This window comes from Aythya fuligula, chromosome 22 (genome assembly GCF_009819795.1).
Source record: "Aythya fuligula isolate bAytFul2 chromosome 22, bAytFul2.pri, whole genome shotgun sequence".
Taxonomy (NCBI): Eukaryota; Metazoa; Chordata; class Aves; order Anseriformes; family Anatidae; genus Aythya; species Aythya fuligula.
The window spans coordinates 6,809,701-6,946,368 of record NC_045580.1 but is presented as its reverse complement, the minus strand read 5'-3'; the positions used below and the strand labels follow the sequence as shown (position 1 = coordinate 6,946,368).

Here is a 136,668-nt window from a genome sequence, read left to right as displayed (position 1 = left end):
ACAGCCTTCGTATCTTCCCTTCATCTCCTTGCAAAAGCTTCTTGAAAAGCTTCCTCCTCTCCTGCCTTCCTCTATGGGTCCCCACTCCTCAAGTCCTTTGTTATTCAAAATCCAAGTGCACAGCATTTTAACCACAGTTATTGTTCACTTCTGAGTCAGAAACCTTGCTGTTTCACCTGGTCTTGTGTAATACCTAATTGTGTCTTCCTACTAGGAAGCTCCACCAGGAGCATGTGTAAAGAGGCAGCTCCTCCTATAAGTGCCCAGAACTAAGGGTTTGACACTATGGGGTGTGGGGTTTGTTTTCCTTTTTCTCTGGCAAGATCTAGTGAAAGGGAGGAATTTGGTGATATTCTCCCCAGAGCAGAGGAACTGCACATACACCTTGCCTTAGCATGTCTTTCTGCCAACAAAATGCAGGTTTTGTTTCCAAAAAGGCCCTCTCTTCATTCGAGACCCGCAGCTTCTCAAAGGCGTTTACCAGAACTAACTTGGAATTTTCCAAGTTTACCATTTTTAAATTAAAATCAAAAATAATGTTAGCAAGAAAAAGTTGTGTATTTTTTTTGAATCAATGAGGTTTTCAGAACACATCAAGACTTCAAACCTGTCACTTCTCACATTAAAATGAAAAAGAAAAATAAAACTTAAGGAACATAAAATAAGTGCCTGCTCTGAAATTTTAGTTCAATCACACTCTTTTCTTTGAAAAGCTTCAACTCAAGATGGTTTGGTTATCCAAATTTGGAACGTATTCTTTGAGTATTTCTAGGGATTTGATCCTCTATCACGATATGGTAAATCCTGAGCTGTTCCTGCCCTGGGGAGGTTCCCCAGCCTTGCAGTGGCTGCTCCAGCTCCCCGGCAGCCACTGCTGCTGGCCCTCCTGAAGGCAGGCTTGGCAGTTCACAGGCATCTCGAATGCAGAAGGGCACTTTACATTGCAAATCAGTAGATTTCCTTCCAAAGTGGAAGCACATATAAATAGCTTCCTCCAGCAATCATCTCCTTCCAGAAAACCCCATCCCTGCCTTTACCCACGTAATTTGGGAGAGGTTTGGCTCCCGCCTGGCAGGCTGCTGGGGCAGAGCCATTGATTCCTGTTACTCTGGAAGAAGACGTGGGTACAGGGCGAGCTTTAATCCTCTGAGCATTTGGCAGATTAAGAATTTTGCAGGCTGGAGCTGCTCCAAACACAGCCCACTTCTTGAACACTTCTCAGCTTGGTGGAAAGGATGGGCAGACAAGGATTTAAATCACTTGTATGTGCGCTCGGTTCTGGACACCCAGCCAGACACTGCACAGACCTCGATTTGCAGTTTCAAGGCTGAACGATTCCCTTCCTAAAAACAAAGACCCCTTCCAAAGTCTTCTGCCAGGCACACCCAAAAGCTAATTGTGGGAACCACCAGGTCTTGTGCTGCGGGATCTAACCAAGTCTGCAGCAGCCACAGATAAGGCTGTGAATTAATAGGGTGGGTATCGCACATTGCTTCACTCCAGTGTTCTCACAAGGAGATCGCTGCTGTCAGCGACAGCTCTTCTGACTAGAAAGACATCGGTCCCAATTAATTATTGCATTAGTACAGACCTAACATCCTGTTTTGTACAAAAGGCCATTTTTCCCTAATTCTTTTATACGTATTCCAATGCTAAATCTCTGACTAGAGACTCTGACTAATCTAATCACCTCCCAGCCCTGTGATGCTGGTGATCCTTTTAGATTTTGTTAGACATTTGAGATCATCCTCCACTGTCTGCAAATAACCCTTAATCATTGGTAGAGCTAATTGCATTATTTCTGAGGAAATGAAAAGGATGAATCTCCTCTCTCCCATCTGCAGGAGTTATCTACAGAGGTGGTTGAAATGTGAACAAAATGTTTATTTAAGTCCTGGTTAAAATGTGGCAAATGGTGAAGGATTTTAAAAATTACTTGGTTCTGCCTGTTTAACGTACACTTCACATTTTGATGCTTGGTATTTGAAGAGTATAACTTAATTTGATTGCAGAAGTAGATTGTGTTAATTCCTCGGTTGAATAAACAATTTTTCCCTGCAGTCAGGCTGCCTGTGTTTATGCAGCACCTAGCACAAGGATGGTTCAGCACCGAGGCCTTCAGCCACACTTTATTAAAAGTAAATAATAATAATTCAGATTGAGGAGATCAAATATTTGCCTTCCACTTATGCCACCTAACATTCATTTAACATCTGCTCTTTTCATTGCCACTCTTGTCACTAAGATTGTTTGCAAAACTGTTTGCCAAAAGAAGCAAATTCCAAAGGAAAGGGGAACCCTTCCCTTCCTTTCCCTTCCCCTTTTTCCAAGATTTTGTGGGTGTTTGAACTGTACGTGACTAATAGTTTCCATGAAGCCCCTTTTAATAGACTCTTTGTGCAGGCTCGAGGCAGCTGTGTCAATCACACAGCAGATCCCGTGACTCCATCATCCTCTCTGTGCCATTTCCCCGTGTCTGAACCTTTGGAGTACCTGAGATGAATTTCTGCCCCATCCTTCCTTCCAAGTGGGCACAAAGGGCAGCCACAGCCAGTGCAGGGGAGGCAAGGAGGCTCAGTGTATTCCTCCCACATCAGCCAGTGCTTCTCAAATTTCACATCCTAATGATCTTTAATCAGTTAATCCCTGACCCAAATCAGCTGCGCCTAAATCAGCTTAAACCCTGACTTCCAGCACCCACCTTGCTCAGCTGTGCAAGCAAAATGTAAGTGGAAGCAGGACGCAGATCCAGGCTGGGACCTGTCCTGTCACATCTCCTGGCACACAGCAGGCTCTCAGCCCCCAGGAATGGGGCTGGATCCTCAGCACACCGGCCTCTGCTGCCCTCGCAGTAGTGCTGGAAAGGGCTGGGAGGGATGCTGTGGCTCCTGCTCTGCACCACGGCTGTTCCGTGGCACGCATTTGTCCGATCATCTCAATCCAGCCTTCCCGAGCATCTTCCAGACATGCAAAGCAGCACATTCCCTTTCTTACGAGCAATATACGTGCAGCAATAATGCTGTGCATTATCATGTCCCCCTCCTCGTTCTGTTCAGCTGGCCCATGGAGGCAGGGATCTTATTTGCTGCTACTTGTTGGGATATAGAAACACACATTCCTAGAAGAATTATTGCTACTAGGCATGATTTCCTTCCCACTGGGAGCTTTGTCATTATTTCAAATGCATTTGGCCCCCAGCTCGTGGAGCAGAAATAGCATATGTACTTGGATCTCGAGCAGACATGTAAGGGAGGGAGAGAAAGAGCCACATGCAATATTTAAAATAAAACTCGCCTGGGAGTGCCAGGGCATTGATTGAAAAAAAAAAAAAAAAAAAAAAAAAGGAAGGAAGAAAGAAAGAAAGCACATAAACTGTACAGAGAGTGAGCCTGCAGAGCGTTACCAGCATTGGGACCCTCTCCCTGGTGTCCCTCACCCTGCAGAGGCTGGGGAAGGGAATTGCTGTGCCTGGCCGTTATGCTGAGGCAGTGACACCTCGCTGCCACCCCTCCTGTCCCCGGGGCACCCAAGGACAGCCCCTCCTGCTGGCACACGCAGCGGCGAGGCAGGCTCCAGAGGACCCAGGCGCCTTTCCCCCAGCTTTTGGCTGAGCTCCTGGAGATGCGATGTGACAGGGGGTGTCATTCGCAATCAGACAGCCCCGTAAGATGCCAGAGGTGCCCCTGCCTGGCTCCCTCACTGGGATCCTGGGAGCCAAGCACTGCCCTGTGCCCTGCTGCAGCACCCAGCGTCTGTGGTCCCAGCCTCTCATGGAGGCAGAGGGGTGGAGAGAGGCCGTCCTTCATCCCGCAGATGTCTCAGGATGGGATTTCAAGCATGGCCAAAGAAATTAAATGTCTTGTTGAACCTCTCATCAGCTTGATTTCAATGCTTTCCTAAAGGGCAATGCTCCCCTGGCTGCACTGAGCAGGGTCAGGAGGAGGGGAGGCTGTTGTCTGTGATGGGGGTGCATTTTTCTGACTATTATGAACCATTTGCCTGGTGTCAAACAAGCTGCATGAGAGCACAGGGGGTTACACCATGTGTCAAGTGCTTCCATGTTTAGTGGAATTTGGTAATGGGAGGGCACAGCCACCTCCTTGTGCTCTCAAAGTCCAAGAGATGCTTGATTCCCCGAATGATCTGAGGCAGTGGGGTTTGAAACCCACAGGAGGTAGCTCAGGAGGCCAGCTTGGAGCAGCCGCTGTTGACAGAGCTGCTCGCAGGAGCTTGGCCACATGAGTGCTGGTTTTAAAGCCATGCTGGCTGCAGATCTCGAGGCCTCTTCCTGCAGCCCACCGAGGTGGAGGCTTTTGCCAGTGCTCCTCTGGCTCTCAGCACACTGAACAGCCACTCTGGGAGGTTTTACCTGGTGGCTTTCACGTCCTCTGTGGAAATTTCCCCCTGCTGTGAGCCATTAATGTACAAGAGGCATCAGTATACACAAGAGCCATTTAGCCCTGAAAAGTTAGTAAACCGAATTGGCGGAACAAACACCGGGGGAGGATGAGAAAGGAAACATCTTAGCGGCTGCTGTTTACACTGCAAAAATGCCTCAGTCCCCAGGGACCGTCCCCCCCAGCTCCCCTCCGTGCAAGCGAGGGAAGAGAGAGAGCTGGGGATGATTTGTGCACTGACAGCTCCTCCGGTACAATTCCCTGGGTGCAGCTGGAAAAATCCCATGGCTGTGACCATTGTACCAAAGCACTGCCTAGGTGCCCACCTAAGACAGCAAGGACTTGGCTTAATCCAAAACTTTTAAATCATCCAGAGCAAACAGCATCCATAAAGAGTTCAATTCATGCACCCAGCAATCTGGACCTGCTGTAGTTATGATTTCCATATCCTTTGCATATTCATTTAATCCAGAACGTCATTAATGGGGCTCCAGATAGTCATGAATATTTCCATCCTACCTCAGGGGGAGCAGATACTCTTTCCGATGAAACATTACGAGGAGCCACTAATGTTTTTAATTATGGAGTGCTTGGAACAAGTAATTGTGACAGCTAAAGCAAGGCTAAACCCAGTGCTATCTTCAGGGGCTGTTTTATTCATCAGCACTATAAATAAGGGAGCAGTGACGACTAAAAGCAAAGTGTGCATGGTGTGAACAAACACGCCCTGTTTGCTGAAGGTGAAACAAGCGGAGAAGTCCAAGGAAAACCTCCAGCAGGCAGTAGCCTTCCCAACAGAAATGCCTGGTAACATTGCGAGAAGGATCATGTTCTCCTACATGCTCATCCTGTCCCCTTCATCTTCCCATCAAAGCTCAGTCTTGGCATCCCCTTCTGAAGAAATAATTTGCAGTGAGGTTCAAAGGAGGTTTTAATTGCTGTTTTTGACCAGACCCGTGTCTGATTCTTCTCTGCAAACTGTTGTGTAACAGTACGGAAATAACAGTGAATTTTCTCCTAGTGTTAAATATTTTCTCATTTGGATAAACACAAGGCAGAAGAGTGGAAAGCCTCAGTCAGGAACGTGTGAATGTGCCATCCCTCGCCCATGTAAACCGGCCTGCCTCTGCTGCCTCGCGGTGCTGCTGCCATCTGGGGCCTCTCTGCTGCGTTTTGCAAGGCTGAAGCAAAGAGCAAGCACCAGCACTTATTATTTGGTTCTGAACACACACACGGGATGGGTTGGAGGGGAAACTACTGGTTTCCCATATCCAGCAGACCAAATGCTGAGCTGGACAAATTCTAAGCCCTCTTCCCAGCTGCCATTGCTGATAAGGCCTCCTTTCATTTACCTCAGAGCCTCTGGAGTAATTGATGAGAACACTTCCATTACACCCCTCCATATATTCAACATCTCTTTTTGCCTCAGGGACCTCTCAGCTCTATTTGTTTTGCTGAAACTTGGTACATCCGTCCGAAATCACGCCTACAGCAAGGATGGAAATCTCATGAAGTGATAAAGCTGCACCTCTCCCGTTGAGCAGAGATGAAGGGGGATGTGGAGCAGCAGCGTGCCAGGGTAGCAGTCTGCACAGCCTTGGAGTGAGTGGTTCTCTCCAGGAAAAACAGAAAAACAAACCAAAAAAAAAATCAACCCACGTCTGTAAGTAACACAGCTTGCTGTGTAAGCATGGGTTGCTGTTGTTGTTTCTGACTTGAATTTTTTGCTCAGCTGCAGGTCAGACACATTCATCGTGCTTGAGGTGCTGCCACGCCTGGCACGTGGAGAACATCTGCATAAAAAGACCTTTGGGGTGAAATGCTGGTAGAAATGGCCATTGTTGGACTGTCTCCAGCAGATATTTAGTCACTGCTTTTCTTTATTATTTCCTCCGAATGTTCTTTTTTTTCCTTTTTTTCTAAAATGTATTTATTGTTTCTATAAACTGGGAGATTTTGTGTGTTTGTTTCTGTGGCCTTCTGAATCAGAAATTCAGCATTTAACTGAATTGCAACATGAAGTACCAAAGGATCTTAACTATATTATTACCCCTTTTCATCGTTTTCTGTTGCTGTTGTAATTTCCTAATTGATTCTTCTTTCACACTAAGGGAAAAAAAAATCTACAGATAAATAAAAATAACACTTGGAAGGATGGCAAAGGAAATTGCAAAGGAATAGACATCATATGTAGACAAACATCCTCCTACATAGCGAATAATTGCACAGCGTCATCGCATGGAGGTCTCTTTTCATTAGTAAAGCATCTTTCAAAGGAAATGCATATGGCTCTATTTTAGAAAGGATATTTGGGCTTTACTGGTGGTGTGGAACAAGGGGATGGTAAAACCCTAACGATGGAGATGGCCTCCCTTTTAGGACCATTAATCTCTGTCAGAAGCTCTGAACCCAGTACGTTTGCAGCTAAACAAAACGTTGGTGAGGAAATATTACTGAATTTGTACTGGGGAAAAAAGCAAGTGAGAAAACCTGTGAGAAAAGGGATTACTTTCTGCAAAACATTGATTCAGATCAACTTCCAATGAAAATGGTTTTGGCCAGGAAGTTTTTGGCAAGCCCTGGCTTTTACAGCCCTGCAGAAGCAGTGCCGTGGCTGGGGCACCAAACCAGCCTTGTTCAGCGAGTGCTGCCTCCCCCCAGCCAACCTGCTGAACGAGCACATTTCCTTTTGCACCAAGTGTAGCAACATCTCCCAGTGTACTTGAAGCTTTCTGAAACCACGTCAGTGGCAGCCAAGCCCTTGGTACAATGTGATTCCCAGCGTGCCAGCTGTAAAAGAGTGCCAGTAACCCTCACGCCTTAATAACCTCCTCTTGCTTCTGTACAGAGGTCTGGGGTCCCCAGACACGGATCATGGCCAATGCAAGCCACACTGTGAATAACAACGACCCCATCCAAATGACACGCAGAAACCTTCGTAGCACAGGGATTGGGATGTTGACTTTGTGATTCCCCTGTTAGTCAGATAATTAAAACCTTCCAATTGTTACTGTCAGTTTGCCATTAAAAAGCACAGGCAAGGAGCTTACACATGGCCAGCTTGTTCACACAGTCCGGGTGTGCCGAGGTATTCCTGTATCACCACAAACACATTTTTAAAGCATCCACGGCCGGCCCCACAGGCGTTATAAATGATGCACCTACTGGGACCAGGGAAGTTCTTGTTTAATTGTATATATGCCTTTTTTTTTCCTACTTTTAATGTTTTTTAAATTAATAAGATGACTCTAACCGAAGCTTCTCAAGCTGGCTGCAGGCACCCTGCTCTCTCTGATGTGGGAGAGGGTGAGATTTCCAAGTGTGGAGATAAGGCTCTACCTCAGAGGTATTCTTGCCTGGAGTGGCCACCAGAGCAAGCAGATAACAAGGTTAGACATCTAACTTCAGGCTTCTGCAATCCTGCAGATAATCACACTTCTCTGGATTGTGACAGAAACACGTGAAAGCCTGAAATATGCAGATAGGGAGGTGACTGGAGGTCAGCAGAGTGCCTGCACCAGACAGAACCATAATCTGTTCCAACTCCAAATTGTCTGAGAAATGTAAATAGAGTTTGAGGCCAGTGCTCAGCTCAATTACTTGTTCAGACAAGTAATTTGCAAGGTGTAATATATGAAGTAATGCATTTAACTTTTCCGAGACATTTTCTCAGTTCTAGCATCCCGGGGAACATGATTCAAAAACCTGCGATGTCGGTGAAGAGTTCATTTTTCTACAAAGCTGCAAATTGTGCAGCACATCCTCAATAGTGTTGATTTTGCTGATACATCCACAGCGCTAGCAGTTGGCAACCTGAAGCAGCGAGTAAAATCAAATACATGTATTTATCAGCTAATAAGTGTGTTTTCAGCTCTTGGGGCATCTCCGATAGAAACAGCTGAGGCTACAGAGTCTGGGATAAATAATGGAACACACACAGGAAGGGAGGTGTGAATCAGAATGAATGGTAACTGCTAGGGCTGCACAGTCAAAGCGCATTTCACTTAGTTCAGCAGGGCTGCGCTGCACTCTGATTAGCCCTCCCCAGACAGCAGTGCACAGGCCGGGTGTTTATTTAGCTCCGTTCAAAATTTGAAGTGTGGACGTCATCCCCATCACCCAGGCCTACCTACAGGGCTCGGCACTGTGCTGTGTGCCTGCCTGCCTTTATTGCTCCTCGCAGTCTCTCTCTTTCTCCAGTGCTACATAACACATCAGGCTGCATTTACATTTTCTGAATGGACTAATCACGGCTCTCTGCTTTGATAAAGAGTGTGCAGCCTCCCACATAACCACATGGAAACCAACAGGGAAGAGTAAACCAGAAATAAACCCTTTCTAGGGGGCTGAGAGAAAAATACCCACCAAGATAATTGGGAGGGATGTACAGCAGAGAAGCAATTGAACACATAGTCACATCTTTAAAAAAATTATAATGCTAAAAATATCCCGGTGAAGGACAGCAAGAGAAAACATGATTGAGGTGGAACAATTGGTAGGGGAGGTAATACTTATTAGCAACCATTTTAGATTGAATATAGGTTGGTTTTGTAACAGCACAAGGAGTGATGCATCTGACAGGACTTAAACAATTGCCTCCCCCTTCCCCAGAGAAGCTAGTTAGCAACACTGGCACAAATTAATCAGTCTCATTTGTGCGCGCCTAAAGAATTAGCCAAAGCAAATGCAGTTATCAAAAGTTTTCCTTTGTAAAATACAGCAGCATTAGACCCCAGACAAATCCTTAGAGATCTTTCCTCCATACATTTCAAACCTTCATGTGATTTAAAATATAGCCTACTGTATTTTCTGCCTGTAGCCTTACAAGGATAACAAGGAGAGATGAGACAAAGTTCACCTCGTCCAGCGTCCTTTCTCCAATGCTAACCAAAAACTATTGCCTGGGAAAAGCATAAGGATGAAGCAAGTGGATGTGGTGTTTTTACAAGCACTCTCTCATCATACAGCAGTTTCTATCGCAGGCATTCACTGAGCAAGGGTGCTTTCTATGCGTTTATTAACCACTGGTGGATTTCTTTCCCTAGGAATTGATATTGCCTCATCTCCCCTTAAACCTTAAACTTCAACAACATTTAGGAACATTTAGCATCCTGTGGCAAGAAGCTTTACAGCTAAATTGCATGTTACATGAACGTACTCCCCATCCTGCATCTCCTAGCTATGAAAAGTCAGCTGTGTCCATGTGAGAAAGCCAACACTCATTTCCAGATTTTGCTAAGTGTTCAGAAGAACTTTGTGCACAGAGGGTGAAATTGGAAAAGAGTTATTATGAGGTGCTTGTAAGGTTCATGAGCCAAATCCGTCTTATTCATATCCGAAGAGCTACAAACACTTGTGCCTTTGAAGATAAGTATTTTTTTAAGTTCCTTGTTCTATTAGAGAATTTGTATGTAAGATTTGTCAAAAATATTCTGATTTACATAGAGAAGTGTATGAGAAAAAGGGTAAGTCAAGCAAAATGTTGTCAGAGATGAGCAAGCAAAAGCTTTGTGGAAATAGAGTAGGGCTTAGAAGTGCATTGCATGGCTTCGTTCACACAGTGGAGATAAAAACATCCAAATGTTTCCAAGTAATATGAAATTCTGCTCTCTTCTGGAGGAAGATTGATTTTGTAAGGTTTGGTTGGTTTTGTTTGTTTGTTTGTTTGTTTGTTTCCCATCGAACTATTCCCTGCAGAAGCAGCTTCAGGAGATAATTCTGTGTAGTACCTCGGATGCCAAGGATGAGAAAGCCTCGGGGTAAGGCAGCTCTTATCTGGTCCTCGGGGTTATTAAAACCCCAGGGTGATTGGGCTGTTACACAGTGTGGGCTCTCCCCTGTCCAGTGGGACTGAAGTGACCCTTTAAAATAAGGCAGTCCCTTTTTTTTTTTTTTTTTTTTTTTTTTAGTCCAGTGGTGAACACAGAGGCACCCAGCATAATTATGCTTTCTGAGAGTAGGTTTTACCATATAGACAGCAATTCCCTGTGGCTTTTTGAGACACGTCAAAATATAGGCAATATAAACTCTTTAAAAACAAATTTGAATCCCAAAGTTTAAGTAAACAGAGCGTGGGAGCGTGGGATTTTGGTTGTTTTTATACAAAGGTGTGATTTTAGAAGAATGCACAGGAAATGGTAGCTACGTGCAGGGCCTTTCTGTTCATTGCAGCCTGTGCCACTGCTCAGACCTTTCAACCTGACTGCAGAACGCTGCTGTTCCCTTGCAGTTGCGTTCAGCAGCACGTTGATCGCTCCTGTTATCTATTGGCAGGTGCCTTTGGTAATGGCAGGAGCAACCTGAGTCTGCTGCCCTGCGAGGATGTGAGGAAGAATACAGCAAACCCGCAATGAGGTGCCATGAAGGGAAGCGCTGAGTGTCTTTTCCAGGCAGGTGTCTCCTCCTTCAGCCAAGCTGGGAAGGATTCAAGTGCAATCCCCATGCCGGCTGCCATGCATGCAGTGCATGCAGAGTGAGCGGACGGCCAGCTGTGATCCCCTCACGGGTGGAGCACATGAAGGAAATCACCTTCCCTTTGCATGTTTGCAGGGATGGAACCTTCCCACGTCAGTGGGCTGCACGAGGATTTGGGACAGGGTGAGGATTTGGGATGGGGCTGTGCAGCAATGCCAGGACAGGCACTGGGTGATCACCCATCTAATCATGACCTAAGCTTTCAGGCAGAGTATGGGAGTGACACAGAAGGAAAATGCATAGGAAAAAGGAAGCTGTTTGCTTGCAGATATGATCCATGTTTGCCTCAAGTTGACCTGTACTATTAACCCAGCCTCACCTGCTTTCTGGAGGTTCACATAGTTCCCTCTAGGTCTGCAACATGCACTTCTGCCTTATGAATGCCACGGTGCACCAAGCTGAAGCTGTGTTACACTCAAGCAATCCCAATATATGTGTGCCTATGGGAGTTACATGCAAATGCAGAGCTCAGGAGGTTATACACCATGGGGTTGGGTATGCATGACTGCATGAAGTACGTATGGGGGGCTTAGAATCAGAGAGTCGTAGAATATCCAGAGTTGGAAGGGATCACCAAGTCCAACTCCTGCCATGCTATGTGACACATCACGTAAGGCAAATCATTTATATCAGCTGATTGTGGCTCTACAGCTACCTTTATAAATATTAAGGGGAAAGGCAGTGTCCAAACTCACACCGGTAGAATCTGTTGATAGATGGTTATTCCTTCCAGTTTTGCCATTTGTAAGGGTAGAGTCCTCCCTTCTTTCTTCCTCTATGCACCACATTTGCCTGCCATGCCATCCACTGCCCATGCAAGCAGCAGGTAATCACAGACTACACAGATCAGTGGAAATACTTTCACAGCAACTCTGCTCAGAAGGATGGCACATAAAGAATAAAGGTTCTAAAGAAGCAGAATTTATGCAGCATGAAAAAGAAGATAAAAGGAGAAAAAATACACAAAAACTACAGAGTTTGTGCTATTCAGATTTCTTTGTTGGGGCTCTTTACACTCCTCTGATGGATTTAGTAATATCGTCAATAGACTTTTTTTTTTTTTTTCTAAATTGCTACAAAAAAAAACACACGGGCTTTTACTTAATTTAAGACGTGAATTCTGAACACCATTGTGTGGTTAAAGAGGAACAACTAAGTGAAACACTGAACATGAGAGAATTGTAACCTATGCTATTTTGCAGTGAATTGTCTGTGCGATCTCTTTGATGAGTTATATCATAATTTCGTGGCTGGTTATTTATAAAACAATAAAGTTATTTTTTTCTTTTTGACTCCAAACCCTACTTGCAGAGCAGTGATTCATGCTCCACATGCTGCTAGCTCTGTGGCTCCAGGCTCTGCATGTGCGTAAGTCAGGCTGAGGAGACTTGACAATTAACATGTGAGGATGTGTGATCTGTGTAGAAACCACCTACAGTCAACAACTTGCAACCAAAATACTTCAGTGCTCACTACAATACAGTGCTGACCCAAAACAACCCTTCTGTCTGCCTCCCTGCCCCAACTGCTTGCTTTACGCCGTTTGCAAAAAGGCAGATGCAACTTGTAGCTGAAGGACAATGGCAAATATTAAGGTAGAAATAGGAACAATTTGGGCTTCCTTCATGCCACGGACGTTATTCCAAACCTCACAAAAAATCTCTTCCCAGTATTTGAAGGAGCATTTCTGACAGCCTGCCTTTCGGGGCTTTTACTGGAAAGGGTGATAGGCACGGGTCTGCCGTGCTTCACTGGGAAAGATAGCTCCACATCAACAGTGGTGCTGGGAAGCAGAGAAAGGACAGAAGCTTTGCTTTACGTAAAAAAATAAGTGTCATAAGAATGTTTTTCCTCAAACACTGTATCTGAACAATCTCATTGTTTTGGGGAAATGGACCTACACTATATTCCATCTATGCATCCTCCTCCTACAGTTTTCCCTGTCACTTTATTTGCACTGTGCGTACGTGAGAGCAACACTCAGCACCAAACTTCTACAAACAACCCCAATTTCTTAGCATCCCTAAGCGCATCTTTAGTATTTAAAACAATTGTTCGCTGCTTTGCAGTTAGTGTTTTAGAAGAAAAAAATAACCAAGATACTCTGTATGTTTTTCATTTCACAACTTGCTTTCACCTAGTCTGTTTAAAAGCAAACAGCCTCAATAGACCAGACGGTACAATGACAAGTGTTTTCTTTTTTTGCTTGTCTTTATTTACCCTGCTAGGCAGTGGCGGTTACAACATCTGCTGTTCTCTCTATCACATTCCCGGCATGTTCCCAACGCTTGTATTCCTTGCAGAAAAGCATCAGCACTTCTCTTACCTTCAAGCCATACGAATGTCTCCAGCAGCAGTGGCAGGACTTTGTGCCGAATAGATCCACAGCACCCCAAGTCTCCGCCGCGGCTCTCCGGGGTTTTGGGGCAGACTTTGGGGTATTCGCTGGCACTCCTCCCGACCACGCTCACGCAGCGGAGCAAACCCAAAGCTGCTCTGGCAGCTGCTGGAACTTGCGGAGTGGTTTCGGAGCGTTTTGCTTTTTTTTTTTTTTCCCTGCTGAAATCCCCCGGCCCTTTTCCCCCGGTTCAGCGCTGGGTGGAGAAGCGGCGGCTCCGGCCCCGTCTCGCGGAGCCTGGGCTGGGCTCGCCCCTCCTCGCACGCCTCGATCCTAGCGCCCTGCTCCCCCCGAGACCCCCGGGGCTGCCCCCGGGCTGCGGGGTCCCTCGGCGCTTCCCTTGGCCCCGGGGGGGAGAACGGGGACGGGACCGGGGGGCGCCCGGCGGGGTTGGCACGGAGGCGGCCACAGCCCCGCAGAGGGGAGGGCAGCGGAGGCCCCCGCCCCGAGGAAGCCCCCCCCGGAGGGGGGGAAAGGAGCCCTTCCCCGCCTGCTTTGCCCTGCCCTTCCCCTCCTGCCCTGCCCTGCCCTGCCCCGCGCCCCGAGGGATGCTGCGGCGGGGCTGCCGCCTGGTCCCCGGCGGCGAGGGGGCGGCGAGGGGATGGCGAGGGGATGGCGAGGGGATGGCAAAAGGATGGTAAAGGGATGGCAAAGGGATGGTAAAGGGATGGTAAGGGGATGGCAAGGGGATGCGGCAGCCCCCGGCCGCTCTGTCGGGTGAGAGCCCGGCTCCCGGCACGGCTGCGGGGTCTCAGGTGGAAGGCAAAAGCAGAGTGCCCCCCCGGTACGGATAGGGAAGGAAGGCAGGAATTTCCGAGTCGGGATGCTGCCTCTAGGCGTTATCTCAGCTGAAAACAGCTTGTATACTTTCTTTGTAAAGAAGCGGATCGATGGCAGAGAGAGGGAGCGAGCAGCCCTCTTCTGCATCCTTCCCCAGCCAAAGTCCCAGCACGGGCCGGGGCTGAAAATCCCAGCGGTGCTCCCGGTTCGGACCCTGTGCAATGGTAAAAAGATCTCCTTGCAACTCAGGTACCAAGAGGAACCATTTCCTGAAATGCTGATGAAAGTGTAGCTGCAATATTTCATTATCTTATACTTTAATATCTTTCATGCTGCCTAACTTTCAGAGTGTGAGGGATCCATAATTTTCAAGGTGTTTCCTAATAAAGCTTTCTTTTTACAGAAATGATTCGATTTACTTTTCTGAATGTATTGTTTCTTATTACCACATAACCCTAGACAGAGAGAAAAATGAATGAAACCCATCTCTTCGGTTAGCTTTCAAAAAGTGTTTATTTCTAGCAGGTTTCCTACAAAGGAGTGGATCCCGGAGCAGTGCTTTCAAGCTTGTCTGAATGTGGAACCTTAAACATCTTATTGCAGAACTACTGACCCCTTTAGGGTATCAGCCACATGAATTGCTGTGAAATGGACATATACTTGTCCGTCTGAGGCGTCTCAGTCACACTGAATCAGTTCGGCTTTCCAAGCATTATTGAAATACTGTCCTTTTTGTCCAAGTATTGCTACAGCGTGAGGTTTGCAGGCAGTGCCAAGGGAGACAAATGAACACCAGAGCCGACACCTTCAGCAGAAAAGCCAGGAACAGCCACGGGCATTGCTGTAATGCTGCAGTAACCTGGACGTTTTTCTCTGAACTGCTTCTCAGGACCTGCAGAGGAAATTTCAGCTGAAGAAAAGTGCAAGAGGCTTTACTTGGACTAGGTAGCCATCCTTGCAAAGTTTAAAGTGAGGTTAATTTCCCTTGGATTTTGTATCAAGAATTTCAATAAATGCCCCAGAGCTAGATGAATTATTGGAGAGAATGAAACACAGTAACAGCAAAAAGTGATGCATTTAAACAAAAACACACAAAAAAAAACAACCCTGAAACTGAAAACAAAGTAAAATGAAACTCTGAAACCACAACTATAACCTTCTTATAAGAGTTTTGTCCGCAAGCAAAACCTTTTTCTTTTTTTCTTTTTTTTTCTATTTTTTTTTCCCAATGCATTTCTGGTTTCTGATTGCTCATCGAGAAGGCTCCATGAGTTGCTCTTTGGTGGAGGTTGTTTAGCAGCAACTCTCTGCAAGCAGGCAATCGTGAGGGGTTGCTACTGCTTAATTTGGAGTAGACACATCTCTCCTGGGACATATCTCGTCTTTGATTTTAGGGCTATAATTACTAGAGTACAGTTCCTAAGGCAAATATCATGAGTGCTCGGCAATATTTCTTCAACATGTGTTCTTGCCTTTTGCTTCTCTGACAGAATACTTAGTCATCTGATCGGCACTGGAAGCAGATTAAGATAAGATACCTCCTGCTTTGCACCATGCCACCGACAAAGTAAAATGGCAGTGATATATCAGTCATCAGGATCATCACGGCTGGATGGCTTATTATGGTACTCTTCTATTACATGCTGCTGGTGTGGAAATCTCTGAAGAAAAAGATCTTGACTGACAGCTTTATTTCTCTGATGTGAGGAAAAGCTGGCAACAAATGCAGAGGATGAAATGTTTCTGACTCCACTGAGGACAAGACGGAGGTTTCTTAGGGTCTGGTCCTGAACCACGGACGGATCTTCACTGAGAGTTTATCACAACTGTGTTCCCATCTATGTCAGGCGTGTCTCTTTGTCTTTGTCTTTCTGGCATCAATGTTAAATAAATACAAAAATACAGAGGGTTTTCAAAGCAAACTCCTTCAGCATGCACAGTTTTCGCTCAAGGGTAACAAAGAAAATCTAACTCCTTCACAGGATGTAATTCATACAGGTGCTTCCCGCACACTTTGAAGTGGTGCTGAGACTTCTCATGAAGTCTGTCACAGGAAAACAAGGAGCGAGCATCTTGTGCACAACTCCAGATCTGCAAGCTCCTAGAACACTGATCTTCCCCAGGTCAGCGCTGTGCTGCCAGGGGCAAGGTCAGAGAAACAAAATCTTGAGCCCAGGCCACTCAACCCCAGCAACTCCTCTCTCTGTGGCCCAGCAGCCAATATTACACCCTAGATTTAGCAACCGAGACCTCAGATGAAGGCCAAAATGCCAGTCCAGCTTCCCCTTGCCCTCCCCAGTCACAGTTTGGGCTGTCATTCTCTCTTCATCTCTTTACGGACACCCATGAGCAGCTCGAGTGCTTGCAGGGAGGTGGAGATGGATCCACGTGCGCATCTGAATGGAAGCTGGCAGGGCTTCTCTCTCACCTCCTGCTCAGTCCTCTGTCACACAGGACTGCTGTGAAGTCTTTTGGCTGCAAGTTGTGCCACCTCTATTAGAAATAAAAAGCATACTAGCATTTTTTAATCGTAATTTATTATTATTATTTATAATACCTGAGTAAAAGTCTCAAAGCTCAGGAAGGCAGCTTAGTCAGAACGTGTCTTGTGAACTTAAATGTCTGCATTATTTTTTAATCTATGTGCCAAACAATTAACAGTACCAGATTCTTCTATCTTATTTCTTCTGTAGAAGAATTTTTCCTTGCAAAAGACCTGTCGCAGTCTCAGTGCATGCAAGCTATCATCTAACCTAGTCATGCTATGCAGGGAATGACTGAATCAGTTCATTTCAGGTTTAAATAATCAATATTGTATTCTGGAAATTTCCTCATAAGCCAAGATGAATATAGACATCTCTCTGGATAGGAAAAGACTTCTCATCTTCTTAGGTCTTTTCCAAAGACTTGCTGGAAGAACATTACTTTTTCCCCGTGAATAAAGAGTCGATATAGGCCTCAAAGTATTTTTTTCCAAAAGCAATGTGTAAGGAAGTTCTAATATTAGAGAGAAGACTGAAAAAAGGGGAGCTGTGACCTGCATCTGACACAGATTTACTGTGGGGCACTAGGCAAGTTTTTTGCCTTTTCTTTGTCATGGCTTAAAGTTAGGATAAAGTTTCTGGATTACCAGGGACTTGGAGCTTGTGTATAAATTAGCATCTCGTGCTCAGCCACAATTCATCCTGATCTGTGCTCTCTACCTCTTTTGGTGACAAGGTCTGTCTCCTTGTAGATGGATTTACTGCTAGGTATTTGATGTGACTTCAGCTGCTCTGTGTGCCGTTATGCAGTAGCCTGCCATGACCAAGATTTGCCAGATTTGACCCTGATGTCTTAAGCTGAGGCCTCTGAATAAGAAAGGAAAAACTGTAAGTGGTGGTATGGTGAACACCTTGCCATTTGCCTCTCTGCCTCTTTGCCTTTCTGCAAAAGGAGAATAAAGAAACTAAATCATTTACTTTCAATATACAGGGTGCTTTGAAGACTTTCCAAACTCTGTTTTATTTACGAAAATACGTATGGACCTGGAAGAGCACTATGCCACTCCTGCTGTTTCTCTTCTAATCATTTGGTATTCCTTACAGCTGCTTTTTCCTCTAAAGTGGTCTGTTCAATTCCCACAGGATTCCCAACAGGGGAACTGCTATCAGTGCACATTGAAGTAAAATAAAATTTGCTGGAGCTGTTTTAAAAACATTTGTTTTAGCTCTCTAGAGAGCGAATCCGGATTTGAAGCAGATTGTCAATAACAATTTGTAAGTGAATGAAGGGTAGAAATATGCATACCAAAGCTCCTGGGGCTGCGGAGCACACTCCTTTCCTTCAGGGTGGCTGCTGGGAAACTAAAGTGAGTTAATTTGCTTCTTGTGGATAACTATAAAAAATGCAGTGCTAAAAGTTAGCACGATTTCATAGTATTACCACTGTTCTTCACCAGTTGGTGCCTTTTATGCTGGGTACTCATCTCACCATATGCAGTATTTTTCATGCCAGGTAAGGACAAGTCCGTGAGGCTTTGGAAGCACCTGTCTAGGTACAGTTTATGAACTCTGATTAACCTTAAGAAAATTCAGTACTGAAGTATTTCAGTGTAGATGAAGTTGAGCAGGTGCTGTCAGACATCCCGTGTCAGACATCAGGGGAGTGGAGAAATGTTGAACTGTGATGGCCACCGTTCAGTTGAAGACAGGTGCAGAGTAGAGGTAGAAATGTCCCAGATTTTGAATGCTAACTAGGTTATTTTAAAAGAGAGACCAAAAAGTCTCCCTGTTCGATCCATCTCTTTGTCTGGTGGTTTTGCTCTGCTAACAAAGGCCCCTGGGAACCTTGAGTGTTGGCAATCAGCGTGGAAAAATTCACCAGGATTGCAAGAGCTTCATTTCTTCCTTTCTTATTTATTTTATTATTATTATTACTTGCACCCCTTGTTATTTTTCCAAAGCTCAGCAGCCAATGAAGAGGTGTAATTAAAGCTAATTGTGACTCGTCAGGGATGCCCACTCATGGCTTCAGGGTGCCTGTGGCTCTCCCACAGCTGCTGCCTGGGAGTACAAGTGGGCACAGTTCCTGAGGAGAGGTGGGCAATCCCACCTTGTCCCCCAGCAGCATCCTTTGACACAGGTGCAGGTGACGGTGCTGGACTGGCACTGAGGACACTTCTGGCTGTGTAAGCCAAGGAATTGTACACTCCGACAGCATCAGGAGCCAGGGAGTTCACTTTTTGCAAGGGTTTTAATGCCTGCCCAGCATGGCTGGCTGTGACTGATCCATGGTTGAGCAGATAATGCATGGATCAGCCCATGGGGGATTTCATTCCTTGCTGTAGCATGGACTCCCTGTGTGGCACATCAGTAAAATGGACTTAAAAGGGTCTTTTTTTTTTTTTGTCCTGATCATAAGCTTTTGTGGGCAGAGGTTTTCTTTACTTCATGGTATCCTGTTCTTGACTGCAGTCCCTAGACATTACATTAATACAAATAGAAACACCACTGTAATTCTGCAGGAAGAGATTTAAACTCAGGTTATTACTAAAACTGAATGGAAAGCAGCTTCCCTGCTGCCCAGAGGAGAAACGATATACACTGTATGAAGCCTGGTTTGGAAGCCTGCTTATTAAAATAGCAATCGGGAACAAACAAACCGCAATTTGTCTTGGAGAATTTGGGGATCTTTAGAAACTTTTTGTTTTCTATTTAATGTCAACCTTTTTCCAAGAAAGACAATAATACAAGCATTTGAAAACCCCACCTCTGTCAAAAAGCACTGAAATGGAAAATTTCTAAGTAAACATTGTTATCATGTTATTATTAATGTGATATCCATGATTTCTCACTCCCACTTTCCTTCTCCCTTTCACCCCAACTTCATTCAAAAATGTCATATAAGCATAAAACAGGTCTCTTCCTCCATTTGGCCTTCTTTGAAGTTTGTAAGTGGTGATTTGCCTTATCTATGCTAGAAAAAAAATATTAGCTGGTACTAATAAATAATTCTGCTACAAGATTTCAACCCTGAGGCAGAAGAGGACCCTGAGGACACTTTCATATGGGACCAAAGATGGTCTTGTCCCACTCCACAGTTAAATCTAGACCTCACTAGGAATTTAGCTCCAGTGTGCCTTTCTGACAAATCATGATTTCAGAAGTACCTCTGTTAAATAGCCTGTCTTGTTTTCTGGCTAAAGGAACACTGCTGAATAGCCCTCAAAATGTCTAATTTACCCTCATTGTGGGCTGCTGTAGTGGTTACTCAGTGGACAGCAATGCAGTCCATGTAAAGAGAGGCAGTGCTTCTGTGGTGCTCTGCCTTGCTGATAGCACTTGTGTGAGCTCCTGCTGCTGGGTGAATTAATTGCTGGATTCTTGGGCAGTACGCATTGTAAAGGAAGCACACGGATATGATGCAAATTCCATTCTGATGCTATAATGAATGTTTGATGGCAATGTTAAATTGCCACTAGATGAACTATATATAGTATAAAATGCAGCCTTGCAAGAGGATTGTCCTGGAGAAATACTTGTCTGCAATAAGCTTTTGCTTCCTAATTAAAAACAGACCGAGTGCCAGCACCGGGTGTGGAGGTGAATCTGATTATATAAAAGAAAGTCACCGGTCAGGCACTGACTTGCAAGGAGAAGCGATCAGAAAGGGACACAGCAATGAACGAAACCAAGCCATTGGTAAATCCATGCACAAGGCTTATTTGCCTGAGTAGCTGAGAGCTCTTTATCCACATGGTATGGAGCTAAGTGAGCATCTCTTCCAGACACCAGCCATGGTTTGCCACAATGCATACAGCAGCACATTTTTGAACAGATCAAGGTTTTGAGGCCCCACAGCAGTTTCAAATGAGCATAGTGGAGCCTTCCTGTTACACATCGAGAGTGTCAGCTGCAAGTGGTGATTTTAGGGATCTGTGAGACCTCTGCCCATTGCATGCCTCCTTATCCTGGCTAACTTCTAATTGCTGTAGTTTATTTCTCCAAAATGGCTCTTTGGCAATTCCCCCTCAGACAAAGTAAGTGTAAAGTTTGTATTAATCATGAGGATTAACATTTATTGGTGCAGGAACACCTTGTGAAGAAACAAGTTTTGCCTTGATGTTCTGGAATTAGTAGTCAATCTGTTTAATGAACAGATTGGCTTGGCAGAAATCGACTTCCTTCCTGTCTCCTTCATACCCAAATGTATACCACTAACTAAATGTATACCACTAACTAATCAAGCCTTCCTGCCCTTTTCTGGATTACAGAGACATTTCCAAATCCTTAACTCTGCATTCCTATATTTTGTGCAGAGGGCGCTCTGCTAGCTCCTTTTTTTCGGAAATGAGATTCACAAGCTACCTGGATCCTCTTTGCAGTTAGGGAAATAATTACTTTACGCAATATAATTTGCTTAAAACCATGACAGTTTTAACTATAGTTTAAGGCTAAATGACTGCTCAGCAAGACAGCTGGTAAAATTCACCCTGTAATAAGACTGAAGCAATGTAAACAAGCCCAGCCCATTTAGGGCTTTAGTTAATATAGATGTCAAATTCTTCTTTCAATATCTCTAAATTTCCCAAGCCATCCGACATTTTCCTCCTCTATAAATGTATTTATAATAAATCTCATCCTTTGCCACCTAAATTCACAACATAGCACTGTCCCAAATCCCTATAATCGATTATGTTTGAACATAAATTAACCTCCAGTGAAACATCATCTAATTTGTTGAAACACTATAGGTACCTGTGACATAACGTAATGAGGAACTCCTGCTGCAGCATACTTCTAGGGAGCTCCAAGCCTGGCTTTTCTTACAGCTCAGAAAGTGGCTGTTCCAAGTAAAAAGCAGCAAATGACCATGTTTTACCCTTGAGAACATACCATTTCATGGGTGTTTGCAGTGGGGCACGCTCCAAAGAAAGCTGAGGGGACGTGTTAGTAAGAGTTAAGTGTGTGTATACCTGTTCTGCTAAATTGTGCTCAGATCTTAGAAAACTAGAGTCAGTTAGGGCTGACAATCAAACTAAGTTTAGGCAGGAGAGACTGAAAGAGTTTTTCTGCTGTGACTGTGGTATTTTTAACAAATGGGGGGGCCTAGGACTAGATCTTGGGTTTCTTGATAGCAGTAGGAAGGCTGGTGTTCCCTTCAGTATGCTTTGGATTAGGTCTTCGACGTGTCTGAATCAGCCAGAAACCAGGGTACCAGGCAAGTGGAAATCATGGCTGCAGAGAAGCCGAGTCCAATTTTGGAAAACTGAATCCATTTCTACACAATGTCCCTACAGACTAAATAATGTTAACCCATTTAAATTGCAACCAGTGGGGAATAATATCTGGGGCCTGATGTCCTCTATCCTGCTCAGATAATAACAGCAATACAGTTGTAATTATGGCGATAATGTTCAAAATTCATTTGTGTTTGCCTGAGTTGTGGTGATTTATTGTTTGATGATTATCTTGCTAGAGTTTTGTGGATGGAATAATCTCCCTTATTTACATAATCAAGGCATCAAAATCTTTACAGCAGGGCTTGCTATCAGCAGCTGGCTCTGCCATGTATGGTAGGATCCCTTAGTTTTTACACCTTGTGTTGCAAGAGATCTCAGTATTCATTAGACTATACTGAAAATTTACTGTTTTCTACAACTTTTGTGTAAATCACATTAATATAAGGAGTTGTTCCTGTATTAGTGACAGCTACTAAAGGCAGTTCTGAGGCAGAATGTGTGTGCTGTTGCAAGGTAGAGCTGAGAAGGACAGTTGGAATGATACCTTTGTCAAAAACCAATAAACAAAGAAAAATACACAAAGCATTAAATTCGCAGGCAAGAACTGATATGTGGATATGACTTATAATACATGCTTTTGTGCAAGTTGCTGAAACATTAGAAACCATGTGGTAAGTGCTGACTTCGCCTGGGGGATATGCTCCAGGCTCCACAATCCACAGAAATCCTTTGGTACCTCCTGAAAAGCTCTTAGACCCCCTCTCTCCCAGTACAAGCCACGAGCTGTCATCAGCTGCAGGAAAAGAAAACCAGGTACATCAGAATTTGTGGGGGTCCAGCAACACCACCACATTTGTGAGGCTGCACTGCTAAAATCTACGCTGATCTGGGCCTGTTTACTTCAGCTTAACCAAAGCTTACCATTTTTCAATCAGTTACTTTTATAAAACCTTTAAAATTATTTGTATTTCTCATGACAAGTAGATAGTTAAAATACTCATTTTCATTAACATTTTTGTAAAATGAAGTGCATTTTAGTATGCCTTCCACTCAAGAAAAAAAAGAGTCAAGAGCTACGGATGTACAGCTGCCAAATAGATCTCAGCTGAATGCTTTTTGCCACAGCTGAGCTGCTCAGACACTCTTGTGACCCTGGCAGTAAAAGTTCAAAAACTGCAGCCTGAATTTAAAGAATAAATTGCTGTGATAGGATATGGTATTTCTTTTGAGTTTTAAGAGCAAGTTAGATCAGAGTCTGTAAGATTTGAGAAAGGGCTACCAGACATCAGACTTCTTTTTTTAACTGTTTTCTCTGTAATAATATTCCCTTTTCTCAGTAATATTTCTGAGTTCAAATGGATTTTCTTTGTGGAGGCAATGATTTTAGAAATTTCTGTGGAGAATTTGTTAACCAAAATATGTATTTTTAATTAATTTGGGGCCACCTATTTCCTTGAAAGGGATGTATGACATGTTCCCAGACAGAACACTTGGAAAGAGGAAGTTTTTAGATTTTTATTTGGCCGCATGCGCACGGGTTTTCCAACGTCCCCTCCGCAGGACCCGGGCTGCTGTGACGGACACAAACCCCTCATAATTGACGGCATGACGGGCAGGGCCGCGGGCACGCCGGCGCCACCAGCAACAGCCGTTACCCTCAGAGGCCTCAACCAATCAGAGCCGGCCGCGTGCCCATTTCCACCAATGGGCGGGCGCGATTGCCAAGGCAAAAGTGGCGGGCGCCGTTTCGCGTTGCTATTGGCCGGCGGGCGGGCCGGACTGGTATATAAAGCTCTGTGAGGTAACGCGTGAGGTAGTGCCTGAGGGGAGGGTGAGCGTGCTGCTGGGGTGCGCTGTGTCGTCCTGTCCTCCTGAGGCGATCCCGGTGGGCAGCCCCATCAGGGGAGCGGTGAGGTGTCGGTACCGAGTGGGAGTGTGGTGGGGCGGTGTCGGGGGGCTGCACGGGAGGATGTGGGGAGAAGAGGAGACGGTGCTGAGGAGTCCGCCTGGGCTGAGGTAATGGAGGGGGGGCGAGCGGTGAGTGAGCAGGGCCGTGCTGAGGGGACTAGAAGGGGCGGCAGCATGGAGTCAGTTTGGGATTTGGGGGTAGGCACTAATACAACCAATATCTGTAGGTGTGGTGGGATGGTTGATGGAGGCTTTATTTTGAATTCTACTGATAAGGTTGTGAGAATGTTGGAGAAAGCCTTGTTCAGATGTCCCTATTGGCTAACTCTCAGTGATAGCGTGGAGGAATGGATAATATAAGTAATGAGAAGAAAGAGTATATGAAAGAAGGAAAAACAAGAATGCTAAGAAAAATGCAATGTATAGTAACTTTTATTTGCTAGAAAGCTGGTCTTTGGGAGCAGATATTGGTAGATACTAATCTCCATTTAAGCTGTATGTTGTTCCTTTGGCAGCAGGTGCTAGGAGAAAAAAAGCAACAACATAAATCAAGGGGAATGAACAGTATGAATGAGTAAGAAGAAGAGAGTAGCAGCAATGATGAATGAAGGAAAAAACAACCTGGACAAAGGTACTGCCCTGTCAACAGGTAAGGACTTCAGCTGCTGGCAGCCAGTGCACAAGAAAGAAGACATATCATGTGAAACTGTGAGGCAAGAAGGAGTGACAAGAAGACCACCAGAAGACTGAAGAGGGGAAACAGTAAAGGCACTGCCCTGTCAGCAGGGCTACAGTAAACAGAATAGTGCTGGCACCTTAGGTGCCCAGGTTTTTTTACTGTGTGACCACTCTGTAAGCAAGGGTGCAGGTGCTCAGGCTGCTTCTGTGTGCCCTACCCTGCTTACCCAGGGTTGGAGCCGTATGGCAGAAGTAGCTTGAGGAGCTCTGTGCATCAGGATGGTGAGAAAAATTGCTTTAAGTTGGTGTTGGTAAGACAAAGTCAGGGACCCAAGGCAGCTCCTCAAAACAACCACCCTAACGAACACAAACTTGAAAGACCTCCCAGTTTCCTTCTGGCACAGGAGGTGGAGCTTCAAACCCACGTCTAATGGCTTGTGCTTTGTTTGCAGCAGCCAGCGCGGAAGAAGGAGGAGGCGTCGTGTGGAACGGCGAGGCAAGAGCGAGCGGCCGATGGAAGACGGGCGAAGAGGAGGACACCCTGGGCAAAGGCTTTGCCCTGTTAGCGGGGCTGTAGGTAGAGGAGAGTAGTGCTGGCACGTGAGGTGCCCGGATTGTTTTGTGCTGGGCGACCTCCCTGTAAGCAGGGCTCGGGTCTTTGCGATTGTAATGGGCCTTATGCCTTGTTGCTCCTTTGGCTGCCTGGGGGGAGCGGCCCCCTGTAATCAGGGGCACAGCTGCTCTCTCCGCACCCGGGAGGACTTTGGAGCTTGCCGGACCCCAAGGCCTCCCTGTAGTCGGGGCAGAGCCAATTCCCCACCCCCTTAATTTTAGCCGTCTGGCTCTTTGTCTAACTATTTGTGTCAACATACGTGATGAACTATGACAACTTAGTATGTGATTGATGCCTATGGTATAATACCAACTATTACATAAAAAGCAATATAAAAGCAATATATATAATATGACCTATATGAATACTATGAGAAGCGATTCTCTAAAGGAGATGAACGATAAATTATGATGTATTCTGTGTTTCAGCACCCCGTAGCTGGGGTGCGTGGTCCAATTGGGTCACGGCAGAAGCCGTTCTGGCTTCTGGACGTCTCCGGCATCCCTGTAATTTCCGGGCAGGCCTGAGATTCTCGCCTTATGCTCGCGGGTGGCGTCGTGCTGCCCCGTGGTTGGCTGCGCTGGTCTCCTTCCCCACGGGGACGTTGTCTGTCCCTTTTCTCTGTTCTTTGCTCCTTCTCCAGGTGCGTGTGAGCGAGCGATTGAGTTTTTCCTTAGGGCTCTCCTAGAAATTGCTGCAGCTTAGCCCAAACTTCCCTGGGGGGACCGAGGCCTTGCAGCAGCCTGAGCACAGAGAATTTGATAGGGACGGCGGAGTCCGGGCTTGACCCTTTTTTAAGGCAGTCAGGCGGCACCAGAGTAGTACGGGCAGCGGCACCCTGTAGTCGGGGCCTGGGTCTGCGCCCGTGTGCTTGTGTGTCTGCCGGAGACGAGTGCTCGTGACAACCCCGTAGTCGGGGTGTGTGTCCCGAGGTGCGGAGCCCTCTGTCCCCGCGAGCAGGGCCGGCCTGTAAGCAGGCGCCGGAGCCAGCTGCTCTAGTCAGCCAGCAGGAGCAGCCCCTTCCCGGCCCTCTAGAGGGTGCGGGCTGGGGTGCTGCTTGTGTGGTCAGGGATCTGCTTGGAGTCGGTATTGCGTGGGCTTAGTCTGCCCGTAGGGCTCCCGAAGCGGTGGAGTTGTGGCACAGCCAGGCGGGCCGGGCCACGGGGGTGGGAGCCTCGTGCTCCGCGCAGTGTTGTGGCGCTGCTGATGCGTGGGGTAGCGCCCTGTAAGCAGGGTCAAGCGTAGCCCCGTGTCTCTCGCTGCAAGGAGCCCCCTGTAGCCAGGTGGGTCTCCGTGTCCCCCGCTTTACGTGGGCCTGGGGCCACTAGAAGGAGGGCCGGGTTTTCACCCTCCCTGTAACCAGGGCTTGGGGCCCGAGCCTCGGCATTTGGCTCTCTCGCTGCGCTGGCGGGGGAAGGTTGAGCTCTGCGGTTCCATGGGTGTTGCGGACCCGCCTTAACCAGGCTTTGGTCCGGAGCCTTTTGCTCCGCTGGCAGCTGTGGGGTGCCTGCCCCGTTAGCGGGATGCGGGCTCGTGGATTCCCCACTTTGGGGAGAAGGAGCCTCCCCCGGCTTCTGGGCCCAGGGCAGCCCTGTAAGTCAGGGTGCTGATGCTCTGGTTCCCTGGGCACTTGAAATTGTCAATGGCTCCTCGGAGCCCCCCTGTAAGCAGGGGTCCAGGCTCTCGGGCCGTTGCTGTGCATGCCCAGCTTCATTTGCCCTTGGTGCCAGCCTTGGAGCCCTGCAGCAGCGCCGGATGAAGGTCCTCTGCGTGTGCAACACGGTAAGAAAAGCTGCTTTCGGTTGGCCTTGTTACGGCAAAGGGGGAGGAGGACCTCTGAGGCTCTCCTTGTCTGGGGGGTGGGTGGAGTGGGGCCCTGCCTTAGGGTCTTGGGTTCCATGTTTCTGTCGGGCACAGGATGTGGAGCTTCAAACCCACGTCTAATGGCTTGTGCTTTGTTTGCAGCAGCCAGCGCGGAAGAAGGAGGAGGCGGCGTGTGGAACGGCGAGGCAAGAGCGAGCGGCCGATGGAAGACGGGCGAAGAGGAGGACACCCTGGGCAAAGGCTTTGCCCTGTTAGCGGGGCTGTAGGTAGAGGAGAGTAGTGCTGGCACGTGAGGTGCCCGGATTGTTTTGTGCTGGGCGACCTCCCTGTAAGCAGGGCTCGGGTCTTTGCGATTGTAATGGGCCTTATGCCTTGTTGCTCCTTTGGCTGCCTGGGGGGAGCGGCCCCCTGTAATCAGGGGCACAGCTGCTCTCTCCGCACCCGGGAGGACTTTGGAGCTTGCCGGACCCCAAGGCCTCCCTGTAGTCAGGGCAGAGCCAATTCCCCACCCCCTTAATTTTAGCCGTCTGGCTCTTTGTCTAACTATTTGTGTCAACATACGTGATGAACTATGACAACTTAGTATGTGATTGATGCCTATGGTATAATACCAACTATTACATAAAAAGCAATATAAAAGCAATATATATAATATGACCTATATGAATACTATGAGAAGCGATTCTCTAAAGGAGATGAACGATAAATTATGATGTATTCTGTGTTTCAGCACCCCGTAGCTGGGGTGCGTGGTCCAATTGGGTCACGGCAGAAGCCGTTCTGGCTTCTGGACGTCTCCGGCATCCCTGTAATTTCCGGGCAGGCCTGAGATTCTCGCCTTATGCTCGCGGGGTGGCGTCGTGCTGCCCCGTGGTTGGCTGCGCTGGTCTCCTTCCCCACGGGGACGTTGTCTGTCCCTTTTCTCTGTTCTTTGCTCCTTCTCCAGGTGCGTGTGAGCGAGCGATTGAGTTTTTCCTTAGGGCTCTCCTAGAAATTGCTGCAGCTTAGCCCAAACTTCCCTGGGGGGACCGAGGCCTTGCAGCAGCCTGAGCACAGAGAATTTGATAGGGACGGCGGAGTCCGGGCTTGACCCTTTTTTAAGGCAGTCAGGCGGCACCAGAGTAGTACGGGCAGCGGCACCCTGTAGTCGGGGCCTGGGTCTGCGCCCGTGTGCTTGTGTGTCTGCCGGAGACGAGTGCTCGTGACAACCCCGTAGTCGGGGTGTGTGTCCCGAGGTGCGGAGCCCTCTGTCCCCGCGAGCAGGGCCGGCCTGTAAGCAGGCGCCGGAGCCAGCTGCTCTAGTCAGCCAGCAGGAGCAGCCCCTTCCCGGCCCTCTAGAGGGTGCGGGCTGGGGTGCTGCTTGTGTGGTCAGGGATCTGCTTGGAGTCGGTATTGCGTGGGCTTAGTCTGCCCGTAGGGCTCCCGAAGCGGTGGAGTTGTGGCACAGCCAGGCGGGCCGGGCCACGGGGGTGGGAGCCTCGTGCTCCGCGCAGTGTTGTGGCGCTGCTGATGCGTGGGGTAGCGCCCTGTAAGCAGGGTCAAGCGTAGCCCCGTGTCTCTCGCTGCAAGGAGCCCCCTGTAGCCAGGTGGGTCTCCGTGTCCCCCGCTTTACGTGGGCCTGGGGCCACTAGAAGGAGGGCCGGGTTTTCACCCTCCCTGTAACCAGGGCTTGGGGCCCGAGCCTCGGCATTTGGCTCTCTCGCTGCGCTGGCGGGGGAAGGTTGAGCTCTGCGGTTCCATGGGTGTTGCGGACCCGCCTTAACCAGGCTTTGGTCCGGAGCCTTTTGCTCCGCTGGCAGCTGTGGGGTGCCTGCCCCGTTAGCGGGATGCGGGCTCGTGGATTCCCCACTTTGGGGAGAAGGAGCCTCCCCCGGCTTCTGGGCCCAGGGCAGCCCTGTAAGTCAGGGTGCTGATGCTCTGGTTCCCTGGGCACTTGAAATTGTCAATGGCTCCTCGGAGCCCCCCTGTAAGCAGGGGTCCAGGCTCTCGGGCCGTTGCTGTGCATGCCCAGCTTCATTTGCCCTTGGTGCCAGCCTTGGAGCCCTGCAGCAGCGCCGGATGAAGGTCCTCTGCGTGTGCAACACGGTAAGAAAAGCTGCTTTCGGTTGGCCTTGTTACGGCAAAGGGGGAGGAGGACCTCTGAGGCTCTCCTTGTCTGGGGGGTGGGTGGAGTGGGGCCCTGCCTTAGGGTCTTGGGTTCCATGTTTCTGTCGGGCACAGGAGGTGGAGCTTCAAACCCACGTCTAATGGCTTGTGCTTTGTTTGCAGCAGCCAGCGCGGAAGAAGGAGGAGGCGGCGTGTGGAACGGCGAGGCAAGAGCGAGCGGCCGATGGAAGACGGGCGAAGAGGAGGACACCCTGGGCAAAGGCTTTGCCCTGTTAGCGGGGCTGTAGGTAGAGGAGAGTAGTGCTGGCACGTGAGGTGCCCGGATTGTTTTGTGCTGGGCGACCTCCCTGTAAGCAGGGCTCGGGTCTTTGCGATTGTAATGGGCCTTATGCCTTGTTGCTCCTTTGGCTGCCTGGGGGGAGCGGCCCCCTGTAATCAGGGGCACAGCTGCTCTCTCCGCACCCGGGAGGACTTTGGAGCTTGCCGGACCCCAAGGCCTCCCTGTAGTCAGGGCAGAGCCAATTCCCCACCCCCTTAATTTTAGCCGTCTGGCTCTTTGTCTAACTATTTGTGTCAACATACGTGATGAACTATGACAACTTAGTATGTGATTGATGCCTATGGTATAATACCAACTATTACATAAAAAGCAATATAAAAGCAATATATATAATATGACCTATATGAATACTATGAGAAGCGATTCTCTAAAGGAGATGAACGATAAATTATGATGTATTCTGTGTTTCAGCACCCCGTAGCTGGGGTGCGTGGTCCAATTGGGTCACGGCAGAAGCCGTTCTGGCTTCTGGACGTCTCCGGCATCCCTGTAATTTCCGGGCAGGCCTGAGATTCTCGCCTTATGCTCGCGGGTGGCGTCGTGCTGCCCCGTGGTTGGCTGCGCTGGTCTCCTTCCCCACGGGGACGTTGTCTGTCCCTTTTCTCTGTTCTTTGCTCCTTCTCCAGGTGCGTGTGAGCGAGCGATTGAGTTTTTCCTTAGGGCTCTCCTAGAAATTGCTGCAGCTTAGCCCAAACTTCCCTGGGGGGACCGAGGCCTTGCAGCAGCCTGAGCACAGAGAATTTGATAGGGACGGCGGAGTCCGGGCTTGACCCTTTTTTAAGGCAGTCAGGCGGCACCAGAGTAGTACGGGCAGCGGCACCCTGTAGTCGGGGCCTGGGTCTGCGCCCGTGTGCTTGTGTGTCTGCCGGAGACGAGTGCTCGTGACAACCCCGTAGTCGGGGTGTGTGTCCCGAGGTGCGGAGCCCTCTGTCCCCGCGAGCAGGGCCGGCCTGTAAGCAGGCGCCGGAGCCAGCTGCTCTAGTCAGCCAGCAGGAGCAGCCCCTTCCCGGCCCTCTAGAGGGTGCGGGCTGGGGTGCTGCTTGTGTGGTCAGGGATCTGCTTGGAGTCGGTATTGCGTGGGCTTAGTCTGCCCGTAGGGCTCCCGAAGCGGTGGAGTTGTGGCACAGCCAGGCGGGCCGGGCCACGGGGGTGGGAGCCTCGTGCTCCGCGCAGTGTTGTGGCGCTGCTGATGCGTGGGGTAGCGCCCTGTAAGCAGGGTCAAGCGTAGCCCCGTGTCTCTCGCTGCAAGGAGCCCCCTGTAGCCAGGTGGGTCTCCGTGTCCCCCGCTTTACGTGGGCCTGGGGCCACTAGAAGGAGGGCCGGGTTTTCACCCTCCCTGTAACCAGGGCTTGGGGCCCGAGCCTCGGCATTTGGCTCTCTCGCTGCGCTGGCGGGGGAAGGTTGAGCTCTGCGGTTCCATGGGTGTTGCGGACCCGCCTTAACCAGGCTTTGGTCCGGAGCCTTTTGCTCCGCTGGCAGCTGTGGGGTGCCTGCCCCGTTAGCGGGATGCGGGCTCGTGGATTCCCCACTTTGGGGAGAAGGAGCCTCCCCCGGCTTCTGGGCCCAGGGCAGCCCTGTAAGTCAGGGTGCTGATGCTCTGGTTCCCTGGGCACTTGAAATTGTCAATGGCTCCTCGGAGCCCCCCTGTAAGCAGGGGTCCAGGCTCTCGGGCCGTTGCTGTGCATGCCCAGCTTCATTTGCCCTTGGTGCCAGCCTTGGAGCCCTGCAGCAGCGCCGGATGAAGGTCCTCTGCGTGTGCAACACGGTAAGAAAAGCTGCTTTCGGTTGGCCTTGTTACGGCAAAGGGGGAGGAGGACCTCTGAGGCTCTCCTTGTCTGGGGGGTGGGTGGAGTGGGGCCCTGCCTTAGGGTCTTGGGTTCCATGTTTCTGTCGGGCACAGGAGGTGGAGCTTCAAACCCACGTCTAATGGCTTGTGCTTTGTTTGCAGCAGCCAGCGCGGAAGAAGGAGGAGGCGGCGTGTGGAACGGCGAGGCAAGAGCGAGCGGCCGATGGAAGACGGGCGAAGAGGAGGACACCCTGGGCAAAGGCTTTGCCCTGTTAGCGGGGCTGTAGGTAGAGGAGAGTAGTGCTGGCACGTGAGGTGCCCGGATTGTTTTGTGCTGGGCGACCTCCCTGTAAGCAGGGCTCGGGTCTTTGCGATTGTAATGGGCCTTATGCCTTGTTGCTCCTTTGGCTGCCTGGGGGGAGCGGCCCCCTGTAATCAGGGGCACAGCTGCTCTCTCCGCACCCGGGAGGACTTTGGAGCTTGCCGGACCCCAAGGCCTCCCTGTAGTCAGGGCAGAGCCAATTCCCCACCCCCTTAATTTTAGCCGTCTGGCTCTTTGTCTAACTATTTGTGTCAACATACGTGATGAACTATGACAACTTAGTATGTGATTGATGCCTATGGTATAATACCAACTATTACATAAAAAGCAATATAAAAGCAATATATATAATATGACCTATATGAATACTATGAGAAGCGATTCTCTAAAGGAGATGAACGATAAATTATGATGTATTCTGTGTTTCAGCACCCCGTAGCTGGGGTGCGTGGTCCAATTGGGTCACGGCAGAAGCCGTTCTGGCTTCTGGACGTCTCCGGCATCCCTGTAATTTCCGGGCAGGCCTGAGATTCTCGCCTTATGCTCGCGGGTGGCGTCGTGCTGCCCCGTGGTTGGCTGCGCTGGTCTCCTTCCCCACGGGGACGTTGTCTGTCCCTTTTCTCTGTTCTTTGCTCCTTCTCCAGGTGCGTGTGAGCGAGCGATTGAGTTTTTCCTTAGGGCTCTCCTAGAAATTGCTGCAGCTTAGCCCAAACTTCCCTGGGGGGACCGAGGCCTTGCAGCAGCCTGAGCACAGAGAATTTGATAGGGACGGCGGAGTCCGGGCTTGACCCTTTTTTAAGGCAGTCAGGCGGCACCAGAGTAGTACGGGCAGCGGCACCCTGTAGTCGGGGCCTGGGTCTGCGCCCGTGTGCTTGTGTGTCTGCCGGAGACGAGTGCTCGTGACAACCCCGTAGTCGGGGTGTGTGTCCCGAGGTGCGGAGCCCTCTGTCCCCGCGAGCAGGGCCGGCCTGTAAGCAGGCGCCGGAGCCAGCTGCTCTAGTCAGCCAGCAGGAGCAGCCCCTTCCCGGCCCTCTAGAGGGTGCGGGCTGGGGTGCTGCTTGTGTGGTCAGGGATCTGCTTGGAGTCGGTATTGCGTGGGCTTAGTCTGCCCGTAGGGCTCCCGAAGCGGTGGAGTTGTGGCACAGCCAGGCGGGCCGGGCCACGGGGGTGGGAGCCTCGTGCTCCGCGCAGTGTTGTGGCGCTGCTGATGCGTGGGGTAGCGCCCTGTAAGCAGGGTCAAGCGTAGCCCCGTGTCTCTCGCTGCAAGGAGCCCCCTGTAGCCAGGTGGGTCTCCGTGTCCCCCGCTTTACGTGGGCCTGGGGCCACTAGAAGGAGGGCCGGGTTTTCACCCTCCCTGTAACCAGGGCTTGGGGCCCGAGCCTCGGCATTTGGCTCTCTCGCTGCGCTGGCGGGGGAAGGTTGAGCTCTGCGGTTCCATGGGTGTTGCGGACCCGCCTTAACCAGGCTTTGGTCCGGAGCCTTTTGCTCCGCTGGCAGCTGTGGGGTGCCTGCCCCGTTAGCGGGATGCGGGCTCGTGGATTCCCCACTTTGGGGAGAAGGAGCCTCCCCCGGCTTCTGGGCCCAGGGCAGCCCTGTAAGTCAGGGTGCTGATGCTCTGGTTCCCTGGGCACTTGAAATTGTCAATGGCTCCTCGGAGCCCCCCTGTAAGCAGGGGTCCAGGCTCTCGGGCCGTTGCTGTGCATGCCCAGCTTCATTTGCCCTTGGTGCCAGCCTTGGAGCCCTGCAGCAGCGCCGGATGAAGGTCCTCTGCGTGTGCAACACGGTAAGAAAAGCTGCTTTCGGTTGGCCTTGTTACGGCAAAGGGGGAGGAGGACCTCTGAGGTTGTCTTCGTTAGGGTCGTTGTTATGAGGAGCTGCCTTGGGTTTCCTTTTAGCTTCAGTTACCATATTCAGAACTGTATTGGAAGCTCTAACTGTTTTGCCTTTGGTTTGTAACAGCGTATGCAGAAGAAAGAAATAACAGAATTCTAGGGGTTGGGAGCGACCTCGAGAGGCCATTGCATTCAACCCCCTTGGCAAAAAAAGGTTGCCTTGATGAAATGGCATAGGTAGGCATCCATAGAAGTCATAAATAACTGCAGAGAAGGGAGCTGAGCAGCCTGGTGCAGTATTCCATCACCTTTCACCATAGTGGTACAGAACTTCCTGTGCTCCATTCTGTGGCCATTGCCCGTTGTCCTGTCCTCACAGACGAGTGAAACGTTCTTGGCCATATTCTTCTTCCTCTTACACTACAGGTATTTATAAACATGGCTAAGATCCCCTCTCATTGTTCCCTTGTGAACAGATCGAGTTCCCTGCTCGGTAAGTAGGGGTGCAGGCTGTTGGGTTGCTGCTGTGCATGTTCACTCCTATTTGCCCAGGGTGCCTGCTTTGGAAGCCTGCTGCAGCAGTGGGTGGAGCTCCTTGCACAGCAACATCCTGAGAAAAGGTGATTTAGGAGGGGGTTGGTGGGTTGCGCATGTTATGTTGCCCTTGAGTTTGTAGCAATGCACACTGTGCTTGTCTCTCTCACGACAGCTGTATCGGCAACTTACGTTCATATGGGAAATGCTTTCTTTATTTTTCTCTGGCTCTTTGGTCCCTGTGGAGTGCAGTGCTAGAGGACTTGAGAGCACGATTTTGGGATGTAGGGAGTAGTAGAGCAGCACTTCGACTTCTCTTCTGGCCCCTCACTACAGAACACAGAAAGGTTCGGTAGGTAGTTCTTCACACCTGCTGTAGCTCAAGGTTACTCAATGAAGTAATTCCTTCTACAGTGTGTTAACTTTTCAAAGAGTGTGATACACAACTCCACATGGAATTAAACTTTACTGTTCCAACCATCCTTGGCTCCTTAATTACTGTTAAAGTGCTCTTGCTTACTCATAGGCTTTGGTGTGGTTAATTACAAGTGGTGCTTTCCACTAATTCAGTGACAAGGAAAACTGCAGTATTCAACTTCTGACCCTCTCATGAGGTCTGTGCTTTCTTAACAGAAACAGCATCTTTTCTCCTAAGTTAGGGCTGTGTCTAGAAGTATTCCTTATCCTTCTATGGTGCTATCCTTTTTTCTCTTTTTGTGTTAGGTATCCTCCCTGTGGTCTGTACTTGTCCTAACCACACCGTATGTCATAATTTCTTATTTTAGATACTGTAAAATTATCTTTGTAAGCCATCTCTGCCTAGCCTTTCTTAATTTCGAAGGGAAGAAACAAGATGCATAAAAACAGGTTTCCTTAAAGAAAGCTCTTCTCAGTTGGTGTTCCAGCTTGTCATTAGACTCAAGTACTATATCTAAAAGGATTGGAATTGTATTTTAAAATGAAGTTTTGACTTGACATTTCTGAGCTTTGTAACTCTGCAGAAAAAAATGACACCGGCACTTTTCATCTGCTTTTAACACTGGTTTTATACCAATAATTACCACTGCCTTGTAATTAGTTGAATGTTCTGACTTTCTCTGCCTGTCATCACAGAATTTGGGTTGTTGCAATGGAATTGTGAGTGTTGGTGTTACGTGGCTGAGGTTTCTGTGTTTTTCTTCAACTCATATGGTCAGTGGAGATGGAAGCACTAATCAGCAAAAGCTTCGGTGGTATCAGTCAGAGCTCTAATTATTTTCTCTTTACTATTTTACAGTGGTAGGAGCAAAGGCCAGATAGTCAGGTTCTGAGTGCATATTTTTACTCCCCATTTTTTATCTTTTAAACTCAACTTTTGCCAGCCTCTACATTTTTGTCTTAGACTCTGCCTGTGTCTACCACTGACACCAGCCTCTCTCAGGTTTTGTGACATGAAACTATTAAGAAAGTTGAGCCAGAAGCAGCAAAAGTGCTACCTCACATTTCTTGTATATTTGTACAACAGTGTTGGATCCTTCACCAGGATCCTTGACTTCTAGGACTGGTGTTCTCACTGCCCCCATTTATCTTTTTATACAGTAACAGCACCAGTGGCCTACCTGCCCTTGGGTAGGCAAACTGATTTCTTGAAGGTGAGACGGAGCTTTTGTCTCTTATTCATCACTAACTGCATCTCCTCCTGTTCTGCACTAATTCACAGTATGTGTCTGGATTCCTTTTCAGTAGAGATAGGTATGAGCATCTGTGACAAGTCTTAGAATGAGTTCTCAAGGGGTTGTAAGATGAATACACATAACTTAACCTTGAAAGAGCAGTTACCTGGATTGTCCGAGAGGGCAGTAACTCAACTACCTCTGTTTCCGAGAGACTTAGCCCAGTAGTCCCTCTCACTCAGTCTTGCTTTTAACCTGAGCTGGAAAGGGTTTTCTTCCCTTAAAAGGGAAAAGAGAAACTGTTTTTTTCAAGTGCAGTTTTTTAATTATTATTCTGTTAAGGGAGAAACTGTCACAGAAATTATGCCTTTGAATCCTCATGCAAAGAAAATGAGGTGTCAAGTTCACATTCCTCTTGTTACTGTGTTCGCCTTCCAGTGGGACAACTCCTCCATAGGGAGCATTTTGTTGTGTAATGCAGTACATGGAATATTAAAAATCTGTGGTCAGGACCCGGAGACAGTTAGTGCAAGAGGAAGTCGAAGCACAGGGTGTGAAATCTGTGCCAACTTTCCATCCAGTGTCATTGACACAAAAGCCACTTACCGTGCACATGTCTTGATTTGAAAGACCTTTGTTAGCAGACAGAAACCCTACTCTACAATACAGCACAGACTCTTTGTCAGGCTGTACAGAGTGGGCTTTTTTAATGAGGTTGTTCTTTTGGGATCTGGTTGGATACTGGCAAAGATCAACCCCACAAGCAGTGCCTGCAATGTGCAGTCAACGTCTTACTTAAGATTGTAGGGGGACCTAACAGTTAATCTTCTGCTTTAATTTAAACAGCAAAGATGACCTAGCTGCTAAGCTTTAAGACAGGCCGGGTATTTTCTTAGTGTCTCAAGAGCTTTTCATTCCTCCTCCATTCATGCTTGGAAGCACAAGTGCCAGCTTGCTGAGTGCAGAAGGATCCTTTACCCAGCCCTTGGTCTGATGGTGCTGATGGAAGCTTTTCCTTAGTATCTTTCCCAGAGTAGCTGACATGACAACACGTCGGTCTAATACAGAAGACTTCTCCTCATAATCAGTCTTTGCATCCAAAAGGCATGCTGGGGTGCAAGCTGCAGCTTTTGTGTGCTTTCAGTGCATGCAAGAAGGGGTTACAGTACTGGGATGCTCCTCACTCACAAGTGTGTTTGTCTCTCCAGCGGGAGCCTCTGCAAAGTTCAGTAACAGACCTACCTGTGTTTGCACAGAGCTCGCCTGCTGTGATGAGCCTCAATCCTTTCAGAGAGTCATTCTTGTTCAATAAAAGCCAGTAAAGGTCACTGCTGCATGCCTGATGAGTTAGGTTGGATCTTGCAGGATCTTGCCCAAAAGAGAGGAGTTGACTTTGGGTCTTCTGCAGTTGAAGCTAACATCCCAGAGACAAGGACTTTTCTTTCATGCTCTCACCCAAGTTTTGCTGAAACTTGGTGTAAAAATGCAGTTAAAAAAAAAAAAAACAAAACAAAACTGGCTGCCACTTGGCTCCATGCTCTGCCCAGCTGACAAGTGCAAAGCTAAACCAGGGGAGTTGTCAGATTTCCGCAGGAAACTTAAATTTGAGTGTCATGACACAGAGGTCTTTCTATGGGTACAGTTACTTCAGAAGGCAGTACGGAGCCCCCTGTGAGTGCAGGATTATTTAACCAGGGAAGTTAGCCTCGATGGGCCACTGCAGGACTGACATATGTTGAAGCAGGGAGACTCTGAACCCTCCCAAAACATCCAATTTTTGAACCTATTTTCTGAGTAAGAAATGGTGCCTGTCCACATGTCCCATGCAGTGCTTCTTCTTCTGCTTATGCATTTTCTATTTTCCGCTCATCCTGCTGCTCTTTGCTTATGGTCACATAAGAGTTGCTGGCTGTTTCTTTTTCTCCAATTGGCTTTCCACCACCAGAGGAAAATACAGAAGTCTGCAGCAGAAGGGGAGGCAAACCAATCACTTAACAAGATCTAATTAGCAAGGGAAGCCCTCCCTGGGTAATTGCCACTCATTTTTCAGCTGTGAGCATGAGAAGAAAAATAGTTTTAAGGAGCTTAATCAAGTCTTTACAAAATCCTGGCAGCACTCAGTACCTAAACCCTGCTTGATCAGGGCCTGAGTGGGGAGAGTGAGAAGAAGCTATTGACAGAGTTCCTGAAAAGCCCACTGAGCAGCTCATTAGACAGGTTTCTACTAGCAGCTCTCCCAAGACTTCATTTTCTTGTCCTTCCATAAACATTAAAAACCCAGCTGGGCAGTTTTAGTAATTGCATTTTTGGGCAACTTTTGAGTCTGCTCACTGCCCTGCCTCAGAGATAAGCGTATGCAGTTGTGCATACAGCTTGAGGCTGGCTTTTGTCTCCTCTGACCCCAGGTCTTGAGTATCTGAGCGAGTTTCTTTGTCTTCTGCACACCGAAGAGGCTGTTTGGGGTGCCAGGCAGGAGCTCCCACAGGTTTTGCTTCCAGCACCTTCTGCCTATAGTGCTCATTGCACATATAACCAGCTATCCCACCTTAAAAATCCTCTCCTTTGCGTTTCTGCTCCCTGCAAATCAAATCCAGCAGTGCTACCACTGCAGAAGGCATGTGTGCTGCTGCAGCTCATGACTCGTACCCTGTGAGCGACTGATTCTGTTGGCATGATAAACACATGATGCAGAGGAACAGCACTAATTATGACCCTGTCACCTTCATCAGCTCCCCACTAATTGTTTTGGCTTTTTTTAATCTTGGTGCCTGGAGATGAAACATGATGTTGGGTTTTGAAAAGAGGTTGAAAAGAAAAGAGAAGAAAGAATCGGATTTTAAAATAGCAGCATCAGGTAGATCTTTCAGTTGCATTTGAAATTCAAATGACAGAAATTATAACTTTTTAGTGTTATTAAAATAAGGCATGGGATGTTTTTCAGAGGACTTTCTGGGACTGCCCATGCTGACTCTCAGTCCATAAGATCCACTTTGCTGCTCCCAGCCCAGAAGAAGGGATCTCTGGTTTATGTCGTAATAAAATTTTCATCTCTCTCCAGGCACTGTCAGTTCAGAAACCTCAAAAGTAATAACTTTTCCTAGGTTTTGAGGATGAAGGGCGATATCTCCTTGTCATCTCTTTCTCCACAGCTGTGTGCCCCATCTGAGGGCAAGCTGAATGCCTGCCCTTTGCAAGCTCATTATCAAATAAATGCGGATCATGCTCTGAAAGCAGCTCTCAAGGCTCCTTACTGACAATTTTGTGTCCTTACCCCTTGCACCACCAAGCACAGATTTCAGGTGCAGGCCCTGGGTCCTGAGCACCCTTGTAGGTGGATTTTCATTTCCAAAGAGCAGCAGAGCAAAAACATCAGAGAGAGGCAACACTCTTCATGCTCAGGAGACTCAGTGTGGTAAATGACTTAGTGACTTAATCAGCACGGTTGTGGTCTTGCTGCACACACTTGCAAGAAATAAGTGCTAAGATGCCTGTAAAGGTATGAAGCCAGGTATGTCGATAATGATGAGAAGTGTATTTCTACTGTAGCAATCCAGTCAGTTTGATGCCTGAGCTCTCATAGCTGCCCTGAGGAATTTCCACAAGCTTTTGCTGCAGTATCCTATGAAAGAGAGTCAGCTTGCTAAGTGAACCCAGTGTTATGCAATCACAAGAGTTTCCATTTTACCTCCTATTTATTACCAAGAGGAAATGTTTGGATTTGCTGAAATTTGCTTTGCAGAAACGTCTCGCTGACCTTGCAGCAGAGTTCCCACTTCTCTCTGAATGGCAGATGAATGCAAGGTGGTGTGGATGAATGAACAAGCTGAAGTCTGCCCCCACTGAAAGAGAAAGCAGTGCTTGTAGGGAGGCTGCTGTGACACCAGGATGACAGCCTACCTGCCTGTCCTCAGCTGTCCAGGCTGGGAAATCTTTCAAAGGAAAGTTTCTACCCCAAACTGTAGCAGCAAAAGCAGTTCCAGAGGCTCCCTGTGAACAGCTACAAGCCTGATTTAACAACAAGAGCACCAGCCTGAATCTTTAATTATACTTAATCATTAACTTGCAAACAGGAACGTGCTTTGGTGGTGCGTAATTATGCTGCAACATCATTAAGCTCATCCATGTTTTATTTTTAGGTGGCAGCCTTCCTTTGGAGCTGACCTGGGGTTATTCCACAGTGCTCCCAGCTATCGGAAGGTGCACCAGCAAGGTGCCACTTCCCCAGGAACCCTTTGTTCTCACAGCAATCAAACACAGGCTTGTACTTTAAAATCCAGACTTTAATTGTAAGCCCACATCTATGTGCAGTGGCAGAAGGGAGAACTCCTCACCCAGCTGCAGTCAGATGCTGGCTTTTCTGGGGAAAGAAACACCAAGAGCTATGTCCAGCCAGCGCTGGAGCACTTTTTGCGCAGAGCTGTACAAAGTGGCTCTCCCTGCTATGGGTGCTGTCCCAGGCCAGCCTGCATAAGGTTCCGTGTTCATTTTACAGTCCCATCACATCCTCATTGCCCTTCCTGGTCACACATGAAGGTGTAATTCCTCCTCCTCATCACACACCACACACGGACACGTGTTTCTTCTCCAGCACTCAGCCTCCATTCACGATGTGGACAGAGCTGCACCACTCCAGCCAAATAGCCAGCTGTAAACACCGGATCCAGCCAAGGAAATCTCCCTTTTGCCTCACATTTTGTTCATAATGGGCCCTTTTCTCAGAAGAGCTGAACTATAATTGAGTGAAATCTTCCAGCTGCCTTGGTGCGTCTCTGCTGTGCGGCACCGGAGGTTTCAGTCTTTTCTTTTTCACACAACAGCAAAGCTGTTCATGACAGTTTCTTTTCATTTCCGATTCTAAAGCATAATAAATAACAGACTCTCCTTCCACTTGCTTGGCATGGCAGATACTGAAAAAAAAAATTGGAATGACGTGGAGAACATATATTAAAATTCTCTATCTGGATGAAATTCAGCACTGCTGAGCGTGGCAGAAACGTAGGGTGATCTCTGTGATATGGCGCTGAAATGAATGGAGATATCCTCACCTTGACCGTTTTTTTCTAAAATCAATGTAGGAACGAATTGTATGGACTCGTGGCAGAACAGGCAGGATGGGGGCAGCTCAGCACGGAGCGCTCCTGGCACGCTGATCAGACACTGCCTCGCACTGATCAACCCTACTGACACACTGATCCTTGCACTGAAAAACAGCAAAATCTTCCCATTTGCAACACAGTGAGAGAGCAGCTGGTCTGGCATTATCCACACAGGTCAGGCTTATGCAAGACATTCATCTGCATAGTTTTATTCTTCAGTATGAAAGCATTCCTTGCCTTTTTCTTCAGCCGAAGGGAGAAGGAAGAGCCAGTCATGTTGTAACATCACAAGTCCAGGCGTGCAGGTCACCTGCCAGAGGCCAGGGAGCTGTTTTCCTGCAGGGCCTGGCTGTGCACACCTCCAGCCACTGCGTAAACAGCTGCTGCCGAGCACTATTTTAGTGACATGGGTCCTGTGTCTTGGTCAAAGCAATCAAACCTGGTAAGGGGATGCTACGAGAGAGTCCTGGTCAGTCAGATTAATGCCACTCACCCAACTCCCTAAGGAACCGGGCAGCACAACTTCATTCATATGGAAAATGATGCCTGCTAGAGCTATCTATTGTTATGTAACTTTGTGGATTCGGGTGACGGAAGCTAATTTCTTCTTTCCTATAACTTCCTTTTCGTTGCCTTTGGCAGCCAACCAGCAAAGCAAATGAACTGTCCCCTAATTGATTTTCTAAGAATAAACCCTTGGCTCTGCCTCTGACTCAGCCCAGGACTGTGAAGCCCGTCGGAAGAGGAAGAAATCTCACAGCTGTGCCTATGGCCCAGGACGGGGCAGCCCTGCTGTCCTACTGCTTGCCCATCGCTGCCCCATGGCAGCCTCTTTGCTTTGGGGTCACCTGTTGCCTCCTGTGGATGCTCTGGGGGCTTTGCTGGACTTCACCGTTAGGAAACAGCTCAAGGCAGCTACTGACATTGTGGTGGTTACCTGGAGCCTGCCTTGCAGTCCTCCCCGTGTTCCTCTCCCTGATTTGCTGCTGGGGTTTCAGTAAAATCTGCCTTTTCTCCCCCTGCTCCCCTCTCTCTGTTGGCTTCTAGCAAATGGATAAGAAACTGCTCCGCACCACGGGCAAGGCAAGGCCCAGGGGTGGGGGGAAGATTAATTGAAGACTTAATTTCTTTTATTCTTATTTGATTAGCTAAGTGGAAGAGGCATGAGTCTCTGCTTATGTGCTAGCGGTGCCTTGGTGTCGGGCCATGAATCACAGCTCCCAGCTGCCACTCTCCGGCTGCAAGTCGGCTTAATTACGATGTAGTAGTAAATATTCTTGCAGGCAGAGCCCATCAATTAGAGCCCTCCACGTGCCTGCAGCACAGCTTGCTTGCCATCACCTACCTGACATGGGACAAAGAGGAGGAAAAGGAGCTCGGATAGCAGGGACTGGGGATGTTGTGGCAGGGACGGGGCACTTCTGCAGGCAGCGGGCGGCTAGAGCCGGAGGAGCCAAGCTCCTTGGGCAGACTGTCCTGGGTGCAGTAAATAAATCAAAGCTACAAGTCATCGATGAGCAGAAACATGCTTGCAGAGTGTCCTCAAGGAAAGTTAGATAATCCTGAACCTGCGAGTGATCAGCAAACCAGAAAAAGGATTCCCCTTGGCAGCCTAACGTCCAGCTTTTTGTGGTGCTGGTGCACTGCAATGCCACCCACATCTTCCCCTGCCTGGCTGCTGCATATCAGAAACTCTCTTTGCCATCAGCACCACTACTACACACAGAGCAGGGCTCTAAAACAGGCTGTACTCCCTGTGATATGAATACCGGGAGCCCTTAAATCTGCCCTTCCCTGTTGTGCCACTCATTCTCTCCGTTAGCAAGTTTATGTTGATTTCTTTCTGCCTTGCCTTCTTCTTATCTTAATCTTAGAGCCCAATACAACACAAAACATCTTATCGGTACTTGCTTTGAGGTAGATGGAGGGGCAAAGAGAAGATTGAGTGACAAGTTTCCATCGGCTTGCCTTTCATCACTAATCCTGCAGCGGAATCAATTAGCCACCAGCGTGTTGCTAGCATTGGAAAAACTTCCCTTGTGCTCAGCCTCCCCAGTTCTGCCTCGTGCCTGGGGCTGGTGCTCTTAAAGGATGCTGGAATTAAATGGGCCACTTCTGTCTGCTGTGCTCTGCCTGCAATCTGCTGGCCAGCCTGGTCTGTGTACGCTAGCCATGCCAGCCAGTGCTGAACGTTTATTTCAGGCCCTGGAGAGGATCCAGGTGGGTTGGCCCCACCTGATGACCATGCACATAGATGCCCTGCATGGTGTCAGCCATCCCTTGCACAGCACCACCAAAGCACCACCCACTGCAGCACCTCTCTGTCCTTCTGCACGGTGAGGCCAACAAACTGTTTGTGCATCCTGAGAAAAAGAAGGATTTCAATTTGCCCACCAAGAGACCCTATCCTGTACCATTTTTCTGCTCCTGACTTTTCCCTTTGTTCATCTTCCCCCTGCATGGGTGGGCTCTTCACTGGAGGGCTCCACACCTTGCATGGGTGCCAGCCCTGTGGGGAGGCACCAAGCACGGGCAGCCTCCACCCCTGCCGCAGAGGCAGGGACTCCAGCTGGCACGAGAAATCCAGGCTGAGAGCTGCCTAAGGCTTTCCTGGAGATTTGGAGTAATTACAGGGAGCAAAAAAAAACCTCATATTTTAAAATGTCAAGCAGTGTTTATCTGAAACTGTTCCCAGCTAAGGGGAAATGAAAGAAGATGCAGCAATAAAAACGAGGAACACCAAACCTGCTGGGCTGCCTGCCTGCTAGGCTCCCCCTGGGGACCCGCATCCAGGGGCACCATCCATGGGGCCACGGCCGGGCATGGCCGGGACCTTAAAGCCTCCCACTGCTCTCTGCTCAGTTCCACTCTTCTGGGTGCACTGTTGTGCCCAAGAGGGCACAGACGTGATGTTTGGGATGCCCTCCCTTCCTACCAGTTTGTGGGTGTCTGAGCAAAGACAACCAGGTCTTACGTGTTTAGGTGCCGTAGGTACGTGGACGTGCTTTGCATCGTGGTGTGCTGCCTGAGGGAGAGCCGTGTGCTCCTCACCAGGCACTTAGAGAAAGTCACATTGGCTCTGCTCACGGGGCTTTGAATTTCAAACCTCCAAGAGAAACGTCGTGGTTCAGATCCCACATTTATTTCCTTGTACGAGAGCAATCTGAGTACCTGCTGATTGCATTTGCAGACGCAGTGCTACGCTTTGTTTTCAGCAGGTAGGTTTGCCCATGCAGCACTTACAGCATGAGCCTGGCACTGCCTTGGTTCCTGCCTCCCAAAATTCCTGACTTCCTATCCTGCTGGCTGGGTCTCGCAGCTACACTTCATATGGAAGCAGTAACCAGATAGTAATGATTTCTCTCAGAGTCTGATTAAGTATTAATACACATAATTGGCACTCATAAATCTCCATATCTTTGACCTTCCTCGAGTCAGAATGGCACAAAAGCAGATCTGTTTAAATAAAATATCAGCACATATACCGGGAAAAAATGCATTGCAGTTATAACAACCTGTCATTGCTGACATTATTGACTGGCTAGCTTACAGTAGTAAATAAAAAGAACGTTAATTGCTGCAGTAACAGACACACATCAGCTTATGAAGCTATTTGCCACGTTTCTAGAGGGATGCTTGTTTTTAATTTTTGTTATCAGTTGAGTGCTAACAAAGGTTTACTGGAAGCAGAGTGTTTTCTGCCAGTGAAATCAGCGATGTGCTCCATTGCTTTAAGCTGTGTGATGTGCTAAGCCCGCAGATAAACCCACAGCTGTGAGCAGAGGGGGACTTTATGGCACTTTCTCCTTTCTCGTCTTCCCCACCTGGGTCCTCCATTTGAACATTTCCCTCCCCGTGCTCTGGCAGCACCTGGACGTGCATTGTTTCTAGCAGGGGCTGCGCAGGAACCTGCAGGAGAAGGAGTTTGCTCTGTGTGGGTCCACATCTGCTCCCACATTGCAGCACGAGAGCCAGAGAGCACCCCAGCTCTGCACGGGTGCCTGCCTCCGTCCTGGTCCAGGAATGAGGGATATTACTGACACCAACTTCCCTGCACTGGAGAGGGATTTCACTGCAGGAGAAGCATAAAAAGGCTCTAGAGAATCTAGCAATGTCAAATTTAGTTTAGAATATGGCACAGAAGAAGCCAGGTGAGATTATTCCTTCCTTGCCCACACTTTTCAGCACCAGTTCAGTATGCTTTTAAGATTTATTCCCCCCACCTAGCAGTGGACAAAGCATCTCCGTGCTCTAGCACGCGCTGCAGCTTTAACAGGTGTCTTAGCAGGAGCCCTTAGGATCCCAATTTGTAATTCATTCTGCTCCAACAAACTGGCTCTAGGGTGCCAGCTGGTCAAAAAGTGGCCAGAAAATGTTTCACGAGCCCTGGGCGAGCTGGCAGGTGGCAGGGAAATTGCCCCCCCAGGGGCATCGCCAATACCCTGGTGCTGTGCGGGCACCGGGAGCTGCCCCTGCCCCATCCTGCAGCCAGCGACCCGGGGGATTCCCTCCAGGACTTTTCTCCCCTTTGCTTCCAGCTTTACACAGCAGAACGAATTTGCTGCCTCTGCCTTGCTGCGTGTTGCCAAGTGATCGCGGTTTTGGAGGAAAACAAACTGAAAAAATAGACCGTCAAGAGGAGCCCAGTGGAGGTGGCAAACTTCATAAAGGCAAACCTAATGAGTTGGAAACCAGCGGAAAGGCGAGGCTGTGCCAAGTTTCAGCTAAAACCATTTCAAATAATCAAGTTCTCTGCATCTAGGGGATAAAAGTCCCATGCAGAGAGATGAGTCTGCATCGCTCCCTTCCACAGCAGGACCGGGAGAAGGATTTTTTCCCTGTTTTGCTCAGGGGTTTAACTTTCCCCTGAAACTTCAGCTGTGGGCACGGAGAGCAGCAGCTCCCATCTGAGCTGTTGGAAATCACGATCACAGCCTCTCACCTCGCTCCTCTGCCCATTGCACAGGCAGCCCCATGGGAGCAGGCAATTCATCGGTCCTCTCAGCACTTTTCTGCTAATGACTTTGGGAAGGTTACGTGTCCCCGAGTGCTTATAATTCTTCCTCTGCAGCAGCATAATCAGTCATTATTAGCAGCAATTTCAGACTCTAACCATAAAGCTGTTATTTCTGCTTAATCCAAACCACGCTAAATATTAATTTGATGTTTAATCCCCCTGGTATCTGGCACTATTGTGCTATTATTGTTGTATATTATTATTATTTATGTGGCAGACTGGCAAACAAAGCACTTTAGTAATCATATCCTTATTTATTTCCACTTGCGTGCATCTCTGCCTTTTGCTGCCCATGTGAAAAGAGCATCCTCTGTGTGAAGAAAAACCCACGTCCCTGCCACGTTTTTTTATCCCCCCCCCCCCCCCCCCCAGCCATCAGCTGAACAGCTCGAGCTGGAAAGTGATTAAACGTCTGCAATCACGGTTTGCATGTAAACATCACTCCAAACTCACTCGAAAAAAAAAATAAAGACCCAAAGCAAACCCATGAGGCTTTCAGATGCGAGGCAGCAGTTTATCACACGCTGCAAACCTCACCCACCGAGCAGTGACAAAGCTCCCACAGAACACAGGATGGAACGCCGTCATTAACAGGCAATTATCTGCTGTGATCAATCGAGCTATTGCACAAGCAAAAGTTAAGAACCCCTTAATAACAGGTGAGGAGCTGGTAGCAGCCGGCTCCTGTACGCTACGTTCAGACAAGAGAAATGCCACGATTAGCCCTAAAATGAGAGGGTGAGAAGCTCTTTTTGACGTGGTGCTGCTCTGAAGATGTGGCCTGGCACTGTGTCCATCTCTGAGAAGGGAAAGGCAGAAAGGGCTGTGCCAGGCAGACCTGTCCCAGGCTGGCTGCATTTCCTGCAGAGATGGGCCTCTCGTTAATGCAAGCCCTCCTGGGCCCCGGGACCTCCAGCTCAGTCCCACCTCTCCTTCTCCACATGCATGGGGCTGCTGCTCCATTTTATTGGCAGCAGCAATAGATCATTTTCCAGACACCCCCAGCGAGAGCCAAGAAGCACTGTCCCCTCCAAAGCGTGAACACCGAGCACTGAGGGTGCAAGGACCTCCTAGTGACCAACCTTGCTTCATTTCCTAACATGCAAAACATGGCAGTTTGTCACCATCCTTCCTTCATTTTGCTCCATCAACGTCTTCTGAACAAATTAAAAGGAGACAGAGCCACGAGGGCAGCGCTGGCCCTGGAAGATGGGTTCCTGGGGCCGGTTTGGGGGTGGCCGGTCCTGGTCTGGCCCCAGCAGAGCCTCCCTGCTGCTCCACACGCCGCGGGGAGATTTAATCAGTGCCTGACAGCTGTGCGTCCTCACTGTCATTGTCACTGCTCTAACAATGAAAATTAATGCAAGGAATATATGTGGGAAATTTCGCATTTCTTTCTTTGCACTAAAAACCTGTGATTTCTACCTGAGGCTGAGGAAAAACAGCCAACGGGCACAGAGTGTGGCTCACATCACTTAGGACCTTGTTGCAATATTCTGGAGCGTATTTCCTTGCTGAGCTGCAATTCATTCACTGTTTGGCAGATGCAAGATGAATACCTGCACCATGGAAGGAATTTGTTCCTGCATTTAGCCGCCCATTTCTTTCACTGTCCAGAAAAATAGGGGCACTGCTGGAGGCAATCCTCCTTCCAGCAGCAGCTCCTGGGGTCCGTCCTCCACCTCCCGGACCTGCAGGACAGTCCCCTCGCTCCCAAGCTGATTTTTAGCAGCTTTTTACCATTGGGAGGGACGGTGGAGTGGCCGTGGGGGTTATCCGAGCAGCAGGTTCCTGCAGCCAGGTGCACAAAAATGCACAGCCCACACCGTGCAGGGAAAGCGTGGTCGCGGGGCTGCAGGGCTGGGCACCAGGCACTGAAGGATGAAGGCTGCAGGCACCAGCTCCCTTTGTATGAATTATTCTATTGCCTTTGTTATGTGATTATATGGTAGGGTATTTCTTAACCGGGGAAGAAGAGAAAAAAATAAAATCTCATTCCCAGCACTGCCTGAATTTTGAATGTGTAACTCCGAAAGCTTAATCACATTCTTCTCACAATGCCTTATGGTTTATATATATTTGGGTTTTTGTTGCTTTTTTGTATTCACTCATTTCGCTGTCACTTTAAGTTTAATATTATTAAAATTGCTCTGGTTTGCTCTACTTAAAATTCTCCAGCTGGAGTATTTTCTTGCAAGAAGTGCTAAGTCAATTTCTTTCTCCTATTTTTTATTTGTCTCTAATGACTCATTAGATAAGCACCTTGCAAACTGCTAGCAGGAAGCAATAAGCCCGTTATCAGCAGCAGCCTCGCGGGAAGTTTTGCAGGTTGAGGGCCAGGGGCCGGGATCTTTCCTGGGGTGCAAACACACCCTGGAGAGGTGCAGCATCCTGCAGGGTGCTGCGGGGAGGCAGCAGCTTGAGGCCAGCACCCTGCGGCCCCACTCCCTGCACCCCAAGGGCAAATCCTGCTGCTCTGGGGCAGGGGGAAGGAGGCAAACCCTGTGGGGTTGCCTCCATCATCCCACCGCTGAAAAAAATGACATTTTCCCTGGCAGCAGGAGAAGTATTCTCGCTGACCTGAACCATGTCTGCGTACCGCTGGGGATTTCATCAGAAATTCAGCCTTAGGGCCAATTACTGGTAAGCCCCAGGCAGCTCTGTTCCTAGGATTTCCCACCCTAAGCACACCTCAGGGGTACATGAGGGCTCCAGCTTAGGGCCACAGCCCCTTTGCTCCACCAAGTGGAGTGGAAAAGAAGAGGGAAATAGTTGATGCTCACAGATTTCACTTGGTTTCCCTCTTAGCTCAGCACTTTTGGGAGTAACTATAAAAGAATTATTTATTAACATTATTTTGTTCTGTTATTTACACTTTTTGTGTTATTAGTATTTGTGGAAAATGTCAAACACCTTTTGTAGACATGTTAGTTGGATGAGGTGATGCCTTCTTCCATGTCAGAAAGTGGTGTAAGTTAAAACTAGGCATAAGGTGTTAATAGTCCCTAGAATAACCCCTGGGTGCTTTGGTCCTCATAATGAATTTGAATGCTAATTGCATTTAAAGCAACATAAGGCTTTTCTGCTGGCCTGATGTGATCTCGACGAATTGGATCGCAAACACTTTCAAGAAGCAGAGCTCCGATTTGGATTGAACTCAGAAGATTTCTGAAATCGGAAAACATTGCAAATAATTATTTTTGATTTGAAATTAATGCGTTCACTTGCACATCAATCAGCTGTTATGTGGGCCACACAGCCCTGTTCTGGCTGATAGCACAGGTAGTTGGCAAGGAAAGGGAGTGCACCAACTACATTGTGTTCATGCCTACAAAGCAGGGCCCACTTCCATTTCTAAAAAGAAGTGAAGGGTATTTCATCTGTTGTGCTCTTAAACTTACTCTGCAGGCACACATGGGAGAGGCAGGGGCAAAGCCATGTCCCTGCAGCAGTAGAGGACGTGGTGGCAGTGCTGTTCCTTCAGCACTGATGTTGCTTCCCTGCATTCATCTATTCCCGAGCCTTTTGGATAGTGCGAGCTCCACTTCATCCCATGGATGAAGAGATCTCCAGCTCCTAACTTGGCTGGAAGCTTCCTTTGGGAGCCTGAAGTCACCTCAGGTAACATCTTCACGAGCTTCCTTCCCTCACCTCCTCTGCCCTCCTCCACGCTCGCCGACTTCGCTGCGGTTGTGCCGTGGGGCTGAGCAGCACGGGAGCCTCGCACAGAGCAGTTTGCTGATAAGCTATTAAACATTCGGAATCTAATTACTAATACAGCCCTACCTCTGGTCCATTTGCAGAGCTTTGTTATCAAACTATGCCTACCGAAACAAACGTGCTAATTAGCCGCCCTGGAAATAGGATGGAAATAATAGCCCATTATTCTACTACTGTGCTATTTGTGCCACAACAAGAACAATCCTTTGCGGGGAGAAAAGCTGAGTTTGTGTTATTGCCTGGCTTAGTGCTTTGGAGCTGGGGAAAGATGTTGAGGGTGACGAACACCTCGGTGGTGTTGAAGCAAGATGCAGACCAAACGGGGCTGGGAGGTTTTTTCCCGTGGGACTCTCCAGGCAATGAAGGAGTTTTCTAGCAGGGGAGCAGGGGAGTTGCTCACTGGGGCTGTGCTTTGTTGCTAATATTTACCATCATCTTAACCATTCCTGTCTCACCTAGATGTATTGCTTAATACGAGCTCCATTTCGAGGATATCAAGTGCAGGATGTAAACACAGATATGGGGAATGCCTATGTTGGAGGTGAGCTGGTCACATCCACCGATACTTATTTCAACTCCAGACCAGTTTTTTGTGTGAATAGTTTCCATCTGACAGAGTTCATCTCTTCATCCTTTTCCAGAAAGGTCTGTTTTGATTTCGGAAGGCCCTTTCTGTGCCCGTTTGCTGGGTGCTTTGCAGGGAACGGCTCGCTGTTCCCTGTGTTATACATCAACACTTCAGGCAAGTGTAGGAGATGAAAGGGGATTACTGCGTATGTCCAGCTCTCACCGGCACTTTGCATAACAGCACCTGGCGCCCGTGATGATGGAAAAGGCAGATTATAAAATGACACCAGCCATTCAATAGAGGAGACCAAAAAACATGAACCAAGGGCCTTAAAACTACATTAAACAAAGCTGTGTGGTGCTGTTCCCCTTTTCCTTCTTAACTGCATAATGAAAGGAAAATCCCCGTCTCCCACAGATGGCTGAACCCTGCTGTGACTGCCTGCAGGGCTGAGGTGCCTTACCCTGCAGCTTGGTGCAGGCGGGCGCTGAGGGGCTGGGACCAGGACAGAAGCTCTCCGAAGGGGTTTTCTCCTTCACCGAGTCCACACTTCGTAACCGCTTCTCATAACTCAGTAATTACAGCCAGTATGTTTATTTACATAAGCAGGGGCTGTAATTACATTCTAATTAAAACGTATAATTAGGTAATTAGGATCCAACGTGGATTAAAAACTAGTGTGAGTGTGAGCTTGGAGGCAGATGTTCTCAGCCATGCTGGCCGTGGCTTTGTACCTCCAGAGGGCAGGAACGTCATCCCATGTGCACTGCCAGGACACAAGCACTGAGCAGTGACGCTGCTGGCAGGGGGAAGCATCCAAACAGCCTTTTTTTCCCCAGGATGAAAGCAGCTTTAGTGCCCTCTTACCTGGAGAGCCAAGAGGAGTGTTTGCTGCTGCTGGAGACACCCTGATGGTGCTGAGCGAGGAGCTGCAGCGCTGAGCACTGAGGGTTTTGCAGGACCACTGTCAGGTTAACCAGAACATGGAAGCTCCCTGGTGTGCACAGAGTTAATTTTATTGGGTTTTTAGCAGGCTCTAATGAGAACTGAAAGAGCTATCCATCTTTGCAGAAGGATAACGTTCTGGCAGGACATTGATTGCGAGGAGATTTTAGACCTTACGGACCCAAAGCCCTGCCAAAGGTGGATCCCCAGGGAAGCACGCAGGCAGGGATCTGCAAACCTCACACTCCTCTCCTCAGGCCTTCAGAAAGAGCCAGAATGGGCAAATTCTGCTCCTTTGTCACAGACTGCAGGGAGCAGAGCGCGGAGCAGCCCGGGTGGCTGCAGCTAAAGCTGTGTCCTGTGGGTGCTGCTGCAAGCGCCCACCACCCTTGCAGATGCTGCAGGGGGGGGAGAAGGCAAGGGCAGGGCCAGGGGCTTGCGGAAAGCATCTGCTGTGACTGCAGCCTCCCACAGCTGATGGAGATCTCACTGCCCTCTGCTCCTCTGTGCTCCCCGGGGAGAGGAGAAGCTAATGGGGTGGAAGCGCTGCCAGAAGGCTGGGGGCTCCGCAGGGCAGGCGGATGCTGTCCTTGCTGCTGAGCTTGCTGAGGCTGCAGAGATCCCTGCAGGGCAGCGTGTAGGCTGCGGAGACGGGGATATAGCTGTCTGCTTTCAAAAACATGTAAGTGGTGGTGTGAGCAGGGCTGCTTGCTCTGAGCTAGGTCCCCCAGCACCCTGGGGCTGCAGGAACAAGCAGCGTGTGCGGGCAGTGCTCACTGCAGGCATCCTTCCCCTCGCCCTGCCTCACTTCCAGCAGCTCTGATTCATGATTCACAGGGTGCTCTTGGTTCTGCTCCTGCTCCCACAGCTCCCTGGGGTGGCCTTGCTGCAAACGGCACCTTGTGCATGGGGCTGGAGCATCTCCTTGCAGGAAAGGTGAAGGCTGTCGAGCTTTCACTTTTGTAATGACAAAAGTCAACATGCTCTTGGTACCAAGAAAAAGCCTTCAGCAAAACTACACTGAGCAAACGCAGAAGGAAACATATGTGCAGGATCTGCCTCTGCTGCTGGGCAGTCAACGGTGGTCTCGGTGTGGGAACAACCCTCTGCCCACAGGCATGGGCTGGACTCTGATGCAATGCAATTAGCAGTTGTGTAATTGCACTGAACAAATCTGACCCAAAAGGAGGGCTTTCAGAGCAGATTTAACAAATGGTGTCAGAGACCAGGGATATGATTTATCAGATTACTGCCCTCCTAGTTTGTGAAGGGCATCTCTGCCACCACTGGAGCAACAGCAGGGAAAGCAGAGCCAGGAGAGACATTTTAAATGAGTAATAAATGCTCCCTCCCTTCCCCGAGCAATTGAGCTTCAGAAGGAAATTAAGCTATTTACAATTCCTGATCAAATCTGGGAGATGATTTTGGGTGGAGAAAAGAGAAGCTCATGTATGCAGTGAGTAATGGTAACGTTTGCAGTAAGTGAGGGGCTCTCAGCGGGTAAGAATAGAAGCGCAGTGGGCTGTGAAAAGTTGCATCAAGGAAGGTGGTCCCAGGAGAACGAGAAGATGTTAATAGGCTTGAAACCTCATTGGCATAATGGGTCATTCATATCGAAAACGGTGAATTCAGCCAGGAAGGGGAGGGGGGAACGGGCTCCCTGAAGCTGAGCTTGTTTGGCTGGGCGAAATGAAGGCTGAGAGGAAAATGATTGCAGGCTATAAATGCACTTAGAAGGAGAACGAACTGAAGAGGGAGGAAAAACTCCTAAAGGAAAAAAGCTGTGCTGCAAGGGCACTCCAGTACGAAGCGCCTGTGAGATGAAATCCAGCACGTTCAGGACCTGCACAACTCCCAGGCTCAGCAGCAGCTTGCTAACAGGAGCCCTGGGAGCCAGCAATCCAACCATTTAAAGATGTTATTTGATATAGGTATTAGGAGGATATCTTGATGAGCAGAGATGAGGCAGGGCTCCACGTGGACATGCAGAAGGTGCTTTTCAGTCGAGCACGTCTGGAAGATGGTGCTGGGTTGACGAGGACACGAGCAAGGTGCTTTGGGAACATTTTTCCACTCCCAGGTCTGTATTTCTGTCCCTAGGCCAGACCGTCTGCAGCCCAAGAGGCAATCTATTGTAAGCCTTGCCTCCTGTCAGTGCCAGTAACCCGTGCAGTGTCACACTCCGAAAAGCACTTAGAGGGAAGGCTGTCTGCAGCTAATCCTGGTGAAAGGCACACCGAGCGGGTCCTGCATGGGCCTGCAGCATCCCAAGTGCCTGCATTACGGCATGCACAGGGAAAAAAATAATAATGATGATGTAAATGCACTCCTAGTACCTGCAGGCTGTATGTTCAAGGATGCTTTTAGGATCCAGATAAGTACAGCTGCCTATTTAGCTGTCCTCTGATGGAATAATAGCTTGTGTCCAACTGCACTCTGCTGTCCTGCTCCCTGGTGGCACTTAGTGCCATCTTACAGAAGGGTTTATTAGCCCATCTTCAACCCTGCCAAAGTGTTCTGGATGGCTCTTACATAGCTGCCCTGTAGGGAACTGTCACACATCTGGGTTTCTTCTTCTGCAAACCTCCGCAGGGCACGATGTGAGATTTATTCGCATTTTTCCCCGCTGCAGCTCAGGCTGGTTGGTGTCACGGCATGGCACTGTGGCCAGCCACAAATCCCAGGCACTGCTGCTGATCCTGCCCGCCTTGCACTCCACCTCCTTCCCCTGGTGCCTGCCTCCTGCCGGAGCTGCTGCCCCACGAGCTCCCTCCTGCTCTGCAGGGCCGCGGGAGGCAGCAAGGTGTGCTCCCTGCGGCTCCAAAAGGAGCACAAGGCATCGAGAGTGAGAGTTCTGAGGATTCCTGCACACAAACACAGAGGTTGACATATTTCACTCTGCTCTTAAATTCATTTTGTCCCCTCCTGGATCTCTGTGGGTCGCCAGCACCACGTAAGGGCAGGGCCAGACTGCAAAGCGACCGTAGGAAGTGGTTGGAGATGGAGAAGAATGACCATAATATTAATTTCTCCTTAACGATTATTCTACTTTGATTCTTCTCTGAGAAGAAATCCCTCGGGCTGTGTTTGCACCAGAACATGACACAGCTAATGAAACCATCTCAGCCCTGGCATCTGTAAATTCTGCATTTAGGGGGTGATGGATGAGGATCCAGGGCCCAGCCACGTTCCCTGGGGTGCAGGTGAGTGGCCGGACACTCACGGTCCCTGAGGGTTGTCGTCCCTTCTCTGGTGACTGCCGGGATGGGGAAGGAGCCCCCGTTTTTGGCACTGGCAGGGCAGGCACGGCTCCTGCCCCAGCCCCAGCCCCAGGAAGGTGCAGCACAGAGCTGCCTCCGAGCTGTCTCCGTTCGCTTCATGCGGTGCCAGCTGCTCTTTAAATAAATGATCCCAGCAGGTTATTATGGAAGTTTCTCCCTTCAATTCCTTCTACAGAGAAACTCATTTTCCTGAAATTGCCTTCCCCCAGCTCTGCAGTCACCAGCAGCCCATCGCCCCGGGGAGGAGGCTCGCAGGCAGGAGCAATGCCTGGGGCTGCCCTGGCACCAGGGACGTGTCCTGGTGACAGCAGGGCTGGCACAGGGGGGCTGGGGGGCTCAGTGGCACAGCATGGGGCAGCCTCCCCAAAATATCTCGTCTCCAGCGTCCAGGGGTGAGACCAGGCACGCTGCACAGCCTGAAAGCTGCATCTTCCCAGCCTGGTGTCTGGGGAGGCTGTGATGCCCCTTCTTCTTCAGCCTCCAAAGCCAGGTTTCAGAGCCAGGACTGGAGGGCAGGGGGGTCCAGAGCAGGAACCAGCAGCTCCGGGAGCATCGTGCGCTCTCTGCCTGTGCACCAGCCTTTCCCTGCTGGTGTCAGCCTTAACAAATTATCTTACACAGGACTTTATTCACCGTCTTTTGGGATGAGCACTCCGACAACAGAGGACGTGGAATAAATCATTGCAATGAACAATGCAGTGACAACCTGTCAAGTTTAGAGGAACAACTTTTTATTCTGAGGAAATGTCCAAATAGGACTGGACATTTATATGAAATATGGAGAGATGTGCGCTTCCATTAGACAGGGTAAGCGCATACAAGATATAAACTATCTTCCCTCATGTCACTACACCCTGCTGCCTGGGGTTAAAAGGAGTCTTACTGAATAATTTCCCGTTATGAGGTTCGGGATATTGGCCTCTCCTGGAGACGAGACGCAGGGCGAGATGAATGATTTAGTCAGATGTGCTCCGGCAGGTCTTACTTCTTACGGTGACACGAGGGCGACGTTTTGCAAGCCAGAGATTAAGCTCTGCCCCGACTGCAACAGGCAGTGTAGGGCCAGCTGCTTTACCCGCCCTGCAGAGACCTGCGGACAGGTGAAGTACACTGCCAGCTCCCTTGTTGAAGCTGGTGGCAGAGCTCAGCCTGGAGGTGCTGCTGTGCACAAAGCTGCCCTCGCCGAGGTGCTGCCCCCACCTGCAAGGGTGCTGAACCCCCTCAGGTGCTCAGTGATCCTGCTGATAACCCCCCCTAAAGATGGTAATAGGAGGGCAGGGGGAAAAGGTGGTGAAAAGGGGTCAGGAAACTTGTGGGGAAAGGAAGGGTGTTGGGGGGGCCACTGTTGGTTTTAAATTTTATTTATTTTTTTGACCGCAGCATCACTGCTGGGAAGCCACAATCAGAGCATCCAGGATTCATTATCCCTGATGAGATTTGGCAGGCTGCTACCAGGATTAGGTAGGTTTTAGGCTGGTGCTTTCGGCCATTTCTCTCATTATGGGCTTCCAGCAGCTGCCTTATCTCACTGAGAAGCACTTTTATGAGAGAGGGGACTTGAGGGAGGCAGAGAAGGAATGAGCTAAGGAGGGAAATGATCCAACAAGGGGCTCAGGCAAGGCGATGCCCTGAGCTGGTGGCCACGTTGCCTTGTTTGCTCGCCCCAGAGAGCCCTGGGGAGCTCAGGACCCAGCCCTGGCCAGGGTGGAGGCAACCCCAGGATTTTGCCAGCTTCCCTCAAAGCAACACCAAGCACCCACAGCTGGGGGCTGCTTTTTATTGTTATTATTATTTATTTTTTTTTTATTTTATGTCTCTAAAGAGCCTGGGCAGGACGGTGGGAATCAGGAGATAAAGCTGTAGCTTCTCCTCCCTGCCTTCACACGCGTGTGCCGGCGTTTAATCTTGAAAGCTCTCTCATTTCAGTCACTTATTGCAGGTAGGCAGAACTGATAGCAATATTGAGCCTCTTTTAATGAGCTCTAAGTGCGGAAAAGCCGGCTGACTCAGAGCAGTGAGGCAGCACGGGCTGGGCTGGGCCTCGGCTTTCGTACCTGCTCCTGAGGCAGGGTTTTGGAGCTGGTTCTCACCCTCTGCCTCGAGCTTCTTCCCTTTTGGAGCGTGCAGGGAAGGTGTTATGGGGTGCCCAGAGCGGGGTGATGGAGCTGCTCCTGCAGCACCCCCAGCACAGGGGGCTCAGCAGCTCCTGGGTGCTCCTCAGTGCTCCCAGCGGGCTCCCCGGTCCTCCAGCACCATCTACAGTCCTCGGAGCACTGCGATGCTCCGGAGCCACCAGGGACAGCCCAGCAGCTCCTGGGAAGGAGGCAGGGCTGATTTGGGGGCCCTGTGAGGTCCTGAGCTCTGCCCTTTGGCTCTGTGGCAGCGGCTGGAAGGGGCCGCCTGGTGCCCCCACCAAGCCTCAGCCCCAGCCCGCAGGACGGGGCTGTCCGGGGATATCCATGGGAGTTCCCTCGAGTAAATGGCATTAAAAATTCATCGATCTTTTGAGTAAGAAGCCGTCAGCTGTGTCTTCTGGGCTGGAGAAGCGTGTAAACAAGAAGAGGGCTTTTGTTTGCTTGTTTTCGTGACACCGCTCTCCCGGGCTGCCTCGGCTGCCTTCTGGTTTTCAGGCAGGCTGAAACTGCTGCTCGGTCTCCCCTCTCCTGCAGGAGATGGTGGGGTTTAAATGACTTACCTGGAGATGGGAGCAGTGCTAGCTCTGAGGGGAGCAGCCAGCTGGAGGGGCAGCACGAGGAGGGACGAGGCCGGGCAGGGTGTGGGTGCTGTGGCTCTTTGTGGAACCCCAGGAGCTGCCGAGGGGCTGAGCACACAGCTCACTGCCTGGGGCTGCTGCCCTGCAGTCTCCCTGCAGCCCTGCTGGGCGAGGGGGGGACCAGGAGGGGCTGGGCGAGGGGGGCTCCACCGGGGTACGGCAGCCTGCAGCAACAGAGCTGCACCTGGTGCGAGATGCGGGGCTGATACAGAGCACCTGCCTGTGTCTTTTCTCATTTTTTTTCCCAGCTCAAAACAATTTGCTCTCCAAGGTCTCCTCTAATAAAGGTAGCTGTTAGGGGCTTCTGTCTTGGTGCCTACCATCTGCAGCCCCCTGCTTGAGCCCAGAGCTTGTTGCTGCTCTTCAGTTGTGTGCAGGTGAGCGAGGAAGGGAGGGGAGGGCCGGCAGGTGGAAGGTGGGGCTGGGGCAGCCCAGCAGCTGCTGGGGTTGCTCAGACGGAGCTGGGGAGGGAGGCGGTGGGGAGCCAGGGACAAGGGGCCGGGAGCTGGGTTTGTGCCGAGGGAAAGCCCAGCAGCTTGGCGGAGGCGCTGTGCTATGGGAATGGTGAGCGGCGCTTCCTCGCGGCCCCCCTGCCTCAAATGGAGCTGTTCCCTTCCAGGAGCCTGCCCCTGACCCGCACCCTGCTCCTCTCCGTAGGGGCCGGCCGAGGCTGAAAGCTGTCCCCAAAACCTGCCCGGCATCGGGGACACCGCACAGAGCCAGGGGAGCCTGACGGCAGAGCTGAGGGAAGCAAGGACAGGGGCGTCCCCGGGACACGGTGAGAAAATTACGGGCTTGGGGAGCAAGGGGGAGCCCCCAGGTCCTGACCTTCTGCAGAATGCGTGGCCTTAGCTCATCCCCTGGTGGCACTTCAGGCCAAAGGGTTTGGAGGGCCCCACAAATCGGGCCCCAGTGCCCTGAGAACCTCTCCAGGGGCTTGGTGGTGCCACGAGGGATGGAGGAGACGGTGTCTGTCCTCTCCCTTTGTTTCCTAAAGGCTCTGCTGAGGCGTCTTTCAGAAGTCTCTGCACCATCCGGAGGCTGCTGCTGCTGCTGGGGGCCGTGGTGCTGCTGGCGGGGCTGGCGGCGGGGGCTTGGCTGCTGGGTCAGTGCCTGCGTGGGGACGGTGCTGCCCGGCTGCCCAGTGCCCCGGCCGGGGGCTGCCCGGCCCTGCGGTCTCACCCCTGCCCTCCTCTCTCCTTCCTGAAGCGAGGCACCTCAAAATCCCACAGCCAGCCCAGGGCTTTGCCCTGCTGCAGGAGCCGGGCGTGACCCCGGAGTGTGGTGAGGGTGAAGAGGACGAGCCCGTGGTCCGCGGGGCTCCTGGCAGAGGTTTTTAACTCCCCCCTACCCCTGGCAGGCTCAGCGAGAGCAGAAAAGATGCTCTTTAATAATGAATCTGTCCTGCTGAACCAGGAGCTCGTTTCGGCTGTGTGCTGCAATTGTTTCACTCTGTAAATCCTGCGGCATTGCCCTCAGTGTCTTTCAGGATCAACGCGGACAGCTCGCTGCTGGAAGCGCGGGTGCGAGGCCGTCCCGGCTGGCTGCTGGCCTGCCACGAACACTGGGGGCTCAGGATGGGCACCCAGCTCTGCCGGCACCTCGGGGCGCTCCGGTGGGCAGGGACGGGGGTCGGGGCACTGAGCGGGGCTGGGGGGGCTGGGGGGAACCCCAGGAGGTGGCTGCAGCCACCTGGGCACCTTCCTGGCCATGGGGCAGGGAGGGTGCCGGGACAGGAACCACTCCTGGGATGGTTCCTGGGATGGTTCCTGGGATGGTTCCTGGGATGGTTCCTGGGATGGTTCCTGGGATGGTTGTGGTTGCTCGTGCAGGATGACCCACCAGAAAGGAGTGAACCTGACGGATGTCAAGGTGAAAGACACCCAGGAGTTCGTCCAGGTCAGACCTGGCCACGCAGGCAGCCTGGAAGACCTGTGGGAGGTCAGGTACGGGCAGGCCCGGGCTACGGCAGGCTTTGCTGGAGGCACAAAAACACCTTTTCAGACTTAAGATGGGCAGAAATCCGTGCTGGTTTTGCCCAACAAGCAGCCCTGTTGGGGACTGCTGCATCTCCCCGAGCACCCTGCAGTTTTCTCAGAGGTGCACCCTGTGCAGGAGCAGCTGTGAGTCGGGACGCATTGTGGCTCTGCAGTGCTCAGGTCGGTGCCTCCCTCTCCCCCCTGCCCCTCCGCCAGCCCCATCCTGTCCCTCACAGCCACCTTGCAGACTGTGGGCTGCGCCCCGGGGCCCTGCGGGTGGTCGGGGGCACGGACGCAGCCCCCGGGCGCTGGCCCTGGCAGGTGAGCGTGCGCCACGGCTCCCGGCACCGCTGCGGGGGCTCGGTGCTGGCGCCCCGCTGGATCCTGACCGCAGCACACTGCCTGCACAGGTAGGGGGGCTCTGGGTGCCCATGCGGGGAGCCCTGGGGTGCGAGCTGGGGGCCGTGGTGCTCAGGTAGCCGTGTGCTCAGTTCCAGGCAGCTGCACGGCTCCGGCTGGCTGGTGGGTGCCGGTGTTGCCCGTGGCTCCATCGAGCAGGAGGCTGGGGTACCGGTGGAGAAGGTTATTTCCCACCCGCTCTATAACGGCAGCAGCCTCGACTATGACATTGCTCTGATGAAGCTCCGCGTCCCCCTGAATTTCTCTGGTAAGTCGCTCTTGTGGCCTGCCCCCAGCTGCAGTTTGTCTGCACCTGCAATGAAGAGAGGGCTGGAAATCGGCCTGCTCTGACCCTGCCCTTTGGGAGAAGCTGCTTAAGAGGGTCCCCAGCCTCTCCGGGCACCTGGATGCAGTGTGCCCAGCAGTGCCCTGCTCCCAGCTGTGCTGGGGAAGGAGGCTGTAGGAGCTGAGACCTCCAGAGGCCTGCTCCAAGGGTGTTTCACCTCCATTTGCGGGGCTGAGCAGCTCTGCAGGCTGAGTTCTGCGTGCTGGCAGCTCCACAGCCCCGGCTGTGCCTGCTCTGCACGGCCCCGTGCTGTCCCAGGGCTCACCGTGTCCCCTTCCCACCAGACGCCATCCACGCCGTGTGTCTGCCACCCTCCCACCGGGACCTCTTCCCGGGCACCCCCTGCTGGGTCTCAGGCTGGGGCTACACCAGACCAGACCAGGGTAAGCCCCCAGCTTGTCCCTGCCCCTCTGTGCTGACCTGCAGCTTTCCCTGCTCCCCCCTGAGGTCCAGCCCTTTCCATGCCGCACCAGGTCCTGCACCCCCTTTCAGCACCCCCATTAATCCCATAAGACCCCATCTTCCTCCTGACCCTTCAGCTCCATTGCCCTGCTCTCCCCTTCCTGGAGATCTCATTTCCCTCTTGGCTTCTTCCCTCCCCAGCACAGCTAACGGAGACTCTGAAGGAAGCGCTCGTTCCCCTAATTAGCACCAGGAGGTGCAACAGCTCGTGCATGTACGAAGGAGAGCTCACGGCCAGGATGCTGTGTGCCGGCTACCTGCAGGGGAAGATAGATGCGTGCCAGGTAATGGGAGGGAGCATCAGAGCAGGGGGGTGTGCACAGCCAGAGGAGAAATGAGCAGTAAGTGTTAGGTCCCTGCTATGTTCCAGTCCTTGCTCTCTTGCAGGGGGACAGCGGGGGCCCCCTGGTTTGCCAGGACGATCTCACGTGGCGCTTGGTAGGCGTAGTGAGCTGGGGCCAGGGCTGTGCCGAGCCCAACCACCCCGGGGTGTACACCAACGTGGCTCAGCTTCTGCCGTGGATTTATCGCACCACTGAGGTAAGCGTGGGGCAGGTGAAGGTGTGTGTTCAGCCTGACCTGCAGCCAGGCATGTTGCATAGAAAAATCCAGGTGCTAGCATCCTGTTTTTACCTGTTACTACCCCATGCTCACCCTTGCTGCATGACCTCTGGGCTAACCTCCTACCCCACAGCATAGTACCAATTATTTATTTTTCCCTTTTAATTTTCTTATTATTAGATCTACTAGAAGCGAAGGAGAGACATCACAGAACAATACATTGCCTGTTCCGAAGGCCCAGCTTCATACTCTGTTACTGTAACCATATGAGAACCCCCACACACAACACCAGAAAACAGGGCCAGTATAAATAGTTTATTAAAGAAAATAGCATATTACATTTCTGTGAATAATCCACATGAGAGAAGTGGTGTTTCTCAAAATATCAATTTTTTGGTTTCCCATTTATAAAAGGGCAAGGGCTCCCAAGAGATGCAAGCGTTGTGGGAACACTGTCAACCCTCAAATGAATTACTTAAAGTAGTGAAAGGGGGAAAAAAAAAAAAAAGGAAAAGCTAGAGTGACAGATTTGGGATCAACGGTGGCCTTTGTTTTTGCATTCTCAGAGGCTGGACTTAGTGTAAATGGGAACTTGACTGCATCTGTCCCCTCCCCAGGCTTCTACTAATTACCCAGGCTTCTACTAATTAAGGCCCACAACAAGGAGTCTCCTTGGCCCTAGATCTGGCTGTGCCTGGCTGATCCAGCACACGGACCAGCCATGAGGTTCTGCTGTGATTCGGGTGCAATGTAAAAGCCAGCTGTAATTTTGGTATCCCCCAAAATGCTCAGGAATGCACAGAGAAGCCAGACAGATGTCCAAATAAAAAGGATGCAAGGACAGGTAAAATTAAAACATTTAGCTCTACGATTAAAACTTTTGTAAGCAGGTCATGATGTGCTTACAAACCACTGCATAGCAGGAAATACTCTGTGCAGCAAGGGGCACATCTTGGGACCTGGGCTACATTTCAACAAATGCAATTGAAAAGGTTTCCAAGTAAAATAAATGTGCATTTTTTGAAGTCCCAAACAACTTTTTGTAACTTAGAACATTATCTTCTAAGTGCACACTTAATTCCCTTTACTTCCCTTGTATTTACTAGCATTTATATAGTTCTTAAAGTACAGTAAAGTTACTATCAAAAAGACAATAGATGCCAGACCTACTTAATTCATACACAAATCAAAAGCTAAAAATAGGAGCTGAACGGGCTTTCGTGGCTGGCAAAGTCAGATTGAAAACTTTGAATTCAATTTTAAGATACGTCCCAAGAGAAATAAATCCATGAGGAATGTTGCCACATGTGCAAAACCCTCCGACTCAGTAAACATTTCACTTGGAGCACGGTTTCCTCTCCCCCCCATAAAATTTTCACTCTTTTGAGGTGTGTTGTTCAGGGAAACATGAACAAAACAGGTGGGTAAGAGCAGAATTTGGCACTTCAGCATTCTTAGAAGGGCACCAAAAGCTACCACTGCTTGTGGGTTTTGTATGTAATTTGCAGGGACAGAAGAGGTAAGACACAAAGGGGGGACACGTCCCCTGATGTAAAACTGCATAGGTAAGATTCACAAGTGAGAAAGAACAATCCCTCTACAAGACCCTGAAGCAAGCAAGCTTGAGATGACACTGTACAGCACCTTGCCTGAGAGGCCCACCTGCCAGCAGTGCTCAGTCTCACAAGGAGTTCAGATAAAGAACTAGATTTATTTGCCTGTGCTGGGCTTACAGGAAGATGAAATCCAAGATGATAGAATTTAGCAAATATCACAAAAAGCATCTCTTCTTCACCAGGACTGTATACACACCAGCTTGTAAAGCACAACTACAATCCAGGCATAACACCTCCAGGGAGCAGGGCAAGAGCTTGAATTTTCAAGCCCAAACTCCATGTGTGTGGCAAATAAAGCAGCTGCAGTTAGTGCCCATGTGTTACCCACCTTTGGTTTCCTGTTCTCAGATTCACAGAACCATCCCCTCTGCCCTGCCAAGTGAGCTAGCAATTTTTTCTCCTCCCTTAGTCAAGCCTCCAGGAAGCACACACCTAATGCCAAGCTTTTTGTAGTCCAGTACAAGAAGGATCAAATCCAAAAAATAAAGATTCTCAGTTCATTCTTGCCTTATCAGAAGATGCAACATGTAGGAGCAAACAGTTACTTGATTTTGGCCAGTGCTGCTGCCCTTCTTTCTGTGTTCTGGAACAAGGCTCGTATCAGACTCTTCACTTCAGCTGGAGAGAATTCAGCGGCAAGAGGCCCCTTCCCATCTGCCCATCTACAAGGAAGAGATATCTTCATTTAACAAAACTGCATGGAAACTTCAGGTTAAAACAAGCCTTAGAGCATTCACAACAATCCATTGCAATTCTCCCACTCCTGTGATGAATGGTTCAAATAAATTAGAAGCATAGAGCATTTACAGGCTTGCTACAGTAGTAAATCTCAATCCAAAACAAATCTAGTTAGCAGCCTACTAGCTGCATGCAACTTGAGTCCAGAATTAATAAATTAGGCATAAAAAGCAACAGGTTTTAAGGTGTTTCTTGCACTTACTACAAACTTTGCAGTTTAGAGGACAGCATGGCTCCTTGTCATTCAGACGGACATGTGAAACAAGTGTGAGGAAGAAACATCTAGCTTCTGACAACTCATGACAACTAAAGTAATAGGAGTAATAATGCAAATCCTCATGTATAATTCAGATGAATACCCCTTGCAAGTTAAAAGACCTAAGAAACGGCCTCTAAAAACTGAAGACCAATTACATGGAATGATAGCTGCAGTTGCAAGGCACAGCTAACATCAAAAGCAGGGGGCAAAATGCCTGGCTGCTTACTGTTAAGTACTTCTGAATTTAGAAAAGTCAAGAGGGGATGTATAATTGCTCTCTGGTTGGCTCTCCCAGGGCACATTTTTTTTTTTACCACTGCTTTATCACCTGCAGGAGACAGCTGAATATATGACCAGTGAAATGGACTATAAACACACAGACAAAAAATGGCACTAGGAGCAGCTATTTGATCCCTATTAAAAGTGATTGTGTTTCACCTGAAAAGGCTCTCCTGAATGCAGTGCCCTGCTGTCAGACCACTTCCCAGCTCCCTGGTTAGCAGGTGAAGTACTAACTGAAAACGAAGACACTCACTGATCCACTATTTCTTGGAGGTTAGCTTGCAAGATGATCATCAGCTCTTTGAACGTCATCCATTTCTTCACGTACACTGGAACTTCCTCTTGATATTTCTTATTTTTGTCCTCTTCAGGGAGTGGGGTGAAAACTTGGGGTCCTTCCTCTACCATGATCCTACAGAGGGAGTACAACCTGTCTGCATCTTCTGCAGAGATATCCTAGAATTGAAAAAACATTAACAAAAAGAGCAGTTAGATGTGTCTTTGGAGTGCCAAGTACTACATGAATTTCTTTTTTTTTTTTTTTTTTTTTTTTTTTTTAAACGGGGCTCTGTGTCCGAAGATGAAAAGCAGTGGTTTGGATTGCATTTAACATTCTTGAGCTAATGTAACTTATTTCACAAATAGCTATTTCATCAAGTTCTCTGCAGTTGCCTCAGAACAAGGATTCTGCTTCTGAACTGCGCATCCTGGTGCAATAACAAGGATTTCACTGTGAGGCAGAGGGGTTATGAGGAAGGTCTGGAGCAGTTCATAAGGAAAGCGCTCAGGTAACGCCAGCACAATGATGAAAGCAAAGCTTTTTGGCAGGCATGGCATAAGCAAGTGTCCTAGCTATTAAAGGAGAAGAGGCCACACAATTCACAGTGCGGGGGCTCTTCAAAATTTTGACTACAACTGGCTCCCCTGAAACTTCAATTTAGAAAGAATTTCTACAGGTCACACATGCTAGCTGTTAGCACCACCCCTACGCCTGGCAGGCCCATCTCGTGCAGTTACCTCTAGGGCAGCAATCCTAGTGACAATCTCTGAGAGCGCTGTGTTCAGTAAGGTCCCCATGGCCTTGCAGTATACGTTCACTGGAAGGACATCTTGCCAAACTTTCCCCAGCCTTTTCAACTGATGCAATACCTGGAAGACAACAGCTATACATTACCAACATGTTATCAAGGAGAACATTAAGAGAAGCACAAAACGATAAGGTGAGTGCAAATGGACAGAAAAGTTTTAAAGTAGAAGGCCGTGATTTCATCCTGCTACCACATAAAGCAGACACTCCTGGAAAAAATGCCACAATTTCAGTTTGCATTATGGCTCACAGATGTTTTCCTTGAAAAATGAAATACCTTAGATACACACTCTAAACAAAAGTTCAAGAGTAAGAAACTATGTCATCTTGGAGCATGCGGACTTGAACTCAGCGTTCTACAAAATGAGACACAGCCCAGGGGGGAAAAAAGCATGCCAGAAAATTCATCTTTTGCAAAATTTTACTCTGCTGAAACAGTGCACAGTTCTCAGTACTAATATTACATACTGTACCTTTCTAAGGACAACATCTACAGACAACAGCATATTTGACTTTGTTTGCCTTGCTTACCTGCCTTATTGCTTTGTTTGCTGCAGAGTAATTTTCCTCATCATCCATATTAGAAAAATTCCTGGCACTTGACAGCCTCTCCAGGATTTCTCCTTTCTGCACTCGCATCTGGGCCAGAAAACACTCCATTCCTTTAGAAGCAAAAACAAGCAGAGAGAAGCAAGTAAGCAATTATTAAATTTGCTCTGCCTATGCCAACTTAAGAGACTGTAAGCGCTGAATAAGAAACATTATTTTGGGTCAATTTAAACTTATTATTTTGGGCCAATTTAACTGAGCTGTCACATACTTAATAAGCTTTTGCACAGCTTGGATTGCTACAGCACTTTTGAAAAAGAGCTGAGTAGCAGAATTAAGTATAGATGACAGGCTCACGTTAAACTGGTACAAGCTTATCCATCTCAGAATTTCTCTCCATAGAATACTAAAAGGTAAAATTACCAAGTCTCCTAAAACCAGGTACCAGATCTACAAAAGTAGCTGCTCCGTCACACATGATGTTCGTCAGGCGGTATTGGAACTGGTGTCCCATGGTGAGCAAGTGGTGAGCAATGTACATGCAGTTGTTGTGATGAATAGCTGCTAGTTGGGGGAGTTTCTGAAGGTTCTCTCTGTCACATGAAGAAGGAAGAAGAAGAAATGTATGTATTTAGACCTGACCCTGTTAGAAAACTGTCATATATACCCTAAACAGCCCATCTGTTGTTGATGTTGCATGTAAATAACTGAAAGGAATGCTTGATACAGCCATCAGTTGGAATAGAAGTACTTCACCTCCTGCCACAGCCACACAAGAGCTTACATTCAGGAAAGAAGTTCTATGGCTAGTGAAATGAAACCTTGGCATTCCAACTGTGTGTTGTACTTGCATCATTTCTAACAAACAACTTTCAAACAGGAAGATTCTTGATTACAGCATAACACTGAGGAAAACAGAGAAGTCCTTGTCGGTAATACCTCAGTGTTCTTGGACACAATTGTATACTTTAAGTCTTCACTGGTGCTGTTTATTACAGGAAGAGCATCATGAACAATCATAAAGGCTAACCCCTGTCAAGGACAAGGGCAAGGACTCTATTCTAGTTACCTAACCATTACTATCACGTTAGTTAATGGATGGATAAGACAGCTTACAAAACTCAGTTATGTTCTAGAGATGTAACTTCAGCTCGTGTTTCCTGTGTTCCGATGTACACAAGGGCTGTCAGGCACAAAACCAATTCCATTCACGTCAAAGAAATGCTAAAAACTATCTCTTTGGTCATAAGACTGCCAACTCAGAAACTCTCAGGCAAATATTCTGCAGCAGGTACAATTTAATAATGCATTAGGAGCACCAGCTTGTACCCACTAGAAGAAGCTCTTAGTCATCTTTGGCAGTGGTGGACAAACAGGGAACAAGTGGGGCTATTCCAATAGCACTGCTCTGTCTCCAAACAGGCCCTAAGTAATGCACAAACATACACTTACCTGTGGTATGTTGGTACTACATCATAAAACAGCTGGAATATGTTCCGCACAGAGTAGAAGAGCTGTATACAGCTACAAAGAAAATAAGGTTCGTGTTAGATTGTCTGTGGAATTAATGTCTCATCTGCCAAGCGACTCTCAAGGCTTTCTTAAAAAAGGTTTTATTAGTAGTGAAGCACGCTTTTCTTACTAAACAAGGGACAAATTGTCAAGATCAATTACAGCAATGTCAATAAAAGCAGCATCGTGGAAAATTCACAAAGGCTTCTCTCAAAAGCTGTGATGACCTTGTAAGTTCAGCATGGAAGAGATGAACTTCAGGCCACATGTCAAAACAGAGATTATGAAACCCTGCAAACAAAGGGAACAGTGTCCTTTCTCCCAGTAGGTATGCATAAGTAGTCAGCCCTCTTTCTGCCACGGTACAGTGAAAGGCATTCAGTACCTAGGAAACTCTCCCTCTTCAGGGTTGTGGTCTCCGGTTTTTAAAACCGACTCTATGTAGGTTCTCAGAATGTTTACTTGTTTTCTTGGAAGAGCCCTGCCAGATGCAGAGCTTGAGTTTTTTGCTTTCATCCAGCCCATGAAAAAAGAAAGCAAGAACTCTCCTTAGAATAGGTGCCATAACTTATCGTTTGGATGGAACAAAAGTTTTTTATCTTTCTAAATATTTGAAACACATGATAAAATATAAAAATGAACAGAGAGTAGTGTTTTCCAACTAAAAGACTGAAGCCATGAGCTGCCCTGTGCACCCTAGGGATTCATCACGTTTTCACCACTGCAGTAGCTACAATATGGCAAAACCTACCTGAATGTTCGCTCAGAACATAAGCCTCAAAGACTGCTTAACAAGAGTATTGCAGGGAACATACCCGACAGCTGTTCCTGCTGTACCAGTCTCCCTCACAAACCCAGGGAGCAGCCTCCAGCCAAAACACAGTGTAACTAATGATTCATTCTCATTTTTAAGTATCTTCAGCTCTTTTATATTTCTTTTACTCTATTAACAGATGCTTAGGGTTGCCAAAGGCAATAAACATCTGACTCCCAGGGGTTACCCGCTGATATATAATTCCTACCACTGATCTGTGCTGCCTGTAGCCTCCAACAGTGTCTGATAAGCCAGTTCCATCAGTTTCTCCACCGATGAACTGATGCGGCATGTGGGCAAAGAGAACGTGTACTGGCTCAGTCTGGTCTCATTCTCCAAATTCACCATCTCCTTAGGAAGTTGTTTAGATGTTTTTTGCATGTTTAAGTGATCTCCTGACCCAGGATCAGGAAGCTTTGGTAGGGCTACGCACAAATCAGGTGTGATCTAAGGGAAAACGAGAGAAAGATAGAATGTTATTTGGAGCCCACAGAAAAGAGTCTGTGCAAGACTCTTTTATAAATATCTTTTATAAATATCTGAGGGGTGGGGGACAGAAGGATGTAGCCACCCTCTTTTCAGTGGTTTGTTGGGATAGAACAAGGGGCAATGGCTGCAAGTTAGAGCACAGGAAGTTCTGCACTGACATGCGAAAGAACTTCTTCATGGTGAGGGTGATGGAGCATTGGAGCAGGCTGCCTAGGGAGGCTGTGGAGTCTCCTTCTCTGGAGATATTCAAGGCCTGTCTGGATGCCTGCCTGGGCAGCCTGCTCTGAGGAACCTGCTTTGGCAGGGGGGTTGGACCTGATGATCTTTTGAGGTCCATTCCAACCCCTACAGTTCTGTGATTCTGTGACTACAAAATCTTGATTTAAGACTCAAGATAAATACAAAGCTGCAGAATTCCCCTAGACCCTTGGAGGTCTCATGGCTTATGAACTATACAGCAGACCATGAAGCAATCTATACAGTGCTTCATGCCTAGAAGCAAGGTCTGTAAGTGATCCTCTAAATTTTCTTACGCTTATGACACTCGCCAGAAAGGCCTACAAAAGTAAGCTTCAAACATGTTAAGTAACATCTTGGTAGTGAAATAACCCACTTGAGCACTATTAAAGGTGACTTCAAAACTGTTGTTTGCCAAAATCACCAAATAATCACAAGTAGTCAGCGCTCTACAAAAAAAAAAAAAAAAAAAAAAAAAAAAAAAAAAAACCTCAACTGTCCTAGACAAGCCTTCTTGACCTGCTACACTATTTTTCCACCTAGGAAAACAAGATATTGTAACAACAGGCACCTTTACAGTATTGTGTATTTCTGAGGTCATCAAGTTTCTGGCTGCCACAATCACATCTTGACATTTCTTATTGGCAAAGTGGGAATTGACGTTACGAGCGTATTTCAGTAAATCGGTCATGTCTCCTTTCAAAAACTGCATGTTCTTCAGGGCTTTTTCAAATTCCTCTGTGGATTTAATCACCTGAGGAAGGAAGACACATCCTACATTGATACTTGTGAATTGCCAGTTATAATCTCCTAAAATCAAAGAGCAAAATTAAAGCTGGGTATAAACTCCCCCACTCAGTCGAAAGCAAAAGATGAAACTAAGTTTTAGAGGGAACTATCTCACAGTTCTACAGCAATCTTTTGGAAGAAGCTGGCTCAGTTGGAGGCCATGATTGTACAATAATCCAGTCTTTTAGCTGCAAGTTTGTTTCCTGACTTTGCTGGCAACCTAATTCAAAAATCGGAGGAGCAAGCCGATTACATTTCATTACACTGGGCTACTTAGGGCAAAGGGACTGGGGGGGTTTGCCCTATGATCACTGCTGTTTCAAACAGGTGCCTCTCCAGGATAAGTATCTTTTGGCGTTCTTCACTAGCAGCAAAGATATTACTCTTATTAAGATAGTTTTTAAAAAAGTAGCCTACACAAGAAACTGCTGTGATCACTACACAGAGAAAAAAAAATGCAAACACAGCAGTTCATTCACAGGAATCCAGAGATCCCAAATCAGCATGTGCAAGACCTCTTCAGCCTCTTACAGAAGCTCACACAAGAGCCTTATGCCACACACCTGAGAACCTCCAGGTCTTAGTTAAATATGGCCTGAGGTCCTTGGATCAGAGACCTTGCACCATTAATAGAACAGGAAAAACAAGGCACGGTTTACCTGAGATAAACACACAGTTCTAGATTAGCAAACGACAGCTTTCTGTTGAAGCTGGTCATGCGGCATTTCCACTATATAAATTCAGAAGCATTTGATGCCTACCTCTATATACTGCTCTAGTTTGCTATTATTGGTTGGGATTGAATTCACTAGGCAGTTCTGAATGAGGCAGTCTGATAGCTCTTCCCATATCATATCACCCAGCAGTTCTGCCAGCGTCACTCTGCATTCCTTTTTGTCTTCCACACGCTGTTCAACTGGCACATCTGAATTCAAGAGAACAGAAATTGATTTTAATATCCCTGCTTCCTGGATATGACCCTCCACCATTTCATTCAGTCCTTCCTGTCAAAAAGGCATCTTTCAGCTGTTCCATAATTTTATAAAGGAGATGTTCTTCATATCTAAACCATGTGCTGTGACTGTGGAACAACCTCCATCCCAATCAAAAGACAACTGAATTTATGGTTCAACTGAGCCCACTTTCCCAGTAATTCCAAAGAGAGGGACTACCTACTCAGCAAGTATTTGTGAAGAACTTCAAGAACGAACTTGATCTTGTCAAAAACCTCCACAGGAGAGAAATGATCCAAGTCAGGCTTCTCACACTTAAAACGTAGGATGACCACATCTGACATTTCTTCTGTGAATGGCTGAAGAGATGGGTATGAAATCAGCGGCTTGAGGATGTATTTCAGCAACAACTGGCCTAAAATATTAAAAAAATAAAAGAAGTTTTCCTACAGCAGGAGTTTGTTCCTGAGAGGCCCAACTGGTAGTATTTTGGATGCACAGATTCTTCAAGTGATGTGCAAGAACCACTGTCTAGACTAGCGGTATCAGAGAATATTCATGAGGTGGAACGTTGGGTTTGGTTTCACTACAGACCACTTGACTCCTGCAAAACACATATGGAGGCCTAACAAAGAGCTGTATATTTAATGTAAAATCAAAAATTAAAAAGTCAGAAGCATGGAATCCTGTCCTAGCATCTGCCATGCTTCCTGATTACTTCTTGCCAACACCTGAGAACGGAAAAGCCCAGAAGTTGACTAAAACCCACAGTCTTGGTCTTTGTAGATAAGGAAGCTTTAACTGGAAAAGCCCTTTAAGCCCTTTAATCAGACCATGAAACCACAAAGCCACAGATCAAAACAGTATACGAAAATAACCTGACAGGAAAAGATAAATAATTCTTGGCAGTTTCGTATTGTAAAAACCAGAGGATTCACCTCACGCTCAGTGAGAAACACAAGGCAACAGACAAAGACGTCTCCCAGTGTACGACTGAAGTGAACTGGATCTCAATATCCATCCTAAAACAAGCCTAAACTCATATCCACTAGGGCTGCAACAGCTGTGTGGATCCAAGGTCTGTCTTACCAAAAATTTTAAGCTTGGTGCGCAGTTCTCCAAGGACAGCAAATGCCTGCAGCACAGAAGCAACAGGCGGGCCAGCAATCTCTTCCTCTTTTGATGGCAGTGTGCATAAGTGCAATTCTGAATGCATCGCTGACTCCAGGCTGCTACTTTCTAGAGAAAAGGAAGAAACACCTATTAGAATGTGGTCTGAGATACAGCAGGTCTGAGAACCTACTGCATTCCTCAGCTGGTAACTAAAATGATATGCTACCTCTCCCCATTTCCACAAAATAAAGTTCCTATAAAAGAGCATCAGAAGAGAGTAACAAATACCTTGTGTTTCAGTACAGGGCAAATCTGGAGAATTCTTATTTCAGTTTCCATGACATTGACATTTAGAGACAATCACCCCCCTTGTCCCCATTGTAAGTCAAATCTGATCAAAGGAAAAGTTTGTGTTTTAATGAAGACACCAACATACAAATTTTAGAGCAGCTGCAACAAAAGTAGCAGCCAAAAACCTACCAGAGAAGATAAAGTATTCTTAAAACTACCCTAGCAGGAGAATATATACAGTCGGAACAAAAATTCTGGAAATCTCTCCTTAAACCAACCTTAATTCAACAATATTATTCTATTTCACATCCTGTAGGTGCTTGAAACCAGGATTATTTCAAATAGCGAGGCAAAAATAGTGCACCAAACTAGAACTGTGAGCACCTTTTGAAGGAGGAAGCTTCCATACAGCCAATTTCTGCCATTCTTCTCCTAGATGATAGAGCATATTTTGTGTCTGCACCGTCAGCTCTGTGCCCAGTGCCTTCAGGATCTTCAGCTCAAAGCCTTTACGGGATTCCAGCATTTTCAGGCTGCTTCGTGCCTGGCGTTAAAGGTCAAACAAAAAACATGGGTAACTGTTGCCCCTGTTACTGAAAAGGATCTTGTCAGATTTATTGAAAGTATTTATCAACAATTTTGCCACACGCTTAAGAAGTCATTACCTTTTCCAGTTGTTGAGCTGCTACAACATACTTCTTCTCCAGCAATGCAGTGTTGTACTCTTTCATAGCTGTATCAAACTGCAACAACCAAATAGGATCGTATGTAACAGCACATCTGCTCTTACATGATTTTAAACAACACAAGTAGACACACAAATTATAGTTATTTATTCAAAGGAGAAGCCCCGAATAAAGCCACAAACTGAGCAGCAACCACCACTTAATGATTTTAACATGCACATCCCTTCCTCACCTCTTGTAGCTTTTTCAGAATACTCAAAACCAGTGTGTCTCGCTCCAGCTGCTGCTTCAATTCAGTAAATTCAGCAACAGCAACATTTAGGTCTCGTTGAACCTAAAATAAGAAATTTTTCATCAGACAGCAGCCAAACATTAATAGATTTCTCTTAAAAGTGACAACAATGAGATATAGAGTATTTCTGCTAATAGAGCAATTTGGTGAGGAAGACGGAAGACTCAGTGTTAACAACTTATCTGCTCTGGCATTTGATAATGACCCTGTCTTCGATTTCTATGCCATTCCATTTTACTCCCTGCTAGAAAGATACTTAAAATTTCCCTGCTGGAAACTCTTCCATACTGGTTTATGTTTTTATTACATTACAGGTTTTGTCAAGGCACTGGAAGGCAACTTAGTATCAAAAAGCTATCAAAAGGAGTTGAGTGTGCTTTTAACATAGCCATTTTAAATGCAAAATCAGTTGAAGTGAGTAAAAAGCTATCTCAGTTAATATATCTAATAACATATCTAAACTTTTTTTATTTTAACCTGGTTTAGTTAACATGATTTTTTTTGTGTGTGTGTGTGTTTAACTGCTGCTGTTTATTACTTTTAATTTACATTAGATTGGTTTTCATTGCATTATTAACACATCATGCTTTTCTGTGAAGAACACCACATGCCACTCCTTCAAGTCATGTTGCAGTCAATCAAAGAAGCACAAAAGCAGAGGATCCGGCCTGCAGGGCCTGCTCACACTCTCCTTCATGGCTGTGTGAACGTGCACGGCCATGTGCCAGGCTTTGGGTGGTGCACATTCAGTGCCCTCTCTGCCCCAAATCCCCGTGAGACCAACATTCAGCCCATCTGTCACTGCATCACACCCTACCGCGATGCAACCAGGCGGATCCTTCTCTCTCCTCTGGAGACGTGCGACACACTTTTCCAAGTGCACAACACGCAAACTACGACCAACAACCCCTTAATTACTCTCAGTCACACCCCAGATGGGACGTACACCCGTGCCATCATTTTTTAGGCGTGAGGCCATCCAGAGCCTTCAGGCCCGTGTCCTCCATCCCTGTCCCCCCGCACACAGCAGCTGAAGGCCCACAGATGTGCAGTGGGACCTGAGGAAGCTGCCAGCAGCCAGGGGCTGCCCTGCGGGTCCCACCTGCTCCTCAATGCCGGCCCTGAGCAGCTCGATGCTCCCTGACAGCCTGTCCACCTGCGCCACCAGCTCCTCGGCACTGCGCGCGCTGGGCAGGAACTCGCTGTACTTGCTGGTGATGGCGGAGCACACCTCTCCCTGCGGGGGCACGGGGGGCAAAGTCACGGTCAGAGACCCCCAGGACCCCCAAGTCCTCCCCCCAGGACCCCCAATTCGTCCCCCAGCCCCTCATGACCTCCCCTGGGACCTCCAAGTCCTCCCCCCGGGGCACCCAGGTCCTCCCCAAGGCCCCTCACGGTGCCCCCCGAGCCCCTCAATTCCCCGTCCCGAGACCCCAATTCCTCCCTCACGGCTTCTCATGGCCCCCCCCCCCCGGAACCCCCAAATCCCCCAGGGGAACCCCAATCCCCCCCCCCGGGATCCCCAATTTTTCTCCCGGGAACCCCAAATTCCCCCATTGGGACCCCCAATATCCCACCCGAGACCCCCAATTCCTCCCCCCGAAACCCCAATTCCTCCCCCTCAGCTACCCCCGGCCCCCCTCAGCCCCTCCCGCCCCCCCCCCGGCCCTTCCCGCCTCCCCCAAACCCCCCCAAATTCCTCCTCCCCGACCCCCTCCGCCCACCCCCGGCCCCCCATCGGCCCTGCCCGCGCCTTGAGCTCCTCCACACGGCGGGCGAGGCGGCCGATGCGGGTGCCCAGCCCCTCCTTGTCCAGGCGGCCCGAGGTCGCCAGCACGGCGGCCACCAGCGAGCCCGCGGGAGCCGCCATGGCCCCGCCGCCCGCGAGGCACCACGGGAAGGCGGCGCTATGGCGGGCGGCCGGGGACAGCCGGGGACAGCCCCCCCCTCCTTCGTCCTCCTCATCCTCATCCTCCTCGGGGTGCTGGGGGGGGACCCGCAGCAGCTGGGGGTCCATGGGTGCTGTGGGGAGCAGTGGTAGCGTGGGGATGTAGGGGTGCTGGGGCTGTAGCTGCAGCTGGGGGGCATATGGCAGCTGGGCACCCATGGGTGCTGGGGGGTGCTGTGGGTGCTGGGGGGCGTCCCTGGGTGCTGGGGGGGTAATGGTAGCTGGAGAGGCTAATGGCAGCTGGAGGGGCTAATGGCAGCTGGGGGACGCAGAGGTGCTGGGGGTCGTACAGCAACTGAGGGATCATATGGCAGCTGGGCACCCATGGGTGCTGGGGGGTCCTGTGAGTGCTGGGGGGGTCCCTGGGTACTGGAACGGGTCCGTGGGTGCTGGGGGGAGTGGGGAGAGTCCATGGGTACTAAGGGGGGCAGTGGCAGCTGGGGGATGTAGAGGTGCTGGGGGTCCTGCAGCAGCTAGGGGGGGCTGGGGCAACTGGGGGAGCATATGGCAGCTGGGCACCCATGGGTGCTGAGGTGTCCCCTGGGTGCTGGGGGGGCCCATTGGTGCTGGGGGGGAGGGAATGGCAGCCAGGGGCCTGTAGCAGCTGGGGGGGACCATAACAGCTGGGGACCCATGGGTGCTGGGGGTTCCATGGTGGCTGAGGGGACCCATGGGTGCTGGGGGATCCATGGGTGCTAGGGGCGGAAGGGATGACAGCCAGGGGTCCATAGCCACCAGGGGGGACCATTGTAGCTGGTGACCCATGGGTGCTGGGCACGTCCATGGCAGCTGATGGGAACCCACAGGTTCTGAGGCACCCATGGGTGCTGTGGGGGCCCGTAGGCACCCGGAGGACCCGCTGCTTCAGGCCCATTGTGCCCTCCCATGGGTGTCAGGGCTGGGCGAGGAGGCAGTCCTCGCTGCCCTCGCAGGAGGAGGCCCCAGCCCCCAGGTTTCCGCTGCCTGACAAAGAGCTGGGTGGCGCGTCACGCCGTGAGAGGAGCTGGCTCCTCTTCCTGCCCCCCAAACTGCTGCCGCTGCTTCACGCCATGCACAGGGGACAGGCCCTGGGCGCCTGGGTGCTCCTCGCCAGCGTGGCCATGGCTGGGTTGGGTGTCCAAGGTAAGTCCCCAGCGCGTCGGGTGCTGCACCCCGTGGGGACATCACCCCCACTGTGCTGTGCTGCTTTTCCGGGGTTTTGAGGCTGGGGTTTTCCATTACAGCTCCTTGGCGTGAGGTTGGCGGGTGTTGGTAGGGAGGAAGGAGCGATTTGGTGCAACAAGTATTGAAGTTCGTTTTCAGTATCACCCTCTGTGGGGTTTTGCCTCGCTTGTTTGGGCTCAGCTCCTGTCCTTGTTGGTCAAAACCTTTCACTGGCTGTTGAAACGTCTCTGCTGCAGTTATACTTCATTACCAAAGCCATCTCTTGGCAGGATGAGGCAGACTCCAACACGCAGTCTGAATGGAGTCCAGGTAGATACCTGGTTCCAGTTTGTTTTCGCTCGATTTGGATCTGTACACTACTCAGAGCTGCATTAAGTAACCACCTATTTTTGCTTTTGCACTGGGCAATCTGCTTTTTTGCAGGGGTTTCTGTTTGCAGTGTCCTTTCCGTGTCTCGGGGGACAGCCTAACACGATGCTGTCTGCAGCAGCCATCTCTGAGTGGGGCTCCTAAGTTCCGCACCACTGCGAGGGGACTCAGCTGTCAAGCTCTCTGCTCTCCTTGATTTTACAGGAAAGGACATAATTGTGAAAGAAAAAAATGAGAAGGTGTTCCTGATCTGTGGATCACTCAAAGAAGTAGTATGGTACAAAGATGGCCAGCAGATAGCAAACACAACGGAGCTGGACTTGGGTGCAATGTACGATGATCCCAGAGGCGTCTATACCTGTGGAAAGGGAGATGTCTCCTACAGGCTCCAGGTGTACTATCGAAGTAAGTGCCAGAAGCCCTGTTTCTAGAGCTACAGGACTGCTTGGAGTTTTTAGGCAAATTTTTAAGAGAAATACTGATTTCACAGAGCTTGTGGCTGGTTCTGCCGGTTGGTGAAAGTCTTGCCAGCTCCTGTCCTAGGTTGTCCTGGCTCAGATGGGCCCAGGTGGCAGGGCAGCCACTGGGGTTGGAGCCAAGGGTCAGGGTCTGGATCGGGGTCCTGCTCTCAGTCCTTGTGTCCTTTTGTGCTTCCAGTGTGCCAGAACTGCATCGAAGTGGACGCTCCCACCATCTCGGGGATTGTGGTTGCAGATGTTATCGCCACCGTCCTCCTGATGGTTGCTGTGTACTGCATCAGTGGCCAGGACAAGGGACGCATGTCACGAGGTGAGGGGAGAGCCCTGCTAGCTGCCTGCGCTTCTCTAGGAGCTGCGTGGTGGCCTTTTAGGGTGCAAGATGCATGTCTACCACGTCTCCCAGAAGAAATAAAAGCACAGAGCTCATAGCAGCCAGCCATTTGGGTTTGTCTGCAAATGCTCACCACACTGCCCATGATCTCCCCGATCTTTCACCGCTGTCTTTCTTTCTTTAGCTTCTGACAGGCAGAACCTGATTGCCAACGAGCAGCTCTACCAGGTGAGCATGCGTGCACTCGTGTGTACGTATTTGGGTGTGTGTGCATGGGTGGCAGGAGCTGCACAGGGCTGCAGTGGTGTGACCATAATGAGGGAGTGGCGTTTGAGGTTGGAAATTACTCTCTGCTGGGGAGCTGACAGCTCCCTCTCCCTGAGTGATGCAGAGGATGGAGCAGGCTCAGCTACCCCATGCTCTGGGGTTGTTCAACTCAAGGGAGCTTGCCAGAATCTTGGCAAAGGGAGGTTTATGCCAGCTTCCCCTGTACCCAGGGCTGGACAGGCACAGTTGTAGCTCACCTTGCCTTTTTTTTTCCCCTTAGCCCCTTGGTGAGCGGGACGATGGACAATACAGCCGGCTGGCACCTACCAAGGGCCGCAAGTGAAGTGGGAAGACAGCAGGGCCAGTGACTGACTCCTTCACACCAGGATTACTGTTACAGCAAAGCCACTGCCAGTACCAGAGAGCACCAACACGTGGCCCTGGCCCTGCCTTTGTGAACTCAGTGCTAGCAGAAGACGGTGTCACTTTTTGCCTGGAGAGCCCTCCAGATCCCTGCGAGGATGGGCTGCTTGTAACATTGTGCTCTTTCCACAACCTGTTGCATTTCTGTATTCCTCTGATTAAAGACGAGCCTTTTCCATAGCCTCTCTGCCCCATCAGTTGTGTTAAGGCCCAAAGACCCACGCAGTCACTGCGGAAGATCAGTGCTGGATGTGATCTGCCTGGATCCCTGCTGCCTGTTCTGGTAGGACACTGCTCTGCCATGGCAGGCAGGGGTCTGTGGCAGTGCCACCCCTCTGTGCCTGGACTCAAATGACATCCAGGCCCAGAATTGGGGAGCGGGGACAGCAGGAGCACAGCAACACTCAGCAGGGTCTGCATCACTCCTGCTAAGTGCCTGGCCGGAGCTGGGGGTGGCAGGAGGCAGCAAACAATAGGATGTTTGCTCTGCACATGCAGGTCCTGGCATCTAAGTGCAGTCTCCGAGCCTCAGAGGCCTGCCAGGTCCCTGGCACCCAGCTAGCCTGCAGGTAGCCTCAGTGCTTCAAGGAGTGAAGTATGAGCAAAGAAGCAAGCTGGGCTGGCTGCCCAGAAGAGCTCGTGTGGGCTAGACCCAAAAAGGAAATGGAAACTGTGAAGGGGACGAAAGCTGCAGCACAGACCATGCAAAACACGTGGCAGCAGAGCTGGCCGGGTAGTGAAGGCCAGAGGCAGCCCTCAGTCCCTGCAGCTCCAATGTTCCTGGGAGGCTCCCCCACACTCCTCTGCCTGAGCATGGCCAAAACGGGAGGCAGGTTGCAGGCAGGATCAGCTAGCAGATGGAAACCTCAGAAACCCAGTCCATGTGCCAGTTGCATACAGCTGTAGGCTGTGTTTTCCTGCTTTTCTCAGAATCCAGGCTCCACGTACCTAAGGCTTTAGAGGGCACCAGGCTCAGAGCTTACTTGAGACTCAATGGTGCAATTCAAGCACCAAAAGAGCTCACATTCAGTTTCATACTTGATGAAAACTGGCCACAAATCTGGTCCGTCTGACACAGCAAACAACATTTTGTCTGTACACAGCTGCGGGTGCACTGCACATGTCCGTACAGGAGTCACCGAGTGATGAGGCTTAGTGAAGAAGAAAGCAACTATTTTCCGGTGGTGTCAGCTCTTTACACAACAACATTTTGCTCTTCACATCTTCACGGTATTTCCCTTTAAACTGCTCTGGTGCAGGGTGAGCCTGATACAGCTGTTACAGCCCAAATGTGCTGTGCCCTCCTTCCATTGGCAAAGCCCTCTGAGCAGGACCTCATTAAAAGAAGTGACCATCAGGCTGCCCGGTTCACAGCAGTTTCATGGCCATCAGACCTCAAAAACAAGTAGCAAAGATGGCTGTATACACCCTGACAGCAGGAGAAACCTCCAGCAGGGCAGGTCTGATCTGTGCACACCAGGCAGGGCGCAGGGGCAGCATTTACAACGGGGCTGGCTGTGGGGGGCTCTGTGCCTCACCCCAGGAGGACACAGCAACGCTCTGTAGCACAGCTAACACAGAGGATGTTGTCACTGGATGTGCACTGATCCCACTGAGATAAGGAGAGCGTGGGATGGCACTGGCTGGGGCAAACAGTAGGCAAGTATATGGCCCTAGAAGCTCCAGGGTGTAGCTTGAAGCAAAATTTGTACACCCGGAGCAATCCGGGCTTCTCACATCCCACCCGTGGCAGTGCTCCCTATGGCCAGGCTCAGTAAGCTTCCCTGGAGCAGTGCTGATTTGCAAAAGATGAGAACCTGACCCAGAATAGTGTCAGAGCTGCTGGGGGTTAGTGCTCTCTGTATCTTGCGATCTCCCTCCTTGATGTTTAATGCTTTGTATGGTAAACCCAGCTGTACTGCCTTCAAACCACATCCTGCAGGGTAAGTACAGCAGTCTCAAGCATGAACTTCACTGGGGTGTTCATCTCCCCATGCCGAAACTCAAGGGCTAAACCACCCCCAGCCCCCACTGCTGCTGCTGTTTCCTCTGCAGAGCTGTTGCTCCTCTACAGAGCAACAGAAACGTGGCTTGCTCAGCCAGCCAGGCTCAGGCCACACATCAAGATGTTCCCACACATCAAGCATCTCCGCTCTTTAAGTTAGGACCTGTCCCACTGCTGCTGCTTTGGGAACTGCAGCTCTTCACATCATGCAGGTTTGGAACTGCTAGGCTGAGTTCAAGTAGTTTTTCTTTAATAGAAGCATAAACACAGCGGAAATCTTTTCGATGCATATCTGGAGGCTCTGTCTCCCATTTTATTAATATAGTACAATTTTTAAATGTATATAAAGAAAGCTGAAACACCTTTACCAATGGCAAGGCAGCCTGCCATCTTTCTAATAGAGCCCAAGCAGAACTCAAGTGGGGAGAGAAAGGGCAGCCGACAAGGACAGATCATGAGAATCTGCAAGTGATGATAGTTCTGGAAAATGAAACTCCAGCAGCAAATGCACTTGTACAGCCTTCAGGGCACAAGCCAGACAATGAAATGTTTTTATCGTAGACTATGCTATCCTAGAGTACACTATACAATATCAGTAAAAACGGAGTCCTTGAAGTCTCTGGGATGAGGACAACACAGCAAAAGAGTTAGGTGCTCCCTTGGATTTTGTGGGTCCCAAGCATTGCCTCTGAGGCCCCAACACGTTCCTCTCAATTCCAGCAAACAAGCTGCTGCAGAACAGAGTGCTGGTCCTGGGGCTGAGCCAAAGGGTCTCACTTCTAATCTGGGAAACACAAAAATCCCTGCTGTGCTGTCTCAGTCAGACTGCAGAGGTGATACTCATTGATTGCTAAATGGGGGTCATATCTTAGCTGTAATATCTAAGAGCCCCATAATCTAATAGTAACGAAGATCTAACACTCAGCCAAGCACTTTAATTTCCTAGCTGGCTTTCAGATGACATGGGAAGGTGCCAAATTCCCGTGTGACCCATTAAGGATGTCCTGACAAAGGTCTGAAACACAAAGGACTCTGCATGCAAAGGGGTACTCAGCCCCCCCCATTCTCCACAACAGGGCAGGGGGCTGCACAGGCCTGTCTGCATGTACTGGTAGAAATGCTTCTCAATTTTTTAAAGGAAAACTCATTTTTTTCTTTTAACTGAAATATTTGCTTTCAAAGCAGTGGCCTCGCTACAAAAACGTACATTTTCTTTTTAACATACTGCCAGCCTCTGTTCCTTTTTGTTACGGTCATGGGCAGCAAAAGCTAAGAGCCTGAGAGCAGGGTAAGGTCAGAGGCCAGTTGCCCTGAGAAGGCCCCACTCCTCAGCCTCCAGCTACCCAGGAGGCACAAGGAGCGAGTGGAGGCACTCAGGGCAGGAATGAAATTGGAGGGGAAATTCAGCATGTAACTGGAGCAGAGAGAGAGCAGTACAAGGAGAAAGGAGGCCAGGAACAATGAGTGAGGCTCCAGTCCTTTAATGAGAAGGAAAACTTCTCTTGCCAATAGTCGCATTTGTTTCTTATCCCTAATGTCAGACTGAAGGAACATCGTGGGGTGGGACAGCATAGGGCAGCAGGATGCCTGTCCTGTCCAGCCACCTGGCTTACCCCAAAATGCCTGGGCCTCAGCAGGCCTGCAGAGAACCGGTAGCAAGCTGGGCAGAAGCACTCGACTCCTCTGCACTGTTTTCCACCCAGCCTGTCTTCTGCGGGAATTTCAGAAGCCCCTGGATTCCAGGCCTGCATACACCTCCCGCTGGCCTTTCCGGATGGGCTGTGGGAACAGCAGGGGTGTTAGTTCAGGAATCTTTATTCACATACCCTCAAACACTCCAAGGTCTTGGTCGACACAATACTTAGAAAAGAAAAAAACACAACAGAGAGACTAGGGACAGCGCTGCTTTGGCACTGTGCAGCCTGCAGGAAGCTGCAGTTCTGCTCCTGACTCCCCGTGCCATCACCAAGAGAAGGGGCCCCATCCTCAACACCTTTTTCCTCCACCCCCGGAAAACTTGGAGGTGGACTGGATGCTTCATCAAAGGAGAAACAAAGCACAAATGCTACAGATTCCCAGCTCTGGCAACCCTTCCCCAGCCCACAAAGAGAGGAGGAAAAAAAGCATGTTCTCCATACCTCATAGTCTGGGTTTGGAACAGGGGGAGGACGCTGCATCTTCTGACCTACAACAGAGACAAAGAGGGGTCATCCTTGGTGATGGTTCCTTTAACATAGCACGATGGACTTTCACAGAGATGATCCCACGTAAATGCATACCATGGGTAATGCTGTATGGCTTTATTATGAGCATAAAGCATTTAAAGACCCCTTGCTGCAGTCCAGAGGCCTTCTGATCACTTAGGAGGAAATTCATCTTTCTTCTTCAAGAAGAACTACTTGAAAACACGAGAGCCCCGTGACCACAGGCCCAGGCTACAGCTCCACAAATGGGTACCAGACCTATACCCCCCTGGCTTGGCAAGCTGCATAGGCGTGAGCACATCACATTTCTGTCAAACCCGACACACAACGGGCACAATGAGCATACAGCAGGGAATTCAGACCCACTGAAAGATTTATATCAGCTTTGTGGATGCTAGGGAAAAAAATGGCAACGTCTGATCTGCACAAAGGCAGCGTGGTGAAGTCACTACCCTGCATCTTTTTATCCCAGCATTTATAATCTATGAGCAGCTGAGTGGGCCAGGACCAGGCTGGGTTTGCTGGCCACACTCACAAGCTAAGCATCTGCCGTACGGTGTTTGCTTCATCACGAACTCAGTGCTGCTTCACAGCAGCCTGGGAAATGGTTTCCTATGGGCAGGAAGCCTTTGACACAACACAGCAGCCACATCTGGCCCCTACAGAAGGCTGCCCAGAGCAACAGATGTGGCTATCAGGAGCGGAGTTTGGCAAGGCCTTGGGGGCTTGTGGGGAGCAGAGGATTCTCTCACTCAGCAGGCAAAGTGCTTCATTTAGCACTTAGCGGACGTCACAGAGAGCAGAAATATCCAAAATAGCTCTTACCTCGTGGCCGACTGCCAGCACCAGCGCTCGGTCTCCCCTTCCTGTCTTTGCTGAAGTAGTAGACCAAAATCAGCAACCCAAAGGTGATGAGCAGATCCGCAATGATGATCCCTGTCACAGTCAAGGTATCCAGCTCCCTGCAGTTGGTGCACACTGCCAGGAGGAAAGACAAAGGTGCTCAGAAGCCAGGTACCCCGTCTTGTCAGCAGAGGACTAAGGGAAAGGCTACAAATCTAAGATGTCAGTGAAGTGCTTTCTGCTCGCTATGTCCAGGCCTTACTTATCTGTTAATGCTAGTGGAAAAGATAATGGTTTTGAGTGAGGAGTAAAGAGCAAACAGAAAGGAAGGAGGAAGGCCCAGACCATTATATCCCCTCTCCACTTCAATCTGCACATGGTCTCAGGGACCACTGTGTGCAATACCTTCACTACGCTCTACTGTTTGGCATAGCCTGAGCAAGGCATCTCCTTGCAGAACCTCTGCAGAATAGCATTCACTCAGCCCCACAGCACTGCGAATCAGGCCTCATCTCTTTTATCATCTGTCAGTGAAAGATGTAGGCTTTACCTCTAGTCCATGTAGATTCTCATAGACCAAGTGCCTTTTCACTCACCTCTGGCCTTCAGGTACATGTAGATATTGTCATTACTCTTTATACAGGTCAAATTGAGAGGAGAACTGTCATGATTCTTTTTAATGAAGACATTGCCTTCAGTGTCTGGACTTTCTGGACTCCATTGTACTGCCTCAGACATGAGATATGTGACTTTCACCGTGGTTCCAGAAATATCCACCTGGAGATCTTCATGGGAAGATGGGCCTACAAGAAGGGAAATCATCATTACAAAGAGCTTCTGGCAAGCTTCCCTGCCCACCCTTGATTCCACCAAAACAGTTTTCTCTGCTCATTCCTTGATTTTACTGAACCATGTAAATTCCCTATGTATGCATTTTCTGCATGCACATTTACTTTTAGTTTTCACACTCATCTCTTTGCAGTACCAGGCAGCATCAAAACACCATCACAGAATGTTCAGCTTTATGTTGGAGTCTGTCCACACACCACTGATAGTTTTGTTTATCCATGTGTTTGCTGGTCCCAGCAAATATCCAACCCTGCTTGAGAACCACTAACTGCAACTAGGGGCAACTCATTATAGCTGATTTCTCTGAACAGTGATGGCAGTAGCAACTAAGGCACAGGAAATGTTTCCCTCCCAACGTACTGCTTGAATTCAAATATCTCTAGTCCTTGCCCATGAAGCATCTACAGCTTTTATATCATATCATATAATGAAGAATGACAGTAAAACACACTTACCCGTCAGTTCTTCATCAAAAACTTCAAGGAAACAAAAAGTAAGTGTTGGCAAATCAGCCCACTGTTATCCCATTGCTTGCCGCTCTCTGAAAATGCCCAACCCTACTTCAAGATCACTAACAATGATTAGGGACAATTCACGACAGCCAATGGATGGGGATTTTTCTCCTATCCTACAATATTTGTAGAATTCAAACACTTCCATTTGACTAAGAGTTCTCACTTGTGAGGCACAGTTCGTCCTTTTAGTGTAATAAATCATTAAGAAAGCTGCTCAAATACACTTACCCTCCTGAGCTGCGGTGCCACCTACAAAAGAAAGAAAAACGTGTGTTAAGCAAATTAGCTGCTGATATCATATACCTTTCCTACTTCAAGGATATTGTTTCTGAATTCAGCTGCTTGAAAGACATGTTAATTTTTTTTATATTTGTGCTAAATAGAACATTATGTTAACTGAGACAGGATGTTGTTTTAAAATGAAGTATTTTTCTTCGGAAGCCATTTTTAACATAGAGTAACGCACAACAGAAATCTGAATGATTTTTGAGCCTGTTTAGAAAAAGATTTATTGCACGGAGTACACCCTACAATTTTGCTTTATTACCATGGGCCAAGGAGTGCTGGAAAATCATGCCTGTTTTCTGCAGTGAGTGTAGCCGTGCTCTACAAGAATATGCCACTGGTAGAATGGACCCTGATGCTCAATTTAAGTCTGTAAAGTGGTTTTCCTACATGATTTTTCTCTCTTTGTAGGAAACAAGTATCCCCATTGAAGTCTGGAGCTAAAGCATTATAAAAAAGTTTTTAGGAGGTCTGAATCAGACTTGTGATCTGCTTTAGACATGGTTGTAGATAGAAAGGATCCTAAATAGGTAAAGGAATGAGGTGTATTTAAGAGTTTAGTGCTGTTGTCTCAATCCAGGTAATGCCTGATCTACAATAGGAGCTACTTTTAACAAAATTGTAGATTTGAAATTACACAGGCACAGGACTTTGCTGGAGAGAAGGCTACCAGGTGATTTTTTTCTTTGTATAAAATGAATTTAAATGTGAAAAAGAACGGGACATTGCCAAACCAAATGTTCTCAATTTTCTCACAGAATAGCAGTTGGTATTTGCAGCACATTGGCACAGTAGTGGTAGTCTTACAGCAGTTTTCTTTTAGTTACCTTTCAAAATTATCTTTCATAGTTACCAGCTTATTTATAGTTTTACAGATACTCCTCATTTTATCTTAAACAGCTTTTTAAATGCTGGTCAGTTGAAACTGGTAATGTAGAAAATGCTGCCCCTACCTTGGTATCACAGTGAATCTGAACTCAGAATGGAAGTTATTCACCCTTGATCACAGAATGTTTTAAGAAAAGTGCATGACTAAAGAGTAGAAATAAAATAAGAATCAAATTCAGACCCTCATAGTTCACGCTGCTGTGGAAAGTAACGCCTGAAGTTCCAGCTCTTAACTTCACCCACGCTGCTGCATATATTCTGGAGACCAGGTGTTTTAGCGAATGAGCCAGCAAGCAAAAATTCCATAGGGACCTTAGGTTCTTCCTCTAGCCTGAGAAGGTTGAATTCCCATTTTTCTGTCCTCTGAGGGGAACACTCAGTTTGGAGAGCAGCAGCTGGACTTGCCAGTTTCAGAAGATGTGGATGCATGTACTTTGCAAAACCAGCCGCACACTCCCATGCTTTCTCTGCTGCACCCCTGGCAGCCACCCTTCGGATCCCAGTGGACTTCTGGCCAGCTCTACTCACCCACACACAGCAGGAGTCCCAGGAAGGGCAAGGACAGCTCAAACCTCATCCTTGTGTTCCTCCTTTTCTTGCTCTTCTCTACCATTGCCGATCAGATTGGCATCACTAAGGCTGGCTGTGAAGGAACAAAGAACACGTTGGCATTTCAAGTTCTCGCTTACAAGAAAGACGCCCAAGATTTTTTCCTAGAATTGTGTACGGCAATGAATGGAGCAGTGCCGAGGAGACTCACTGTTTCCAGCGAAACCAGCAAGCAGCCAAGAAAGACAGAACACAAACGATAAAATGAACCCACTTCAGGAAGCGTGGAGGCTCAAAATGTCTTCCTATAACGTCACTGGCAGCAAGGGGTGGCTGCTCTGCACCAGCGCAGTTGGAGACCTGTTGTAACTGCTTTAGGAGCAGCCGGAGAGATAAACAAGCCCGTATTCATAACAACTTTTCAACATGAGTTTTTTCAAAGTTCAAACTACCGCAAGAAACTTCACATACTGAGGGAATCGGCAAAGGAACCAGAGACACTACAAGAAGCTCAACACCCAGAAACACCGCATGGCCAGCAGTGCTCAGACACATCTGACCTGTCCCCTCGGAGGGTTTAACAGAATCAGAGTTTGGGTTGGAAGGGGCCTTAAAGATAACCTAGTTCCAGCCCCTGCCATGGCCATGGGCAGGGATGCCTCCAACGAGACCAGGTTGCTCAAAGCCCCATCCAGCCTGGCCTTGAACAGTTCAGGGATGGGGCAGCCACAGTTTCTCTGGGTGACCTGTTCCAGTGCCCCACCACTCTTATAAAGAATTTCTTCCTACTATCGAATTTAACCTATTTATCCTCTTTCAGTTTAAAGTCATCACTCCTTGCCCTGTCACCACACTCCCTGACGAAGCGCTTGGCACCGGCTCCTTTCAGTTTTTCCATGGACTACCTTCGAGCCTGATAACCCGAGTGAAAGTGGCCTGATTCCACTAGAGGGGGCTCCTGCCCCTGCCAAGGTGCTGTCAGTGTGCCTGCCTCTGCAGCGTGCAGCAGGGAGCTTTCTCCTCGCAAACTTCTGCTTCAGGCAGCGAAGACCTCCAGGGGCTGGGGCAGGGACCTTTCCAGGCTTTGCAGGGACGGTGGCATGCCGAACACCTTGTCTTTCTGTCTTCCTGTGCTTGAAGCCTGCAGAGGTAGCAGAGCTGCTATTAACGGTCGTGAGGGTACTGGGGATTTTTAGCGTCCCTGCCCGAAGGAGACACTCAAGGCAAGCCAAAGCTTTCCCCTTCCACGAGGGTGCACTACGCTTTGGCACCTGCCCTGCACATCTCAAGGGACCCCAGATGTATGGATGGATGGAGCTGGCTTTTTGCTCCTTCCCCAAAACTTGCTATTTAATGACGTGGCTAATCACAATGCTGTGGGACTTTAATTTATTGAGGAGCTCCCCTTAGCTGTCAGACTTTTTTACTTATCTGTTTCAAAACGAAAAATGATTATATTACTGCTAGTGGTGCCTGGGACTCGGCGCTCTTGTAACAGCTGGATTCAGCACGTTTTGAAACAAGATGATGAAGGTTAGTAAAAGATTGCAAGACTGGAAGAGACCCTCCTCCCCAGTTTGTGCATTAAACAAATGTGGTCCTGACTGAGAGCCGGGGTTGTTGCTCAGTGGCCAAAGGGCAGCGGCAGCGAGAAACATGCTTGTCCTGCTGGACTCTGCATGGGCTGCCTGAGGATAAGAAGTTGCTGCTACGCAGACAGGTGATTTTAAGAGGTGCCAGCCCAGTCTGCGGGAAAGATGTGGAGCTGATGTGAGGACTGCTGGAATGAAGCACAACAAAAGGCCAAAGTGCTAACCTGGAAACTCCTACAGCCTGACTGCCCTGCCGGATGAGTCGATTACCTGTAACACAGAGGCACTGATCCATGCGGAGCTGGGGGTGCCTGAGGGTTTTCTGCAGTGATCAGCATGTAATTGGTGGCATCTTGTGCTGAAGAAAGCCATGAACACGAAACCAGCCCAGTGGGACTGAGCCAAAATCAAATGACAGGCTGAGGACGGGAGCTGTGGAGCCGTGCTGTTTAACGCTGCTCTAACCACACAATTGTGACCATGTGTGAGGGAAAGTCCCAGAACCAGGGCTGTATACTTAGCTCCACTTGCCTCCCACAATCTAAAGAGAAAATCCTGTTTTATTGTCTAGAAAGCATTAGCCAATGCTGAAAATTGTTGTGCCCTTCCCTTCCGAGCATGAACTGCAAGTAAAATGTCCTGGTAGCAGGGTGTAGTTGAAGTTAGAGCAAGAAGTTTGTCAGACAGATGCCACTGCATGGCTTTACCTTGAGGCTTGGCTGTTTCAGGTGTGAAAGTCACTCCTTGGACTAGACTTCATTATTTCAGTCTCTGCTGACTGCTTATCTCTGACACATTTGGGAGGAATGGAGCCTGGGGACCACACAGCTCTAGGAATCACTTGTTGTAGCTTTAAACGTTTTTTAACACCTCAGTAAAACAGAGTAAAAGCCAACTGCTTGAGCTGACAGGTAGAGGAGATTGGTGAGTGATGGTCTCCACACAGCCAGCCTGCCAGAAGCAGCCTGCTGCAGCTCTGCGCTCTCCATGGGACAGCCTCAGCATCCTCAGAAGATGCTGCTGCACTAGGTATGTTTTCTTTCCCCATGGGACCACTATAAAAAGTCATTTTCAGACTAGAAGAATTGACAGCATCATTTCCCCAAAGAACAAATTCTAGGAGCCATCATCAGGATCACGTTTCCCTGTTTCTACATATGCAGTGAATAATTTCTCTCTTCTGAGGAGAGCCAATCAAGACCCAAACATTTGGTCTGACACCGCTGCAATTCCAACAGATAAGCTTCTTTCAAATCAGGAAAGTCTTGCTTGGAAAGACTGGACCAGCCTCTCACACCTGAGTAAGAATCCAGTGGTTAAAAAACAGAGCCTGTGCAACCATGCTTCAAGTTCAGACCTGAGCTGATGTTGCCGAGCAGCAATTACATCTCCTAGGACTGTTAGAGATCTGCAAGCTATTCAAGAAATTCTGCAGAACAACCAAGCATAGCAAGGGCTAATCCCCTCCAGCACATCCTACCTGAATGCATTGAAAGTAATGCCCATGTTCTTCGTCCCTGGAGCACGCACAGTGAGCTCCACATGTCTGAGATATGTCAGTCTACCTACAACATGCTAAAATAATGATTTGTATGACAGACAATAATTAGTGCTCAAGATAAAGATCTCCTGGGCAGAATAAGATGACAGAACTCAGGAAACATACACAGAGTTTATGTTTATGCATAAACCATAAGCATAAATTTGATATTTTAAGCCACAGGAAGACTCCCTTTCTCTTCTAATGATTCTCTTCTTGCCAATTGTCCTCTTCAGAACTGTGTTTTGCACACCTCTTTTCATTTCTATAACTTCATTTCCTCCCACGATTTTTTGTCATCATAAAACTCCTCTTTCAGCAATACAGGAACCTTGGAATGTTCCCTTTTGTGCTTCCCAGAGCAAACAGAAAACGATCGGCTCAGTTGTGCACAAAACCCTCTAACCTTGTCATTCCAGGTTAACTTTTAACCCTCAGTGTGAAGGATGCTTTTTTTTCCACAACAACTCAGCTCCAGCAAACTGACTGCTGAGCGCTCTCACAGACACCTGAAAGAAAGTCTGAAAAGAGATCGCTCTGTCTGCAAAAGAGATACCCTCTGTCTGCAAAACAAACAAACAAACAACAAAACAAAAACACAACCCGGCCTAATAAATGTTTACAGTGGCAGTGAAAGCAATGGAAATGATGTTTTGGAATGGTAACTGAATGGAAATCTGGGGAGGTGCAGTGATGAAGAGGTAACACAGGGCCAAATTATTCCAATGAAAATAGACACGTGGTACCTCAGAGCTATTAGCAGAGACAAGATTCCCTGTTCTGTTCTGTGGGCAGCTTGTGAGGCTGATGTCCTCGGTGTTTTTCAGTATTGGCAAAGTTTTAGCTTGGTATTTACAAGTTAAAAATGGATTCAGCACTCTCCTCAGAAACTGCTGCAAGGATGTGACGAGCAAACGGGAGGAGAGATGTTTGCATGGCTGCTCGTTAGCAGGGATTCTCAGAGTCCTGCTGCTGTCTTCTTTCCATCAAAACCTTGTTCTGACCAGCACTGACATCTTGGTGTGTCCCAGGCAATCCAGAACCTCCCAGTTGCAGACTACATTGCTGCACGAGAAGACTGCCCTCACTCTGAGCTGAAGGGAGCCCTTCAAAACACAAATGTTAGTGGCATCCTCCCCCTTCCTGCCTTGGCATCCCTGCAGAGGCCATTAGCACCAGGCACAACTAAAGCTCCTAACCCGGGGTGGCTGCTTGGAACTAGACCAGGGGTCATACACGAACACAGCCGCAGCCAGTAGCAAGTGAAACGCTGTTATATGATTTATGGTCTGCTAACACAAACATTCTGCTATTGCTGACACACATGTACATCTCACTTTCACGCTCTCACAACATCCATGTGCCACTAGGAAAACATTTTGTGTCCCAGTGAGTTTCTCTGGTGCTTTGTGCTGCTTGTTAAGCTCAGTGGGGCTTCCCCAGCTGTGCCTGGGCTGTCACTGGGCTTGACTCATATCCTATGTCCTCGTCTTTTGACTTTTCCAATAATTTCACAAACACTAATTAATGCAGTTTCTCCATTCTTCTGCAGGATGAAGATCACCTCAATTTAACTATAGGTATCTGTGTTGCACCTTCCACCCCCTGAATGCATTCCCAAATTACTGCTACGGGTAGTCTGTTTTGGCTTTTTTTTTTTATATATATATGTGTACTATTTGCAGGTTTTTATCAAACAAGTGGCCCTTGTTCCTTCAGGCTACCTGTAAATAACCTAAGGCAAATTTATGAGCAAAATTACCTCCCCCAAGAGGGGAGTGGTTTCAAGTGGAAGCTGGGAGGAGGGATGATTGCAACACAAAAGAGCAAAGGAATATGGGAGGCAGAAGAAATTAATCTTACCTTGAAAATCTCCCTGTTTTACGCACAAGTGATCTGTACCTGCCGGCCGCACCTTGCCTTTCATTGCATGGGCTGGGAGCAGTCCGTGACTCAACCAGGAAAAGGCACGCACGTTGCCTTGCAGCACAAACCGAGGGAAAGGAATTTGCTCGACTGTCCCGAGAAGGCTTTGAGAAATTTGCCTTTCATCCAGCTCTTGAGTGCCTGAAACAAACTTCTCTTCCCTGCGCTGCTCAGCCTCCAGAGTACGGAGTTGTCTTCCCGATGTTTGGCCTCACCTGGCTGGGAGCTGTGCTCTTCCTTGGGGTACAGCTCCGAGGTAAGGAAACCTGATATTGCCTGGCCTCCGTTGCCATCTTGACTTTCCTCTTCTCATCCCTTAATTATCAACCTCATTAAGGCAGTGACTTTGTAGGAGGCTGAGATATTTGCTGTGGACAATTGCTGCGATTCTTTTGGTGCTGGGTTTACTTGCAAGTGATTAAATTTCTCTGAAACAGGTTTAGGTGTGTTTGAGAGGAGGAAGAACACCGCTCTAATTCTGAGCTAAGGTTTCACATCTTTCCCTTTCCTGCCTCACTCTTTCATCCCAGCAGGAATCTGGACTTTACTCTCGGATGTTTGTTTTCTTTTTTTATTATTATTATTTATTTTCTTTCTGCCTTTGTTACTAGACAATCAGAGATTGTTAAACAGTTTAGATCCTTTACATGACAATAAATCAGAATGACGGCAAAAAAGTCCCTTGATTTTTCAGTGGTTTATATCAGTATAACTAGAATCAAAATTTGGTCTGGGAACACCATGTCCTCCTTACCTAAAGGCATCAGCACACATACTCTTAGTAATTTGTCTTGAATAAAAATATATTTTACACTTATTTTCCCACACTTGTTCTTTTAAAGAAATTTAAAATGAAATCGGGACAACTTGACATCAAATATTTGGAAAAGAAACATGATCTCAGCCAATGAAGTTTTCAAGTGTGTGCACCCTCAGTGGTTTGGCATTTCAAATATTTTCTCCTTTGAGAAAAGGGATTATTTGTCAAGAAATTCTTTGGCTATGAGTTGTTTTCAGATAGAGGAAATGTATTAATTTGCCACGAATCCATATTTTACAACCCCAGATAAGCTATTTTATCCCTGAGTCACACTGGGGTAAGTTAATTCATCTTCCTAAAGTAAGAGGAAATTATTTTTTTTTCCTCTGTTAGCAGGTTTTTTTTTCCTTCTATAAATGGGTAAAGGGAAAGTAAGGGGAGTATATTATCAGGAACAGGGAAGACTGTCCCCTTCCAGAGCAGGAGTAGCAAGATCTTTCAATTGGCACTGCTGTTTGGTGGAAATTATCCCACTAACCCAGAGGTACAACATTTGGCCAGTTCAGAGGCCTTTTTGTTTTCGTATTTTTCATTTTCCTTTCAGTGTCTTTATGTTCCCTCTTGCTCATCTCTTTCTGGGTAGGCTACCTTGATGTTAATTTACTTTTAAAGCAGCAGCTGTGGTGGTTTCCTTAAGAGAGGATGTTTCTTTGACAAACAAACACAGATTCGCCTCCATGATCTCCTGTGGAATTCCTCAACCTGCTTTCCCTATAATTGTCCAGTGGTGTTATTAACCTTCTCAACAGACACTTACATAAATAAGGGCAGTTTTCACCATGGTATTTGTGCCACACAAACTGATAATACAAAGCCTGTAAAAGAAAGTTCTGGGATGGGAGATGGCAACCATTCGTAGGTGCTTAGCAATGCTTCTTGGACGAAAAGAGATGGTTTTCTGGAGAAATCTGGGTGGGGAACTGATTGCAATAGAGTGTAAATCACCTGCCATCATGTGATGAGGACTAACACGTGAAGTTATACTGCATCTTTAGTGCTAATCAGGAGCATATTGCAGGAGGGCTGCCATTTACAAGTGTACCTCCTAGATGTTGTTTGCTCATGCCTGAAGGAGACATTTCCCCCAGAAAACAAACCAAGGTGTATTGTTCCTATAGGAGAGTCCCTCTCAGTGGTCTCTTCTCAGCTAGGGATCAGATCTGTCAGTGTTTAACTGTGCAGCCACAAAACTACAAAGGAAGCATTGTAGCAGCAATACAGATGAAAGCAAACTCCAATGAAACGAGCACTGTGCAACCTGCATATCAGCTGGCAAAAACCTTGAAGCACATGGGATCTTTTGAATTCTGCATAAGCAGGACTACCTCCCTCAGTAATTAAATCTATGGGATTTGAATGTTAGGTTAAACATTACTAAGGATAAAGCAGACTCCTGCATAGATCAAACAAAGATAAGTGATGATTTTACTCTAAACAGTAGTTTTGTTTACCTCTAACCCTTTGCTGTTTTTTCTGCAGCACTGTGGCCCGTCACAGCCCTCGAAGTTTACACTTCCAGGGAGGTGGATGCTGTGAATGGCACTAACCTACGTTTAAAATGCACCTTCTCCAGCAGCAGCCCTATTAGCCCGCAGCTGTCAGTGACGTGGAACTTCCAGCCTGAGGACCTGAGCTCTCATGAGCCAGTGAGTGAGACCTTTATGCTTCATTTCATTGATGCTCACTTGCTCAAATGAACACTCCTAGGGCCCAGCACTGGCTGGGAAACAATCCCAGGTGTTGGTGTGGGCAAGCACAGCCAAAACACAGGAGTAAGTACATCTTGGCCCTTTTCTCTGCAGTTCATAAGGATTACTCTAAGCAAGAAGTTTTGTTTACAGAACCTGGTTCAAGAAACAATTTTTATATTTAGTTTTGGGAAATCGGGGTTAAAAGATTTGGGGCCTGATGAAACTGCACATGCTTATAGGCGAATCTGGTCTTAGTTAACATCCTGCACCTTACAACTTACGATTTTCTTTGGCCAACATGTCAGGGTAAGCAGATCAACAAGTACTGCAGTATAACTGAAAGACCACAGAACACAGGCTAACAAAGCCTTAGGCCTGAGCAGGACTGAGATCTCATGGCTGTTGGAGCAAGGGTATGATCTTTTGAAATTGCCTCAGAGTTCATCTGAGAGAAATTGAGCCAACACAACTCTCCTCATCTTAGGTCATGTGTCTTAGCTGGTGCCACTCCACTTTCACATGCTGCTTACATCAGAAACACTGTAAAAAACTACAGGAATGACAGTTTCTTTCTTTTTTGTAGGTATTTTATTACCTCAAGGAGCCCTACAAGCTGTCTGCTGGACGGTTCAAAGGGCGAGCCACTTGGGATGGCAATATTGAGCGTTATGATGTTTCCATTGTTATCTGGAATTTACAGCCCACTGACAATGGGACATTCACCTGCCAGGTGAAGAACCCACCAGACGTTGATGGCACAATTGGTGAAGTGCGACTCAGAGTTGTGCAGAAAGGTGAGAGGCCAAGAACCCCACCAGAGGTTATGAGTTTAGCCAGTGCAAAACATTGGCAGGTCTTCCTGCACACTTGGAAAAATGCATGGAAGCAAAAGGATTATAAGGAGAAAGCATGAGGAAAGTTCATGGATATAACAGAAAAAAGAGCTTAAGAAAAGGTTATGTTCATGGATAGAGGTACCCAGCCTAATACCAGGAGCACTCAGTGTGTCCCTCTTGTTCATTTACCTGTTTCTCTCCATGCAGTGCATTTCTCAGAAATCCACTTCCTTGCCATCGCCATTGGGTCTGCATGTGCTCTGATGATCATTGTGGTGACAATTGTGATTATATGTCGACACCATCGGAAGAAACAGCAAGAGAAGACGACTGAGGTGTCAGATACTGAACTGTAAGGACAAAGGGGAAAGAGAGAGAGAAAGGCTTCTGTGAAAGCTTGTTAAATATATCTTCATGGCCACTCTGATTCATTGGCTTGGACCCTGCACTAAGCATCTACAATGCAAACTGCTAACACAATTAGCAATAATTGGCTGCTTACTTGCAGTCAGAACAGAGCCCCAGGATGAATGAAGTTTGCAGTCCTTGTTTTGCTCTTGCCTTTCGAGGTGGCTCCTCATGTGAGGAAGAGCCTGCATAACTTCTTGTTGTATATTATGTATGTTATATATAACTCAGAACCTGACAGCTGCTCAGGATATCTGATGCTGATCTTTTTTTTTTTTTTTTTTTTAATAGTAAAGAAAAGGAGAAGCTGAAGATCAGAGAAGAAAAGGAAGCTACTCCATTAGAAGACTAGAGGTCTTTGGTAGTATATACAATGCAGGTATCTATTCAAACATTCTTTAGTTAATGCTTTCTTGTTACTTACACATTTCACTTCTGTTCACAGTCAGCAGGCCATGGTAGCCATGAACATGAACAACTGAGACCATAGTCACATTTTGCTTTTGAGGAGCCTTCAGAGAGAGACTGATAACTGAACAAGCAGTGGCAACATAACTGCCTCTTAACCATGGGAGTGATTTCTCCACCTTATTGTCGAGGTGCAATGATGTTTCCTATCATAGTAGGAAAGCCGTTATTGCTGCTTTCCATAGCTTGTCTGCTATGTGGATGGAGAAATGAATTAATTTCCTTTCACTAGTTTTGAATCTATGTTGGGATTCATTTAATCTTTATTTTAAATTGCTACAGGAAGACTGAAACTCTTTCCAGATTTGCTGGCTTTGCTGAAACATCTCAGCCTAATTTTTAACCACTCAATTTCTGAGGTCAGCAGATGCCTCTACTATGTTTATTTTCAACAATAATCCTGAGTAATCAATCTGTTTTGTTTTTCTTATAATCTTTCTTCTTAGGTACTTCTGAAGCAGATGGTGAGAGCTTGTAATTTTGGATGTTAGAACAAAGCTGAATTACAGACGCCTGATGCTGCAAGTGTGGTATCCCTGCTCGACCTGAAATTCTTGCAAGAAAAGAGGGTGACATTAACATAAGTTGTAAAGTGTTATTTCCTTCATTGAAGCGAAACAGGAGGAACTTGCCTCATGAACAAGGAAGTTTACTTAATCTTCACAGCTGTTGAACGTGAACAATTAGGCTCTGAAGATGAAAAAATCACAGAAGTAAACAAAGTCAACATAATGCTACGACAGCAGACTGAGTATTTGCCGTGTCTGAGCAGACACACTCTTGCACCTTAAAATTTAAAAGGTACATTTGTGGTGCCTAATTTTTCTACCCTCAAAAACCTGTTTGATGTCACTAAGAGGATGACTAGCTAAGTGAGGGATCAGAGGGGCCACTAGCTGCTACAACCTTTATTGTCTTTTTGCAGAAAGAACACTTTAAGCTGAAAGTGTTTCTGAATGTATGCTGTTTCTTATTAGGGGTCACATTTCCCTGTGGGTGGGTTTTTATATTGGTCTTTCTCAACTTCAGTACACTTTGTAAATGTGACAGCAGCAAAGACTGCCTTCCCCTGCGCAAAGCGTGGCCATGTGCTTTGGCAGCTCCCCTTCTCTCATTCCCCTTCTCCTGGTGCACCCCAGACTGCTCTCCTTTCCTTCTGCTTCTCCGGTCCTGCTTCTCCCCATTATTCCTGGTGGACGACAAGCTGTGAGGTGCGATGCCTCTTGCCCTGACCCAGCAGACCTGCGCATCCCGCTGCGGTGCCCTGGATGTGGGCTGGCAGTAGCAGCCCTGGAGGCTGCCCTGAGCAAGTGATAATGGGGTGCTGCCACACTCAAGTTCACTTCAAAAACAACAGTGGCTGCCAGTGTTGTACCAGGCTTCCAAAAACACTACCACCAGTATTTCTCTGGATGCTGTTTACTGCCCCAGGCTGTCATCAGCACACCTTACTCCTGTGTTCAATCTTATTTAACACATACCCTGTATTTCCATTGACTTTATCTATCCAAGGCAAATAAAGTGCAAAATCATTAAAACCATTGAGCTATTACTGTATTTAACCAGCGCTAAAACAAAACATCAGCCTCTTTGTTTAAAAAGTAACTTTATGACTTTGTACCTCTAACTTTATGACTTTGTAACTCTACCTGTAATGTGCTGGCCACATTATCTGTTTGTACGATATTGTCTTCTATTATGTTCGTCATAAATAAACATGGTTTGTGGATAAAAGAGAGTGTAACTAAATGGTGTGACACTGAAGGAAGTCACTGTCCTACTGCAAACTCGGCACACCAAAACAAAACAAAAACTCGTGAAACTCGTGGTTTTTGTTTGTTTGTTTGTTTTGTTTTGTTTGTTTGTTTGTTTGTTTGTTTGTTTGTTTTCCCCGGGTTGTAAAGTACCAAAAAAGTAACAAACCACCCCAAAACAGAAACGGGCACCGCGGTATTCTCGGCGAGCCCTGCCGGGCCCCGTCCCCGGCTGCGAGGCGAGGCCCCGTGGCCATGGCGACGCGGCGCGGCCATCTTGGGGCGGCCCCCACCCTCACCTGGGCAGGTGAGCCGCCATGTTGCGGCGCTGAGCGCCATGCGGGGCGGCGGGGCGGCGGCGGCCGCCGGCGGCCTTCTCGTCCCGCGGGGGGCCCTGATCCTGCTCGGTAACGGGGCCGGGGCGGGTTTCTCCTCCTCCTCCGGGGGGCAGAGAGCTGCGGAGGGGCGGTGTGGGGCCGCCCCCGGCCGGGGCACGGCGCGGATGGGGGCTGCGGGGCTTGCTTTCCTCACCCTGCGCTCCGCTCCCGTGCCACTTTATTCCCCTCTCTGCTCGCTACACTTGAGATATCAACATTTCCAACTGGATTGTTTTTTCTTTGTCAATACTACTTTTTTTTTTTTTTTGTTTGTTTGTTTTTTTTTTGGCAGGACTAAAGCTAGCAGCTTGTGCTTCCTCAGCAGGCTGGCTGAATCAGTTTCTTCCCTTTAAAACTTCCTTACCTCCACGTCTAAAACTGTACGTTTTTGGGGGTATTTTCCAGATAAATACTTCTTGAGGCTCATTGCAGTCCCATAAAGAACAGGTTAGGGAAGTGATCTGCTTTGCTTTAATTTCATGATGGGGGTGGTGGTCGCTACTGTGCTTCCCTCTTCAGCCTGGGGTTAAGCTGCCCATCCATCGGTATGATCGGGGCACCATCACTCCCGTGCCTCACAAATAACAACCACCTAATCTTTGTCTTTTGTGCTTGTTCCAAAAGGTATCTGCAATGCTTTGTCCCTGGATATTAAAGCCAGCTCTAAAGTGCGAGCTTTTGTTGGTGAAAAAGTACAGCTGACATGCACATTCAAATCCAGTTCTCCCATCACTGAGAGTCTGACAGTGGACTGGACGTACCGGCCCCTCACGGGTGGTCAGATGGAGACAGTAAGTGAAGGAGGGAATCTTTTTGTACTGAAGATTGAACAGGTTTCTGTGCACGTTGAAAATCTGATGGTATCTTTTCCCCATTTGCCCTGCTGCGCTTATTCGTCGCTTTGAAGTGCGGGATTCTGCTTGTTTCTTTCTTTCCCATCAGTAATTGTTTTAGTGTCCTTTGGGCAAAAAGTATTCAATGTAAATGTGTACTAGCACAGAGGTGATTATGCAGACCTTTGGGTTTTGACATAAGCACTGCATTGTACACTACAGCTGTACATAGAATGACTGTAAAACATTTGAGTGGGAGTTTTCTTGAAGGCAGCTATGCCCTATTAATTCTGTGATGCAATCTACTCCTGATTTTACCTTGCAGTGGTAAAAACGTGTGCAATGACACTCTGAAGACAGTCATGATGACAGCCTCTGAGGTTTATGGGCTGCTACTTCTCTTGGCAGCAGCATTTTGAAATATAAGCATAAATACACAAATCAAAAAGGCGGCTGGAAGCCTCTCATTCAAGGCACAAACAGAAAATGTATCTTTACAGCTTACCAGTGACTAACACTTCCTGGAGAGTGTGAACTCATAGTGGTGTCCCTGTATCTGGGGTAAAAGGGAGCTGCCCTTATGAAATGTCTGTTAGGTCTTCACTAGTCGGGCAGGAAGTGCCAAAGTGCAGGAAGCAAATGCTGAAGAACTGCCGCGCTCTGTCTTGCATGACACAAGGAACAGACTCAACTTCTCAGCCGCAGATTTCCAGAGGGGAACAAGCTTGTCAGAAGGGTGATGATGACATATGTCAGTGCCATGGCTGGTAGATAAAAGCTTTGGAGTTCTAATGAAATGGGACAGATTCAGAATTATCAGATAGGAACTTGGAGAGTCTCCTGTCTGCAAGCTATTCTTTCTGACTTGTTAATATGCCTTCCTTTTCGTTTACAATACAAAAAGTAGTTTGGTTTCTTTGTAGAGTGTTTTACTAGAGCAATTATTGTCTTCCCCTTCTTTTAGATTTTTCATTATCAGTCTGTTGCCTACCCAACAACAGTGGGGAAGTTCAAAGACAGGATATCCTGGGTTGGGAACATTGCCAAGGGTGATGCTTCCATCGCTATCCAAAGCCCTGTGATGAGTGACAATGGGACGTTCATCTGCAGTGTGAAGAATCCTCCAGATGTGTACCACAACATTCCCCAGACAGTGCTGATAGTTACAGAGAGGGGTAAGCCTCCATTTCATAGCGTTCTCACTTGTGTGATACTGCTGCATTGTAGCTTCATCAGAACCTTAAAAATCGGAGCATTGCACAGGAAATTGATTCCCTGGATTTCCATGTAAGAATTACAGCAGGAATTACCTCAGCCCTTCATTCTGTACTAAATACATAGAGAACCACTGAATTTACTGGGGGCAGGAAGGAATGGAGGAAGCTGTGCTGATAACAAATCAAAAATGCATCCTTGTTCAGGAATTCCAGTCTCCAAATATTGTGTCAATAGAACAAGTGAGATTTTGGGGAAGTACTGGTCTAAAAATACTATCACACCACAAACTCTGATTCTTAGTAATACTTCATTTCCTTGTCTGCTCTGCGTGTGAGAACTACCCCAAATCTGAAGCTTGGACATGCTGACAAAGCTATGTCATCACCTGCCCACCTTTGGAGTTTTTTGCATATAAAAAAAAACATCCTACTGTGCTGGGTAGGTAATAAGGGTCCTACAGATTCCAAGACAAGTTGTTTCAAATTTACCAGCCCTGGGCTGTGTATGAAAATGCTGTCAGTCCTTCCTGGGTGAACGTTTTCCTCAGAGACTTCAGAAAGCAGAATTTCACTACTGTTACAGCTGCTCTGTTCTTTGTCTATCCCGCAGGCTTTTCCTTCCAGCTGACTTCAGCGGTGCTGCTGTCCATTTTAGTATTTCTCCCTTCCATCATTGTGGTCATTCTGATGTTGGTGAGGTTGGGAAGGAAATCTGGAGTGCTAAAGGAGAAAAAAAAATCAGGCTGCAAGAAATCCTCTATTGAAGTGTCCGATGAGTAAGTTCTGTCTGGAACCTAAAGCCTGTTTTTCCACCTTGGCCAATGATTCCTCACTGTCCTTCATTTCATAGCTGTCAGCATCTGCAGGTTGGCCACTGAGATCTTCCTCTCTATGAGCATAATTTAGCTAGTGAGTAGAAACCTTTGGAAAATCCATGTTTTGGAGCATAAAGTAAGTGCCGTACAGCCCTTTTTCTGTCAACGGCGTGAAGCCATGGAACTGAAGCAGTTTAGGGTTGGGTAGTCTTTCACTTCTGCAGTCAGATTTATTTTGCTTAAATCAGCAAAAGATATTTTGCTTTTGTGGGCTTTATGGGTTGTGTTTTGGTATGAAAGATCAGTAGCAACAAAACAGCATAATGCTATCTGGTTCCCTCAGTGCTGGCCTGAGCACAGCTGACAAGTCCCGAACAGGCTCTGGAGACTGGATTTCCATCTGAATTGGAGAGGACTGTGTGTTGTGAAGGGTCACCATGCTATAGTAGTGAGAGCAGCAAACTGCTGGAGTTACACCTGGTTTTGCAAAGAATTCATTCCGTGCTAAATTTTAGGACTGGACTTTTAATACAACGTTTTGATTTATTGTGGTAAGATTTTCCAGCCAAAAAGCACCTCTTACATTCTTCATGGCACTTGTTATATGAAATGTCTGCCTTTGAAAAAAGAGACCTGACACTCTCAATTCTTTGGAGGCTTGTTATGCAGAGCCACAAGGCAGTGTGGGAGAAGTAGAATTCATAGTCCATAGGAAATATTAGTGTGTGGTGGTGGGGAAAAGTCCATCCTCATCCTATGTTTGTTCTCCAGGTCTGAACACACAGACACCTGCTCAGGAAGACTGAAAGCTTGGTGTTTGAACTGTGTGGTAAGTGAAAGTTGCTATTTTCATAAGTGGTTTTGTCAAGATCAGCGCTCAGAGGAGGTGCACGAGCAGCAACCAGAGGTGTTGATAATTTCTCTGGGCTTTGGAGAACAGTCCCAGTTGGCTATGCTTATGCTCCATGGTGATTTCCACATTTTGGCTATCGGGGATAAGAACTGCTGGTCAGGGTGCGTTACTGGCAGCGGGAGCTGTCCCGAGATCCCCCAAAATGATTTTTTTTTTCTTTTGACTTTAAATGGAAGCTGATATTTCAAGACAAATATTAAGAATTTTAAGTGCTAACCGCTATACTGTGTAGCTTCTATAAAGGCTCTAGATAACCAGTTTGGGGTCTGGCAGGGCTATGGTGAGATGTGGAGGCAGGAACATTTCTTTACCCTGTTTCTGTGCAGATGGTAGCATGCTGCCTTCTGTCTTTCTTAGAGGTCTCCCTTCTTAGAACGCATTGGTCACAACAGAATCCTGCTGAACTCTTGTGGGTTTCGTGTTTGTTTTTGTGGGGTGTTCAGTTTGTTTGCTTCATGAAATGGGTGGTGTCCTCTAATTCTGTTCACTTGCTATACCCTAACAACAAGCCTCTGTTAATCTGATGTGTTGTGCTGGAACTACTGAATGTTTGCCATCTGCTGTATTTATTTTGCAAAACATACGTCTGAGGTGTGTGTGCTGGCTTTAGCAGCCCCAACACTAAGCGTGACACATTCCAGAGTAAGCTCACTAATATGCCTGCTTGGAGAGTGGTTTTGTTTTTGAACCTGGTGTCCTACAGAGCAAACCTAGCACAGACGCAGCTTTACATCGTCTATACGCAGCCAGGAAGTATGTTAAGGAGGATTTAAACGTATTGCTTGATTCACTGTTGTAATGCCAGTGATTTTAAATGCAGTAAATGTGTGAGCTTTCAGACTGATGTGTGCTGGTTGTTTCTACACTTTAATAGGTATAGAATGAAGAATGAGCAAATATACGATTTATGTATGAAATATTTATAATTCTTCACAGCTGTAACGGAGCAGCAGTATTGGCAACGAGTTTTGAGAGATGCAGGAAGCAGAAAATGCTTTATTCAAAGGGGAGGGCTGCAAAGGGAGGTGGGAAGGCTGTTGCAAGTGACGTGCTGGGGAGCGGGGAGGTACCTTTGCTTCGGTGCAAATGGAGAGATTGGGAAAAGATGGGAGCTCAGATACAGTGAGACGTGCTAATAGATGGAGATTGTGAAGGTTGAAAAATGTCTTCTCATCCTTTGAGAGCAGGCAAACTTGAACGTAGTTGTGGTGCTTTCATGTTGAGTAATTTGGCATTGGTTAGATACTTTGTTCTGATACTCATCTTAACAACTCTCTGAACACCATCTCGCTCGCTATAGGGAGTCTACTTTTTGAGGTTTCTGTAAAACACTTTCTCACACTTAATACTTTACCAAATAGTTAAAATTGCAATGTTGATGAAAAATTGCTCATAATTAAGATTACTGCAAAATTGGTAAGATTTCCCATATAGGGCTTGTATGTTTGAGCATCTTGCAAGCTGAGAGCTGCAGAGCCTGGTTGTGAGGATGCCATCAAATCATTACTGTGGTTAGAACAATAGATGATGGGGATCTGAGAGTATAGGGCTGTTCAGAGCTGAAACACCCAACAGCTTGTGCTGCTCTGGATCTGCTCTGCAGGAGTTAGGAGTGCATTTTAAGAAGACATCTTTCTGCACTTTGTCTTTTGCTTAAGTTTTAGCTCCTACCTCTTTTAAAACGGACCACATGTGTTGATTATCCAGTGACAATTTGTCTGTGTCTGTGGTAAGTCAAACAGACTTAGCTACAAGTGTTTATGTAACTACCAGTTCTAATTTGTTGAAGCACACCAGCAATTTGGAAAGCATTTATGCTCTTGTCTGAAGCCTAGCAGACTTATTTTTTTTTGTCAAATTCATTACTTGTTTCATGTCTTTGTACGTAGTCTCAATTTCTCTCTTCATACTCTCTCTTCAGGACACAGATGAGGAAGAGCCATACTGATGAGAGATCAAATTTATGGATAAAGAACAAAATTACAACACTGAAAATCTTGGCTAGAAAATACAAAGGCTGCTGGATAACCAATGCAGATTGAAGGACCCGTTCTCATCTTGGTATATCGGAATAATAATGCTGATGGGATAATTCACTCTTACCTATTTCAAAAATCATTATTTTGAGCTTCTTTCTAATTTATTGGGTGGCGGGGGGAATTCTCCTGAAACCTCCCTTCTCCAGTGCCTACAGAAACCTCGGTGCCTACAGCTGTGCAGCCTGTTTCCCACCAGCGGTCTGACAGTGTTTGTCTCTTAGTTTACTTTCTAATTTGTTTCCTCTGTGGTTGGTGATATCCCTCCTTTCCTGCACCCTTGAATTCAACCTGCCTGAAGAGCAGACTACTCCGGAGTGACACATCGGCTCTCTAAGGTCATCGTCAAGCACTGACAACGTATTCTTCTCATTTTCATTACAACATAGTAGCAAAGGACTTAGAACAGCCTGACTGAGTTGGTATATGGCATCCTTTGTCTTGGAGCAAAGAGAACCTACTGGTTTTTAATTGTTTCTTGGCTTGATCTACCACTTAATTACAGGATCAACATTTTGTTCCTAGCGTCTTCTTACTTTAAGTTGCCATCTGCACAGCAGTGTTACCTTACGTTGTTGAGCTTTATCTTTTTACTTGAACAGCTGCATTACTGGGTACATCTCCTACTTGCAGACATGAAGCACAATTCACATACAACTTATTTTTTAAAATCAGAAACGCAAATGAGGACTCCGTGTCTGTGGAAATGTAACCCCATCTACCTCAAGTACTGACTCAAGGAATCGTGCCAAGGAATGTTCCGTGTTCAGAAGAACTGTCTTGTTCCTCCTCTCTTCTGGTGAAATGGTTCATTTTTGGGAAACAGTTAAACATGTGTCAATACTGCCCTGTAAAAAAGAGCGTACGTTCTCTACCACCAACCTTGCCCAATAGCGTATAGCAGGGAGCAGTGGAATTCATAGAATTGTGTTCTTCACAGGAGAGGTGCTCCAGCCCTCTGATCATCTTCTGTGGCCCTCCTCCAACAGATCCACATCTTTCTTGTGCTGGGGGCTCCACAGTCTGGGTGCAGTACTCTGGGGGGCTCTCACAGCTCTGTTCTGATGCCTAAAGAGCTGCTGGTTTTTGCTTCCTTTTGGTGTGTGGCATCGATCAAATTGTCTTCTTCCATACGTTACAAGTTTACTGGAGGCTTTTATGTGCCGTTGCCAATAAATTGCACTGCTTTATCCTGGACTTTATTTGGCTGAGTACAGGTGGATATAGTTGAACGTGTAAAACTGCCATCCTGTGTTCTTGCTTAGCTATAAAAACTGCCATGGGATGGTGGGAAACGGCGTACTGAGCCCCCCTTCAGCAGCTCAGTGCTGGCTGCTGATGGCAGGTGTGGAGTTCCTGCCTGCCAAGCAGGTTAGCTGTAGATCTGCTTCTTCAGATAAAGAAATTGATTGTTCTCCTGTCTACAATAAAGTAATATGTAAAAAGGTTGTGCTTTGTGATGACACCGTGTTTCTACAACTCGAACTATCCTGAGAAAGGATGTTGGTGGGATGTGCAGCCTAGAGGAAGTGGCTTTCTTGTTCCACTTTCAGCCCTAGTACATCAGACAGTTCCCCATGGAAATGAATAACTTCTTTTCCAGATGTGCCTTCCACTCTTTGCAAAGAGTGGGCTAAATCCTGGGCAAATCTTTCTGGTGCAAAGCGGAATTGCCACCTTGAAGCTAACTGTGTTCTGGATCATAAAGGGTTTTGAGCATGGATAAAATTTACCTCTCTTGCCCTTTGCTTGCTGAGAGAAAGTTTTTCTGTGTACCCCTGCTGCTGGGGTAGTGAACAGTGAATGAATGCTGTGGTACTCCGTAGGAAAGGAAAGATGAAAATAAGCTTTCGGAGTGACTGAGGGGGGGGTGTAAGCAGATAGCAGCCTGTGCTGTGTGTCCTGCCTGTGTCTCAAAGTGGAGAAGCTGGCCATGATGTGAAAAGCATCCTGGCAGTGGCTCTGTAGGCAGTAAGATGCGTGCTTATCTCTGCCCCCGGACACTACTGGCAGTAATGCCCAGCAGAGCTGATGTTGCTTCCTGGCGATACCTCACCAGGACAAGACCCAGCCTGTGGGACTGACGAGGTGCTGCGCTGCTTGTTCTTCAACTGGATTCCCAAAGAGAAAGCCAGGAGGGAGCACAGGCTGTGAAAGGGTTGCTTGCCAAGGATTTCTTTGTTCTTGACTTCTCACATAACGACTGATGGCTCGGCCTGCTGTGGCAAAAGGAGTGGGACCCAGCCACGTCTGGACTGTCTTCTGAAGCTGCATTCCCACCGTGTGCTCCCAGGCAAATGCATCTGCCATTCTGCTCGCCTCTCTAGCAGTACCTTCTGCCTTGTGATTTGTCAGTACCCTCGATGTAGTCCTCAACTTCCTCTTGCGACTTAAAAGTGACCACCAAACTGAACTTAAATAAGAGACACGAAACCAAAGGCTGTTAGGTTTTCCATATCTTGCACGCACAACATCAAGACCATTTAGCATCTGATTAATTCAGAGGCCCCAAATAAGTCACCGAAGAGCCCTTTGTGCAAGAGACAAGTTGACTGCCCCAAAACACACCAGGTGAGTAATTTTTTGCTCTAGTATTTACATGATTTTGTTTCTTTTTCCTGAAAAGATTAGGGAGACATAGAAGTACTCAGAATTCAGATCCTAAGTAGGGAGATGTGAAGGCAGTGTGGTACCTACGCCTTTCTTCTTCAATCCATTTAGTAAAGGCTGCGATCCTGCGGGGGGCTTTGGGTATGTCAGCGTTGTAATATATGTAACAGCCTGGGTTGTTGGTTGCTGCCTTCAGCTGGTGCACGCACAGGGAGAGCCTGCAAAAGCGTGTTCCGAGACAGGACCAGAATTTATTCTGAGAAATAGGGTAAGAAGTCCAGGAAGGATTTGATGGCGAATAGGAACCGGAGCTTCAGTAACTCGGCGACAGAAAACCTTTGAATTTCTGAGCGTACAAATCCTGCACGCAGGCTTCTGTGTGCTGAGGGATTTACAAAGCTCGATGCAGTTTGAATTCCTGGGTTGGGGGTGGTCCTGGGGAAGCGTATCTCTGGTGCAGTTCTAAGGCTTTCGGCAGCATTGCTGAGCAAACAAGAGGAGGAAAGTAGGCTGCTCGGGCCTGCTGCGCTGAGGCACAGTGCATGAGCTGAGCATGAGTCGTGCAGTGTTTGTAGGTCATGTGTGCACAAGTGCGGGTTATGCAGCAAATTGTGTCTTGGCAGAAATGCAAACAGCACAGTCAAACCACACAACTCTCTCCCCTCCACCTCCACAAAACCCAGCCCCCAAACAGGTCATGGGTTTTGCACGGCACATCTGAGAGAATTACAGGAGGCTTGCTGCCACTTTTAGGGATTTTTTTTTCTGGAAGGGGAGGATGGTGACAAGCTGAGGTGGTTTTGCGTCCCTGACTGTAGGTAGCGATGCCATGTGCTGCCTGCAGAGCCTTCGTGACTGTTTGACCCATGCAGCTAACTCGGGGCCTGCAATCCTGTCTGAGCCTGTAAAAGTGTTTCTGAGCTTCCTTCACTGAGAAAAATGTATTTAGAAAGAAAAAAGGAGGCAGGGAAACAAGTCTGGCCATGAAAAGAGACGGAAGGTTTAGCAGGGGATCAGCAGTGGCAGGGTGGAGGCGTTTGCTGCTCCCTGCTCGCTCTTGCTGATCCGTGTGCGCTGCTGTGCTGCTGCACGGGGCTGGCACGGCCCCCTCGCCGCCCCGCAGCCCCTGCCAGCCATTTGCATGCGGTGCTATTTTCACTCTCGGTTCCGTAGGGAGGGCAGGGGTTTAGGTGCTGCCTCCAGAAGCTTGGTGCCCCCAGCTGCAGGGCCGTGGCTGGGGCTTTCTGCTCCGCAGCACTGAAGGGAGCAGCGGATCTCGGGGTGGTAGGAGAAATGTCGGGTGTTCGCCTTACGTATTTCCTCTGACACCTCTGGATGGATTCTTGGGGTGAGCAGCTGGGACCCTTCCCAAATCCAAGCTTTAGTGAAGCTGGTCTCTGGTCTAGAGGGCCTCTGGCTTTCATGGTGGAAGAAAAACGAGAGAAGCTAATGAGATTTCAGATATGATTCATCTCTTCTTGGTTTTATTCCTGCAGCAAGATGTGCCTGTATTGAAAAACGTACACGGGTAATGGCAGCCTAAGGTCAAACAGTTGCAAGTGCAGGCTCTCCAGGCTGGAGGGGTTTTCTCAGTAACTTTTTCCCCTTAACTATGTTTACCAGTTTTGAACAGGCTTAGCTTTGAATCACGGAGCAGAGACACAGCGAGCAGCAGGGTTCCGGCTCTTACCTGCCTGTGATCCATGCGTGAACACCAGCTGGCACGTTCCTCGGGCTGCAGGATGTCTGCATGGCATAGAAAGGAGGCACCAACTTGATATGGAGGGACACGCAGCACGTCAAACCGAGTACAGTAGCAAAATATGGCATTATTTGGGTAGACCCCGAAAGGTTCTAGCAGAAATTCTCACCATGTGCAGCGCCCTGGAGCAAGGACGTTATTTCTAGGGCAGGGGGCTTGTGATTTTAGGATCCGTATTCAAACTTGTCTGAGTCTGTAGGAGAAAAAAACCATCCCATTGTTTTTTCAGCAGTTAACATCATGAAGATCTCAGTTGAGATGCTGGGGACTCGACCCCCAAACCACCGGAAAGATACATAAGATAGGGGAAATGCAAAGGTATTTCAGGCTGAGCCCTCCCCCGGTCTCTCTCTGCCTTCCTTTCTAGGGCTCGGAGCAGTCTCAAAGCAGACACATCTGACAGCTGTGCTTCACTGAATCGTAGGCTCCTAGCTGGGACGGTGGCTAACTCAGAAGCTGAACATCCAGGGGAGCAAAGATCGTGTCCAACTCTGAAGAAATAGAGGGTCTTGTACTAACCCTGGGGTCCAGCTCAGCTGCAAGCAGTTGGTGTCCTTCCCGAGGGGACTCTGGTGCATGTGTCACCTCTGCTGCTCCGCTTGGAATAAGATGAAGGTGATATTGAGCCTGGCTCTGGTGCTGGCATTGCTGGGTAAGCTCTAAGTCCTTCTGGTGGCCTTATCTACCTGGCCTGCTTTCCCCTGCTGAAAGACCTCGTGTGTCCTCTCTTTCTGCTGTGAGAACCTCTTGGGGCTTTGCAGGTACACAGGGCCGGGAACATTAGGCATAGCAGTAACTTCCCTGGTGTCTGTGTGCTGCGTGTTTCCTTCCTGCACGACTCCCAGATATATATGGGCTTGGAATTGCAACAGCATCCATCATCCCTGCGTGGAGGCCTGTATTTACTCTGAGGCTCCAAGGCTTTGGAAGAAGTAAAGCAGCTTTACCAAGCATAAGTACAGGGAAAGGTTTCCAAGCTATTGATTTTGGCTCTGCTCAAGGCAACTGGCTCGCTTGGTCTCTGCTGCTGGCAAATATTGCTCATATTTGGCTCCACAGCTGGTCAAGCCCCAAAGAAACTAGTTTGGGGAGCTGTAGCACTTTGCATTTATTATTTACAGGGCATCAGACAAGTACTTGGTGCTTTGCCAGGGCCCAGCCCTTGGTGGCTCGTGGAAGGACTGAGCAGAGTGGCTCAGGCACCAGGTAAAACGTACCTGGTGCGTGGCTCCCAGCTGAACCAGCTCACCCAGTCCTGGGCAAACGAGTGGTAGAGACCCAGCTGCTCTTCTTGCTGCGTTCTGCTCTGTTTCTCTCTCTTGCAGCTGGTAGTGCTTCCCTCCTGCAGCATTGCCACAGCTCTGCTCTGCCCTGTCTTGCCAAGCAGGTGCCTCTCTGTTGCCATTTTCATCTCACAGACCTGGGGGCACGGAGGCTTTCTCAGGACAAACTTACGGTGCCTTTTCTGCCCTGCTTCTTTCCCATTCCTAACACATGTTTTGTGCTCCCCCACACACCCCATGACAGCAACTTCTTCATGCTGCTTTTGTCAGCTCTGTGCTTTCTGATGTTCCTCTGTTTTGTTTTGGTCTGTTTTGGTTTGGTTTTCCACTGCCCCACTTCTCTAGAAACCCGTAGTGGTATTTATGTGGCCAGATGCATTCAAGCCGAGGCCAGGAGCCTTGTGAGCAAGAGGTGAGGAAGCCAAATGGGCAGGTTGTGAAAGGAGGAACTGAAATTCATGTGAAGGGGTTGAGTTGCCCCTGGCCTCTTGTAGATGAGAGTGGCACTGGTTCTCCCAGCCAGTGACTCACAGGAGCGGCCATGCAGGAGCTGCAGCCTTCGGCTCCGGCACGCAGAGGGCTGGGGTTGAGCGACGAGTTCTGAGCTGCCTTCCCCACTTCCCTTCGATGAGGCTTGTTGAGTGAGCGCAGCAGCCCTCGGTGTCTGGTGGCCGGGAGGATGTGCTGCCCCACATCCCAGGCACGCCAGAAGCAGGGGTCAGGGAGAGGCTTTGGCCGCAGGGAGAGGCTCCCTGCTGTGCTCCGGGCTGCTCAGTGCCGCTCGCCCCGCGTTTGTCTGGAGAGGAGACGCCTATGGGGACAGGCGGGCTGCACCCGGCTGTCCTCCCCGGCCTCATCCTGCTGTCCTTGTGCCTGGCAGAGAGATGCAGCGGCTCTGGCTGGGTGTTCACACAGCCTCAGCTTCGAGCCGGCGCTGGGGACTCTGTCCTGCTGCAGTGCCTCCTCCGAGACGCGGCAGACGAGAGCTGGACGATGGTGAAGGTGGACTGGCTGCACGTGCCGGGAGCAGGCACGCAGAAGGTGGGTCAGGACCAGGGGGCTGGTGGGGGGCAGGCGGCAGGGGAGGGGGAGTGAAGCAGCCCTGCTGCTCTCGGGAGGCTTTGGGGAAGCTGCCTGGCCCCGGCTGCCACGGGAGGAAAGTTCCCCAGCTGCGTGCTGCGGGGGAACCCTGGCACTGGTGGCTGTGTCAGGGGCTTTCCAGGAGGGTGTGGGTGTGAGACGCGCTCTTGTGCTGTGTGGGGGGAGAGGGAGAGGCTGCAGCCCCTGCTGTGGAGCAGGGGACGGATGCAGGGCAGGGCCCTGTCCCCTGGGCTCCGTTCACCTGGAGCTCTGTGTGTCCCGGCAGGAGGAGATGGTGTTTTATTACTACAGCAACTGCAGCATCTCCGTGGGCCGCTACCGGGACCGGGTGCAGTGGCAGGGGGACATCTCCCGCTGGGACGGCTCCATCCAGCTGCAGGGCGTGCAGGTGAACGACAGCGGCAAGTACCTGTGTGAGATGCGGCTGCTGCAGCACAGCAGCATCTTCAAGAACCACACGGTGCTGCACATCAGCCCCATGGCACGGACAGGTACGTGTCCCTTATGGCCTCCCCTCACTTTTCACCCTTCAGACCCCTCACAGAAGCTTCCAGAGCTGCCACCAGGGTTCTTACGTGGTAGTGCCCGATCCCTGCGGGTTCCAGCCCCTGCCTTGGTGTCTCCCCAGCAGGTCAAGGAGCAGCGAGTGCCCAGGGCTCTGCGGTCCTGGGAGACAGCGGGCTTTGGGCTGTGACTGTGGGCTGTGGCTCTGTGGCCGTGGTGCTGGCATTCCTGGCGGGACGCACCCTGAGGAAGAGGTACCGATATCAGCTTTGGGTTTATGGGGCTGAGCAGAGCACCTCCTTGTGTCCCTCCTGCAGAGTTCTCCCTGGCCAGGCACCACCCTGACCTGCTGGAGCCGCGGGGAAGCAGACGCCCCGCTGGGTGCCCCTGCCCCCGAAGCAGGCTGTGGGCTCCTGCTGCCCTCTAGTGTCACGCCGCCCTGCCCGGTCTCCCCTTTGCTCCCAAAGCTCCCGGGCTGTCTGCTGCTGGCAGAGCCTGCGCCCTTCTTGGTGGGGGGCAGCTTTGGGCATTTGGGGCACTGTGGGTCTGTGGGACGGGAGTGAAGTGTGATGAGCTCCCTGTGGGAGCCAGCCTCAGCTGGCAGCAGCAGGGTGGCCTGGCCAAGGTGCATCTGAAGGGGTCCCAGTGTCCTAGGAGGGGGGGGACCAAGGACATCAGGAGCAGGTGATGCGTCCTGCTGGAGGTGACACCAGTGTTGCTTTCCCTCAAGGTCTGCAGCCAACACGGCTCTGGAGAGGAGCAGAAAAGAGGACAGTAAGGACAAAGCCAAGGTGAGAGCTCAGGCAGAGCCAAGGGGGGGGGGAGCACAGCTCTCCTGCCCTGCTGGGGGCTCCTGCACACCTGCTGGGTGCCAAAGAGAAGGGGAGGGATGGGGCAGCCAGCACTGCGAGGCAGGGGCTGAGGCTGTCCCCCCGTGAGGCCACCGAGGCTCCTTGCTGAGGCGACACCACTCGGTTCGGGACCCAGTTTGGGGCAGGCACTGATTCAGGGTGGGTTGGTGCTCCTGCAGCATTCCCTGGGGCTGGGGACGGGTTTGTCCTCCCACGGGATGGCTGCAGCTTGCCTCCTGAGCAGCCACGGCTGCGTGTCCTCAGGGTGCTCCTGACATGGGGTGGGCGCTGTGGGGCACAGCGCTGTGGGAATGAATCCTGTGCTGGCTGATGGTGAGGTGCTGCAGCTGTTGGCACTGACCAAAAAAAAAGAAGAAAAAAAAAAAAAAAAGTTGGAAACTCTCATCCTGCTCTCCCCTCACAGGAAGGGATTTACTGCTCAATGCCCGGAGCTGAGGCACCCAAGGCTGAACAGGACGCAAGGAAGAAGAAGAAAGCTGAGGAGACCTACATAACCATGGTGAGCGGGGAGCAGCTGCCCCAAACTGCAGCAGGCACGGGCAGGGGATTCCTGCAGCTGTAGGGTCTTTCCCCTCTGGTGTGGTCTTGCCTAGACCTGACCTTCCAGCAGCATCCCTCATCCCTGCCCGCTCCAAAGGGGCCCTGATGCCTGCGAGGGGCTCACAGCCTGTCTCCTTGCAGCACCCCTCTTTCTTCCGTGAGAACGGCATCTACGTGGAGCTGGCCAGGAGGGTGATCCCGGCAGAGTGGATGGAAGAGGGCAGATGGGATGAGAGACCAAGCGAGGATCCCTACAGCAGACCACAGGAGGCCCTTCCCTGTCCCCCAGAGAGCGAGAAATAACCGTGCTGGGGGACGTAAGCTCCTTAACCAGCTGTGTGCTCAAGACATCTTTGTTCCTTTGGTGGGCCAGCGTGGTGCTGCTGTCAGCCCTTCCTCTAAGCAGTGTCGCTGCTTCGCTCTTATCTCCGTGCCGGAGCTGCTGCTGGGGCTCGTCCTGTCCCCGTTATCTGCAGCGGGACCCAGGGAGCTGTGTTGCTCCCTCCTGCTTCTCTCTGGAGGGGGACAGGAGGGCACAGCCCTCACTCTGCAGCTTTGATCCCAGCCCGTGCTGCTCCGGGACCAGAGATAATGAACTCGAGGAGAGCCTGGTGGGGAAGGGAGGGGGAGAGGCAGCGTGCCAGGGGTATCTTCTGAAAACAATAAAACTCAGCGAGGTCCAGGGGGATCTTCCCTCTTCCTGGCTTCCTTTAACCTCCTGCTTAAATGTGTGGTGCTCAAGTGTGCCAAACCCTGCCTGGCTGGGGGAGCAGTAAGGTGAAACGGGCTGAGCAGGGGGTCCCTCTGCAGCACGAGGGGGCTGCCTGGGCTGTCCCGAGCCCCCCTGCTCTGCGAGGGATGGAGAGGAGCGGGGTCCCCCCCCCCTGCATCCCACTCACCCATCCCCTGCGCACCCCTCTGCTCGCAGCCCACCCCGGTGAGTCCAGGAACCCCTCGGGGGCCTCCGGGGCCGCGGTTTTGGCATGTGCTGGCGGCGGCCCCGTCCCTAAAATAGCTGTGTGACACCCGCAGGTGCGGCGCTGCGGCGGGGCCCCCCTCCCGGCCCCGTGCATGGCTCACTGCAGCGCCGCGCTGCACTCCTTGGTTCACGTCGACTCCCTGCTCGCTTTTCCCTGCCTGGTCCCGAGCAGCCGGGGCGCAGGAGGAGCCGGCCAACGGGGCTGGTTTCGGGGTGCTGGGGGTGCCCCGTGACCCCCCGCTGCCTTCGCAAGGAGGTGGGACCCCTTCCAGCGGGCTCTGCCTGTCCCGCAGGGCTGGGAGGCTGCGCTGTGTGCGCGGTGTGTCTGCTCAGTGCTGCCTGTGTTCACCCTGGGGGTGTCCCCTCCTGCATGCACAGCCCCTCTGCACCCCTCCAGCCTCCCCCTTGTCCCCCCCTCCCTCCCCAGGTCCCCCATGTGCTCCTGATGTGCTCAGGCCCCGGGACATCCCTCACCTGTGAGGAGAACCTCACTGGTGCTGCCCCAGCAAAGCCCGCTGTCCTGCGGCCCCCGGCACCAGGTCTGGGTGGCCGAGGGGCTGCTGGCCCCAGCGCTCTGCTCCCCGTGAGGCCGCGTGTGGGCTCCTCGCGCTGTTCTCAGCAGCCTCGACCCAGGCTTGGAGTGCTTCCCCTGAGGCGTGCTGCCTGGGCTCCTCGGGATCCTCTGCTCTGTCAGGGCCAGCCCAGTCCCTCTGCTCTCTGCCCGGCTCCAGGGGAGCCTTTCTGGGGTCCCTGGGCCCAGCTGGGCTCTGAGGAGGGGGAACTGCTGCGGGGTCACCAGCCTCTGGCTGGCCAGGAGTGATGCAGCGCTTGGCCCCAGGGGTAGGGGGGGCTGCAGGGGCTCACAGGAGCCTCTGTGGTGAGGTTTGTGCCATGGGGCAATGCCTGGGGCACTTATCCCTAGGGGAAGAGGAGCCCTGAGCTTGCTCTCGCTCTGCCAAGAGGGAATCCCAGCACAAACCTGCTCCTCGGCCACCCCGTGCACGGTGCTGAGGGGCTGTTTGATGCCAGCGAGGGGGGCACCAAGCCCCTCAGCCCCACCCCAGGGCCCGACCCTGCATTCGGGGGGCAGCATCTCGCTGGGGCAGCGTCTGCCTCCCGCTCAGGGAGAATTTTCCTGCCCTCCCGCTTGCTGCGCCGCGATCCGCCAACCACAGCATTTAGCGCTCCTCGCAGCCCCGCGCCGCTCCGCCGGCCATGTTGCGGGGATAGGGGCAGCTCTCGCCTCCTATGCCCCCGGCAAACACCCCAACCACCACCCCCCAGCCCTCGCCACACACCTCAACTCCTTCCAAAAATGAGCCCGGAAGCCTGGCTCCCGCAGCCCACCCGGTACCTCGCTGGCCTCAGCTTGCTGCTCGCGCTGGGTAAGTGCCGACCCGAGCCCTGCATGCGCCCGGCTGCCAGGGGACAGCACCCAGGCGGGGGAGAAGCCCCCTCCCCAAACCCTGCCAGCCCCTTTTGCCCCTGGGGAAGGGATGGGGTGGAGGTGGGATGCCCAAGCTGCTGCTGGCAGGGTGGGGGGCACCCCGCAGCGGCACCATCCCCATCCAAATCCGTGCATCCCTCTTGCTCCAGGCTCCCCCACGCACAGGGCTGATTTTCACACCCTGCAGGGGGAGAGGGGCATTTCTGGGTTTTGGCTGGGTGTCGGGGGGCTGCGGGGGGCTTGTGGCCGTCCCTCGGTTTGGTGCTGGGTGCCTGTGTGCAGGGGGAGCCGCGGGCTCTGCGCCCTGCGTGCCGCCCGGCCCCGCAGCCAGGAGCGTGTGTCAGCAGCTTTGGGGCCGGATCGATCGGGGCGCAGGGATGTGGCACCTCCTGGAAGCGCTGCTCGCCCCGGCCTGGAGCTGCTGGTGGGCTGCTTTGGCTTTAGGGGACGGAGAGGGAATGGGGAGTAAAACGCCCAGAGAGGCTGCGGGGAGCAGGGTGTAGTGCGACAGCTTTTGGGGCTGCACAGGGCACAGAACACAGCCTGGGCAGTCGGTCCCTAGGGATTTCTTTCACCATTTATTTTGGGGTTCCCCGGGTCCCAGAGATGGGATCCCCACACATCAGCGCTCCCAGGACATGGGTGGGACCCCGCGAGGACCCCCGGCTGTGGCCCAGCAGTGCCCCGTGCCCGAGCACAGCCCCTGCGGGCACTGCAGAGCCCGGGATCCCCGCTGAGCTCCCGCTGCCATCTCAGCCCCCTGCGGAGCTCTGGGGCACCCAGCACCAAGCCAGGCGCAGACACAGAGCCCAGGGGAGCACAGGGGCTGCAGGGCACTCAGCAGGGCCACGCAGAGACCCCTCCAACCCCAATCTGTGGGGCTGGGTCTGCGGGGGGGCACCTGGCACAGGCAGAAGCCCAGATCTTCTCTCCCACCGCTGCAAGGATTGCTGGAGGGTGCCCCAGCCGTGCCCAGGCAGCGGGGCTGGGCACCTGCAATCGCAGGGGGCGTGGGGATGCCCCCGGCTCCCATCCCGCAGCGAGACCCCTGGCTTGAAGCAGCCAAACCTGCAACCTGGAGAAGATTCTTGGGAAGCAGGAGCACCTCGGGAGGAAGGTTTGAGAGCGAAGGGCAGAGGTGAGGCGATCTGAACAGCTGCTGCTGGCATCCCCCTGCCCCGGGGGGTGCCGCAGGGGTGCCACAGCCCCCTCACCCATCCCAGCTCCCCCCAGGGCTCTCTGCCCCCTTCCTGCAGGTGTAACATCAGGGCTTGGTGGCTGCACGGGGCCTGGCTCCGTGGGCAGAGCTCTGGGTGCTGCCCGGGGGCGGCTGGCGATGCGGGGAGCTGCAGGGAAGGGGTGGGAGAGGGAGCGGGGCACAGCGGCACCAGGCACTGACCCAGTTTCTGTGCTGCAGCGAGGCCGGGCTGCAGGGACCGCCTCGTGCCCCCCGCCAGCAGAGGCTGAGGGCCCGACCCAGCTGGAGAAGCCCTGCTTGAGCCCCGCGGGGTGGGCTGGGGGAGCACTGCAGCCCCCCAGGAGCCAGCCCCGGCTGCTGGAGGGAGGAAAGGCGGCGAGCGCAGCCATAAATCTCCCAGCAGCCGTGGCGCCGAGCCCCGGCGCTGATGCTGCATCCAGCCCCTGCACAGCGCTGCCGAGCCTGCGGCAGCACAGCCTCGCTCAGGCAGCGAGGAGCAGGCTGGGCTTGGAGTCAGCACAATTTGGAATTTAGCGCTGGTGCCATCAGCCCTCACGCAGCCTGGCACAGCCGGCACTGAGGGACGGTGCCAGCGCCGGGGCTGCCCCCCTGTTGTCCCTGGGAAGCCTTCTCCTGGCTGGGCACAGCACCCAGGAGGGCCTGAAGGGCTCCAGGGTGAGCCCTGTGCTGCCGGCCCTGTGCGCAATGGGGTGGGGAGATGGATATTTGTGGCCCAGGTTAACTCCTCCACATCTCTGCTCTTGTTCCCCCCACCTGCGGCAGTGCCCCCGGCCCTGGGCATGGAGGTGATGGCTCCTGCCACCATCAACGCCCTGAACGGCACCTCCGTGAAGCTCTCCTGCACCTTCAACTCCTGCTACAAGGTGGAGAACAAGCAGTTCTCCCTCAACTGGACGTACCAGGAGTGCAAGAACTGCTCTGAGGAGCTGGTGAGTCCCTCCGGGGCTGGGGATGGGCTGAGGGGTCCCAGGACCCTCTTGGGGTCATGAGCCCCCTCCAGACGAGTGCTCCTGCTGAACGGCAGCCAGCCCACCCTGGGGGGAGCGGGGTGCAGTGTGAGCAGGGAGGGGGGTGCCCGGCTGGGGGGTGCGGGGGGCGAGTGCTCGTGGTGCTGAGCACTGCCCCAAGCCCTCCCCGTGCCCGCTGCCCAGTTCCTGCAGTTCCGGACGAAGATCATGAACAAGCAGCTGGACCGCTTCGGGAACCGCGTGGAGTTCACCGGGAACCCCACCAAGTACGACGTGTCCTTCACCCTCAACAACGTGCAGCTGGAGGACGAGGGCACCTACAACTGCTACGTCCTCAACCCCCCCGACCGGCAGCGGGGCCACGCCAGCATCAGCCTCAAGGTGCTCACCAAAGGTCGGTGGGGAGCGGTCCCCTCTCCTGGCAGGCACCCAAGGGTGCTGGGCTGGCTCCTGGCTCTGCCTCCAGCCCTGCCCCTGCCTCTTGGTTGCTTTGGGGGGCTGGGGCTGCGTGGCCTGACCCTGCTCTGTGTCCCCAGAGCCCCCGAAGCGTGACTCGACGGTGGCCGTCATCGTGGGTGCCTCGGTGGGCGGCTTCCTGGCTGTGGTCATCCTCGTGCTGATGGTGGTGAAGTGCGTGCGCCGGAAAAAGCAGCAGAGGCTGAACACGGACGACCAGAAGACGGAGGAGGAAGGGAAGACAGATGGCGAAGGCAACCCAGATGAGGGCACCAAGTAAAGCCCCCTGCCCGCTCCCTCTTCGCCCCTGTACAGCGTGACCCCCTTGATGTGCTTCCCAGAGCAAGGATTTGTCTCCCCCGAGCATCCCTCCTTCCATCGAAACGCCAACCCCGCCTGGAGCAGGGCACGGAGAGGAGAAGGGCCCCGCAGCCTGGCTGTGGCCGGGAGCGGGGCTGGGACTGCGCCTGGGCTGGGACCCGCTCGGCCCCGCTCCTGCTGGGCACGGTCTGGTGCCAGAGCGCTCTGTGGGGCCGGGATGGGCGCTGGGGACAAGGTGACACGGCAGAGGGAGGGACGGCGAGGTGCCTGAGCACAGAGGTGGTGGCAGGGGGGCAGCAGGGGCTGGGTGTCCGCGCCCCGTCCCGCTGCACAAAGCCCCAGCCGCTCCTGCTGTGCCCGGGGCTCGGACACCGACACCCCCACCCCGATGTGACCCCGAGAGGTGCCTGACCCTGCAAGTCCCGTGTGAGGTGGCACGACCTCGTGCTCCTCGGGGCTGTCCCCACCTGCTCGGAAAGGCCAGATGACGGCTGCCAGCCTGGGTGTTTTTCTGAGGGTTGCTGGTTCTTGGAGCCGCTGATGGCTCCGGGTGCGTAATGGACGTTCCCCTTCTGCCGCTCAGGCTATATTTGGGCCTCAGCATCTCCACCAAAGATGCTGGGCTGATTCTTTTTTTGTGCGCTTGTTTGCTTCCTTCCTGGGGAGGGTGGCTCTAATGGAAAGTCTTCTGCCGATGTGCCAAACCGCGGCGGTGGGGAGCAGCGGCGCGCGGCCGCTGGGAGGAGGAGGAGGAGGAGGAGGAGGAAGTGCAGGGCAGGAGGGGCGCAGCTGTGGGGCCCCACACAGGACAGCTCTGGCACCCCGAGTAGCCCTGAGATCCCAAAACTGCCTCTCCCAGCCCCTGAGGAGCCCCGCACAACTTGTAACTGCCATGGCCACGCACTGCCAGCCTGCCCGGCCGGGGGGCCCTGCGGTGCCAGATGCCACCTGCCTGGGGCCCCCCAAAACCTGTGGCCCAGCTCCTGCCCTGCTTGCAGCAGCTCCCTCCCAGGGGCTTTAGAAACCTCCTGCCTCTCTGTGCCTGTGTCCGGTGGCCTCAGGATGTGGCAGGGACCGGTGCCAGCTGGGGAGCGTGGGCAGCGAGAGGAGCTGGAGGTGACCTGGGGACGTGTCCCCCGCTGCACCAGGCCCAGGGGTTTCTTGTCCCACTGCAGGCAGGACACGCTGCTGCGTGGGGCAGGGCAGTGCGAGGAGCCCCGGGGGGGGCTGCACCCAGTCCCCCGCCCCCCGTGAACAGCATGGCCGGGGACAGGGGAGCACTCCTCACACCCCCCTGCTCTGCCATGTCCCCAGCCGAGTGCCAACCCCACAGCTCCTCAAGCAATGCCCCCATTTCCTGGGGATGCGGGGACACCGTGCGTGCCCTGCTCCGTCCCCGGTGCCCCCCGTGTCCCCTCAGCCCCCCGGGGGCTGCGCTGCTGCCCTGCCCATGCGCAGCAGGGATGCGCCGCCTCTTGCCCGCAGTCCTGTGGCTTCCCCCTCCCTCCAGCTCCCTGCCCAGGGGGCAGAGCAGCGCTGCCTGCGCCCCCACGCACACCCCGCATCGCTTTCCTGCTCGGTTGCCAGCAGTTTTTGGGGCTGCCACCGGCTCGAGGCCGGGCTGCGAGCGGCTCCTCGGGGCACAGCCACCGAAGGCCTCCGAGCGCTGCGTGTGGCCGGTCCCGCGCCTTTCATCTCGCTCACGCACTGTCCTTGGATTGCAACTTGCCAATGCATCTGTATGTACATAGCTGTACACACCGGAGAGTCTCTGCAAATATAAATGTACAGGAGGCGCCGCTACCGGCCGTGGCTGCACTTCTGGGTTTGCGCCTTCCCGTGTGTTGTTTTCGCCAAGCACTCTGCTGGTGGTGGCTCTGCCAAAGCCCGGTGTAGGATGTTTTTATTGCTCTTTGTACAGTTGAACGAACAAAAGAACAACAAAATGCAAACTTTCCGCTGGGTGCTTTTGTACTGCTGCCTGCAGGAGGGGCAGGGCAGGGAGCCTCTCTCGGGGTGTCTGCCCACGGGACTAAAGGGCTCTGCTGAGCCTGGGACTTGGTCCTGCACGGGTTTGTTTGGGTGCTGAGCGAGCACAGAGCAGCTTGTGCTCAGGGGCTGCCACAGAGCGTGATGCTGCAGGGCAGTGCAGGTGCCAGCAGGTTGGCTTTGCTGCCCAAATCCTCCCGCACCCAGCTTCTGGGGATGCTCTGCTCCCCCTGAGCTGCGCTGCGGGGCTCAGCCACCCCTGCTGGGCACAGGGCTGGGGGTGCCCGCTGCTGGGGCACGGTGGGTGCTGCACCCACGGAAAGTGCTCGGCGCTAAAAGAAACTCTGCTGAGCCTCGGGAAGGCCCTTGTGACCCTGCCTCACACCTTCTGCTGATGCTCCGCACACCGAGGGAAGGGCGACAGCTCCGAGCCTCGGCTCGCCAGGGTCCCCGCGCACCCCGCCGTGTGCCGCAGGGTGACGCAGCACGAAGCTCCCACCTTCCCCTCCCTGCCAGGGGAAGGGCAGGGTGGCACCTCCCGGGGCTGGTGACACTGTGCCCTGCTGGCCACGGGCTGGGGCTGCGGCTTGTGCCCAGATCTGGCCAGGGAGCAGAGCACTGGGGTGGGAAGGAGCCGCGATCTGGGGGGACAGCTCGCTTGGGAGCAGTCCCAGCCCTCCGGCAGGGCGAGCGCAACAAAGGACAGCGGGGACCCGAGGGTTGGCATCTTGGGGACACCACTGGGACGGGTCCTGGCCACCCTGCCAGAGGGGATGCGGGTGCTGAGGAGGGCCCTGGAAAAGGGAAAAGCCCAGGGCAGCCCCAGGAGAGCTGGGGAGGGTGTGAGGGCAGCACCGCAGCCGCCAGGGTCCCGCTGAGGTGCCCTCGGGCTGTGTTGGGTTGGGAAAAAACTTTCTCCAGGGACACGGCTGTCCCCGTGCAACTGCCCCTGCAGTGCCTCCCGGGTCTCCTTTTGCCCCGCTTGCTTTAAAGGGTCTGCAGAAGGGGGGCTGGCAGCTTGGCTCCCCGGGGAGCGGGCCAGCAGCGGGACGGACGGCTCTGGGTGGGAGAGGGAGGCAGGGGGAGAGGAAAGCAACGCTGGGGAGAGAGCTGCAGGCAAGGGAGGGCCGAGGGCGAGAAAGGCAGCCAAGCACTCACCGCAGTCTGCGTGCCCGGACCTCTCGCTCAGCTCCCAGCCCGCTGCTCGGTGTGCCTGGCCCAGCTCCTGCCGAGTGGCTGACGGCTCCGGGCTGCCCGGCCACCTTGTCTTTTAAAGGTCACAGCCAGAGGACCTTGCAGTAAATATGAGGCGCTGATGGGAGGCTCTGCTCCGGCGTCGCCTCCTCCTCCGTCGTCAGGAGGGCTCTGCCTGCTGCCCCTGGCTCCCAGAGGTTTGGGAGGGGGCCAGGGCAGTCCCTGCGCTGGTGCCAGGGCTGCTCCCTCCCCGCAGGATGCTCCAGGGCAGCCGGGGCCAGCGCAGTGCCTGCTGCATTGTGCCGGAGGCTGCAGCCCGACGCTGCTCTGCTCAGCCCTACCCCGCTCCCCTGCCCACGTGGAGGGAAGCAGGAGCCCTCCTCGGAGAGCAGCCGGGCATTTTAACCCTCCCAGCTCCACCTGTGCAGGGGGGACACAGGGGCTCGGTGGCTGCTGTGCCCCCCAGCAGGCTGCCGGAGCCCACCTGAGCCTTGTAGGTCGGCTGTCCCCTGGGGCACAGCATGGGATCTGTGCCAGGGGCAGACCTGCATGGGGCACAGCAGCAGCATCTCCCAGTTCTTCACTCCCCAGAGCCAGCCCTGCCCCGAGAACAGCTCCAGGAGCGATCCGCCAGCTGGCCGGACCCCCGAGCCCGTGCGTCCTGTCCCAGCAGGGAGGTGACGGCGTCTGAGCAGGGAGCTCTCACCTTCCTGAAACCAGACACGGCAGCCTTGTGCTGGGCTCAGCAAAAACTCGCTGCTGAGCCGCAGTATCCCCGCGCCGGACGTCTCAGCATCGCGCCAAAATCCCGGGTGCCCTTCCTGGCCGTGCAGCGCACGGCTGGCGGGGGAGCAGAGCCTGTCCCAGGCCCGCGGTGGCAGCAGATGTCTCAGGAGAGCAGCCAGCCAAGGAGAATATCCGGAGCTGCCAAGTGTGACAGCTCCATCAGCCCCGCTGACAGGCAGCAGCACGCTCCGTGCCCTGGGGCCGCCGGGGCAGGGCTGGCCCCCACCTGCAGCGGGAGAGGCACAGCCCCGGCTCGCTGCCTGCCCCCTGCCTCTGCTGGGTGCTCGGGGGGGACGCAGGGTCCGGGGGGATGGAGGGTCCACAGCGGCTGTAGGGGCTGCGGGGTCCCTGGGGGCTGTGGGGTCACCTTGTCCTGGGGGAAGCTGCACTGTGAGCCTGCCAAGGTTTGTGCCAGCACCCATGGGAGACCCTTTTTGTTGTCTGGCCCAGCAGTGAGCCTTCACACACCCTCACAGGGGTGGCAGGTATCCCTCCTCCCCTTCACAGCTCTCTGCCAAGCTGCCCCTCAGAGGTGCCCCCCCCTGCACCCCAATTAACAAGGCTCTGGTGGATGCAGCGCTCCTCCTGCCATCTCCTTTGCCTGCCCGCTCGCTGCAGCTCCACTCGCCGAGCTCTGTCCCTCACCTGGCCGTCCCCAGCACCTGGCTGTGTTCCTCACCTGGCCGTATCCAGCACAGCCGGGGCCCTCCTGCTGCATCAGCACTCCTCTGCTCAGCGCTCCCGCAGCACCAGCTCAGGGAAGCCCAGCCCGCACCGCCGGTACTTTTCCTGCCTCTGCTGCCAGCTCTGCAGCCCTCTGTCCTCAGCCCACAGGCACTGCTGGCACCCTCTCAGCCCCTCAGGATGTCCCAATGCCCCGTGACACCTCCTGCTTTCCCTATCCCTTATCCTTGGTGCTCCCAACCGGCTGGGAAGGAGCTGCAAAGGGGGCAGGAGTGGGGCTGGGGGGTCCCTCAAGGTGCCCTGGAGCTGACAGCTTGGATGTGCAGCATCCCACACCCAGCAGTGACCTGTTCAGGGGAGCTGTAGTGCTGTACCCTGCAAGGGGGGGGGACAGCCTCACCTGGGGAGCCTGGCCGGGACACTCGTGCCTTGTGCCGGGAAGGGGAGCAGCCCCAGACGCGGGCAGCGCCGCTCCCCCTCTCCCTTCCCACCACGCCTGGCCTCAGGATGCGTCACCCGCAGCAAATTGCTGCTCGGTGCAGGGGTCCTGCTCTCTAATGGACTGGGGTGGGAAGGTGCAGCTCCATCCTCGCCCTTCGCATCGCCAGAGGCCTCCATTAGAGGGGCCCCTGCCACCCCCTGGCAGGGTGCGGTGTGCCCAGGGTTGGCCCTAATGGATGTGCCGGTGGGGAGGCTGCTGGGACGTGAACTTCTGGGCACGCAATTAGCGGTAACGAGCTCACGGCAGACGAGGGAAGTTTCCAACGCCTCCCCTTTGGCGCCAGCTCTTGCTCCCCGCGCCCTGGCTCCGCGTCCTGCTCTGCGGCCGCAGGGATGCTCGGAGCCTCCTCGGGCTGCGGGGGGGGCACAGCCGAGGTCACCCTGCTGCTGTGCCCGAGTCCAGCCCTGCCCGGCCCCAGCCCCGTGTTTTTGGGGGGGCTTTTCCCATTACCAAACGATGCCGGGGGGGGCGACCTGGGGACACCCCGGGGGCGTGCGGGGGCGCGGCGAGGGGCGCGGCGGAGGGCGCGGCACCGCCTCCTCCTCCTCCTTCATCTCCTCCTCCTCCTCCTCCTCCTCCTCCTGCTTCTCCTCCTTCCCCCCGGCCCGGCTCCGCCCGGCACGGCTCGCCCTCGGCGGGGGCGGCCAGAGCCGGGCGCTGCGGGCAGCCGGGCCCCCCCCGCGCCGCAGCCATGGCCCCGCGCCCCGCCGCCGCCTCGCCGCTCCTGCTGCCAGCGCTGCTGGGTAAGGGCCGGGGGAAAGCAGCAGCAGCAGAAACAGCAGCAGCAGCTGGGGGAACCGCCGCCCTGGGGTGTCCCCCCCACACCCATCGCCACCCCAAAACGGGGGCTCCCCCCGTCCCGGCGCCCGCTTTTTGCCTGCGCCGCGAGGAGCCGGCGGCCGCTGCGCGCTAACGGCATCGTCTCTGCTCCGCAGCCCGAAGCACCGCGGATAAGGGACTTGTCCAAGGTGACTTCGCAGCAGGGGCCGGGAGAGGGCTCCGAAGTGCCTCCTGCAGCCCCTGCCCTGCCCGCAGCTCCCGGCGCCCCCGCTGCCTCCCGCCGGCTGCGCCCCGCTTTGCCCCGCTCGGTGCTGCGCGGGGTCCGCTGCCGGCACCCGCCGGGGGATGGCCGGAGGGAAGCAGATGCTGCCGCAGCACGCCCGCCCACAGGTCGTCCTTTTACAGTCCCTTTTGTCAAAGAGCCGTCTGCATGCGCTTCTGCACTGCTCCGGTGAACCCGCACCGCTCGGAGCACGAGCCCAGCCCCGGCGCCGGGAGGTCCCCGCTTCCCCCGGGGGCACGGAGCAGGAGGGGGCTCGCAGCCCTCCCCTCCCTGCTGCAGCCCCTGGGATGCTTCCAAGCCTCCTGCATCAGCCCTCGCCCACCGCTGCACCCGTGCTTGCACAGCTCGTCCTGGGGCCGGTCCTGGTGCTCGGGGGGGCACAGGGAGCCTGAAAGCCAAGGCTGCGTTTGCAGCGCTTGCTGTTGGGAAACTCCCTTGAAAGGTGTTTTAGAGGGCACAGCCCTTAGGATTATTCTAAGTGAGCTGGAGATGCACAGAGCCGTGTAAGTACCAGGCTGCCTGCGGGCTCTGGGTGCTGTTCCCCGGTGGCAGTGCCCCGGCTCCGTGCGGTGCCAGCTGCTCTCAGCGTGGGGCTGGGAGAGACTCGGGGGTGCTGGGGACCAGGGAACGGGGGGAGGAGATGGGGACTTGTCCCCCGGGATGCTGGGGTGGGCTGGGAGGGGAGAGGGGGGGTGTTTGTGCTGCTCGGGGTGCTTTGGGACTCCCCAGGGACTGGCAGCGGGCTCCAGGCTGCAGCGGGGAGCTGCTGTCGGTGCCCACAGGCAGGGTCAGTCCTGGCTGTCCTGCCCCTGCCTGGGCTCGGGGTGCTTCCAGCTCCCTTTTAGCCCGTGCAGACAGGAACCTGGGCAGCCAGGCACGGCTTGCTCTGTGTGCCAGGAGCTCACATTGATTTTTATGGGCAATGGAAGTTTTTATGGAGCTGCTTTTTTCGTGGATGGTGGAGGCATCCGGCAGCCGTCCAGGTGAACCCCATGTGCTCAGCAGGGCCGTGGCTCCCAGCCCCTCTTGCTGATGATGGGCTGCAAGCAAAGTGCCCCCGGCTGTGTGGGGAAAGTCTTGCCGTGGGCTGCTGCTGCTTTCTCTTGCCCCAAATGCCCACCCTGGCTGCCAGAGCAGAGAGCAGGCAGCCAAGGCTCTCCGTAGCAGGGCTGCTGCTCCCCGTCCCCGTGTCTTGTTCCCCTGGGCAGAGGCAGCCCCCAGGCAGGGGCTTTCCCTCTGCAAGGAGTGGCCCCAAGGGGTGCAAAGCACGGTGCTGGGGTCCAAAGCGCAGCAGCTGTGGGCATGTGGAGAAGTAACAGTGGCAGGTGGTGTGGCAAGTGGAGGCAGCGATCTGCCCCGCGTTTCCTCTGTGCTTTATTTAGTGGTAATTTATCGCCTCTCTTCCTGAGACCACAGCTTGACAGGAACAGGATCAGCCTCCGTTTGCCCCGTGCATGCAATTCAGGTTACACTGCTGATGTTAGAACCGGGGCAGGCGGGATTAAAAGTGTCACGAGCCTCAAAGAGTCAGCTTTCCTGCGAGTAACTGTCCCCGTGCAGCACCCTGCCGGCCCCAGCACCCCTGTAGAGCCAGGCTCCCGCCCCTAAACCTTGCTGCAGGTGCCAGCCCCTGTTCCCCGGGACACTCCTGGCCGTGAAGCCCTCCTGTAGCATCCCTGGGGCTGGGCTGAGAGCCTGGTGAACGCACGAGCCCTCTGTCTGCTGGGAGCAGCTCTGTGGTGCCGGAGGAAGCCTCCGTAGCAGAACACGAGGTGCTTCTTGGTGAAGTTAAGTAACTCTTCCCCTGCAGTGCTCGCGCTGCAGCACTGCAGCAGGGCCCGAAGCCCAGGATGCAGGGCTCTGGGCTTGGCTTGGGCTGCGACGTGCCTGGGGAGCTGTTAGCACGGGCATGTGGGGGAGAATAAATCAGCAGCCCGGGAGGCTGCGGGGAGCAGAGCCTGAAGCTGCGGGCAGCTCCTCGGAGCTCCGGGGCCGGTGGGGCGAAGTGCCCGAGTCCCCGGGGAGAGCTTTGTGGGGAGGGGTCCCCTCGATGTCCCAGGTCTGGGAGCGGTGTGCAGGGTGCTTGGTGGGGTTGTTTGAGTGGGGCTGCTCCCCCAGCCCGGAGCAAAGCACCCCCTGCCCTCAGGAAAGGGGTTTTGTGGTGCTGGGGCCATGCACAGGACTACTGAGCTGTTCCCCATGGGGGACCCAGCAGCTGTCAGAGGCGCTCTCGGCTCTCCCAGCTGGGCTTGCACCGGCTGCCTCGAAGCACTGCTATCTGCCAAGGCTTGGGCGAGCCGTGTCCTGCTCTCTGAAGGTCGTCCCCCAGCCCCAGCAGGAGGCTCAGCTCGGCAAGGCGAGGCTGGCAGGAGGGGAGGCTGCTCTGCCTGGTGAGCGTGAGCCCTTCGCCGGGGTGGAGGACGGGCAGGCTGGCGGCCGCCCAGGGCAGAAATACTAATTAGTGTGGGAGCTCCTTGTGTGTAGAACAGAGAGCTCAGCTTGGCTTTCGGCTTTTTTTCCCCCCACACACACACTTTAAGGCTTAGCTGGAGGAGTTGTGGATAACAACTTCTGTGATGATAACAGGCGCATCGGGGCTTTGATTTGCGTCCTTATCTTTGGTGACGCTCTGGATCCCTGCGAATCTGCGCTGTCTGAAGGCAGCAGACAGCCGGGTCCCTGCAGGAGCAGGTCGTGGGGCTGGGGCAGGAGCGTTTGCTGTCCCACACCGCTGCAGCACACGGCTAAGGGGACAGCAGCACAGCCCTGCCGTGCCCTGGCCGTGCTCTGGCCGTGCCCTCACGCTCTGCTCCCTGCCAGGTTTGTACGTCCTCGCCATCGCCTTGGCCCTGGAGGTGTCCGTGGGGAAGACCAACACCGTGCTGGCTCTGAACGGCTCCGACGTCCTGCTGCCCTGCACCTTCACCACCTGCATCGGCTTCCAGGACCTGATCTTCACGTGGTATTTCAACTCGACGGAGATGGTGGGTGGCTCGCCGGGCTTTGCCTCTTCTCCTGGCAGGGCCTTTCCAGCGATGCCGGTGCCGAGCAGCTCGGGGGCTCTCAGCTGGCTGCCCTCCTCCTCCCGCAGGATGCTCTCCTTCTGAGCAGGCTCAGCTCTGGGGGAACAGGGCGGTGCAAACAGGGGGACTCGAGCACCCGTGCATGTCTGTGCTTTTGGAGTAAAGCTCTTCTGCTCTTTCTGCTGCCTCCAGGTTCATTTCTTTCCATAAACGGGTCATAAATTGGCTGTTCAGGTGCAGGTCCGCACTTAGGGCAAAATACGGTTGATTTGCTCCTCCTCCGCTTGCTCTGAGATGCTAAGGGCTGCTCAGATTTGCTTCCTGCTGGGCACGCTCTGCTCTTCAAGCAGTTTGCAGGAGGGCTGTTGGGAGCAGCTCGGTGCTTATAGCCCGAGGAAAGGAACCTCTCCTGCCCCGGTGCTCCTGCTTTTGCATGGTCCGTGCAGTGGCTGCAAGAGGGAGGCTGGCCTGCGGTGCCGGGGGCGCCGGGGTCCCCGTGTCCGTGGAGTGCTCGGGGTCCCCCCGACCCCGCCGTGCCGCACCCCTGCCCCTGCAGATCTACCACGGCAAGATAAAGAGCAAAACCTCTGAGCCCTTCCTGGTGAGCCGCAACCCGCGGGTGGAGTTCGTCGGCTCGACGACGGGCAAGGACAACAACATCTCCATCGTGCTGAAGGACGTGGAGCTCAGCGACGCCGGCAAGTACACCTGCCACGTCAAGAACCCCAAGGAGAAGAACGCGCAGCACAACGCCACCATCATCCTCACCGTGGTCCACAAGAGTAAGTGCCAGCCTTATTGGGGTCCTGCTCCTCCGAGTGGCGGGGGCGAGAAGCCGAGGTGCCCCTGGGGCTCCTGGTCATGGTGAGGTGCAGGGTCCCCGGGGGGCAGCACTGCTGGGAGCCCCCCACCTCGTCCTGAGGTCCCTCTGCTCCTTGTCCCCGGCAGTGGAGGAGACGGACAACACCCTGACACTCATCATCGTGGGCGTCGTGGGGGGGTTCTTCGGCCTCCTCATCCTCTTCATGCTCGTCAAGAGGGTCATCCTCTTCATCATCAAGAAGGTGCAGGATGGGAAGTGAGTGCGGGCGCCGGTCCCTTGGGGATGCTGCTGGGGAGGGGAGGGGTGGTTTTGGGGGCCGGGGGTGTCAGCAGCCGCGTGCTCTCCCCCAGGAAGGAGTGCCTGGTCAGCTCCTCGGGCAACGACAACACGGAGAACGGCCTGGCGGGCTCCAAGGCGGAACAAAAAGCCCCCCCGAAGGCATGAAGCAGCGCACGGAGCCCCTGGCCCCCAGCAGGGCAGGGAGCCGGGATGGGGCTGGGGGGGAGAAGCCTCTCCCTTTCGTTTCCTTTCCGAACTGCCGACGCTCGAGACACGTTTCTGTTACACACGTGCCTGCAACCTGCACCGCTTCTGGGACACGGCTTCGGCGGGGACGGGGGCATCCTGCGGATGGGGACGGCATTGGGATGAGCCAGCCCCCTGCCCTGCCCTGCCCTGTGCCCAGGAAAGTGGGGCTGGGTGCGTGGGGAGCCCACGGTGGGTGCTGTGTTGGCCGTGCACCCCTGGGTGCAGGGCAGGGGGTGGCCGGGGGTCCCGGCGTGCCCGGGGGTCGGGGGTGTGATGAGATGGGGGTGTCTCATTTGGGTCTGATGCTGAGCTTTGTGTGGGTGGTTTTGGGAGCAGGGTGAGGGTGCATGAAACTCGCCGTGGGGATGGAGGTGCTGCGGAGGGTCTGGCATGTGGGGCAGAGCCAGGGGGGAGCGGGGCTGCAGGAGCGGCTCGGCTTCAGCTCCTCGGCTGGCGCCCCGTGAGGGGTCCCTCCCCGGGCTGGTGTCGGTTCTGCCCTTCCTCTCCCCCCCTCCTGAAGCAGGGATGCTTCCAGTGCCGAGGCTTGACTCATTAGGCAGATATTTTTATATCAGATTCCCCCGGGAAAAGGGCTGGCTGCATTTCCCTCTCCTGGAGGAAAACTGTGGCACGGTCGGGTCCTGGCAGTGGAGCTTCTGGTCGTGCCACGGGCTGGTGGGGTGACCCCGGGGCCTCGCCGTGCCTCAGTTTCCCCATCTGTAAAAGGGGATAAGAGCAGGGCTCACTGCGGGGCTTCCTTGGCTGACAGCTGAGAGGTGCTCAGGGAGCTGGGGGTCCTCATGGGGGGTGCCTGGAGCAGCAGCGTTAGGGGGCTGGGTGCCTGCCGTCGTGCTGGCCCCGTGCAGGGGACCCCAAAAAGCCTCCCTGGGCTCTTGAGGAAAGGAGAGGTGTAGCACAAACCAGCCTTCATCCCAAGGGCTGCAGGCATGGAACACCGAGGGGACGAGTTAACCCTACAGATGCAGTTCAGGTTGGCCTTTAGGGCGCGATTTGTTCCCTGCCAGTTTCCCCTCCACCCATCGGGGCAGCATGGGGCTGTTCCCAGCCCTTTCCCTGCAGCACGAGGGGAGCAGTGCGAGGATTTGGGGGCAGAGCAGAGGAGGACAGCTGGGGGCTGCCCTACCCAAGACAGCCGCAGGGCATCCCTGACACACAGGGACACGTGGGGACAGCAGCCTGGGGCAGGTTTCCTCGGCTGCTGGTTCAATAGGAGCTGGGCACAGGCTCCCAGTCCCCCCCTGCTCCTCGGGACCCCCAGGTGATCCACTGGTTGCTGTTCTTCAGTCTTCCCATCTGTGAAATGGGCGCAGCAAGCCCCATTTACCTCCCGGGGGGTGCGAGGCTCCCCGTGCTGCTTTGCCACGTGCTCCGAGACCCCAGGGCGAAGGGCAGGCTGCTGCCGAGGGCTGTGGGGTGCCCTGGTCACGCATGAGAGCTTGGGAGGAAGCCTGAGACCTCCCCGCCGCCCCCCTGAGCCCCCAGCCCACCCTCGCAGAAAGGGGAGAGGACGGCGAGGGCAGGAAGGGATTTTTTTTTTAAAAAAAGAACTGTTTTTAGCTGTCCTAACCCGTCAGCCTTTTTTGAGACGGGGCCTGGCCACAGCGCCGCGTAGCGCGGGCTCTGCATGGATCGCTCCCCTGGCTTGGTGGACGGCGCCAGCATCACCAGTTTGGGAAATGCAGCTCTATCCATGCACGTATGTGTGCGGGGTGCTGGGCTCGGGGGGGCCAGAGGGGCTCGTGCCAGCTCTGCTGGGGCTCCCCGCAGCCACGGGGGCTGTGCCAGGGCGAAGGCACGGCCGGGGGGTGAGCTGCGACGGCCACATCCGTGTGTAAGCATATATAACACATGTAGGGATCCCTGCAAATCCACACAGGGCGTGTACCACACGCTCTGCGATGACTTCTGAGGCATTTTGCACCGTAGGGGGTTAGTTAGCTTTGCCTTGAGTGAAATAAAGTTTGAGTTGACCGGGAACCTCTCCGCCTGCGCCTGCTGCGGGTGGTGGTGGGGCTGGGCAGCGGCAGCTGGGTGGCTGCTGGTCCTGGGCTGGGGGCTGCTGCTTCCCAGCAGGGGGCACAAAAATGGTCCTAAGAGCATGTAGGACAAAGCCTTCCGAGGCTGCGTGGAAAAAAAAAACAAACACAAATCCTTTCCTTTAATGGGGATAGCACAACCATCAGCTCTCTCTGTAAAACAATAACGAGCAAACAGCAGCGTCGAGCCCGACAGCGCAGGCTCAGCACAGGGCAATAAGTTAACCTCTCTCCGGGAGGGAGCTTGAGCCGCTCGGATTCCTTCGTGGTATCGGTGGCCGCTGCTCCGAGCTGCCCTTTGCCTCCTTGGCTGGCCCCTGGTGTCCTCAGCCACGGAGCCAGCGAGGGCTCGGGAGGCACCGCGCGGCTCCGGCACTGAGCTTGGTCCCAGCTGCTGCTGGAGCCGAGGCAGCCAAGAGCACAGGGACGGGGAGGGAGGCTGGGGGGGACCTGTCCCGGCAGGTCTCAGAGCTCTGACTGGAAGCAGAGAGAGAAGGAGAGAAGGAATTGCAGAGGGCAGCTTAAATAGTCACATCCTTAAGGTGCTGGTTGGGTTCCCAACAACCCCGGCACCCCTCGTGCCCCAGCACCCCCCGTGTCCCACCACCTCACTTCCCCTTCCTGCAGAGCCACCGAGGAGCCCGTGGCCACCCCGAGACATGCGCCAAGAGCCACAGACATCGCTCCCGGGGTGCTGGCTGTGGGGCACTGACCCTGCGGATGGCGTAGATCCAGTTGAGGTAGGCTCGGACACTGGTGTAGACGCCGGGCGTGCTGGGGGTGCCGCAGCCCTGGCCCCAGCTGACGATGCCCACCACCTGCCAGTGCCTGCCCAGGTACATCAGGGGCCCGCCGCTGTCCCCCTGGGAACGACAAGCACCTGAGCAGGGCCAGGAAGCCCTGGCACGGTCGGGGACGCAGAGCTCTGCCCACCCAGAGCTCAGTTCCCAGGGTTGGGAAAGAAGTGGGTAAACCCAGCGCTGTCAACATCACCCCAAATCCCTGCGGCTCACCCTTGTGGCTGGTTTATCAACAGATGGGGAGGAACCAGCCCCTTCTTTGGGGAGCAGGCCCCCGAAGCTGCTCGGTGCCACCCCTCACCTGGCAGGTGTCCACCCCGCCCTGCGGCACGCCGGCGCACAGCATCTTCTCCGTCACCTCCCCGTGGTACGCAGCCAGGTTGCAGCTTGTGGTGTCAACCAGCTTCACCTCCGCCTGCTGCAGGGTCTCCGACAGTTTCCCTGCACGAAACGCAGCGCAGCCACTCAGGAGAGCCAGGAGCAGGGAGGAAGGGCGCTGCTGGGGGGCTCTGCCCTCCTCCCAGGGCGCATCCCTCGATGCCGTCCCGCTCACCGTGCTCCTTCGTGTAGCCCCAGCCTGTCACCCACAGGGATGTGCCTGGCACCAGCTCCTCGTCGAAGTAGGGCAGGCAGATGGGCTTGATCCTGTCTGCAAGGCAGGAGGCGTTGGGTGAGGTGCCCCTGCCCAGCCTGGCCGCACCCCATGCAGCCAGCACAGCGCGGGCAGTTCATGCCTTGATTTCCCCACACCCTGTGCATGGGAAGCCCAGGACCCCAGGTGCTTGCACAGCCGGGTGAGAGGTGCTGAGAGGCGATTAGGTGCTAGGGCAAAGTGCTCCCTGCACCACCACTCGCTGCCTTGGCCACCTTCAGCCTCGCTCTCCTCGCCCAGCCCCTCGGGGCGATGTGCACCACGTCTCACCTGAGACCTGCAGGGGGGACTGCAGCTTCACCAGGGCGATGTCGTTGTCCTTGGGGGACGGCGGCGTCACCTCGGCCAGGAAGACCTTCTCCACAGCCAGGGTGACGGAGCCCGAGAGGAGGTCGGAGCCGGCCTTCACTCGCCAGTTGGGAATGACGGGGTTGTTCCTGGGCACGGACACGTGTTAACCCTCCTGCCTTTCCCCTCCGTGCCTGCACCCTCAGCATCACCCAGCTGTGTTGGACCAGGGGGCACAAAGCCCTGCGCAGGCCCGTTAATTAGGGAACATTTAATCAACGCGTGGCCTCAACCTCCCACCAGAGAGAGGAACCTGCCCCCGGGGAGCTGACCGAGCCCCGGCACGGTGTGGTGCCACATGCAGCGGCCGACTCACTTGAAGCAGTGCGCCGCGGTGAGGATCCAGCCGGGCTCGATGATGCTGCCCCCGCAGATGTGCTCCGTCCTGTACTGCAGGCTCACCTGCCACGGCCACCACTCGATGGCCGCCGGCCTCCCGCCCAGCACGCGCGGCGTCCTCGCGCTCTCGCCGCAGCCTTTGGCCGGGCGGCGCGGAGCAGGGGCAAAGCGAGACGTTAGCTCCGGCAGGGGGGAGCAAAGCAGCCCGTGCTCTGCTCTCCTCCACCCACGGAGCACCCACTGAGGTTCTGCCTGGGCACATTGCCCCTCGTGATGCTGCCCGTGCCACCCCGTGCTGGGACATTTGGCACCCCCCCATTTTGTTCTCTGTTTGCACCGCTCATCCCAGCCTTCCCTCCTCTGAGCCACCAGCTGGCTTTGTTTCCTCGGGGTAATTCATCACCAAAAGTAAACCCATCTGGGCAGCTGGGTGAGCCCCTCCTAGGTGTCTCAATTTTTTCTGCCAGCTTAGCACCACTTAAATCTGAGTTTTCTTGTGCAGGGAAGGGCCGGGATGAGGGCCAAGCCCAGCTCTCGAGGCACAAGGGGCTGTGCCGGGAACAGCAAGAGGCTTTGCACACCCGCAGGGCGCAGCCAGGTCCCCGTACTTACTGGAACAAACGAGTGAAACAACCGATCCGGAGAGACATTTCCTGGAAGAGGGAGGAAAAGGGCTGGGTTCGGAGCAGGAGCGGCTCCGGCTTGGCGCCGGGCAGGCTCCCATGGGTGGCACAGCCCCAGCGGGTGCTCACCTGCCCGGCTCGGGCACCTGCAGGCTGCCGCCGCTCAGCACCAGCTCGCGGGGAGGCAGGGGCTGCCCTGCGCCCGCATCCACTGCTCGGAAGCTTGGGGTGCTGGAAGAGAGGGGGCGAGGGTCAGAGCATGGCACGGGGGTGCGCGGCCCCGGCTCCTTGTGGGGGTGTTGGGAAAGGGCTGGGGCTGGAGCTCCCCTGGCAGCCTGGGAACCTGGTTTGTGGCTCGGGATGAGCCGAAGGTGGGGGTATGAAGTCCTAAAGGGGTGGAGGCTTCACAGGCAGGTCCCAAATATAGGGAGGGAAGGTGAGGGGTGCGGCGACGGCAGCCCCCCACCTGCTGTAGCCCATTTGCTCGCACGCTGCCTTGGCCAGGGCCAGGTTGAAGTGGTCGTAGCAGACACAGGACCAGGCTCCCGTGTTCCTGTTGAGCACCTGCAGGATGGATCTGTCCCTGGAGACGCGGGCTGCAGGGAGGCACACAGTCATCCTTTGGCAGAGGGATTTGGGGAGGCAGGGGCTCGCTGCAGCAGCTACAGGCAGGGGTTTTATAAGGTGCCCGGGGCTCACCGCCAGCCTGTGGCCCCTCGGGGACGTGCTGGGGACAGCTGGCCTCGTCCTCGCCGTGCAGGCAGTCTGCCTCCCCGTCGCAGACCCTCGCCAGGGGCAGCAGCCTCAGGGGCTGCTTGCAGAAGAAGTAGTGGTACTCCAGGTAAGCCTTGACTGGGGGCAGACGGGGAGCTCAGCACCGAGCTGGCTCAGCAGGACGGTGGCAGAGCCGCCCCCGGCCGAGCCAGGAGGAGGGAGAGGGGAGCAGGGGCGCACCCAGGAGCCCGATCCCAGCCAGGCAGGCGAGGCTCAGCACGACCACCAGCACGGGGATGCCGACACGCATGCAGAACCGCCGCACCGAGCAGGTTTTGGGTCTGGTGCTGGGACCTGCAACACAGAGGAGGGTGGTCCTGCCCTGCCTGCCCCCCTCCCAGCACCCCGGGCCCCGTGGGCATTACCTTCGCTGCCGTTCAGCCGCTCGGAGGCTGGGTCCTGCAAAGCAGAGAGGAAAAGCAGTCGGTGAGGTGGAACGGCCAGAGAGCACCAAGACCCAGCTCTGCCCGGGCAGCCCAGGGACCAGCTTTTTTGGCTCACTCGAGGCCCGTGGGCAGGATTAGCAGGGAAACTGCCCCAGCCTGCAGCTGAGGATGCCTGAGAGTCCTGCTGGGGTTGGAGGTGGTGTTGGGAGGACGCCGTGTCCCACAGCAGCACCACCCGGGGTGAGCAGCGGGGCCATTCCCCGGCCGTCACCAGCACAGCTCTAGGTCCCAGCTGCTCGGTCACAGATTTACTGTCCTAACGCAACGCAGGCTTTAAAACTCCAGGTTTGAGGAAAGCACCGCTTCCTGATGCACCAAGAAGCCCTGACTCAAACTGCAGGTGCCTGCTGGGCTGTGCCACCCAGACATGTCACCGCGGGGTTTTGTTCCTTGGCCAGCCCAGTATGGGGACAGAAACCCAGCAGCACAGCCCCATTGCGCTCCAGCGAGCACGGCTGTGCTCACACAGGGCTGGCAGAGCTGCCACAGGGAACGAGGGCTCTGGGCGGGCCGTGCTGCTGCTAGGAGACACGGCAAACACAGCCGGGCACTGATCCTGCTCGGTTCCCTCCCGGCTCTGTCCGTGCCAGCTCCTGTTGGGGGATGCCCGGTTGCAGGCACCTTGCCCGGTGTGGTGCTGGGCTGCGCTCGGAGCCCCGCTGGGTGGGTTTCAGGCGGACCCTGCGTGTTCCTCCCGCCCGTGTTTGCGCCGTGCAGCTCGCTGTTGCTTCCTGATGGTGTGCATTTTGTGAGCAGGCTCCTGCCTTCGGACACAGCGGGGCGCAGCTCTCCTGTGCCCCATTTAATGCTCATCCAGCCCAGAGTGAGACCCCTTCTTTAGCTGCTGCTTCTGGACCCCACAGGTAAGCCTTGAGATTTTTTGCAGGGCCTGGACCCAGAGTGAAGGGAGGTAAAGGAGACAAAATCACTGCAATAATCCCACAGATCCGGGCTGTGAAGGCCGTTCAGGACGGCTGGAGATGCAGGGAAGGAGCCGTGCCCTGGCCCCGGGTTAACGCACCGATGGTTTCCTCCCCGTCGTGGCCCCGCTGCACCGCTCGGGCTGCTGCTTTGGGCTGCTCTGGTGCTTGGGAAGGAGACGTGTCCTGTGCAGGGCAGGGATGGATCCTGCCTCTGCTGGTGGGGCCGTGGGGCTGTGTCTGAGCCCTCTGCAGCCTGGGTCCCCTGGACAAATTCCCTCGAGCCGGCTCCTTATGGGCACGCACGGTGCCTGCAGCACCCCAGGGAGTTTTGCAACGCCGGCCCGGCTGGCTCCCAACGCCACCTCCAGCCTCCAGTGGAGCCGGCTGAGGGCGTGCAGGGCTGGTCCTTCCTGATGCTGGCCTCCTGTGTCACCCTGGGCTGGGGATGGCCCAGATAATGGGATGCTAACGGTTCCTGCTGGAACGGTCCCAGGGCCTCGGCCGAGGGGCAGCGGGGGGCGCGGGGCAGAGCCAGGTGGAAGGGGCGACGTGGAGGTGCTGCTGTTTGCAGTGAGCATTGTCCAGTGGGGATTTGGTTTGTATTTCAGTCCAAGAGTATCCTCACTACAAAGTGGACCTCTCCAAGAGCACCCACGTAATCCCAAAGCCACCTAAAAGCACGAGCTGCACCGGTTTCATTCGAAGCACGAGCCGAGCCAGCTCCTGCAGGGGGTGTAAGCACCTAACTGCCTTGGGAACCCACTGCTGCCATAGCTCATTGTGCTCCCCTGCCCATTGTCTGGCAGAACACGAATCCAGCTGTGACCCCTTGGCTGGGCGAGCACGAACACCAGCCCAGGAGCCGTGGGGACCTCGATGAGTTCTGTGCTCCTGAGCAAGCCCAGGGGGGATGCTCCTGCCCCAAATCAGCTCCAGGATGGGTCCCTCTGAGCCCGATAACCCCGTGGCTGCAGGGGATTTAACCACGGCTGGGTGCGGGTGTTGGTCCCGCGCAGGGACTGAGCTCCTCGTCCCGCTGTGTCACCACTGGAGGGTTTCGAGGTGCCACAGGCCGGGCCATGCACGGCTGCTCCGTCAAGGGAGGCTTTTCCCTCCCGGGGAGGGGCTGCGTGCCAGGCTGGGGCTGTGCTTGAGGAAAAACAAGAAAGCTCTGCGGAAAGCAGCTCTCTGCACGTCCCCTGCCCTGCGAGGCGAGCGGGGGCACCCTCCATGGAGCTGCCTGGGGACCAGCCCTCTGTGGGGCCAGGCGCTCCGGGGTGCGCGGTGCCTGCCCTGCCTGCCCCCTGCTTGGGGACAGGGCCAAGGGAAACGTCCTGGGGACGCCTCTACCCCCACGGCAGGGTGCTGCTGCTGCAGGTAAAGCCCTGCCCTGCCCGGGCGGCAGCAGCTCTGGGCCGGGGCTGCCTTTTTACCCCTGTGAGGTGGGTGCCAGCATGAGGCCCCCCCACCAGCTGGGCTGCAGGCGGCGGTGGCACCGGCTGCCCGTACCCAGGAACTGGGGGCTCGGAGAGGGGCAGAGGAGGGGGAGCAGGCTGCCAGGCACTCACCATGTCCATCCAGCTCCTGGGGGGTCTTCTGTGCACAGAAACCCAGCAGAAACCCTGGGCACGGGGAGGCCGCGGGTGCCCCAGTGCCCAGGGAGCCGGGGCCGGGGGTGCTCCCAGCGCCCCGTGCCGGCACGGTGCTGACACTGGGGCAGAACCGCCCGAGCACTCCTTAAAACCCACAAGGGGAGTTGTGAAACAGGAATTATGATTTGTATTGTAATATAACACCGGTCTATCAGCAGCACCATCACCTCTGCTAATCTCCGGAGGATCGACCGCTGCGCGGTGACTCACCCGTGGGGCCACTGTCACAAAATAAGTTATTGAGTGAGCCGACCGACAGAGCAGGATTTTTTCGTGCCCCTCTCCCGATGATGAGAGGAACCACAGCCTCCCCGCTCTTTGTCCAGCTCTTCCGCATTGTGCTGGGCTGTTTTAAATACAGATTGTTGTAGGTGGAGGAGGAAAGGAGGCGAGGCGATGCGCGAGGTTACCGGGCCGCCGCATGCCCCTGCCTCTAAGGTCACTCAGTCTGCGTGTGCCTGCAGCACCAGCGACACGGGGAGCAAAGCGAGAGGTGCTGGGGAGGTGACCCATGGGTGGGGGCAGGCTCTGGCCCCATGGGTGCTGCTGCTGCTGCCCCGGGCTGGCTGCAGGACCCCAGTGAGCTGGATGCTGCAGAGGTTGCTGGTGGCCTCTCCAAAATCCCTGCCCCGTGGAGAAGGATGTCCTTGGGTGGGCATCCCCCCATCGCTGCCTGGGGCTGGATGAACTCGCTGGTGTTGGCAGGGGTGGGCAGAGGGGTTGCAGCCCCCAGCCCTGCTTCAGGAGAGAGTTTTTTTGGGTGCTCGGGCAGCTCGTGGAGCTGTGAAAGTCTCATTTGTGTGGGCTGGGCATGTCCAGGTATCGGTGCTCTGG

General features: G+C 51.9%; 9 protein-coding genes across 10 annotated transcripts; 6 read left to right on the top strand and 3 right to left on the bottom strand.

Annotated features, from left to right (window-relative positions):
* Positions 1 to 53,873: 53,873 nt before the first annotated feature.
* TMPRSS5 (transmembrane serine protease 5) lies at positions 53,874 to 61,098 on the top strand. The gene is made up of 10 exons (XM_032201745.1): positions 53,874 to 53,916; positions 58,247 to 58,382; positions 58,600 to 58,713; positions 58,883 to 58,926; positions 58,994 to 59,156; positions 59,244 to 59,413; positions 59,776 to 59,874; positions 60,095 to 60,237; positions 60,341 to 60,493; positions 61,081 to 61,098. Exons 1-10 carry the CDS (start codon positions 53,874 to 53,876, stop codon positions 61,096 to 61,098), a joined length of 1,083 nt encoding a protein of 360 aa, XP_032057636.1.
* ZW10 (zw10 kinetochore protein) lies at positions 60,815 to 74,092 on the bottom strand. Its single transcript, XM_032201869.1, has 16 exons — positions 73,975 to 74,092; positions 73,324 to 73,458; positions 72,162 to 72,263; positions 71,909 to 71,986; positions 71,628 to 71,787; positions 70,929 to 71,078; positions 70,063 to 70,254; positions 69,648 to 69,811; positions 68,669 to 68,851; positions 67,580 to 67,818; positions 66,498 to 66,569; positions 65,469 to 65,638; positions 65,028 to 65,158; positions 64,427 to 64,558; positions 63,663 to 63,865; positions 60,815 to 62,792 (listed from the first exon to the last, which is right to left on the bottom strand). The coding sequence occupies exons 1-16, from the start codon at positions 74,089 to 74,091 to the stop codon at positions 62,672 to 62,674; spliced, it is 2,349 nt and encodes a 782-aa protein (XP_032057760.1). The 5' UTR covers position 74,092; the 3' UTR covers positions 60,815 to 62,671.
* Positions 74,093 to 74,882: 790 nt separating this feature from the next.
* On the top strand, positions 74,883 to 77,382 carry LOC116497897 (T-cell surface glycoprotein CD3 delta chain-like). The gene is made up of 5 exons (XM_032201912.1): positions 74,883 to 75,291; positions 75,907 to 76,107; positions 76,360 to 76,491; positions 76,697 to 76,740; positions 77,060 to 77,382. The coding sequence occupies exons 1-5, from the start codon at positions 74,952 to 74,954 to the stop codon at positions 77,120 to 77,122; spliced, it is 780 nt and encodes a 259-aa protein (XP_032057803.1). The 5' UTR covers positions 74,883 to 74,951; the 3' UTR covers positions 77,123 to 77,382.
* A 3,445-nt stretch (positions 77,383 to 80,827) lies between these two features.
* Positions 80,828 to 93,983, bottom strand: CD3E (CD3e molecule). The gene is made up of 7 exons (XM_032201995.1): positions 93,935 to 93,983; positions 85,320 to 85,434; positions 83,847 to 83,867; positions 82,851 to 83,039; positions 82,237 to 82,389; positions 81,346 to 81,392; positions 80,828 to 80,986 (listed from the first exon to the last, which is right to left on the bottom strand). The coding sequence occupies exons 2-7, from the start codon at positions 85,402 to 85,404 to the stop codon at positions 80,930 to 80,932; spliced, it is 552 nt and encodes a 183-aa protein (XP_032057886.1). The 5' UTR covers positions 85,405 to 85,434; positions 93,935 to 93,983; the 3' UTR covers positions 80,828 to 80,929.
* Positions 90,600 to 95,253, top strand: MPZL2 (myelin protein zero like 2). The gene is made up of 6 exons (XM_032201994.1): positions 90,600 to 90,654; positions 92,698 to 92,864; positions 93,493 to 93,703; positions 93,953 to 94,097; positions 94,445 to 94,532; positions 95,068 to 95,253. The coding sequence occupies exons 1-5, from the start codon at positions 90,600 to 90,602 to the stop codon at positions 94,503 to 94,505; spliced, it is 639 nt and encodes a 212-aa protein (XP_032057885.1). The 3' UTR covers positions 94,506 to 94,532; positions 95,068 to 95,253.
* A 1,459-nt stretch (positions 95,254 to 96,712) lies between these two features.
* Positions 96,713 to 102,514, top strand: LOC116497811 (myelin protein zero-like protein 3). Its single transcript, XM_032201744.1, has 6 exons — positions 96,713 to 96,782; positions 97,377 to 97,543; positions 98,550 to 98,760; positions 99,413 to 99,578; positions 100,389 to 100,446; positions 102,452 to 102,514. Exons 1-6 carry the CDS (start codon positions 96,713 to 96,715, stop codon positions 102,476 to 102,478), a joined length of 699 nt encoding a protein of 232 aa, XP_032057635.1. The 3' UTR covers positions 102,479 to 102,514.
* Positions 102,515 to 113,312: 10,798 nt separating this feature from the next.
* On the top strand, positions 113,313 to 118,580 carry SCN2B (sodium voltage-gated channel beta subunit 2). Its single transcript, XM_032201993.1, has 4 exons — positions 113,313 to 113,602; positions 115,646 to 115,812; positions 116,035 to 116,245; positions 116,388 to 118,580. Exons 1-4 carry the CDS (start codon positions 113,533 to 113,535, stop codon positions 116,585 to 116,587), a joined length of 648 nt encoding a protein of 215 aa, XP_032057884.1. The 5' UTR covers positions 113,313 to 113,532; the 3' UTR covers positions 116,588 to 118,580.
* Positions 118,581 to 122,400: 3,820 nt separating this feature from the next.
* SCN4B (sodium voltage-gated channel beta subunit 4) lies at positions 122,401 to 129,218 on the top strand. 2 transcript variants are annotated; one of them, XM_032201866.1, is made up of 6 exons: positions 122,401 to 122,526; positions 122,719 to 122,751; positions 125,667 to 125,830; positions 126,426 to 126,651; positions 126,818 to 126,947; positions 127,043 to 129,218. In XM_032201866.1, exons 1-6 carry the CDS (start codon positions 122,475 to 122,477, stop codon positions 127,134 to 127,136), a joined length of 699 nt encoding a protein of 232 aa, XP_032057757.1. In that variant the 5' UTR covers positions 122,401 to 122,474; the 3' UTR covers positions 127,137 to 129,218. The 2 variants fall into 2 exon arrangements, with proteins under 2 accessions (XP_032057757.1, XP_032057758.1); XM_032201867.1 differs by lacking the exon at positions 122,719 to 122,751.
* Positions 129,219 to 129,742: 524 nt separating this feature from the next.
* On the bottom strand, positions 129,743 to 133,063 carry TMPRSS4 (transmembrane serine protease 4). Its single transcript, XM_032201743.1, has 11 exons — positions 132,994 to 133,063; positions 132,739 to 132,891; positions 132,506 to 132,635; positions 132,169 to 132,270; positions 132,029 to 132,069; positions 131,394 to 131,553; positions 131,000 to 131,166; positions 130,631 to 130,726; positions 130,379 to 130,518; positions 129,991 to 130,140; positions 129,743 to 129,754 (listed from the first exon to the last, which is right to left on the bottom strand). Exons 1-11 carry the CDS (start codon positions 133,061 to 133,063, stop codon positions 129,743 to 129,745), a joined length of 1,221 nt encoding a protein of 406 aa, XP_032057634.1.
* Between the last annotated feature and the right edge of the window lie 3,605 nt (positions 133,064 to 136,668).

Bases quoted from the DNA above. Each gene is read 5' to 3' on its own strand.
- TMPRSS4 (XM_032201743.1), bottom strand. From the start codon at position 133,063: ATGCGTGTCGGCATCCCCGTGCTGGTGGTCGTGCTGAGCCTCGCCTGC. The intron at 132,636-132,738 runs GTGAGCCCCGGG...GCCTCCCTGCAG, and splicing joins CGAGGGGCCACAGGCTGGCG to CCCGCGTCTCCAGGGACAGA. The intron at 132,271-132,505 runs GTGGGGGGCTGC...CCTCTCTTCCAG, and splicing joins GAGCAAATGGGCTACAGCAG to CACCCCAAGCTTCCGAGCAG.
- SCN2B (XM_032201993.1), top strand. From the start codon at position 113,533: ATGAGCCCGGAAGCCTGGCTCCCGCAGCCCACCCGGTACCTCGCTGGC. The intron at 113,603-115,645 runs GTAAGTGCCGAC...CACCTGCGGCAG, and splicing joins CAGCTTGCTGCTCGCGCTGG to TGCCCCCGGCCCTGGGCATG. The intron at 115,813-116,034 runs GTGAGTCCCTCC...CCCGCTGCCCAG, and splicing joins AGAACTGCTCTGAGGAGCTG to TTCCTGCAGTTCCGGACGAA.
- CD3E (XM_032201995.1), bottom strand. From the start codon at position 85,404: ATGGTAGAGAAGAGCAAGAAAAGGAGGAACACAAGGATGAGGTTTGAG. The intron at 83,868-85,319 runs GTGAGTAGAGCT...TTTCTTTTGTAG, and splicing joins GGGACTCCTGCTGTGTGTGG to GTGGCACCGCAGCTCAGGAG. The intron at 82,390-82,850 runs GTGAGTGAAAAG...TCCTCCTGGCAG, and splicing joins CATGTACCTGAAGGCCAGAG to TGTGCACCAACTGCAGGGAG.
- LOC116497897 (XM_032201912.1), top strand. From the start codon at position 74,952: ATGGCAGCTGATGGGAACCCACAGGTTCTGAGGCACCCATGGGTGCTG. The intron at 76,108-76,359 runs GTAAGTGCCAGA...TTGTGCTTCCAG, and splicing joins GCTCCAGGTGTACTATCGAA to TGTGCCAGAACTGCATCGAA. The intron at 76,741-77,059 runs GTGAGCATGCGT...TTTTCCCCTTAG, and splicing joins CCAACGAGCAGCTCTACCAG to CCCCTTGGTGAGCGGGACGA.
- MPZL2 (XM_032201994.1), top strand. From the start codon at position 90,600: ATGTTTGGCCTCACCTGGCTGGGAGCTGTGCTCTTCCTTGGGGTACAG. The intron at 90,655-92,697 runs GTAAGGAAACCT...TTTTTTCTGCAG, and splicing joins CCTTGGGGTACAGCTCCGAG to CACTGTGGCCCGTCACAGCC. The intron at 93,704-93,952 runs GTGAGAGGCCAA...CTCTCCATGCAG, and splicing joins ACTCAGAGTTGTGCAGAAAG to TGCATTTCTCAGAAATCCAC.
- LOC116497811 (XM_032201744.1), top strand. From the start codon at position 96,713: ATGCGGGGCGGCGGGGCGGCGGCGGCCGCCGGCGGCCTTCTCGTCCCG. The intron at 99,579-100,388 runs GTAAGTTCTGTC...TTTGTTCTCCAG, and splicing joins TCTATTGAAGTGTCCGATGA to GTCTGAACACACAGACACCT. The intron at 100,447-102,451 runs GTAAGTGAAAGT...CTCTCTCTTCAG, and splicing joins CTTGGTGTTTGAACTGTGTG to GACACAGATGAGGAAGAGCC.
- ZW10 (XM_032201869.1), bottom strand. From the start codon at position 74,091: ATGGCGGCTCCCGCGGGCTCGCTGGTGGCCGCCGTGCTGGCGACCTCG. The intron at 71,788-71,908 runs GTAATGACTTCT...CTTTAACGCCAG, and splicing joins CAGCTCAACAACTGGAAAAG to GCACGAAGCAGCCTGAAAAT. The intron at 65,639-66,497 runs GTAAGTGTATGT...TTCATGTGACAG, and splicing joins GTAGTACCAACATACCACAG to AGAGAACCTTCAGAAACTCC.
- TMPRSS5 (XM_032201745.1), top strand. From the start codon at position 53,874: ATGGATGAGGATCCAGGGCCCAGCCACGTTCCCTGGGGTGCAG. The intron at 59,875-60,094 runs GTAAGCCCCCAG...TTCCCTCCCCAG, and splicing joins CTACACCAGACCAGACCAGG to CACAGCTAACGGAGACTCTG. The intron at 60,238-60,340 runs GTAATGGGAGGG...GCTCTCTTGCAG, and splicing joins GGAAGATAGATGCGTGCCAG to GGGGACAGCGGGGGCCCCCT.
- SCN4B (XM_032201866.1), top strand. From the start codon at position 122,475: ATGGCCCCGCGCCCCGCCGCCGCCTCGCCGCTCCTGCTGCCAGCGCTG. The intron at 125,831-126,425 runs GTGGGTGGCTCG...CTGCCCCTGCAG, and splicing joins ATTTCAACTCGACGGAGATG to ATCTACCACGGCAAGATAAA. The intron at 126,948-127,042 runs GTGAGTGCGGGC...GCTCTCCCCCAG, and splicing joins AAGAAGGTGCAGGATGGGAA to GAAGGAGTGCCTGGTCAGCT.